General features: G+C 45.6%; 1 protein-coding gene across 5 annotated transcripts; it reads right to left on the bottom strand.

Moving 5' to 3' along the window:
- Positions 1 to 69355: 69355 nt before the first annotated feature.
- LOC148517001 (diacylglycerol O-acyltransferase 2-like) lies at positions 69356 to 142265 on the bottom strand. 5 transcript variants are annotated; one of them, XM_088479177.1, is made up of 10 exons: positions 142180 to 142265; positions 131669 to 131849; positions 125942 to 126071; positions 124705 to 124795; positions 116415 to 116522; positions 88632 to 88702; positions 85537 to 85741; positions 79667 to 79841; positions 77007 to 77209; positions 69356 to 71135 (listed from the first exon to the last, which is right to left on the bottom strand). In XM_088479177.1, the coding sequence occupies exons 3-10, from the start codon at positions 125957 to 125959 to the stop codon at positions 70981 to 70983; spliced, it is 1026 nt and encodes a 341-aa protein (XP_088335303.1). In that variant the 5' UTR covers positions 125960 to 126071; positions 131669 to 131849; positions 142180 to 142265; the 3' UTR covers positions 69356 to 70980. The 5 variants fall into 5 exon arrangements, with proteins under 5 accessions (XP_088335303.1, XP_088335302.1, XP_088335301.1 ...); XM_088479176.1 differs by lacking the exon at positions 131669 to 131849; XM_088479175.1 differs by lacking the exons at positions 131669 to 131849; positions 142180 to 142265 and adding an exon at positions 131006 to 131142.
- Positions 142266 to 144179: the final 1914 nt, after the last annotated feature.

The raw sequence follows: 144179 nt of genomic DNA, 5'->3' as shown, positions 1-144179 counted from the left end.
TGATGCGGACAAATAATGCTGACACATGTATAAATACGTCACTGAAATTCACAAACGGTCTGCTGTAGTGAAACTTTAATCTCTAAAATGGCTACAGAGCAGCAAAACACTGGCCAAGAGGCGTCCGGTAAGTATTTGTCTCTTTGGTATTAAAGGATTATTGATGCCAATAATTTTGGGAACGTTTGACATAAAAAAATGTAAAATGTTTTTTACAAAAGGAGTGGAGGATGCCATGTCAGAGGCTGCTGGGCCTAGTCGGCCTAAGAAACAAACTAAAAAAAAAAGGCAGCCACAATTCACAAGAAAGGAGATGGAGGTTTTGGTCCAAATGTGCCATGACAACCTGCCACAGGCAGAAAGGAATATGGGTGCAAGCCAGAAGTGGAAAATGTGGGATGACATAGCCAGTGCTGTCAATAGGGTGGGTGAGTTTGACCGTGCAACCCGGGATGTCAAACGCCGGTACGTAAAAACTACATTTTACAAAAAAGTGGTTACAGGGCCAAATACTGCAGGAATAACTCCAACTTTTTCACCCACAGATGGAGCGATTTCAAATATCGGCTGAAGCAAAAACTGGCTGATAGGGCTAGGCATGCAAGGGGGACAGGTGGGGGTCCCACCCCTGTGTCATTGGAGCTTAATGACTTGGAAGAGCTGGCCCAGGGGTATGTGCAGGATGAGGAGGTGTTTGGCGTGTCCAACATGGATACGGACATGCCAGACTTTGCGGCTCCTCATGTTGTCCCAGGTAAATGTTGTTATGTTACCAACTCTGAAATGTGTTTGTGACAATATGTAGATTCTAATGTTACTCTTTTCTCATTTTTCTCACAGAGACACAGGCGGATGAGTCTGCTCCAGAGGGGAGCCTTGGCCGCAGAATTTCTGCTGGCTCTGCAGGGGAGGAAGCAGTAGATCCGGCTGGGGACCCTGCAGAAGCCAGTCCAGGGCAGTCCCCCTCGCAGGCAGTGACCTTCCTCACGGATCTCAATTTTAAATCGGATCACCACATGGAGATTCTGCTGAGGATGGACGCGAGTCTTCTACGGGTGGCGGAGGCCATGGAGCAAAAAGCTGCGGCCAACGTGACCATTGCTCAGGCCCTGACCGCAAATACTGGGGCCAACATCAGGATTGCAAATGCCCTGGAGCAGCTCGTTCGCCAGCACATGGTGGAGCCGGCCTCCCTTCCTGCCGGAACATCAGGACCCTCCACCTCTGGCACAACAACAGCCATCCCTCCAAATGTGCCTAGCCCTATGCCTAGTAGAAAGGCCCCAACATTTGCCTCTGGACAGGCCAGCCGAAGGACCTCCCGGACCCGGTCAGGCTTCCACCCTACCCCGGCCAAACGGGCCAAAAGGCGATGACAGCACTGGCTAATTTTCCCACATTCCTTCTGTGCTTGCCCCATATTCCTTAAGGGCCAAGACTTCCCTCTCCTTTCTTATGAATTGTTTTTAAATTGTGTTATTTTGTGTTGGGCAACTGCCACTATTTGTGTTTGTGGTTTTTTTGTTTTTTTTATTTCTTACGTTATCCAGATGTGATTTCTGACAATTGCACATAAAAAAAAAATGTGTTGAAAAAATAAAACATCTTGAAAATCTGCTCAACTGTATTGTGAAATTATTCCAAAACTGGTTCATAGGTAATCCCACAAAAAACCACACCAAAAAATGAACAGAAATCTACACATTATTTTGGATTCCGAAACAAAAGGGTTAAAAACCATTTAGGAGTTTTAATGAACACTTCGCCAAAAAAAAAGGACGAGTTTTTTCTTGGCCCCTTAAAAATGAAGAAAAAACACAAACATAATGACAATATTGGTGCAATAAAATAACTCCCAATACAAAATGCAAAAAAACATATTTTTCTCAAAAATTGGTACTCTAATTGATTGTCTAATCCTGAAATGATCAGCTGAGTAGTTCACCTGCGTACGGTTTTGTGCTACTAAAAAAATACTATTTGAGAAACACATTACAAGCTTGTTTTCAATTCTAAGTTGATTGTTTTTCTGGCAACAATTGATAAATCGGAAAACATCGAAGAGGCACAGGAAGGCGGAAGAGACCATCGTCATTGCGGTAGAGAATACCAGACCACAAGCTGAACGAGTAGTTTGAATGGAAAGTGGATCAGACAGTGACGTATCACTTGTTCCGTTCACATTGGCCGTTCGCATGAGATAATTTATGTACGCCCAAAAAACGCCTCGACACGCCTGCGTTTTCCCATCTCCACCCCCGTCAACACCCCAAAACGGGCTGTTCTGTCAATCACATTTGTCATGTCACTTCCTGTTCGCTAGTCGACGAACGACGGAAAAAAAGATCGCAATCAGCCGTACGCACATGCGCATTGTTACACCGGCGCATGCGTGGTTGCACAACATCGGTTCACTACGAGCGTACGGCCGCTTATGAGCGGCTCTGAATGAGGGCCTATGCTCTGAGGGGGGCTTTGGTGAGGAGGGCTGTGTTATGAGGGGCTGTGCTGTAAAGGGGGCTGTCATATGTGGGCGACTGTCCTAAGGAGGGCTGTGGTGTGAAGGGCTGTGATGAGGGGGCTGAGCTGTGGAGGGCAGTGCTATGATGGGGATTGTGATGTGAAGGGCTGTGATGAGGGGGGCTGTGGTGTGGAGGACTGTGCTATGAGGGGAGTGTGATGAGGAGGGCTGTGGTGTGAAGGGCTGTGAGGAGTGCTGTGAGGGGAGAGGGTTTTGCTGTGCTGTGGGAGGATGTTGTGATGTGGGGAGATGGTTGACACTGGGGGCACAGAGGAGATGGAGCTGGGGCAGTCAGGGAATGGATGGGGGAAGCTGTTACTTGCAGCTGAGAGGGGGGACAGCTGCCAGGCCATGGGAAGGAGGCAGGCTGCCACTAAATTATGAAAGGGGGATACAGGCTGGCACACGCAATAGAGAGGGGGGAGGCAGGCTGTCTCTTGCAGAAAGGGATGGGCTAGGCTGTCACACGCAGGAGACGGGGAGAGGAGAGGACAGGCTGAGGAGGGTTGGCTGGCACAGGAGAGGGAGGGTGGAGAGACATGTAATTTGTAGGAAAAGTAGCACCCCTTGGACCAGTGGCCACGAGTCACGACTCCCCAGGCCAGTTACCTGCTCCTACTGTAGCTGGGTGTGGGGGCTGTCCTGTGAGTGCTGTCCCTGGTGTGTGCGGGGAACAGTGCCAGCAGCCATTCCTATGACTCGGAGCTGCTGTACGGTGGAGAGATGAGGAGCTCTGTCTCGCAAGAAAACGGCTGACAGCCTCTTCTCGCAATGTTAAGAGCTCCTCTGGTCGCTCTGCTCACTATGATTGGCCAGCGGGCTGCCTGTCATGCATAAAGAGCTCCGCTACAGGGGACGGGGCCTCATATTTTTTTTGTGGCTCAGTGGCGCCCTCCAGTGGTCAGTGCTCTAGGCAGCTGCCTAAAACTGCCTAATGATAGCGCCAGCCCTGAGTCTACATCAGTGTTTCCCAACTTCAGTCCCCAGGAAACCCTAATAGTGCATGTTTTCCAGGTCTCCGCAGAGAGTCACAGGTGGAATAAATGTGTCAGCCAGTAATGAATATTTTTGTGCTCCAGCAAATGATGCATAGTTATACCTCTTTTCCACTTAAGTCCTGAGTCTGACCCGAAATTTGGAACATAGGGCCTGATACAGCAAGTTGCTTATATGCATGGAATAGGGCGATTTTTGCGTCCTGCGCATGTGTATGCATCGCAGTGCGCGAACTAGCCACTGTGCTTGAGTCTGCGACCGGATTATTATTATTATTATTATTATTATTACATTTTATTTATAGGGTGCCACAAGAGGTCCGCAGCACCGTACACAGAACATTACATTACAATACAGTAACCAACTTATAAACAGAGCACAAGTAACAATTAGCAACACAATTCTCCATACACAGTACAGCTGGGAAGGTGAAGGCTGTCATAGATGTGCTAGAGAAGAAGGCTGTGAGACAGTGGGGAGGAGGACCCTGCTCCTAGGAGCTTACAATCTAAGGGAGAGGGGAGACGGACAGATGACATGAGGCAAGAGTGTGTAGAAGGGGACCTGAGTGCAGGAAGTAGGTGAGGTAGAGATGGCTGAGGCAGGAGGGACAGAGACTTGGTGACGGTTATGTGGTGCAAGGGTATGCTTTGATGAACAGGTGGGTTTTCAGTGCACGTTTGAAGATCTGCAAGGTCGGGGAGAGCCTAATCGAGCGAGGGAGCTCATTCCAGTGAAGGGGGGCTGCACAGGCTAAATCTTGGATACGTGCATAAGATGAAGTAACCAGGGTGGAGGAGAGGTAACAGTCATTGGCAGACCGAAGTGAGCGGGAGGGAGTATGTAAGGAGATGAGGTTTGAGATGTAGGGAGCAGTAGAGTTAGAGAGGGCCTTGTATGTGAAGGTGAGGAGTTTGAAGAGGATTCTGTAGGGGAATGGGAGCCAGTACAGGTTTTGGCAGAGGGGTGCAGCAGAAGTGGAATGGCGGGAGAGGAAGATAAGTCTAGCTGCCGCATTGAGCATGACTGGAGGGGAGCAAGATGGCAACGTGGGAGGCCAGTAAGGAGAAGGTTGCAGTAATCAAGCCGAGAAGTGATTAGTGAATGAATAATCAGTTTGGTAGCATTCTGGGAGAGGAAAGGCCTAATACGAGTGATGTTGCGTAGCTGGAGCCGACAGGATTGAGCCAGAGATTGAATGTGGGGTGTGAAAGAGAGGGTGGAGTTCAAGGGTGACATCCAAGCAGCGAAGTTGGGGGACAGAGTAGATGATTGTGTTGTCAACAGTGATAGCGAGATTGGTTGGGGTGGAGACTCTATTAGGGGGAAAGATGAGTTCGGTTTTGTCCATGTTGAACTTCAGAGAGCGCTTGGACATCCAGGAAGAGATGGCGGAGACTCAACTGGTTACCTGAGAGAGGACAGAAGGGGAGAGTTCAGGAGAGGAGAGGTATAGTTGTGTGTCATCGGCATAGAGGTGGTATTGAAGGCCAAAGGAGCTGATGAGTTCTCCTAGTTTAGAAGTGTACAGGGAGAAGAGCGGTGGGCCCAGGACAGAACCCTGTGAGACACAAACGGGAAGGGGGGGAGGTGGAGCCGGAGGAAGACACAGAGAAGGAGCGGTTGGTGGGGTAAGAAGTGAACCAGGCATGGACGGTGTTAGAGATGCCAAAGGTCTGAAGGGTGCGAAAGAGGAGAGTATGATCCACGGTCTCAAAGGCTGCAGAGAGGTCCAGGAGGATGAGCAGAGAGAAGTGGCCCCTGGATTTGGCTGCAAGCAGGTCATTGGTGACTTTGGCCAGGGCAGTTTCAGTGGAGTGACGTTGGCGAAAGCCAGATTGGATAGGATCAAGGATGGAGTTGTCAGAGAGATAGCTGGTGATGCGGCTGTAGACAAGCTGCTCAAGTAGTTTGGAGGCAAAGGGAGAAGAGAAATGGGGCGGTAATTGGCAGGTGAGGACGGGTCGAGGTTGGGTTTTTTAAGAATAGGTGTGACAAGAGCATGTTTGAACAATGAAGGAAAGATACCAGTGGAGAGAGATAAGTTGAAAAGATGAGCAAGGTGGGAGCAGGCAGTGGAGGAGAGGGAGCGTAGAAGGCGAGAAGGGAGGGGGTCAAGGGGCAGGTGGAAGGGGGAGAGGACAAGATGAGGGAGTGGACCTCATCACCCATGGTGGGGCTGAAGGAACAAAAGATGGGGTGGCCGGGAGGTGCTAATGGTGGGGGAGGTGGGGTTGCAGCAGGGAGATTGGAGGATATACTGTGACGAATTGCCTCAATTTTGGAAGAGAAGAAAGAGGCAAAGTCAATTGCAGTGAGGGAGGATGGAAGGGGTGGAGGTGGGTGGTGGAGGAGAGTGTTGAAAGTACCAAAGAGGCAGCGGGGATTGGAGGACTGAGAGGAGATGAGCGACTGGAAGAAGGATTGCTTGGCGAGGGAGAGGGTCGAGCTGTAGGAAAAGAGGACAAACTTGAAGTGAAGGAAGTCCGCCAAAGAGCGAGATTTCCTCCAGAGGCGCCCGGCTGTGTGCGAGCATTTTATGCAGACCCATGGCAAAGTGATTGACAGGAAGTGCCATTTTTGGGTGGTGATGGGGGGCGTGATCAGGCGAATGCAGGCGTGCCAGTGCGTTTAAACGTCGTTGCATGGGCGTACATAAATTAGCCACTGCGAAACCAGACGCTGTCTGAGGACTCATAGCCTGCGCTGAAGTAAGCAATTCCTGAGTGAGGTCTGGGCTTCATTAACTGTGCGTCTGGGTCCGATATTACTTGATTTTACTAATTGTTTCTCTATGTTGGCCAAGTATACGGATGTGAGTATGGGGAAGTGGGCGTCCTTATGTCAGGCTGCGATCGCAATGCAAATGCAAACATTTAAATAACACAGCTGATATTAGCAACTCAGTTGTGGGTGTACAAGCAGAATAGAGATCCATAGTGAATCAGGCCCATAGTTCCAAACTTGGTTAGACCCGGGACAAACCCTGTTTCCACTGCGGCGCCAATCCGGGAATATCTTTCACACCGCACATGGGTGCAGTGCTGGCACTTGGAGATGACATCTTCTCCTTGAGCCGGAATGCGTAAATGGGTCCTGGGTCAGATGACTGTCATGTTACCCTTTTGCACTGAGCCTTACCTGGGTCCTTCCCGGGAATAACCCTGCTCGCTAGCAGGGTTGGCTTCCCGGTGACTGAAGTCAGGTGCAGCCATTTCCACTGACCAACATCCAGGGTTAATGCGCACCCACGTGCAATAACCGGGGATTTTGAAGTTAGTGGAAATGGGTATTAGTGTTCCCTGGGTGCTGGAGTTGAGAGACACTGGTCTACATCTCAACTCCCTCCAACAGGTCATGTTTTGAGGACGTCTGTCTATGGAAACAGGTGGGATAATTACTTGCCCAGCAAAATAGATCACCTGTGCATTATTAAAAGTGACCTATTGGGGGCACTTGAGGACTGAAGTTGAGAACGACTGGTTTGCATGATAAAAAAAATGCTAATCTGGTTTATACACACAAGCATCAAAACATAACACAATGGGCCTGATTCAGAGGGGGACACAGTTGCAGCTGTGGTTCTAATTTTTTTTTGTGGCGTCACAGCGATGGTAATATGTAAATGCGAGTTTTAGCCTTCCACTTGTGTACTAATGCGTGCCAGACTGTAGAAGCACTGAGTTCCCACTTTCAATGCCTGTGGATATTGCAAATCCACTGTTGGTTCTAAACACTCCACAATCAGCGCACCATTACATTCACCATTGTAGTGATTAGGCCCAGAAGTAATCACCAAAAATTATATGAGGGTGGTTCAATAAATAAGGTACCAAGACCTCTCATTGCATAAATTTATTCAACTCGTAAATATACGTATAATCAATAGTTTGGCCTTGGTTGGTACCTATTATTTTTCCACATAGTCCCCATTCTTGTCTAAGCATTTGTTTCAATGGTACACCAAGGCATCTATCCCGGCATAGAAGAAATCAGTGTCAAGCGCCTGAAGCCAGGCCATGATGTTTTCCTGAACTTCACCGTCCGTTGCAAGTCACCTTCCACCCAGGGGCTTCTTCAATTGTCCGAAGAGATGGAAATCACTCGGTGCCAGGTCAGGGCTGTAAGGAGGATTGTCCAGCATCTCCCAATGGTAGTGCCGTAACAACTCACGCGTGCAGTTGGCTGAGAGTGGCCTGGCGTTATCGTGCAGCAATACAATGCCTGTTCACAGCAACCCAGGTCGTTTTCGACTAATTGCTCTCCGCAACAGGCTCAATGTGTCACAATAGTGGACAGCATTCACAGTATCTTCCTTGGTGAGGAAATCAACAAGAAGCACTCCCTTGTGTTCCCAAAACACTGTCGCCATGACCTTCTTTGCTGATAGAGTTGTTTTGAATTTCTTTAAAGGTGGGGATGATGTATGTGTCCATGTCATGGATCCTTCTTCATCTCTGGTGTCACATGATGCACCCACGTTTCCTCGCCTGTAACAATACACTCCTGGAACTGCACTCTCTCCTCATGGTACCGCATCAAGTCCATGAGAGACATCCCATCCTATTGCTTTTGTGAACTTCTGTGAGTTGCTTCAGTACCCAGCGTGAACATTTTTTCCTGTACTCCAGTTGCTCATGAGTGATGTTGTGAACAGCACCCACTGAGATGTTCAGTTTATCTTTAATATCACTAACTCGAATGCATCTGTCCTCCTGAATCAGACCTTCAAAGCGGGACAAATTGTCATTGGTGGTGGACGTGCTTGGCTGGCAGGATCACTTCTCATCTTGAACATCTGTCCTGACATTATCAAAGGCAGCGCACCAAACCGGTTTCCCTGACATGATGTTATTACCGTACAACTTGACAAGTTAACTGATATGAGGCGCAGTCTAATGGTTGTGAGGGGAAGCAGTGGTCTATCTGCTCTGACCTGGCGGGAAATTAGAATGAAATATAGAACATTACACAAGTGATAGGTCTTGTTACCTTACTTAATTGAAAAACCCTCGTATTGGATGAACTTTGTATGTATAAATCAACTATATTCTATTGCTCTTGTTCCTGCTAATATTGTGCAAAGCGAACGCCGGACCAGTGTTCGTTGATACTCCACCTACCTCCTGTTTGTCATTCTATATCTGATCCGGATTGGCTCATGTGTCCATATCCTGCTGCTGTGAACGCTGCTCCAATGCCGGTGATAGCGTTCTCACATGTTCCCAGTTGTGGCCAGTCTCCTGTTTGTTTAGTCGAGTTCCAGATTCCAGTTTGCCTTATCTATTCTCTGCCGTTTATTCCATCAAGGCGGAACGGTCCGCACAACACCTGCTGTTTGCCGCTTGTGTCATCTTGGCGGCACGGTGTGCATCTCTGCCCTTTGCCGCTTGTGTCATCCCAGAGTGCACTCACATCCTAAGTGCGCAATCCAGTGTCCAGCGGCTTGTGTCAACCCGGCGACATTTGCCGCACCTCAGCGTCATAAGTGCACAATCCGGCGCATCATCATCAGCGACTTTACAGCCCAGAGGCTGTATCTTGTCCTCGGTCCACAGGCCGCAACAAGCGAAGACATACCAGCCTGCAGGGCTGCCACACAGCCCAAAGGCTGCATCTTATCCTCGGCCTACAGGCCGCAACCAGCCAAGACATACCAGCCCTCAAGGCTGCCACAGCCCAAAAGCTACATCTTGTCCTTGCCCCACAGGCCGCAACAAGTCGAGACGTACCAGCCCTCAAGGCTGCCACACAGCCCAAAGGCTGCATTTTGCTCTTGGCCCACAGGCCACAACAAGCCAAGATATACCAGCCCTCAAGGCTGTCACAGCCCAAAGGCTGCATCTTGCTCTTGGCCCACATGCCACAACAAGCCAAGATATACCAGCCCTCAAGGCTGCCACACAGCCCAAAAGCTGCATCCTGTTAATGGCCACTGCCACTACTAGTCAGCCCTCAAGGCTGCCACACAGCCTAAAGGCTGGATCTTGTTTACGGCCACATGCCGCTACTTGCCAAGAGTTCAACCCTCAAGGTTGCTACACGGCTCAAAAGCTACACCGTGCGTAGACCTTTTAGGCAGTGCCTGCCAAGAGCATCATATCTTAAGACTGTGTACAGGCTAAATCTGCCTGACTAACCCTCTGACCCTAACAGCTCTATATGTATTCAGTGTGTCAAATGGTCCTGTGACATGTATCAAAATGGATGCCAGGTACAATGCCCTAGAGATGACCCAAGTCTGTACTGCAGAGGGGCTGATGGGTAGAATAAGGTTTAAGACAGCTGAGTCCTTTGAAGCCAGCCAGACCAGAAAGGGGGCAGATAACCATCTATGTCCAGATGCACAAGATTTGTGATATATTGATACAACTGGATCCAGTCTCTTGGGCAGACAGCTATGGACTAGCTATGTAAAAATTTGTACCATTCTGATAGAGGAATGTGTGTGAGTCAGAATTCATTGACATTAGGCACTGAGAGGGTTAACCAAAAGTTGGAGGCTAAGTGACCCCTCCATAGTATAAAGAGGGATTTCAGCTAGCAATGGTTGGTCACTATCATAGGAGAAGCAGACATGCCGAGGTGTTCCATCAATTTCTAAGTGATCTCCTTCACGCCAGTTCATACGACATAATTCTTGTGAGTTGTTCTGATATAGTCCTGTTTATTTCTGAAACTATTCTGCCTATTATTGGTATGCCATTTTTGTAATATTGTGTGTAATTATAAGTATTGGAAATCTTTTTTTTCAAATTAAACCTCCTTAATTTAGCCTGGTCTTTGCTGTTCTTACACGGACTCATAGCCTGGGATCCATAAGGTACATGCTATATATACATGTGTGATATCATTAGTGAATATTAATAACTGTTTGTAGGTAGAAGTGAAGGGCTACCTGGTGTCAAACCACTGAGAACCCCTTACTGGTGGCTGTGTAGGTGTGTGATTAACTGTGAGTGCCAACGTAACCATTGATCACAGTCAGCGGTTTCACATTGATGTATCTGGGAACTGGCTGATTGTGGCAACCATCAACACTTACACCAGCCTATGACTGGCGCAGTGTCTCTTTCTGAACTTCTGCTAAAGATGTCCACTGTGGCTGCGGCTCTGCAATTGGGAACAGAGACGCATTCACTGACACACCTACAACACCCAGACAACACCCAGGAACGCCCATGGTTTTACATCGCTGCTCCTAATGCCAGCGCCTCTGTACGTAACAGAAGACTCTGCGTATACTCAGGGGAATGTATGCACCATAGGGGTTTTAAGGACTCTTTGCGTATGCGTAGTAACATACTGTATAATTGCTCAACTGCGCAAACATCAGCATTGCGCCCCCCTCTGAATCAGGCTCTATGTTTCCACATAAATGACATGCAGTGCTATGAGGTTTCACCGTTTCGACTCATATTAGTATTGGAAAATATGGCAGAGACTGAATGCTTCGTATATGAATTATGGATTTAGGATTTTTTATGGTTATCTAACATATAAAGCTCACACAGACTTGTTAGTGAAATCAGAAGGAACAAAAGCTATTCCTATAAACTACTTCACAACCTTTCTTTATAGGAGCCACTAGCAAAAAACACATAAAATGGATTAGATTTTTTTTCTATTAGGTTTTGGATTTTTGTGCTTCATATGATCCCATTAACCATTATATGGAATGCACAGTGCACATTGTTACTATTTACTGCATTTTTATATTCTTAGTCTCCTTTAATATCTTTTGATATCCTTGTTTGCTAAGAGGTTTTGTGTCCATCTTTATAGCCGGCAATGTGCAAATAAAACTGCACAAATTAATTTACACAGAGTAATTATAGTTTACAGTATACTGGGGCCAAATTAAATAGGACGACTGGTCACACCTCTTGCTGGCATACTCTGCCAAATCAAAGTAGATGCTGAACAAGATTAATCGCAGGGTGGAGATACAGAGAAAAGCAATAAACCTGCAGTGCTCCGTCCATGAATACAATCATACAGACATCTTGTAGGTTATAACGAGTGTAGGTTTTTGTTACTGTCACATTGTTCTTTTTACTTTGGTGTATGCAAGAATATACCTGCATATACACTGTGATGGAGTCTCATTCATTGAACATACAAGGGGGGATCAAAAAGTCTGTTTCCTGACCAGGGCCAAACTGGCCATCTGGCACTTCTGGCAAATACCAGAAGGGCCAATGGTCTGATGGGCCGGTTCAGACTGAAACCCTGGTTGAGCAGCTCCGCCTCTCAGTGCACTGCTCGGCTGGGATACTGAGAGACAGAGGTTCCGGTGAGGTCACGCCCCCATGTGGCAAAACCACACCCAGTGCAGTGAGGCCACGCCTCTGACTGTCGAGACCACTCACCCTTTTCACGAGCTTGCATGCCTACAGTGCGCGCACATGGATTCATGCCAGGGCTGGTCTGGAGCCCCAACTCGTCCCTGGTCCTGATGTAGCAGTAGATGTCGCTCCGTATTAATTTTCTGTATGTGTGTACTAAAGGTCTTAGTAGAACACTGTGGAAAATTACAGCACAATTCTTCTATTTTTCAAGATATTAAATAATAAACGGAACAACATCACTAAAACTTGGGAACAACATCACTAAAACTTGGGAACAACATATTGGAGAATACTGAAAAATGGAGAAAACTGAAATTTGAGCTGTCATTAAATATCTGCAAATGAAGAAGACAACGCTACTGACATTCACACTCAAGCTCAAGGAACACATTCGTGGGAAGGCTTTGGCGTCTGATGATGATGTCATGACTGCTATACAGGACTGGTTTGAGGACCAATCGTTGGAGCATCGATGGGAGAAGTGTAATGAAGTAAATGGAGCTTATGTTGAAGAAGAAATGCCATTTGAACTTAAATTTCTCTGTTATTCATGGTCAGGACACCAACTTTTGGATCCAACCTCGTAAAAAGAAAATAATAAATAAATATCCTATGAAACTTTTCAAACAATAATCTATAATACTAATTAGGAATCTACAAAAAAATCTAATATTTACTAAAACTCCAGAAAGAAAAAAAATTGTCCTGTCCTTTACTCACAAACTCATCGTTATAACCTCACATTCCCCATAACAAATCCCACAACATACTGTACATACAACAAGACCTCATTCTCTAGAACAGAGATTAGAGAAATTTGCTATATTTTTAGCTTTATTCCGCAACTGCAAGTGTCCTCGGTCCTACACCACACAGCTGATTGGATGGACTTTTATAATCACAGCAAAATCTAAATGAACAAAGGGGGTCATTCAGACCCGCTCGTGAGCGGCAGGACGCTCGCAAGCGGGTCGATGTTCCCCACTGCGCATGTGCACGACGGAGGGAGTTCCATCGTGCGCATGCGCGAGACTCGCCGAGCGACTTGCTCACCATCGCTCCGGGTCTCGCACCAAAGGGGGGCGTGCTGTCGATGTTGATTGAGGTGGGCGTGCTGGGGGCGTGCCTGCCAGACGGAGGCGAGCCAAAATCACTCCAGGGCTTGCGGCAGCGAGACCCTACCGCAGGGTCTCCGTCGCAAGCCCGATGGTCGCGATGGTCAAGACCATCGCGACCATCATCATGGACGCTCGCTATAGCTGTGGGTGGTAACCCACAGCTATGCGAGCGTCCATGAGGACGATCCAAAAAAAGGTAGGAGGGCCCTGATTCAGAGCGAGCGCTCTGGTCAGAGCGTTCAGCTCTGAATCAGGCCCAAATACCGAAGCTGATTCTGACTTGCACAGAACTCTTTGGCTGATTCAGCGGGGAACGTAGTTTCTTTTACGCATGCAATTGGTTGATTGTTGTGTACTGCGCATGCATCGTAGTGCGTGAACTAGCCACTGCGCTTCAGACTGCGATCGCAGATGCTACGCAGACCCATGGCAGAGTGATTGACAGGAAGTGCCATTTGGGGGAGGTGATGGGGGGAGGGGTTTTCCCCTCCAATGTGATTACTAAACTCAGTTGTTGTAATTATTTGTTTTTTAACTTACTTTAATGCTAATGATTGCTATCGCAATGCAGTCGCACTGCCAGCATAGACGCCCACTGCCTCCCACTACCGCTATCTCACATCCGTAATAACTTGCAAACCTCCACAATCATCGGTAACATCGTGTACCATCGGCCCCTCACGCAGAATTACAGCAGCCCTGAACTTACTTAGAAAATGCTAACATCTTATCACGCAGTGAGTACACAAGTTGCATATGCAATCGCACTGGCTAATTTATGCACGCCCATGCAATGGCGATTAAACGGACAGACACGCCTGCGTTTCTGCAACTTACCCCCCCATCACCACCCCAAATGTACACTGCCTGTCAATCACTCTGCACGGTCTGCTTGATCACAGTGCGATTGCAGTGGTGCCTTTGCGCACTTCGATGCATATGCATGCGCAGTACGCAGCAATTGGCCAACTGCGAGCGATGTTGCAGTTGCGATCCTTAATGAATCAGGCCCAAAACCCAGAGTATATGAATAGATGATAGATTGTCTCTGGGAAAGAAGCGCCCACTTGCTACTCGGTGATTGAGCATACGTTTGTCACATACACAAATATTTGGACAGATAACAGATAGACGTATATTTCTCAAGGAATATGGGTCTGATTCAGAGGTGCATGCTAATCCCATTGCGCAAGATTTTACACTGAGACACCCACTAGTGCCGTCTCAAAACAAATTACAAAGATGCAACATTGGTCGAACATCGGTCAAACCATCGATCTTCTGAGCAACCTTAAGGTCTCTCAGAATGTCCATCGCAAGTAAGCTGCCGGAGCTTTTTCCACTGCGTACAAATTCGCATTCGCAGGCTGATGCCCCCCAAAACGTACTTGAGACAACCGCATTTGCCTCGCCACCAACCATAACCTCCCATAGACACTCCCTTAATGTCGATCACACTGCATCCAAGTTCTCACTGTGAGCACAGACAATAATCTAACTTGGCACATGCGCAGTGCGACTACGTCGCATGCGCAGTATAAAAAGATTGCTCCTATCTGTAAACATCAGCTTTGCCTGCACATCAGTGCATTAGTGCAATGTGCTGCATGATAACATCATAGGGCAGTGCTCCACAATTCTTTACATTATGAAGCCCATGTTTATCAGAGCTCCCCTGACCTTGTATATAGGAAGAGCAGAAGCCCTTTATCATTGGGCACACAGACTACGGTTGGTGTATGCGCTCTTTTCCTTCCGGGAGGGAGCTGAATGCCTGCATTCTGTGGGGGGCGTGGCCGGACTGTGATGCCGTTTTGGGGGCGGGGCTGGGGGCGTGACCGCCTGATCGCGTCATCGTGGCCACGCCCCCTCTTCACAATGCCGGAAAAAAGGCATTGTAAAGCAGGGGGCGGAGCCTCGATGACGCGATTCAGCGCGAATCGCGTCATTGGGCCCCCCGGCAGCGGGGGTTTTTACTAGTAGTCTGGAGGGGTAGGCGGCTGCCGGGAGGCTTGCCTGCCTTTCCGGGGGGTTGGGAGCGGCACCCGATATTCGGGAGGCTCCCGACCAAATCGGGAGGGTAGGCAAGCCTGGTATGCATCTTAGTAAGCCTAAGCTTACTCAGACTGGCCGCTGAAACTCCCCTGCCAAGGCCAGGAAATCTGTGTCGGAAGACGCAGATCCTGACCTTGGCACGCCTACAAAATTGGGACAACACGTCCCAGTTTTGTAAAACGGACCTGTCGATATCCCCACCCCGTCCCACAAGGCCGCAGCCTATCAATCCTGCTGCTGCTTGGGGGCACTGTGAGCGATCTTGCAGACACCTGGGCAGTACAGATCCTGTGCCATTGGCCGATCAGTAATGTATCAGTGATGTACTGTATGCATACCATCGGGTTTGCATACATCTCTGAATCAGGCCCAATACACTATACATTTTTTTTAATTCTAACCTTTGCTTCTTCAGCCAATATTCCAACATATCACAATCAGATATATTTTCAGTCTAAGGGGTAAATTTACTAACGGTCGAGCTTGTGTGAGTTTGCAAACTCACGTGAGTTTAGCCATTTTTTTCATCTCTCAAATTTACTAAAGACAAACTCGAGTGAGTTTGATGTGAGGGCCTGATTCAGAGCCGGACGCTATTTGCACTCGCTCGTTCAGAAAAAGGGGCCGGCTATTTAAATTGAGCGCTCGCTCTTTGCGGTCTGTTGACGCCTCTATGTCTGAGCGAGCGAACGAAACATGACGTGAGGTCCCCCCCAAAAGACTAACCAGCCCCGGACTTGCTAGCCTGTCCTGGTACCTAAAATTGCTTGGAACATAACAAGTAGGGTTCAACCGTAAGTTAGGTACCAGCACCAGGCTGCAGGGCCAGTCCTGGTTTTAATTATAGGGGTAAAAAATTTGCGTAGGGGTACCCCTAAAATGAAAACCAGCACTGGACCCTTTCTAGCGGGGGGCTGATGCCACAGCCAGGGGAGCCCATTCACTTGGACCCCCAGCCGCAGCATCAGCCCTGATCGCTAGTCAGCCCAGGCCAGGGATCCCTGGGGAGTTGGGGACCCTTCAATAAAGGGGTCCCCCTCGCCAGGGCACCCCTGGCCTTGGCTGATAGAGCGGGACTATCCCCGCCACCCCTGGGTGGCGGGTTGATAGTGTAGGTGTAGTGTTAAAAATATAATAAACAACATTGTCTTTACAGTAGAACTGCAGGTCCCAGCAAGCCTCTCCCTCATGCTGGTACTTGGAGAACCACAAGTACCAGCATGCAGGGAATTAAGGGGCCACTGGTACCTGTAGTTCACCTGTAACGAAATGTGTAAAAAAAGCACAAGACACACACACCGTGAAAATAAAGTTGTATTACATCCATGCACACTCACATACTCACCTTCTTCCAGATGTTCACGTCCCCTTTTCAACATAAAGTATCCAATGGAAGTACCTGTAAAAAAAGATCCAATACTCACCTTTTGTCCCACGATGTTCTCTGCAGTAATCCAAATAGGGCATCGGACACACTGTAAGACGCTACAGCATATTGTTACAGTAGCGCTAATGACAGCTCTGGGCTGGGCTACACTATCTATACCTACACTATCAATCAGCCCCCCGCTAGAAGGGGTCCAGTGCTGGTTTTAATTATAGGAATACCCCTATGCAAATTTTTTACCCCTATAATTAAAACCAGGACTGGCCCTGCAGCCTGGTGCTGGTACCTAATTTACAGTGGAACCCTACTCATTTTGCTCCCCGTAATTTTAGGTACCAGGACAGGCTGGCAAGTTCGGGGCTGGTTAAGCTTTAGGGGGGGGACCCTATGTCATTTTTTAATTAAAATTTTTTAACCTGTTTTTTACAGGTATTAAAACACACAAGCAGCTTAGAGTTTTGCATAGAGAAACACTGCAATCTCGAGTAAGTAATCTCATCTAAACTCTCATCTAAACTCTCATCTAAACTCTCCTTAAACTCACCTTAAACTCTCATCTAAACACGCAATTTGGGGGAAAAAACTCGATCTGCTTCACCATCAGAAAACTCACTTCAGCTAAACTCTCTTCTTAGTAAATTTGTGAGTTTGATAAGGGAAAACTCATCCGAGTTTTGGTGAAGAAAGTGAGTTTAAAAACTAAAAAACTCGACCAAACTCGATTCTTAGTAAATTTACCCCTAAAAGTTGTAGTAATTGGTAGCACTTCACACTCTTTTTGTTACAGGATCATTCCCTTCATAGTATATTAGTGAGGATTAATAATAGATTGCCTTTTCCCTTCAATTTGCTGAATTGTTTTATTACATTGTTGTAAGCACACAGACACATTCTTTCCCTCAATTTCTTTTCTTGTCATGTTTTATGAATGACTAAAGAGTTTGATTTCTTTTTAGCAATACCTAAGCTAGGAATGGATTAATATTTGTGAGGCCAAAGTTACTTTTAGAAGGCTCTAAAATGTCATATGTGGTTCATGCTATCCACCCATAGCAGCAGCGCACTCTGCTCTCTGCTAACAGTGCACACCACATTGATGCGCCATGAGGAAGCCAGCAGGTGCCAAAGGGGAGGATGAAGATCAAGGTGTGGGTGATGGACAGTATCAAAAAGATCACACTGCATGCTGAAAGCATTCCTTTTTATAATACAGGTTGAGTCTCCCATATCCAAATATTCCGAAATACGGAATATTCTGAAATACGGAATTATTTTGGCATGATTGAGATAATGAAACCTTTGATTTTTGATGGTTCAATGTACAAAACCACCTCCTCACCATGCTTTACCTCACATACCCCCTTCTCACCATGCTTTACCTCACATACCACCTCCTCATCATGCTTTACCCCACATACACCCTCCTCACTATGCTTTACCTCACACACCCCCTTCTCACCATGCTTTACCTCACATACCACCTCCTCATCATGCTTTACCCCACATATACCCTCCTCACTATGCTTTACCTCACATAACCCCTTCTCACCATGCTTTACCTCACATAGCACCTCCTCATCATGCTTTACCCCACATACACCCTCCTCACCATGCTTTACTTCACATACCTCTTTCTCACCATGCTTTATCTCAAATACCCCCTTCTCACCATGCTTTACCTCACATACCCCCTCCTCACCATGCTTTATCTCACATACCCCCTTCTCACCATGCTTTACCCCATATATATTTTTCTCACCATGCTATACCTCACATAGCCCCTTCTCACCATGCTTTACCTCACATACCACCTCCTCATCATGCTTTACCCCACATACACCCTCCTCACCATGCTTTACCTCACATACCCCCTCCTCACCATGCTTTACCTCACATACCACCTCCTCATCATGCTTTACCCCACATACACCCTCCTCACCATGCTTTACCTCACATACCACCTCCTCATCATGCTTTACCCCACATACACCCTCCTCACCATGCTTTACCTCACATACCACCTCCTCACCGTGCTTTACCTCACATACCCCCTTCTCACCATGCTTTACCTCACATACCACCTCCTCATCATGCTTTACCCCACATACACCCTCCTCACCATGCTTTACCTCACATACCCCCTTCTCACCATGCTTTACCTCACATACCACCTCCTCATCATGCTTTACCCCACATACACCCTCCTCACCATGCTTTACCTCACATACCCCCTTCTCACCATGCTTTACCTCACATAGCACCTCCTCATCATGCTTTACCCAACATACACCCTCTTCACCATGCTTTACCTCACATACCTCCTTCTCACCATGCTTTACCACAAATACCCCCTTCTCACCATGCTTTACCTCACATACCCCCTCATCGTCCTTTACCCCACATACACCCTCCTCACCATGCTTTACCTCACATACCACTTCACCAGTCTGCCTCACATGTTGCTCTACAGCTTGTATCCTACATAAATAACAGATAAACCCAGGAACACCCAGTAACCCACTTCAAAGATACTAATTGCTAATAATAATTATAGTCAAGGATTTGCATAGATGCTGCACCCTAATGAAACACTGATAATCTCCAACACTAGAAGAAGTAAAAGGCCGCATTGGATATACACAATGCTAAATATACAGAAAAAGAATCTGGAAGGAGGAAAGGTGAACGAAGAGTTATATTGGAGATACATGTTAGTACATAAAACTTGGACTGCCAAATCTATTTATGTTTGCTGGAATTGTTTACATTGCTTTTGTTAAAACCACAGAAACAGCTTATGCTGGGCATACACTGTCAGATAAAATGCCCGTCAGACCGACAGACATTGTATCTGGCAGCCTGAAACCAGATCAGGTATCATGGCCATACACTATAAGATATGTCACAGTTTATGGCCACAATATGTGCATTCCTCTCCTGGGGATGAGACATTTCCCAGGTCCTCCCTTGTGAAGGAACAGAGGAAATGTCGGGTGGTCTGTGAGATGCGGCCAACTTGCAGCTCACAAATAATTGCACTGTTGGATATTCAGCATGTCCAATAGATGAATAATTTGTGATCGATTGGAGAAATACACTGTACAATTATCTGGGTGATCTGCCGATACCAGGCGGATTGGCCAGATAATTGTATAATATATGCCCAGCATTAGTAGCCTTCATTACTTTGAACTCTCAGATTGTTTTGGTGGAAGTTGATTCTGCAATTGTATTTATCCAACAGGCACTGTTATTATACAAGTTCCATTCGTGCAGTTGGGTGGTAATGAATTATGAGTAAGAATATTTAATGCTCTTTGTATAAGGCTACTTACTACTATATATTGGCTGTTATATGTACACTGGTTCTGCTGATTTGTATCTTTGATGTTTTATTGGATATTGTAATCGCCATTATAGGAAATCATTATATGAAATCTACTAATGAATCGTATGCTGCCCATACACTATACAATTATCTGTCAGATATCTTTCCAATCTGGCTGGTTGAAATTAAAATCTGATAATGTATGGGAGCAAATGACAATCGACCATTTGCTCGCAAACACTAGAAAACAGACAAAAATGGTCGATCAGACAAATTGGTTAAAACTAGGGGTGTGCACCGGCCACTTTTCATGTTTTGGTTTTGGATCTGGATCTTTCTTCGTGTTTTGGATCTGGATTGGTTTTGCCAAAACCACCCTTCCGTGTTTTGGGTTCTGGGTTTTGTGTTTTGGATCTGTATTTTAAAAACAAAACAAAACATAAAAACAGCTAAAATCACAGAATTTGTGGGTTTTTCTGCTCCTATGCTATTATTAACTTCAATAACCTTAATTTCCACTCATTTCCAGTCTATTCTGAACACCTCACACCTCACAATAGTGTTTTTATGTCCAAAAGGTTGCACCGAGGTAGCTGGATGACTATGCTAAGCGACACGAGTGGGCGGCACAAACATGTGGCCCATCTAGGAGTGAGACTGCAGTGGCAGACAGGATGGCAGTTTGAAAAACTAGGCCCCAAACAGTACATAATGCAAAGAAAAAAAAGAGGTGCAAGATGGAATTGTCCTTGGGCCCTCCCACCCACCCTTATGTTGTATAAATAGGACATGCACACTTTAACAAACCAATCATTTCAGCGCCAGGGTCTGCCACACAACTGTGGCTGAAATGATTGGTTCGTTTGGACCCCCACAAAACAAGCTGGCAATTAATCTGTCCCTGCACAAACTGGCTCTACGGAGGCAAGATGTCGTCCTCATCCTCCTCATCCACCGATTCCTCACCCTCTTCAGTGTTGTGTACATCCTCATCCTCACAGAGTATTAACTCGTCCCCGCTGGAATCCACCACCACAGGTCCCTCTGTACGTTCTGGAGGCTGGTTTCCCTGGAAGAGTTGATAATTCATTTTTATGAACATCATCTTCTCCACATTTTGTGGAAGCAACCTCCTACGCCTTTCGCTGACAAGGATCCCGGCTGCACTAAACACTCTTTCGGAGTACACACTGGAGGGGGGGCAACTCAGGTAAAATAGAGCCACTTTGTACAGGGGCCTCCAAATTGCCTCTTTTTCCTGCCAGTACAGGTATGGACTGTCTGACATGCCTACTTGGATGCTGTCACCGATGTAATCCTCCACCATTCTGTCAATGGTGACAGTATCATATGCAGTGACAGTAGACATGTCAGAAATTGTTGCCAGGTCCTTCAGTCCGGACCAGATGTCCAAACTTGGTCCTGCCTGCCCTGCATCACCGCCAGCGGGTTGCTTAGGATACCTAAGTTTTTTCCTGGCAGCCCCAATTGCGGGAGAAAATGAAGAAGGAGCTGTTGACGTGTCACGTTCCGCTTCATCTGACAGTGTTTTCACCAGCAGATCTTTGCACCTCTGCAGGCTTGTGTCGGCCGGAAAGAGAGACACCACATAGGCTTTAAACCTAGGATCGAGCACGGTGGCCAAAATGTAGTGGTCTGATTTCAACAGATTGACCACCCTGGAATCCTGGCAAAGCGAATGAAGGGCTTCATCCACAAGTCCCACATGCAGAGCGGAATCGCTCCGTCTTAGCTCCTCCTTCACTTTCTCCAGCTGCTTCTGCAAAAGCCTGATGAGGGGAATTACCTGACTCAAGCTGGCAGTGTCTGAACTGACTTCACGTGTGGCAAGTTCGAAGGGCTGGAGAACCTTGCACAACACGGAAATCATTCTCCACTGCGCTTGAGTCAGGTGCATACCCCCTCCTTTGCCTATGTCATAGGTGGATGTATAGGCTTGAATGGCCTTTTGCTGCTCCTCCATCCTCTGAAGCATATAGGGGGTTGAGTTCCACCGCGTCACAACCTCTTGCTTCAGGTGATGTCAGGGCAGGTTCAAGAGTGTTTGCTGGCGCTCCAGACTTCGGCATGCAGTCGCTGAATGGCGAAAGTGGGCAGAAATTTTTCGGGCCACCCAAAGCGTCTCCTGCACGCCCCTGTCGCTTTTCAGAAAATTCTGCACCACCAAATTCATTGTGTGAGCAAAACATGGGACGTGCTGGAATTTGCCCAGATGTAATGCCCGCACAATATTGGTGGCGTTGTGAGATATCACAAATCCCCAGGAAAGTCTAAGTAGGGTAAGCCACTGGGCGATGATTTCCCTCAGTTTCTCTAAGAGGTTGTCGGCGGTGTGCCTCTTACAGAAACCTGTGATACACAGCGTAGCCTGCCTTGGAACGAGCTGGCGTTTCTGAGATGCTGCTACTGGTGACGCTGCTGTTGTTGCTGCGTAAAGTGATACATCTACCCAGTGGGCTGTCACAGTCATATAGTCCTTAGTCTGCCCTGTTCCACTTGTCCACATGTCAGTGGTTAAGTGGACATTGGGTACAACCGCATTTTTCAGAACACTGAGGACACTTTTTCTGACGTTTCTGTACAGTCTCGGTATCGCCTGCCTAGTGAAGTGGAATCTAGACAGGGATTGGAACCGGGGACACACTACCTCCATCAATTGTCTAAATCCCACTGCACTAATGGCGGATACCGGACGCACGTCTAGCACCAACATAGCAGTCAAGGCCTCAGTTATACGTTTTACTTCAGGATGACTGCTGTCGTACTTCATCCTCCTCGCTAAGGACTGTTGGAGGGTCAATTGTTTAGTAAAAGTAGTGGTGTTCCTACTTCCTCTCTGGGATGATGAACGACTCTCAGCAGCAGCAACAGCAGCAGCGGCAGCAGGAGGCGTAGTAATGCAGGATCCTCCGGAGGAATCCCGGATAGGAGAGTCAGTCATGCCAGTGACATGGCCTGCAGGACTACTTCCAATCCTGACTAAGGAGGAAATTGACGAGGATGGAGTTGACGGTGTGGTTTGCAGGCGCTTGGATACAAGAGGACAACGGGATTTAGGTGTCCCTGGACTGCTTACGGTCTTAGCCAAAGATTCTGAACTTCACAGTAACTTTTTATGAACACGCTGCAGGTGCCATATAAGGGAGGATGTTCCTAAGTGGTTAACGTCCCTACCCCTACTTATTCACCTTTACATATGGTACATATGGCAAGACAGTTGTTGTCCGGATTTGGATAGAAATATTGCCAGACCAAAGAGGTGGAATGTTTGGTCTTCTGCCCAGGCATGACCGTGATGGGCTTTTTCATCCCACGGACAACAACTGTCTCCCCCGGAGCCTGATTTAAACAAACCACATCACAATCAGAATCCTCCTCGCCAACTTCCTCCTCAACGCCAGCTACACCAGTATCCTCATCCTGTTGTACTTCAACAATAACATCTTCAATTTGCATATCAGCAAGTGGACTGTGGGTGCTCCTTTCAGCACTTGCAGGGGGCGTGCAAATGGTGGAAAGAGCCACCTCTTCCAGTCCAGTGCTGGGAAGGTCAGGCATTGCAACCGCCACCACACTTGGACTCTCCTTGGGGATTTGTGATATCTTCTTAGAACGCACAGTTCTTCGCTGTGCTTTTGCCAGCTTAACTCGTTTGATTTTTTTAGCGGGAGGAGGGCTTCCATCGTCATGTGAAGCTGAACCACTAGTCATGAACATAAGGAAAGACCTTAGCCGTTCCTTGCCACTCCGTGTCGTAAATGGAATATTGGCAAGTTTACGTTTCTCTTCAGATGATTTAAATGTTTTTTTCAAGGTCATTTTCCTGAACTTTGTCATTTGGGATTGTATGTGCCCTCTACTATGACATTGGGCATCGGCCTTGGCAGACGACGATGATGGCATGTTATCGTCTATGTCATGACTAGTGGCAGCAGCTTCAGCATTAGGAGGAAGTGGTTCTTGATCTTTCCCTATTTTATTTTTATCGGAGAAAGTTTTGTCCTCCATTTATGTTATATTGATATATACATGCGGCTAAGGCGCACACAAACACAGAAAATAATTTTTTATTTTTGTTGGAGACTAGTGCACTTTGTGGGTTACACCACCCTTTAAGAAATGAGCCAGCCGGCCCTTTACTTATGGGACACAGGCGCACGCTTGGCGCTGCTCCTTTGTTGATGCACGTGCAGCTACAGCCCACACAATTCACAAAGACAGAAAAAAAAGAAGAATTTTTTATTCTTTGTGGAGCGCACTTTGGGGGTTACACCACCCTTTAACAGACAGACGCACGCTTGGCGCTGCTCCTTTGTTGATGCACGTGCAGCCACAGTGCACACAATTCACAAACACAGAAAATATTTTTTTATTTTGTTTGGAGTGCCCTTTGGGGGTTACAGCACCCTTTAACGGTCAAGCCAGCCGGCCCTTTACTTATGGGACACAGGCGCACGCTTGGCGCTGCTCCTTTGTTGATGCACGTGCAGCCACAGTGCACACAATTCACAAACACAGAAAATATTTTTTTATTTTGTTTGGATTGCACTTTGGGGGTTACAGCACCCTTTAACGGACAAGCCAGCTGGCCTTTTACTTATGGGACACAGGCGCACGCTTGGCGCTGCTCCTTTGTTGATGCACGTGCAGCCACAGTGCACACAATTCACAAACACAGAAAATATATATTTTTTTTTGTTTGGAGTGTACTTTGGGGGTTACAGCATCCTTTAACGGTCAAGCCAGCCGGCCCTTTACTTATGACACAGGCGCACGCTTGGCGCTACTTTGTTGATGCACGTGCGGCTACTGCGCACACAATTCACAAACACAGAAAAAATATTTATTTTTTTGCACTTGGGGGGAGCAACCCTGATGGACAGAGCACCCCCTGGACAACACTACAGCACCCCTTTAGGACTGGGACACTACACAGGACTTTGGAGTGGACACAGCCCCTATGGACAACTGACTGCACAACACAGTCCAGCCAGCCCCTATGGACTTTGGAGGAGTGGACACAGCCCCTATGGACAACAGCAGCACAGCACAACACAGCCAGCCCCAGGGCCGGATTATAGGAGGGGCGAGCGGGGCGGTCGTCCAGGGGCCCCCACACCTTGGGGGCCCCCACACTAATGAGAATATAGACTGGAACCTGACCACTCACCCTGGCCAGCTTCCGATCTCGGCAGCTTCACAGCACAGTCTCACTGCCTCTGAGCTTCACCCGACAGTGGCTGTATGGAAGCCCCGCCCCCTTGTTGACAATGCCGCGATTCGCAGGTGCATGAGTAGGGGGCGGGGCTTAATGCAGTGAAGTGCCTGCCCCTTCAGAACGGTTGATGGGTTGCCTGCTGGAGCTGCAAGAGGTTAGCGTTTGAGCTCCTTTCCTCCATCTCTCTCTCCCCCTCTGTCCCCTCCTCCCTCTCTCTCCCTTCCTCTGTCACTCCCTCTCTTCCTCTATTTCCCTCTTTGTCTCCCTCCCCATCCCTGTCTCACTCCCTTCCCCTCTCCCCTTCTCCTTCCCTCCCTGTCCCTCCCTTTCTCTCTCTCTCTCTCTCTCTCTCTCTCTTCCTTCTCTCTCCCACTCCCTCTCTCTCCCTCCTTGTCCCTTCCTCCCTCTCCCCCCTCCCCCCATTCTCTATCTTTACTGTATCTATATCTCTATCTTTATCTATAAATAGATAAATAAATTGATATATATATATATATATATAATATATATATATATATATATATATATATAAATAAAATACCTTTTTTTATGGGGCCCCCACAACTTAGTTACCCCGGGGCCCCCACAATCCTTAATCCGGCCCTGGCCAGTCCCTATGGACTTTGGAGGGGTGGACAAAGCCCCTATGGACAACAGCAGCACAACACAGCCAGCCCCTATGGACTTTGGAGAGTGGACACAGCCCCTATGGACAACAGCAGCACAGCACAACACAGTCAGCCCCTATGGACTTTGGAGGAGTGGACACAGCCCCTATGGACAACAGCAGCACAGCGCAGCACAGCACAGCACTACACTACACTGCACTGCACTACACTACACTACACAGCCAGCCCTAACTCCCACCCTCCCTCTTCACTGTCCACAGCCGAGTGAGAAAATGGCGCCGACGTGGGTACCTTATATAGAATCCAAAACCTGCGAGACCCGGAAGGCGGGATGATGACGTTTTGCCTCGATTTCAGATCCGAGTCAGGCGGGAAAAGTCGAGCCTGACTCGGATCGGCCTCGGATCGGGGGGGTTCGGATTTCAGAAATCCGAACCCGCTCACCCCTAGTTAAAACACACGAATTTAACCAATTTGAACAATTGTTTTTTGCCTGTTTTCCAGTGTTTAAAACCATATGATCGACTGTCATTTGCTCCCATACATTACCAGGTTTTCATTCCAACCAGCCAGATTGGACAGATATCTGACAGATAATTTAGTGGATGCCCAGCATTATGGTGCATACACACGGTCAGATTTTTCTTCAGATCTGAACGATAACGATTGAAAAAATCGTTCAATCGTTCATATCTGAAGGAAAATCTGACATATCTGACATGTCTGAACGAGGAACGATGAACGATGCGCGTTCCCAATGTTCAGATAACGATATCTGACATCTGATGTGTTCGCTGTCAGATTTGGATGATTCCATTCATTTTGCTGCAGTCAAAAATCGTTCATAGTTCAAATCGTTCAAATCGTTGATCAAATTGTTCATCAAATCGTTCAGATCGTTCATTTGACACATCTGACAAATCTGACCGTGTGTATACTCCATAAGTGAGACATTTTAGATGATCCTCAATTATAAAGTAGTGTCTAGTGAGTTTGTTACGTGTACGAGATTGCAATCTGTTGTAATACCGTTTTCTATCTGATTTTTTTTTACAATAGGCATTTTTTGATAATATTTTTTTGGTTATAATAAAACAATTTAATTTTAAAATTTTCTGGGAAATTTTCTGCAGAAAAGACTCAGAAGCAGAGTAACAGGCCAGGCTCAGTGCTACAAACAAGAATTCTCACTTGTGCAGGAGGATAAGAACATGCAAAAAGTATTAGGTGGTGGAATTGCAACCAAGTTCTCCAGAATGCCATTCACACGGCATTCTGGGTCGCAATTCCAGCAGTGATGTCAGCAGTCACAGGCCTCCACATCACTGTAGGGAGAACGGACGAGCGGGAAGAACTCCATTCTGCACATGTGCAGAACAGATTCCTCCTTAAAAGCTGGGGGTGTAGCAGGACGGCACGGTCGCATGGAAGATGACCGTGTCAGCTAAAGCCCAGCTAGCTGAGGTTACAACCCATGTGAGCGCACCAGTTAAGTGGTTAAGGAGTACAACTGTATGTCTAAACAGCTGCAAAGGCAGACACACTGTCATGTGTATCTTTCATTTCAAACTGGTTATGCGCTAGTCGAAGAAAACTGGAAATATTTATTAATTAACCGGTTCTAGAGTCAATAACTATAATTTGTTATCACTGCAATAAGAAATACAGAATTTCGGGATGTATTAAAAAAAAACAGATGCAGACACAGGACCTCCAATAGGAGGTCATCCCTGCGATGTGTACAAGTACAGTGATCACTAATAAAGTCTGCTGTGCAAGCAGCAATTGCCAGGGGGGATCCTCCTACAGACCCCTCTAACGGAATGTTTTGCGATTCGTAGCTCATAGGTTACAATAGCTAACACCATCTAGCATTAGCTATCGGGGCCAGCGTTTGCCAGCATTAGCTATCGGGGCCAGCGTTTGCCAGCGTTAGCTATCGGGGCCAGCTTTTGCCAGCGTTAGCTATCGGGGCCAGCTTTTGCCAGCGTTAGCTAATGGGGCCAGCTTTTGCCAGCGTTAGCTATCGGGGCCAGCTTTTGCCAGCGTTAGCTATCGGGGCCAGCTTTTGCCAGCATTAGCTATCGGGTCCAACGTTTTCCTGCATTAGCTATCGGGGCCAGCTTTTGCCAGCGTTAGCTATCGGGGCCAGTGTTTTCCAGCATTAGCTATCGGGGCCAGCATTTGCCAGCATTAGCTATCGGGGACAGCGTTTGCCAGCGTTAGCTATCGGGGCCAGCGTTTGCCAGCGTTAGCTATCGGGGCCAGCGTTTGCCAGCATTAGCTATTGGGGACAGCGTTTGCAAATGAAAAGAGGGATCACAGTAGTTATCTCCGACATCTTCTGCAATCCTCTTCTAATACATTCCTATTTACATGTCATTGTAACCCTAACTTATTAGGTTAGTGACCTTAAATAACTCAGAAATGAGCTAACAGCGGTTTAGCAAAATATTGTAGAAAGGCAGGGAAAGATTAGCCAGTCTTGTATGAATAATTTATTTCCACTAGACATTCTGGTATTGTTTCAGATGGTCATGGAATGAAGCCAGGAGTCTGTCCTTCCTAACACCATTAATCATATGTGCTAACAGTAACTAATGAAATAAACATTGCATCAGCACTCACACCTCTAGGTAAAATGTAGTAGGTGGCATCTCCTAATAATATATACAGTTACTTAATAGCTGATCAATGCTTCTGCAGCAAGACTTTGGGGCCTATTCATCATACCTAAAAAAATCGATGGAGGTAATTAGGTTTAGAACTAGGGGTGAGCGGGTTCGGATTTCTGAAATCCGAACCCCCCCGAGCCCCCCCGATCCGAGTCCAATCCTAGTCAGGCTCGACTTTTCCCGCCTGACTCGGATCTGAAATCGAGGCAAAACGTCATCATCCCGCCTTCCGAGTCTCGCGGGTTTTGGATCCTATATAAGGTACCCGCGTCGGCGCCATTTTCTCACTCGGCTGTGGACAGTGAAGAGGGAGGGTGGGAGTTAGGGCTGTGTAGTGTAGTGTAGTGTAGTGTAGTGCTGCTGTTGTCCACTACTTCAAAGTCCATAGGGGCTGGCTGTGTTGTGCTGTGCTGCTGTTGTTAATAGGGGCTGTGTCCACTACTTCAAAGTCCATAGGGGCTGGCTGGACTGTGTTGTGCAGTCAGTTCTCCATAGGGGCTGTGTCCACTCCAAAGTCCTGTGCAGTGTCCCAGTCCTAAAGGGGTGCTGTAGTGTTGTCCAGGGGGTGCTCTGTCCATCAGGGGTGCTCCCCCCATGTGCTAAAAAAATAATATATTTTCTGTGTTTGTGAATTGTGTGCGCAGTAGCCGCACGTGCATCAACAAAGTAGTGCCAAGCGTGCGCCTGTGTCATAAGTAAAGGGCCGGCTGGCTTGACCGTTAAAGGGTGCTGTAACCCCCGAAAGTACACTCCAATCCAAACCAAAAAAAAATTATTTTCTGTGTTTGTGAATTGTGTGCGCAGTAGCCGCACGTGCATCAACAAAGTAGTGCCAAGCGTGCGCCTGTGTCATAAGTAAAGGGCCGGCTGGCTTGACCGTTAAGGGTGCTGTAACCCCCGAAAGTACACTCCAGTCCAAACCAAAAAAAAAATTATTTTCTGTGTTTGTGAATTGTGTGCGCAGTAGCCGCACGTGCATCAACAAAGTAGTGCCAAGCGTACGCCTGTGTCATAAGTAAAGGGCCGGCTGGCTTGACCGTTAAAGGGTGCTGTAACCCCCAAAGTACACTCCAGTCCAAACCAAAAAAAAAATTATTTTCTGTGTTTGTGAATTGTGTGCGCAGTAGCCGCACGTGCATCAACAAAGTAGTGCCAAGCGTGCGTCTGTGTCATAAGTAAAGGGCCGGCTGGCTTGACCGTTAAGGGTGCTGTAACCCCCGAAAGTACACTCCAGTCCAAACCAAAAAAAAAATTATTTTCTGTGTTTGTGAATTGTGTGCGCAGTAGCCGCACGTGCATCAACAAAGTAGTGGCAAGCGTGCGCCTGTGTCATAAGTAAAGGGCCGGCTGGCTTGACCGTTAAGGGTGTTGTAACCCCCGAAAGTACACTCCAGTCCAAACCAAAAAAAAAATAATTTTCTGTGTTTGTGAATTGTGTGCGCAGTAGCCGCACGTGCATCAACAAAGTAGTGCCAAGCATGCGCCTGTGTCATAAGTAAAGGGCCGGCTGGCTTGACCGTTAAAGGGTGCTGTAACCCCCGAAAGTACACTCCAGTCCAAACCCAAAAAAAAATTATTTTCTGTGTTTGTGAATTGTGTGCGCAGTAGCCGCACGTGCATCAACAAAGTAGTGCCAAGCGTGCGCCTGTGTCATAAGTAAAGGGCCGGCTGGCTTGACCGTTAAAGGGTGCTGTAACCCCCGAAAGTACACTCCAGTCCAAACCAAAAAAAAAATTATTTTCTGTGTTTGTGAATTGTGTGCGCAGTAGCCGCACGTGCATCAACAAAGTAGTGCCAAGCGTGCGCCTGTGTCATAAGTAAAGGGCCGGCTGGCTTGACCGTTAAAGGGTGCTGTTATCCCCAAAGTACACTCCAGTCCAAACCAAAAAAAAAATTATTTTCTGTGTTTGTGAATTGTGTGCGCAGTAGCCGCACGTGCATCAACAAAGTAGTGCCAAGCGTGCGCCTGTGTCATAAGTAAAGGGCCGGCTGGCTTGACCGTTAAGTGTGTTGTAACCCCCGAAAGTACACTCCAGTCCAAACCAAAAAAAAAATTATTTTCTGTGTTTGTGAATTGTGTGCGCAGTAGCCGCACGTGCATCAACAAAGTAGTGCCAAGCGTGCGCCTGTGTCATAAGTAAAGGGCCGGCTGGCTTGACCGTTAAAGGGTGCTGTAACCCCCAAAGTACACTCCAGTCCAAACCAAAAAAAAAATTATTTTCTGTGTTTGTGAATTGTGTGCGCAGTAGCCGCACGTGCATCAACAAAGTAGTGCCAAGCGTGCGCCTGTGTCATAAGTAAAGGGCCGGCTGGCTTGACCGTTAAAGGGTGCTGTAACCCCCGAAAGTACACTCCAGTCCAAACCAAAAAAAAAATTATTTTCTGTGTTTGTGAATTGTGTGCGCAGTAGCCGCACGTGCATCAACAAAGTAGTGCCAAGCGTGCGCCTGTGTCATAAGTAAAGGGCCGGCTGGCTTGACCGTTAAAGGGTGCTGTAATCCCCAAAGTACACTCCAGTCCAAACCAAAAAAAAAATTATTTTCTGTGTTTGTGAATTGTGTGCGCAGTAGCCGCACGTGCATCAACAAAGTAGTGCCAAGCGTGCGCCTGTGTCATAAGTAAAGGGCCGGCTGGCTTGACCGTTAAAGGGTGCTGTAACCCCCAAAGTACACTCCAGTCCAAACCAAAAAAAAAATTATTTTCTGTGTTTGTGAATTGTGTGCGCAGTAGCCGCACGTGCATCAACAAAGTAGTGCCAAGCGTACGCCTGTGTCATAAGTAAAGGGCCGGCTGGCTTGACCGTTAAGGGTGCTGTAACCCCCGAAAGTACACTCCAGTCCAAACCAAAAAAAAAATTATTTTCTGTGTTTAGCCGCACGTATATATCAAATCGATATAACATAAATGGAGGACCAAACTTTCTCCGATAAAAATAAAATAGAGAAAGATCAAGAACCACTTCCTCCTAGTGCTGAAGCTGCTGCCACTAGTCATGACATAGACGATAACATGCCATCAACGTCGTCTGCCAAGGCCGATGCCCAATGTCATAGTAGAGGGCACATACAATCCCAAATGGCAAAGTTCAGGAAAATGACCTTGAAAAAGACATTTAAATCAGCTGAAGAGAAACGTAAACTTGCCAATATGCCATTTACGACACGGAGTGGTAAGGAACGGCTAAGGTCGATCCCTAGTATGTTCATGACTAGTGGTTCAGCTTCACATGACGATGGAAGCCCTCCTCCCACTAAAAAAATCAAAAGAGTTAAGCTGGCAAAAGCACAGCGAAGAACTGTGCTTTCTAAGAAGATATCACAAATCCCCAAGGAGAGTCCAAGTGTGGTGGTGGTTGCGATGCCTGACCTTCCCAGCACTGGACGGGAAGAGGTGGCTCTTTCCACCATTTGCACGCCCCCTGCAAGTGCTGAAAGGAGCACCCACAGTCCACTTGCTGATATGCAAATTGAAGATGTCACTGTTGAAGTACAACAGGATGAGGATACTGGTGTAGCTGGCGCTGAGGAGGAAGTTGGCGAGGAGGATTCTGATGGTGATGTGGTTTGTTTAAATCAGGCTCCGGGGGAGACAGTTGTTGTCCGTGGGATGAAAAAGCCCATCACGGTCATGCCTGGGCAGAAGACCAAACATTCCACCTCTTTGGTCTGGCAATATTTCTATCCAAATCCGGACAACAACTGTCTTGCCATATGTACCATATGTAAAGGTGAAATAAGTAGGGGTAGGGACGTGAACCACCTAGGAACATCCTCGCTTATACGGCACCTGCAGCGCGTTCATAAAAAGTTACTGTCAAGTTCAGAAACTTTGGCTAAGACCGTAAGCAGTCCAGGGACACCTAAATCCCGTTGTCCTGTTGTATCCAAGCGCCTGCAAACCACACCGTCAACTCCCTCCTCGTCAATTTCCTCCTTAGTCAGGATCGGAAGTAGTCCTGCAGGCCATGTCACTGGCATGACTGACTCTCCTATCCGGGATTCCTCTGGAGGATCCTGCATTGCTACGCCTACTGCTGCCGCTGCTGCTGTTGCTGCTGCTGGGAGTCGTTCATCATCCCAGAGAGGAAGTAGGAACACCACTACTTTTACTAAACAATTGACCCTCCAACAGTCCTTAGCGAGGAGGATGAAGTACGACAGCAGTCATCCTGAAGCAAAACGTATAACTGAGGCCTTGACTGCTATGTTGGTGTTAGACGTGCGTCCGGTATCCGCCATTAGTGCAGTGGGATTTAGACAATTGATGGAGGTAGTGTGTCCCCGGTTCCAAATCCCGTCTAGATTCCACTTCACTAGGCAGGCGATACCGAGACTGTACAGAAACGTCAGAAAAAGTGTCCTCAGTGTCCTGAAAAATGCCGTTGTACACAATGTCCACTTAACCACGGACATGTGGACAAGTGGAACAGGGCAGACTAAGGACTATATGACTGTGACAGCCCACTGGGTAGATGTATCACCTTACGCAGCAACAGCAGCAGCGTCACCAGTAGCAGCATCTCAGAAACGCCAGCTCGTTACAAGGCAGGCTACGCTGTGTATCACCGGTTTCAGTAAGAGGCACACCGCCGACAACCTCTTAGAGAAACTGAGGGAAATCATCGCCCAGTGGCTTACCCACTTAGACTCTCCTGGGGATTTGTGATATCTGACAATGCCACCAATATTGTGCGGGCATTACATCTGGGCAAATTCCAGCACGTCCCATGTTTTGCTCACACAATAAACTTGGTGGTGCAGAATTTTCTGAAAAGCGACAGGGGCGTGCAGGAGACGCTTTGGGTGGCCCGAAAAATTTCTGGCCACTTTCGCCATTCAGCGACTGCGTGCCGAAGACTGGAGCGCCAGCAAACACTCTTGAACCTGCCCCGCCATCACCTGAAGCAAGAGGTTGTGACGCGGTGGAACTCAACCCTCTATATGCTTCAGAGGATGGAGGAGCAGCAAAAGGCCATACAAGCCTATACATCCACCTATGACATAGGCAAAGGAGGGGGTATGCACCTGACTCAAGCGCAGTGGAGAATGATTTCTGTGTTGTGCAAGGTTCTCCAGCCCTTCGAACTTGCCACACGTGAAGTCAGTTCAGACACAGCCAGCTTGAGTCACGTCATTCCCCTCATCAGGCTTTTGCAGAAGCAGCTGGAGAAAGTGAAGGAGGAGCTAAGACGGAGCGATTCCGCTCGGCATGTGGGACTTGTGGATGAAGCCCTTCATTCGCTTTGCCAGGATTCCAGGGTGGTCAATCTGTTGAAATCAGACCACTACATTTTGGCCACCGTGCTTGATCCTAGGTTTAAAGCCTATGTGGTGTCTCTCTTTCCGGCCGACACAAGCCTGCAGAGGTGCAAAGACCTGCTGGTGAACACACTGTCAGCTGAAGCGGAACGTGACACGTCAACGGCTCCTTCTTCATTTTCTCCCGCTACTGGGGCTGCCAGGAAAAAACTTAGGTATCCTAAGCAACCCACTGGCGGTGATGCAGGGCAGGCAGGACCAAGTTTGGACATCTGGTCCGGACTGAAGGACCTGGCAACAATTTCTGACATGTCTACTGTCACTGCATATGATACTGTCACCATTGACAGAATGGTGGAGGATTACATCGGTGACAGCATCCAAGTAGGCATGTCAGACAGTCCATACCTGTACTGGCAGGAAAAAGAGGCAATTTGGAGGCCCCTGTACAAGCTGGCTCTATTTTACCTGAGTTGCCCCCCCTCCAGTGTGTACTCCGAAAGAGTGTTTAGTGCAGCCGGGAACCTTGTCAGCGAAAGGCGTAGGAGGTTGCTTCCACAGACTGTGGAGAAGATGATGTTCATCAAAATGAATTACCAGCTCTTCCAGGGAGACCAGCCTCCAGAAGGTACAGAGGGACCTGTGGTGGTGGATTCAAGTGGGGACGAGTTAATACTTTGTGAGGATGAGGATGTACACACTGAAGAGGGTGAGGAATCGGTGGATGAGGAGGATGAGGATGACATCTTGCCTCCGTAGAGCCAGTTTGTGCAGGGACAGATTAATTGCCAGCTTGTTTTGTGGGGGCCCAAACGAACCAATCATTTCAGCCACAGTTGTGTGGCAGACCCTGGCGCTGAAATGATTGATTTGTTAAAGTGTGCATGTCCTGTTTATACAACATAAGGGTGGGTGGGAGGGCCCAAGGACAATTCCATCTTGCACTTCTTTTTTTTCTTTGCATTATGTACAGTTTGGGGCCTAGTTTTTCAAACTGCCATCCTGTCTGCCACTGCAGTGTCACTCCTAGATGGGTCACGTGTTTGTGCCGCCCACTCGTGTCGCTTAGCATAGTCATCCAGCTACCTCGGTGCAACCTTTTGGACATAAAAACACTATTGTGAGGTGTGAGGTGTTCAGAATAGACTGGAAATGAGTGGAAATTAAGGTTATTGAGGTTAATAATAGCATAGGAGCAGAAAAACCTACAAATTCTGTGATTTTAGCTGTTTTTATGCTTTTTTAAAAAAAAATACAGATCCAAAACACAAAACCCAGAACCCAAAACACGGAAGGGTGGTTTTGGCAAAACCAATCCAGATCCAAAACACGAAGAAAGATCCAGATCCAAAACCAAAACACAAAACACGAAAAGTGGCCGGTGCACACCCCTATTTAGAACTTGCATGGCGTTCTACCTAATTACCGGAGGAATTCATCATTCCTCCTCCCCATAACTATCTATTTAGAAAAGCTGTCATTTTTGCGATGACAGCTCTTCGGGAAATAGATACTTTTCCCTCTCTACACTAACTGTCCGTAAAAGCAGCGTATGCGGAGCACTGCCTACAGCTGCAGTAATTTTGTGTCCCCCTCACTCCCCCCTCTGCATACCTCCCCCCCATCCCCGACTTACCTGCCCGGTGCAACGCCTCCGGCTCTGGTCTCTGCACTGACACATGTTCTCCCAGCAGACCACAGTACAGTTTAGAAAAAAAAAACTTTTCTGCTGGGAGAACACGTGTCAGAGCAGCCACCGGAGCCAGAGCGCCGGAGGAAGACGCCGGTGAACCTGCCCATCCATGCTGACAAAGATAAGTTATACCTGCTATTCGCCATCTCTCAGTGGCAGATGGTAACTCCATCAAATTCCGAAAATACATAATTTTCGGAATTTGATGAATACCATCATTTTCATATCCCCATACTAATGTATGGGGAGTGTGAAAATGAACGCAGGGGGATTTAACCAGGAGATATCAGGAAAATGTCCTTAAAAACGTTATTTTAGTGTTGATGAATTGGCCCCTTTAGCTCTAAACGTACATTCACATGCGGGTTTGGAGCCCACATAGAGCAATGAAGTGGGACGCAGGCCAAGCACAGATTTAGACATTAGCTGCATCCCAAAAGCCTACAGAGGTCTCGCATTATTGTAATTACTGTGCTTTGCTGAACTTTGATCTGCTACAACAAGTAACGCTGCACATTAACAAGGCCTACAAGTGTTTCGTAACATTGTGTGAATTGCATTTGCTTAGGTTACTATTTAAAGTGTACTTAAATTTGCTTGTGCTTAAAGTCATTATCACTTGTGTGACCTTTTATTCGCTATGAAAAGGCTGTAAAGTATATTGTAACTGTATTTATCCATAAGAAAACCAAGATTGTGTGTTGGTTTATCATTGCAAATTCTGGCATGTTCAAATCTTTATTTCTTTCAAATAAAACTACACGCGGTTTTCAAAGAATACTTGCCTCCCACTTCTGGTCTGCTAAAAAGGGGTTATCACTCAGGCTTGCCTCTCTGTCACGGTGTGTTCTACCTCAATGACGGGGAGTTTGGCTACAAGAAAGCATAACAATCACACCTGAACCTGGTTCTAGTGGTGCATCACTATAGAAACTTCCAGAGCATCACATTTGTAATAGTGAAAGCGGTAACAAAACCTGGGGCCAGAAAGCATACCCTCAGTCACTGCATTTTATGTATATTGCAAAGAAAATGTGCCAGCAAACTACTTGAGCAAACTGCACAGGTTCTGGGCAATGAGTGTGCGACCGCCAAACACCCCCTTCCTTGAACTGAATCTCCCCTCCTGGGACAAAAGACTACCCTCTAGCCTGAACCAACTCCTCCCAGCTACTCAACGGGTTCCCTTAGAACACGCAGCCTTGTTTTGATTCCAAGATGGCCGATGTGAAATTAGCACTGCTCCATCCAGATAGAGCGGTTTCACATCGGCCATCTTTGATTCAAAAAGAGGCTTCTTCTTCTCTAGGAGCCGGGTGAGATGATGGGAAAAGATGCTTAAGGTAGAGTTTGAGGCTGCCTAAGGGGTGTGCTAGCGCAGACCCAGTGCACACACATAGGTGAGCAGGAGCAGGTTAAACCGTACCTCCCTACATTCCTAAATTTAAATTGGAGACTGCACGCGTGCACTATAGATGTGTGCGATCGAAAAGGAGCCATGGCCTCATCCCAGTTAGGTCACGTCCCCTAGAGTATGATCTTTTGGGGTTGTAACTGCATGTCACACCCCTGTTTCACTTCAAGCTGGGGCAAGACCAGCACTCCGGCAGCTGCTGGGCTGCTCCCAGACTCCCCAGGCACTAAATGGATGCGGAGCACATGAACGCGGCATCCACTCATCTTCACTGTTCACTGCTCTGCAGAGCAGCGGCGGTGACAGAGTGTCCCCAATGTGCCAACTGCCCACGGGTCATTGAGGACAGTGCCCAAAAAGCTTGACTGTCCTGCTAAAATCGGGACAGATGGGAGATATAGGTTAATCCAAGAAAGTGAGCAGCCCCAAATATATCTTATGGCTATAAGGGTGTAATACCCACTTTCCGTGTCCAATGGTTAGGGTACTGTAGGTCACTCAATCATGGCAGAGAGGTGAAGATAATCTGACCCCAGGTCTAATAACCACATAGGTTTTAAATACACTTTATTTAATTAGCCACAGTTGGAGACCAAGGTAGCAATTTAGACCATCAGGTACAATTGTTCCGATGTAAACATATATATATATATATATATATATATATATATATATATATATATATTGTATATGCACAAAACAACATCTAAGATTTTAATAAGCATAAATTCTGTCTATGATTTCAGAAATAAACTTACAACTATAGGTTAGAGTACTATATACTTTTCAACAATATGAATCCTGGCTATTACTATACCTTAAATCTTATACTGCAGTATAAAGTCCCAAATCTCAATATCCCCAGAGTATTACCTATGTTGCAACATTGACAGTGCACATCGAGTTTATTTATTAGTACTGTATCTGCCAGCTCCAGCTGGTTAATTGGCTGATATATAGGTTGTAATGGTTATGAATTGAGCAGATTAGTCTATGGGAGCCTAGCTATATTAATTTATTCTGCAAAGTCCGTGGTTAGGTAAATAAGGTTGCTGGAACTTGCTTTATAGCATTCTGGTTATAGTGTGAGACTGTCCTCCACAAAAGGCTTGCTATAAAATATTACACCTCTCTTCTGTATAATTGCTGGGACAGCTAAACTGACTCCACTGCAGCAATAGCACTGAGGCATGGCACTTCTATACACACTGAGTAGCTGCTACCTGCATTGTGTCCAGGTTGGGTACTTAGATCTGCATACTGTATCTTCTGTCTCTTTCTATTTATTATCACCCTTTCATGACTAAGAGGTGCCTGTGGAGGTGCCTGGTTCTGCACTGTCTCTGTAATTGCTTTCTCTATACACTGTGTCCGGATTGTGAGGAGCTGTGAATGTGACAGGTGCTGGGTAACGTGGTGACTACACCCTGATGCCCCATATACCTGCCCTCCTCGCAGGGACTCCCCCAGCTCTGCTCTCTGTCAGGTTCCTCCTCTCAGCGCAGTCTCTCAAGTCCACCTCTGGCTCTACCCAGCTTAGGGGAACCGCACCTCCAGGTCCTGCCTCCTCCACTGTGAGCCACGGAGGGGGACTGGCCAAAAATGTGCCTCCTCACAGCACTGCTCAGCTCTCCATGGCCATTACCTCCGCTCAGCCCTAACCAACTGCCATTTCCTCCAACTGTCACATGTCTGATCACCTGACACTGCTCATGTGACCTGCTCCTGACCGCCTGAGCAGCTGCAGAGGTGCGCCTGTTTATTGACATAGCGCTATGCATGGTGTAGAACGTAATACAGGTTGAGTCTCCCATATCCAAAATGCTTGGGACCAGGGGTATTTTGGTTAACGGAATATTCCGTATTTTGGAATATTTGCATTTCATAATTAAATATCTTGGGAATAGGACCCCAATATACACACAGAATGCATGTATGTGTTATATATACCTTATACTCACAGCCTGCAGGTCATTTTATACAATATTTTTAATAATTTTGTGGTTTAAGCAAAGTTTGTGTACATATATGAAATTCATTTATGTTTCATATACACCTTATACACACAGCCTGAAGGTTATTTTATACTGTATTTTTAATAATTTGTCCCTTAGACAAAGTTTGTGTACATTAAACCATCAAAAATCAAAGGTTTCATTGTCTCAGTCATGCCAAAATTATTCCGTATTTCGGAATATTCCGTATTTCGGAATATTCCGTATTTCGACATATTTGGATATGGGAGACTCAACCTGTACCTCGCATAGCGGGGTATTACAAGGGTAAATGCAAAGGTATCCTGATTCTGATTCTTAAGAGGACATTATTCAGCAGCAGAGGAAATGCAGCGAGTGGACCCTGGGAGTTCACACAGAAACTTCTAGTGAAAACGACTGTAGGAAGAAAGCAGAAGTGAGTCCAGTGTTACATCTCCAGGCAGGCACTGTTCATCCAGGTGCTAAATATTGCAGTAATACATAGCCCCTTTCACTTCCCCTTAGGCCAGAGTTTCTTGTTCAAGCAAAACACCCACACCCAAAGATTATGGGGAATATGAAAGAGTAAATTTGAGGAACAAGGAGTTCTGAGAAAGTTATTAATCCTCTACAAGCTAGGAAGTCCACCACCACTGCTTGCTAGAGTATAACAGACTTTGGAAAAAAAAAAATCTTCTTTAGTAGGTAACATGTGAAGGGTAAAAATCGTAGAACTGTAATAATGGATTCTTACAGGATGTACGTACCAGAAAAGCAGTAAGCCATACATTTCCAGAAGTTCGGGTCTCTGAATGGAGCTCCATCCTAGAATCACATTTTATACAGAATAACTTTATAGCTAAGTTCCTCCACGTGATTGAGCATTTTAGGCACCAGATAACACCTTTAATGGCTCCTTGGAATCGGAACCTAGGCCCTCATTCAGAGCCGTACGCTCTGAGTAGAGCGCACGCTCTGAATGAGGGCCGCCCTCCATGAAAATGGAGCGTCCTCCTGGACGCTCGTATAGCTGTGGGTCACCACCCACAGCCTATACGAGCTTGCACTTTGATGGGCCGCGATGGTCTTGACCATCGCGACCATCGAAACTGCGAGCCGGAGCCTGCGGTTGAGGTTTTCAACCGCAAGCTCCGGAGTGATTTTGGCTCTATCAGAGCCAAAATCACTCCCACTGACATCACTAGTGATGTCAGTGGGCCGGCTTCTGACGGGAGGCGTTCCTGTGGGAACGCCCCCGTCAGGGAGGCACGCCCCCGGCACGCCCACCAAAGGGGGCGTGCTGTCAATCAACATCGACAGCACGCCCCCTTTGATCAGACACAACGAGCGAAGGACTTTCCTTCGCTCGTTGCGTCTGGCGCATGCGCACGACGGAGCTCCCTCCGTCGTGCGCATGCTCAGTGCATAACATCGACCCACTTGCGAGCGGACAGCCGCTCGCGAGTGGGTCTGAATCAGGCCCCTAGTCCTCTGTGTCCTCTTGGAGAATCCGTTTGAACCTCTCCAGGAAGTTTCCCTTAGATGTCTATTGTCTATGTTTTTTTTTGTAGTGGCAATTATTTGGTTTGGGAGCTTTCATGCTCTATGGTAGAAAGAGCCTTAAGTAAACATAAGAATAAGATTTTGGCCCTCATTCAGAGCCGTACGCTCTGAGCAGAGCGCACGCTCTGAATGAGGGCCGTCCTCCATAATTATGGAGCGTCCTTCTGGACGCTCGTATAGCTGTGGGTCACCACCCACAGCCTATACGAGCGTGCAGTTTGATGGCCGCGATGGTCGTGACCATCGCGACCATCGCCACTGCGAGCCGGAGCCTGCGGTTGAGGTTTTCATCCGCAAGGCCCGAAGTGATTTTGGCTCTATCAGAGCCAAAATCACTCCCACTGATATCACTAGTGATGTCAGTGGGCCGGCTTCTGACGGTAGGCGTTCTCTTGGGAACGCCCCCGTCAGGGAGGCACGCCCCCGGCACGCCCACCAAAGGGGGCGTGCTGTCAATCAACATCGACAGCACGCCCCCTTTGATCAGACTCAACGAGCGAAGGAAAGTCCTTCGCTCGTCGCGTCTGGCGCATGCACACGACGGAGCTCCCGCCGTCGTGCGCATGCGGAGTGCACAACATCGACCCACTTGCGAGCGGACAGCTGCTCGCGAGTGGGTCTGAATCAGGCCCTTTGTTTCTAAATTCCATATAAATCAGGAATTACTTAATTTTTCTGTAATTTCCCCAAAAATAAAGAAAGGCTGTGTATTTCCATAGATCTTAGTCACAGTGCTAACATAGAGCCTTATTCAGCAAGAAACGCAATTGCTTATAAGCACGCAATCGGCCGATTGTTGCATACTGCGAATGCGTAAGCATCGCAGTGCGCGTGTGCAAACTAACTATTGCGATTGGGACTTTGGGTCTGATTCAGACCCGGTCGCAAGCGCTGAGTGCTCGCAACTGGGTCGATGGTGGCCCAGAGCGCATGCGCACGACGGAGCCGGCTCCGTCGTGCGCATGCGCGAGACCCGGATAGCGACGGGCACTCCGTCGCTCTGGGTTTCGTATCAAAGGGGGTGTGCTGTCGATGTTGAGTGACAGCACGCCCCGGGGCTTGCGGCAACGAGATCCTACCACAAGGGTCTCGTCGCAAGCCCGATGGTCGCGCTGGTCTTGACCATCGCGACCATCTTCCTGGCCCCTCGCTATAGCTGTGGGTGGTCACCCACAGCTATGCGAGCGGCCAGGAGGCGGTTACAAAAAAATATAGCCCGGCCCTGCTTCAGAGCGAGCGCTTTGTCAGAGCGTCCGGCTCTGAATCAGGGCCTATGATCGCAGAGGCTTCACAGACCCATGGCAGAGGGATTGACAGGAAGTGCCGTTTGTAGGTGGTGACGGAGGGGTAGTCGGGCGAATGCAGACGTGCCAGTGCTTTGGGACGGCGTAGCATGGGCGTGCATAAATTAGCCACTGCGATGCCATACGCAGCCTTAGGTCTCATAGGTTGCGCAGAAGTAAGCAATTCCTGAGTGAGGTCTGACCTGCCTTAACTGAGCGTATGGTCCCGATGTTACTCGATATTACCGATTGTTTAGCTATGTTGCACAAGTATACGGATGTGAGTAAGGGTAAGTGGGCGTCCTTATGTCAGGCTGCGATCGCAATGCGAATGCAAACATTTAAATACCACGGCTGATATCAGCAACTGCGTTGCATGCGTATAAGCAGAAAAACGATCCTTGCTGAATCAGACCCATAGTCTTTCAGACTAACAAATAGTTTATTTTCTTCAGAAGGTACTTGTAATGGATTACCACTAAGCAAGGACTCTCCAGCATGACTGAGGAATTGCATTGCAAGACAATATAAAGTTAAGAAACCACCTAGTATTTTGAAAGCACACTCTACAAGGTCCATAGCCTCTCTAAGGCCAGATATAGGGGTTGGGTATGATATACCGACATGTAGAATGCCGGCTGTCAATACACTGACAGCTGCATCCCTACGGCTACAATCAAGACAAGGGAACGGTAAGTAGTGGTCCCCTGTCCTATTTACTCCCTAACCCTCCTTTCCTGCACCCTAACACTAACCCTCCCTACCCATGGACCCCAACCTAAACTCTACCCTCTGCCCTTAGTGCCTAACCCTAACCTTTCCCCGATGGTGCCTAACCCTAATCCCCCCTATCTGGAGCCTAAAACTAACCTCCACCTCCAGCAGCCTAAGCCTAAATTCCCCTGGGGCGCCTAAACCTAACCTTCCCCTCCCCCGCGACTACCAGCTACCCAGCTCCGCTGTCCTTACGATCGAGATGCCGATTGTCGGGATTACGGCAATGGCATCTCCAGCCATGTTGGGATTCCAGCGCCAGTCTTCCCATGCTGAACTGGATTCCGACGCCGGGATTTTGGCAGTCGACATCCCGGCCATTGGTCAATTGACCACATCCCAGAGAAAGCACAAGCTACATCAGAGCAGTGATGTAAAGCAGCAGGGTGGAGACGGAGTACCCTGCATACATGCACTAAACATTTTAGACTTCACATAGCAGCTTCAGTGAAAGATGAAGATGACTAGAAAATATTGCAAGCTGTAGTTGTTCTGAATACATACTTGTTATTGTCTGCAGCCATGGAGGAAGGGGAAACGCTACAATTATTACCAACTAAATGTTTTTCTTTGAGTCCCTCTATATATTATATGTAATATGTAATGCTGGGAGAGATTCATAAGGCACTGGAGAAAAGAGATGATGGACCTATATAATCCCTTTGTATGTTTCCATGTGTCACGACCAGAGTTGGTGTACCTGGTGAGTTGTGGTCTTTGCCTGTGCGGTGCTTTGGCGCGGCCCTACCGATAGGGGTGCTGGTGTCTGGAGGTTGGAGCGAGGTGCACGTGGATGTCTGAGGGGTACAAGCCATGTGGTGACAGGTAAGACTGGCAGCGCTGCCACCCTGGGGATTGCTGGTCGCCGCCATTTTGGTTTTGGGCATGTGACCTGAATGGGCCAATCAGGTTGGAGCATCTAGTGTTTACTCTCAGCAGCCTATCATGCACTTTCCCATGGTACTTAAGGGTGTTCAGCATGCCCTCTAGTTGCCAGGGCAACGTATACACAGCTAACACTCAGCTAACACTCTCGACAACTACCAGCCCATCTCTCTCCTCCCTTTTGCCTCCAAACTCCTTGAGCGTATTGTTTACAACCACCTTACCACCTTTCTTTCCTCCAGCTTCCTCCTTGACACTTTTCAGACTGGCTTCGGTTCTCTCCACTCCACTGAAACTGCCCTCATAAAAGTCAGCAACAACCTCCTTGCTTCCAAATCCAAAGGCCACTACTCTCTGCTCATTTTCCTTGACCTCTTTGCTGATTTTTACACTGTTGACCACCCTCTCCTGCTGCAAATCCTTCACTCCCTTGGTCGTGACACTGCCCTCTCCTGGCTGTCCTCTTACCTCTCTGACCGATCCTTCTCTGTCTCCTCTCATGACTCCTCTTCCTCCCCTCATCCTCTTACAGTAGGCGTTCCCCAAGGTTATGTTCTTGGACCACTCTTTTGACCTCCATTATCAACTCTATGCTGATGATACTCAGATCTACCTTTCCTCCCCTGACCTCTTCCCCTGTCTCCTCACTCATATCTCCAACTGTCTCTGTTATAGTTTCCTGGATGTCCCAGTGATTTCTTAAACTTAATATGTCATTTTCCCACCCTCCCACATAACCTCACTTCCCACATTTTCTCTATCAATTGATGGCACAACTATCTCCTCTAGCCCCAAAGTGTGCTGTCTTGTAGTTATCCTGGACTCCTCCCTCTCCTTCAAACCACATATCCAGAACCTCTCACAGTCCTGTCATTTTTATCTCAAAAATATTTCCAGGATCAGACCCTTTCTCACCCAGGATGCTACTAAGCCTAATATACTCACTGGTCATCTCCAGATTAGACTACTGTAACCTCCACCTTTCTGGCCTCCCCAACTCTCTTCTCTCCTCGCTCGACTCATCTTTCTCTCCAAACGCTCTACATCTGCCTACCCTCTCCTACAAGCCCTCCACTGGCTCCCCTTCCCTGCAGAACCCAATTCAAGGTTCTCACACTCGCTTACAAAGCCCTCACACATTCCTCTCCCACTTACATCTCCGACCTCATCACGCTTCACTCTCCTGCCCGCCCTCTTCGTTCAACAAATGGACGCTGTCTCTCATACCAACTGATTACTTCCTCCCACTCCCGCCTCCAAGATTTTGCCCACGCTGATCCCCACCTTTGGAACTCTCTCCCTCTCCCCATCAGACTCTCCACCTCTCTACAATCCTTCAAACGGGCTATCAAGACCGACTACTTCATCAAAGCCTTCCAGCTCTCATCCTAACCCACTACTCCATGCTCCTTCCTCTCTGTCTACCTCATCTGTGTCATGCCTGTTTGTCTGCACCGTAAGCAGGGTCCTCTACCCTCTTGTGCTTCTCTTTACTTTATTTTCATATACTTCTTACTCCCCACACTAGGGCACCTAACACTTGGTTGCTTATGCTCTGTTGCTTATTTGGGTGTTATGGTCACCAATGTATATTATACCTGTCCTTGTCCTCCATTGTATTTGTATTGTACTGTAAGTCACTTTTTTTGTTATGTACATTGTAAGGTGCTGCGGAACACTTGTGGCGCCATATAAATAAACGATAATAATAACTGTTTGTATATAAGATGTGCCTGGTTGGTTCTAGTTCCCAACTAGAACCCGCCATATTTATTTGGTTTGGAAAATTGTGAAAAAGATATTAAAGCTGATTTCTTTTCTCAATACTGTTATATTATGTATTGAAGTTTGTAAGTGGCCTTGTCCAGAGGGCTGTCCTTACTCGCTGGGATGGGGGCCCCTCTATTTTAATTCATTTTTTTTCTTCATATCTGCTTGTAGAACTGGTATTGGGTAATGGTGAGCCGAGTGATTAATTTTTCGAATCCCCTTAGTCTTGAATCCATTAAGTTCCTTTCATGGAATGTGGGGGGGTCTCAATTCCCCTATCAAACGATGACGGGTCACCACACATCAAACTATTTAGTCCTGATATAATTTTATTACAGGAAACTCACTGGAACACTGGGCCTGATTCAGAGCCGGACGCTCTGAAAGAGCGCTCGCTCTGAATCAGGGCGTTTCTTTTTTTTTTTGGAACGGCCTCCTGGCCGCTCGCATAGCTGTCGCATAGCCCCCTGTCCGTCTACCAAACGGGGCGAGCTGTCAATCACCATCGACAGCTCGCCCCCTTTGGTGCGAGACCTGGAGCGACGGAGCACCCGATGCTAGCCGGGTCTTGCACATGCGCACAACGGAGCCGGCTCCGTCGTGCGCATGCCCAGTGGGCAAACATCGACCCGGTTGCGAGCGCTCGGCGCTTGCGACCTGGTCTGAATCGGGCCCACTGTCTCATCCTTAAAAGCTCATTGGTTAAGTTGTATCTCTGCTCCTTTGTTACAAAGTCTAGGAGGGTTGCTGTCCTCTTAACTAAACAACTTTCATATACGATATTAGACACAGTAGCAATACTCCTTATACTATCCTTAACATTTATGCCCCTAATACTCATATTTTGGACTTATTAGGCCATTTATCTCAAATGCTGTCTCAACGTGAGGTTTTCACTCTCATTCTAGGTGGGGACTTAAATACTGTTAAAGACCTGATGCTAGATAAATCCCCTATAACCGCCAATTTCAATTCTTCTTCTTTGACCACTCTTTATAAATTCATAGTACAAATGCACATTACTGACATTTGGAGACTCTTTTACCATCCTGAAAACTCTTTTACCTTTCATTCAGGAGTCCATCGCTTGTTTTCATGAATCGACTATATTTTGGTGGCAGATACTTTGGTTCCAGAATAAGTTAATGTTAATATTGGGGATCTAATAATCTTGGACAGAGCACCTGTTGAATTCACTTTTAGATTACCAGTTATAGGTCCGGTGCATCGCACTTGGAGGTTTCCCTCCTATCTGTTCCAATCCGAACATTTTCGCCAGTACATTAAGCATAACTGGCTTGATTATGTTGACAATAACATTGATCATTGGGAAAATCCTAATCTCTTCTGAGACGCCTCCAGGACCGTAATGTGTGAACATATAATTACTTATGTAGCTGAACACAATAAGGCAGACAAAGAGAATTGTCGCTCTCTTCATAGTGCTATGTTGACTTGCTCTTCTGCATAGGTTTCTAACCCCGCTGATGAGTCCTTTATCATTTATAATCACTCGAAACAGCTATTGGACAACTTAATTCTGGTCCAGGCCCAACTGCGATTAGACCACACTAATAATCGATATTACAGATGGGGTAGTCTTGCTGTTCGATTTATTAGCTTCCTTGACTAAAACTTACCATCATAGAAATTATATAGTCTCTATTACAATGAGTGACGGAACTCCGTCTTTGACTAAGACCTCAGACATTTCTAAGGCTTTTCATGAGTACTATTGTAACCTTTATTCAGCTGTGCCCTCGGATTCAGTCCAACTGCAAACTTTGCTCAGAGACGCTAAACTTCCTTGCCTGTCTTCAGTCCTGATTGAGTACTTGGATTAAAATAACTATTGCAATATCTTCTCTCTGTACATGTAAAGTGCCTGGACCTGACGGATTCTCGGGATAATACTTTTAAATAGAGATGAGCAGGTTCGGATTAGTTCGGATTTCCATGCCGAGTTCGGATTTTTCCCGGCAAAAAACGGTACTCAGAAAGAGGCAAAACGTCATTCTTCATGGACAAACATCATCATTCCTGGAGTTCTGATTTTTTCCCAGCAAAAAACGGTACTCAGAAAGAGGCAAAATGTTATTTTTCATGGACAAACATCATGATGATGTTTGTCCATGAAAAATGACATTTTGCCTCTTTCTGAGTCATGTTTTTTGCCGGGGAAAATCTGAACTCGGCATGGAAATCCGAACTAATCCGAATCCGCTCATCTCTACATTTTAAATCCTCCAACCAGACCTCAATCCTACCTTATTAGAATTATACCGTACCATACATAAAATGACACCATCATATCCTCCATTTAATAAGGCCTTCACTACCCTGATTTCTGAACCAGGTCGTGAATCCTGCCTCTTTAGATTCTTATCGTCCCATCACACTATTGAATGTGGATTTTAGGATACTCTCTAAAATTATTGCTACTAGGGTAAAAAAAAAAATTTTTTCCTCTATAATTTATTCACATCAGTTAGGATTTGTTAGTGGATAACATTCTGTCAAGGGTACACTTACGGCAATAGCATCAATAGTGGCTGCGAATCTTACGCCTTCTACCCCTCACATGCTCTCCTGGCCTTTTCTTTTTGATATTTTATATACTCGTGCTTTGAGGGGCCTAACTTTATTAATTTGATTTAAAAAATGTACACACCCCCTCCACTTCTCTTTTAATAAATGGCACCAGCAGTAACTCTATAGTTATGACTCGAGGTGTTTCCCAAGCTCTTTCCCCCTTATTCTTCAATCTTTCCCTTGATACCTTACTTAGAGTGATTGACTCTTGACCAACCTTACAAGGTATTTGTAGTAACATTGAAACTAAACTTACTGCGTTTGCTTGGTTACTTATTTATTTATCAAACCCTAGATTATAATTAAGGCCCCTTTTGGATATGTTTGGCGGTTTTGGGTTGATTTCGAGATTTTTCATCATCAATTTTAAGAAATCGGTAATCTTATATCTAAAACGTGGGTTTATTCGCCCCACTTGGGCAGCACAATTACCACTTAAATGGGCAAAAGGGAAAATTTCATACTTGGGTATTGTACTGTACTTCCTAAAAAAATTCACAAATTCTATAGATACAATATTGAGAAGATTATAACTACACTCAATAATGAATTGGAGGAATTGAGCCATCTCCAGTTATCCTCTTTGGGTAGGGCATATCTGTTGAGAATGGTGTAATACCCTCTTCAAGTACTCCCACTTCTCTTAACCCAAATAGATTATCTATCAATCACTTGTCTATTTCGCAATTTCATATGGAATAAGGAGCTATGCCAACCTAAACATAATGATGGTATTAATTTTCTTGATATATTGACATACAATTATGCTGCATTACTTATTAAAAAGACTGGATGACTGCTGATCAGATCTACGCCAATACCCCACTGGAAAAAAAATGTCTACCTTGTATATCTTTGGTAGACTTTTTACACATGGCAGATTGGGAAATTCCACCCGAAGTGCTTGACAAGCCTGTCCTTATGGCTATGAGGAAAATTTGGTTGATACTAAGACATATATCCAAACTAAAGCCTAACTGTTTTACTCACTTACCCTTCTTACAGAACCCAATATTTCAAAATGGTGAGGCCTCACATAATTTTTAAATTGGGGATGAAAGAGGGCTTTATACAGCTGTGGTCCAGGACACTGGTCAGTGTAGTGCAGACCGCACTGCACCGTAACAAACACCGCTGCCGGCTAGTACACTCGTACTACCCGACGGGTTTGTTTTGGCAGCCAATGAGAGTCAGACAGACTCTCATTAACTGTTGCTCCCTCACTCATTAGCTTTATCTTTCAGCTCTTGTAGTGAGTGATGGGAGAGACGTCATGACGTCTCTCCCATAGAGCAGAGCGGGCTGTCTCAGAAGGACGGAGGAGCAGATGGCGGAGGGTGCAGGAGCAGGGATTCAGGTAACTTTTTTTTTTGGAGGGGTTTTGTGTGACTTTGTCTAGCACTGTCTGGCACTGCTGTGGGGGCACTACTGGGGGCACTGCATAGGGGGGACTACTTCTTTGGGCACTTTATAAGGGGCACTACTGGGGGCACTGCATAGGGGGGATCACTATTGGGGGCACTGCATAGGGGGGACTACTACTGGAGGCATTATATAAGGAGCAGTGCATAGGAGGGACCATTACTGGGGGCACTGTAAAGGGGTACTACTGGGAGCACTGCATAAGGGGAACCACTACTGGGGGCACTGTATAAGGGGAACCACTACTGGGGGCACTGTATAAGGGGAACCACTACTGGGGGCACTGTAAAGGCAGAGCCGGCCCTAGGCATTATAAGCAAATGCCTAGGGGCGACTCAGAATGCTAGGGGCATTCCAGGGCTGAGCTCTGCCTGTCATATGCAGGATCTGCAAGCGCCCAGCGTGTGTGTGACAGCTGAGCCGAGCCGAATACAGGAATAAGACTCTCCCGGATCCAAGCTGGAGGGAAGCCCCGCCCCCTCCCTTCTCTCACATTAGCTGCCCGGACAAGCCACTGCCTCTTCCACCCGACCTGGTGCTGCCCATTTGGTAGCCAGTCTCACTTCTCATTGGTGTGAAATTAGTCCCCGCTGAGTACTGACCCCGTGGTGGCTTGAGGCGGTGCAGAATGGGGGCGGCGTTGAATCAGCGAGAGGAGAGGGACGCTGGTGGACTGCTGCGGGGACATGCAGGCGGGTGCTGGGCTGCTGGGGGTGGGAGTGTCACCTCTGCATCTGTACAGTAAGTAACTTACATTACATAATAGTATGTGTTAATATAAATACCACTGACAATGATGCTACAAAATTATTTTGCTAGAGTATTCAAACACATGCATTGCAGCTCATAGTATTAGAGCATGTGTTTGAATACACTTGCATAGACTTAAATTCATTCTGTAGCATCAATGTCAGTGGTATGTATGCTACATGAGAGATTATCTTGATAGAATCAGAAGTTTTGGCCCCTTCAGTGTTCCCCAGGGAGACTGTGTGCATTTTGTAACTCGTGGGGATCAGTGGCCTTTGAGTCCAATTGGGCAATCACCCAATTACTTCCATATAAACTAGCTGACTCACAGCTCCTAAATTCGAAATCTTTAGTTGTGCCCACAGAATGTGCGCCTGTCACAAGCAATTTACTTATCTCTAGAAGACTTGCATTGTGTGGTGCTGTGATGGGACTGGCACTATGTGGTGCTGTAATGGGGGACCTGCATTGTGTGGTGCTGTGATGGGACTGGCACTGTGTGGTGCTATAATGGGGGACCTGCATTGTGTGGTGCTGTAATGGGACTGGGTGTTGTAATGGGGGACCTGTATTGTGTGGTGCTGTGATGGGACTGGCACTATGTGGTGCTGTAATGGGGGACCTGCATTATGTGGTGCTGTGATGGGACTGGCACTGTGTGGTGCTGTAATGGGGGACCTGCATTGTGTGGTGCTGTGATAGGACTGGCACTGTGTGGTGCTGTAATGGGGGACCTACATCGTGTGGAGCTATGATGGGACTGGCACTGTGTGGTGCTGTGATGGGACTGGCACTGAGTGGTGCTGTAATGGGACTCCCATTTTATGGGTCCATACACTGTGTGTGTATATATATATATATATATATGTATATATATATATATATATATATACATATATATATATATATATATAGACCTCCGGCATCTAAAATATGCCCCACATTTTTATTTTGCAAACCGTATAAAATTTTGTTTATAAAAATATTATTATTTTGTTTTACCAAAATGCCATTGGGGGGGTAGGGGTTGTGATGGATGATGGAGGTGATAGGAATGGGGGGGATTGAAGGGAATGAGGCAAGTACATGGGCGGGAAACTAAACCTACTGATGCTGGTACAGAGAGGGTGAGTAAAGAATTATGCAGGTGAAGGGAATGACTGAGGTAAAGAATAGGAGTGAGAGGAATGAGGGGGGAAGTCGCCAGGTAAAGAGGAGCTGGATAGGAATGTAGATAAAGAGGAAGGAGGTAATATATAGAGGTTGGTGTAAAGGGAGGAGAAAGCACTATAGGCAGAAAAGGAGTGGTAAAGGAAATTAGACAGTTACAGAGACAAAAGGCAACAAGTATGAGGTGTGGGTTTAGGGAGTTAAAAATATTAAGGTACTGTAAGTGAAGGAGGAGTATAGGAAATCAGGCAGGTAAAGAACATTAAACAAAGATCCCCACAACGGCTCCCACTAACTGCGACTGAGACGGGAGAGTCAGACGGGGCGAGACGGTGCAGGCTGAACTGACTACGTACGTTACTAGAATATACGATTAGATATATATATATATATATATATATATATAGAATATACGAATATATATATATATATAATTTTATATATAGATAGATAGATAGATAGAGAGAGCCCAAATGACTATCTTGCCTAGGGCCCCATGAGGCCTTAATCCGCCTCTGAGTGCGAGCCCCGGACAGAGGGGGCTGATAGTGGGAGCCGCGGTCAGAGCTGGGCGATAGTTAGAGCCCCGGTCAGAGGGTGATGTTAGTGGGAGCCTCTCCCTGAGCTGTGACCTGTGGGGGCATCATCAGAGCCACAACCAGCGGCAACTATATAATTTTTTAAGATATATGTGTAATTATTTTTATATATATATATATATATATATATATATATGAGAGAGAGAGAGATATATAATTGGTACCTGTCTATTTATATTCTAATTTGTGATTTAGCAGGTTTCTTTAACAATAAAGAGTTATAAACAAATGTGTTATTTTTGGCATCCGCGTATAAACAATAAAATTGGTGGTGGGATTATATGATAGGGGGCACCAGTCAAAATTTTGCCTAGGGCACCAAATAGGCTAGGGTCGGCTCTGTTTAAAGGGGCACTACTACAGGGGGGCACTGCTACTGGAGACATTGCATAAGGGGCACTTTATAAGGGGCACTACTGGGGCACTGCATAGGGGGGACTGCTACTGGAGGCATTATATAAGGAGCACTGCATAGGAGGGGCCACTACTGGGGGCACTGTATAAGGGTGCACTACTGGGGGCACTGTAAAGGGGCACTACTACAGGGGGCACTGCTACTGGGGACATTGCATAAGGGCACTACTACAGTGGGCATTTTAATAGGGGCACTACAACTTGGGGCATTAAGGTGCATATGGAAAGGAATGTTCCCAGACTGACGAGAAACGGTGGTGTCATGTTGCCATGCCCCCATTTTCCAGTAACCACCCATTCTGGCATGTGACGTTCAGCGTACGCACCTACTTGGGGGGTGGGGGCTCCAATTTTTCAGTTTGCACTGGGCTCCAAATACCCTAGTTACACCACTGATTATATTAATACTTTTCCGACAGCCAAATATACTGAAATGTATCTTAATCTCTTTCATCTGTCCTATATATCTCCTCACAAGGGATTGTTGGGTATAGCGGACAGTTCGATTTGTCCCAAATGTAGTCAACCCTCTGCTGATCTTTATCACTGTTTGTGGGCCTGCCCTTTGGTTAAGCGGTTTTGGATATGGGGTTAGGCAATTTGCTACTAACCATTTAGTTATTGACACTCCACCTACCCCAGAATGGGCGATTATTGATATTCTACCACCAGACATTAGAGTTCCCACAGACGTTAGAAAATTATTATTAGCAATTTCATCGGCTGCTCGGAAAACTATACTGCATTTATGGATGCAGAACTCTCCACCAAGCCTTCAGTTGTTTAAGGAGAAACTCATTTTTTTATTTTGAACATGGATTGGTTGGAGGCGTCTCCCCAGAAAGAGGTCCGTGTTAAAAAGTTGTTTGCTACTTGGAAGTTTTAGAGCTTCTTCCCGTTTCCACTAAAGAAGCTGTATCTTACTGTTTCCACAATACTGTATGGTACGAAACTCGTATTTATTTAGGTGACCCTCCAGTCTCCTCTTAATGATTATTTGTTGTTCGGATCCAAACTCTTCCTAATGTATGTATAATTTGATCATGTGAATTTATCACCTGTCTCAAATCTTTGAGGTTGTTACAGATACTGAAAATTATTTAATTATTTCCGTTTACACATTGTCTTGTCCATAATTGGATACTGTTATTGTATTGCGTTTCAATAAAGAAAATTATTTAAAAACAAAGAGTGATGTTAGGTAGGGACTCATGGAAATATAATTAGCAGGTAATAATAGCATTTAGAAGTCTTTTTTTCTCTTTAAAATATACAATTTAATTCTTGAAGAAAATAATAATATTACCTTTGGCACCTACCCAGTACATAAGAAGGCAGTGTGGCTTTCCCTTACTAAACCATTTTCCTTAGCACCTTCCCAGTACATAAGAAGGTAGTGTAACTATCCCCTACTAAACCATTTTCCTTAGTACCTTCCAAGTACATAAGAAGGCATTGTGGATATCCCCTACTAAACATTTAACTTAGCACCTTCACAGTACATAAGAAGCCAGTGTGGATATTCCCTACTAAACCATTTAAATTAGCACCTTCCCAGTACATAAGAAGGCAGTGTGACTATCCCCTACTAAACCATTTTCCGTAGCATCCTCCCAGTACATAAGAAGGCAGTGTAACTATCCCCTACTAAAACCCTTTCCTTAGTACCTTCCCAGTACATAAGAAGGCATTGTGGCTATCACCTACTAAACCATTTAACTTAGCACTGTGAGGTTCTGACTTTGTTGTGGACCCGGGGTGGAGATAGGATCAGACACAGAAGCAGACTTAAGTGAAAAAGTGGAGTTTTTAATAAGTGGCTTTGAAGACATGGGAATGGCAAATGAAAAGGTCCAGGTATAGCACTAAAGTGCACTTGATAACTGTAGTGGGGGTTAATGGGAGAATGTCCAGATAGTGACAGGTAGGAACAGTCCAGTATACAAGTATGGTGAGCTGTAACAGAATGCAGGTATGATGAGCTGTAACTGAATGCAGGTATGATGAGCTGTAACAAATGCAGGCAGAGGTAATGAAGTCCAGCTGGGAGTGAAGGGAGGCAAGGTGCAGGGAAACAGCAGGTTCAGGTACTCAGGCAGGTGAAAAGGTATATGGAGGGTGCAGGGTAAGTCCAGCAGGTTGGAGCAGACAAGGTTCAGGCTAGTAGTGCTTCCAAGGAGGCAAGTAAGGCACAGGTACTCTCTCTCAGCCGCAGCTTTGAAACACGTTGCACTGGCAAAGGAAGGAAGGATCTGGACTAGGGATGTGCAGGCTCGGATAGGTTCGAGTTTGCACGTGGAGTTCGGATTTTTCCCTCCAAAAAAACGGAACTCAGAACGAGGCAAAACGTCATCTTACATGGACGAACATCATCATTCCTGGTCTTTTGTCCAGGAATGATGATGTTCGTCCATGTAAGATGACGTTTTGCCTCGTTCTGAGTTCCGTTTTTTTGGAGGGAAAAATCCGAACTCCACGTGCAAACTCGAACCTATCCGAGCCTGCACATCCCTAATCTGGACCTTACTAAATACTCAGTGCCGCGCTGTGACTGGCTGGATTGAGCACATGACCTACCAGGATTGTACAGCTGGAATCATATGGCCGCAGACAAGATGGCGGCGCCCATGCCAACGGAATGGAAACACCGCCAGACCTCACCAGGACCAGGCCTAGTGACAATGTTACTGCACAGAACCACGCACAGCCAATGCCCCCCGCCAAACACCATCACCACTGCCAGAGACCCCCCGCCATAACGACCTCACAGGTAATACCCGGTAACAACCATGCCGAGAAACCCTGGCCATGACAAGCACCTTCCAGTACATAAGAACGCAGTGTGGCTATCCCCTACTAACCCATTTTCCTTAGCATCCTCCCGGTACATGTACATAAGAAGGCAGTGTGTCTATCCTCTACTAAACCATTTTCCTTAACATCCTCCCAGTACATAAGAAGGCAGTGTGTCTATCCTCTACTAAATTAGTTTCCTTAACATCCTCCCATTAAATAAGAAGGCAGTGTGTCTATCCACTACTAAACCATTTTCCTTAACATACTCCCAGTTCATAAGAAGGCAGTGTGTCTATCCACTACTAAACCATTTTCCTTAACATACTCCCAGTACTAAAGAAGGCAGTGTGTCTATCCTCTACTAAACCATTTTCCTTAACATCCTCCCAGTACATAAGAAGGCAGCGTGTCTATCCTCTACTAAACCATTTTCCTTAACATACTCCCAGTACATAAGAAGGCAGTGTGTCTATCCTCTACTAAACCATTTTCCTTAACATCCTCCCAGTACATAAGAAGGCAGTGTGTCTATCCACTACAAAACCATTTTCCTTAACATCCTCCCAGTACATAAGAAGGCAGTGTGTCTATCCACTACAAAACCATTTTCCTTAACATCCTCCCAGTACATAAGAAGGCAGTGTGTCTATCCTCTACTAAACCATTTTCCTTAACATACTCCCAGTACATAAGAAGGCAGTGTGTCTATCCTCTACTACACCATTTTCCTTAACATCCTCCCAGTACATAAGAAGGCAGTGTGTCTATCCACTACAAAACCATTTTCCTTAACATCCTCCCAGTACATAAGAAGGCAGTGTGTCTATCCACTACTAAACCATTTTCCTTAGCACCTTCCCATTACATAAGAAGGCAGTGTAACTATCCCCTACTAATCCATATTCCTTAGTACCTTCCAAGTACATAAGGCATTGTGGCTATCCACTACTAAACCATTTAACGTAGCACCTTCACAGTACATAAGAAGCCAGTGTGGATATTCCCTACTAAACCATTTAAATTAGCACCTTCCCAGTACATAAGAAGGCAGTGTGACTATCCTCTACTAAACCATTTTCCGTAACATACTCCCAGTACATAAGAAGGCAGTGTGTCTATCCTCTACTACACCATTTTCCTTAACATCCTCACAGTACATAAGAAGGCAGTGTGTCTATCCACTACAAAACCATTTTCCTTAACATCCTCCCAGTACATAAGAAGGCAGTGTGTCTATCCACTACTAAACCATTTTCCGTAGCATCCTCCCATAACATAAGAAGGCAGTGTAACTATCCCCTACTAAAACCATTTCCTTAGTACCTTCCCAGTACATAAGAAGGCATTGTGGCTATCACCTACTAAACCATTTAACTTAGCACTGTGAGGTTCTGATTTTGTTGTGGACCCGGGGTGGTGATAGGAGCAGACACAGAAGCAGACTTAAATGAAAAAGTGGAGTTTTTAATAAGTGGCTTAGAAGACATGGGAATGGCAAATGAAAAGTTCCAGGTATAGCACTAAAGTGCACTTGATAACTGTAGTGGGGGTTAATGGGAGAATGTCCAGATAGTGACAGGCAGGAACAGTCCAGTATACAAGTATGGTGAGCTGTAACAGAGTGCAGGTATGATGAGCTGTAACTGAATGCAGGTATGATGAGCTGTAACAAATGCAGGCAGAGGTAATGAAGTCCAGCTGGGAGTGAAGGGAGGCAAGGTGCAGGGAAACAGCAGGTTCAGGTACTCAGGCATGTGAAAAGGTATATGGAGGGTGCAGGGTGAGTCCAGCAGGTTGGAGCAGACAAGGTTCAGGCTAGTAGCGCTTCCAAGGAGGCAGGTAAGGCACAGGTACTCTCAGCCGCAGCTGAGAAACACGTTGCACTGGCAAAGGAAGTAAAGCTCTGGACCTTCCTAAATACTCAGTGCCGCGCTGTGACTGGCTGGCTTGAGCACATGACCTACCAGGATTGGACAGCTGGAAACACATGGCCGCAGGCAAGATGGTGGCGCCCATGCCAGCGGAACGGAAACACCGCCAGACCTCACCAGGACCAGGCCTAGTGACAATGTTACTGCACAGAACCACACGCAGCCAATGCCCCCCGCCAAACACCAGCACTGCTGCCAGAGACCCCCCACCATAACGACCTCACAGGTAATACCCGGTGACTACCATGCCGAGAAACCCTGGCCGTGACAAGCACCTTCCAGTACATAAGAAGGCAGTGTGGCAATCCCCTACTAACCCATTTTCCTTAGCATCCTCCCAGTACATGTACATAAGAAGGCAGTGTAGCTATCCACTTCTAAACTATTTTCCTTAACATCCTTCCAGTACATAAGAAGGCAGTGTGGCTATCCTCTACTAAACCATTTTACCTAGCATCCTCCCATTAAATAAGAAGGCAGTGTGTCTATCCACTACTAAACCATTTTCCTTAACATCCTCCCAGTACATAAGAAGGCAGTGTGTCTATCCTCTACTAAACCATTTTACCTAGCATCCTCCCATTAAATAAGAAGGCAGTGTGTCTAGCCACTACTAAACCATTTTCCTTAACATACTCCCAGTACATTAGGCAGTGTGGCTATACTCTACTAAACTATTTTCCTTAGCATCCTCCCAGTACATGTACATAAGAAGGCAGTGTGGCAATCCCCTACTAACCCATTTTCCTTAGCATCCTCCCAGTACATGTACATAAGAAGGCAGTGTGGCTATCCACTACTAAACCATTTTCCTTAACATACTCCCAGTACATAAGAAGGCAGTGTGGCTATCCTCTACTAAACCATTTTCCTTAACATCCTCCCAGTACATAAGAAGGCAGTGTAACTATCCCCTACTAAAACCATTTCCTTAGTACCTTCCCAGTACATAAGCAGACATTGTGGCTATCACCTACTAAACCATTTAACTTAGCACTGTGAGGTTCTGATTTTGTTGTGGACCCGGGGTGGTGATAGGAGCAGACACAGGAGCAGACTTAATTGAAAAAGTGGAGTTTTTAATAAGTGGCTTAGAAGACATGGGAATGGCAAATGAAAAGGTCCAGGTATAGCACTAAAGTGCACTTGATAACTGTAGTGGGGGTTAATGGGAGAATGTCCAGATAGTGACAGGCAGGAACATTCCAGTATACAAGTATGGTGAGCTGTAACTAAATGCAGGCTTGATGAGCTGTAACTGAATGCAGGTATGATGAGCTGTAACAAATGCAGGCAGAAGTAATGAAGTCCAGCTGGGAGTGAAGGGAGGCAAGGTGCAGGGAAACAGCAGGTTCAGGTACTCAGGCAGGTGAAAAGGTATATGGAGGGTGCAGGGTAAGTCCAGCAGGTTGGAGCAGACAAGGTTCAGGCTAGTAGCGCTTCCAAGGAGGCAGGTATGGCACAGGTATTCTCTCTCAGCCGCAGCTGAGAAACACGTTGCACTGGCAAAGGAAGGAAGGCCCTGGACCTTCCTAAATACTCAGTGCCGCGCTGTGACTGGCTGGAATGAGCACATGACCTACCAGGATTGGACAGCTGGAATCACATGGCCGCAGGCAAGATGGCGGCGCCCATGCCAATGGAACGGAAACTCCGCCAGACCTCACCAGGACCAGGCCTAGTGACAATGTTACTGCACAGAACCACGCGCAGCCAATGCCCCCCACCAAACACCAGCACCGCTGCCAGAGACCCCCCGCCATAACGACCTCACAGGTAATACCCGGTGACTACCATGCCGAGAAACTCTGGCCGTGACAAGCACCTTCCAGTACATAAGAAGGCAGTGTGGCTATCCCCTACTAACCCATTTTCCTTAGCATCCTCCCGGTACATGTACATAAGAAGGCAGTGTAACTATCCACTTCTAAACTATTTTCCTTAACATCCTTCCAGTACATAAGAAGGCAGTGTGGCTATCCTCTACTAAACCATTTTACCTAGCATCCTCCCATTAAATAAGAAGGCAGTGTGGCTATCCACTACTAAACCATTTTCCTTAACATCCTCCCAGTACATAAGAAGGCAGTGTGTTTATCCACTACTAAACCATTTTCCTTAACATCCTCCCAGTACATAAGAAGGCAGTATGTCTATCCACTACAAAACCATTTTCCTTAACATCCTCCCAGTACATAAGAAGGCAGTGTGTCTATCCACTACTAAACCATTTTCCTTAACATCTTCCCAGTACATAAGAAGGCAGTGTGTCTATCCTCTACTAAACAATTTTCCTTAACATCCTCCCAGTACATAAGAAGGCAGTGTCTATCCTCTACTAAACCATTTTCCTTAACATCCTCCTAGTACATATGAAGGTAGTGTGTCTATCCTCTACTAAACCATTTTCCTTAACATCATCCCAGTACATAAGAAGGCAGTGTGGCTATCCTCTACTAAACCATTTTCCTTAACATCATCCCAGTACATAAGAAGGCAGTGTGTTTATCCACTACAAAACCATTTTCCTTAACATCCTCCCAGTACATAAGAAGGCAGTGTGTCTATCCACTACAAAACCATTTTCCTTAACATCCTCCCAGTACATAAGAAGGCAGTGTCTATCCTCTACTAAATTAGTTTCCTTAACATCCTCCCAGTACATAAGAAGGCAGTGTGTCTATCCTCTACTAAACCATTTTCCTTAACATACTCCCAGTACATAAGAAGGCAGTGTGTTTATCCACTACAAAACCATTTTCCTTAACATCCTCCCAGTACATAAGAAGGCAGTGTCTATCCTCTACTAAATTAGTTTCCTTAACATCCTCCCATTAAATAAGAAGGCAGTGTGTCTATCCACTACTAAACCATTTTCCTTAACATACTCCCAGTACATAAGAAGGCAGTGTGGCTGTCCTCTACTAAACCATTTTCCTTAACATCCTCCCAGTACATAAGAAGGCAGTGTCTATCCTCTACTAAACCATTTTCCTTAACATCCTCCCAGTACTTAAGAAGGCAGTGTGTCTATCCTCTACTAAACCATTTTCCTTAACATCCTCCCAGTACTTAAGAAGGCAGTGTGGCTATCCTCTACTAAACCATTTTCCTTAACATCCTCCCAGTACTTAAGAAGGCAGTGTGTCTATCCTCTACTAAACCATTATACATAGCATCCTCCCATTAAATAAGAAGGCAGTGTGTCTATCCACTACTAAACCATTTTCCTTAACATACTCCCAGTACATAAGAAGGCAGTGTGGCTATCCTCTACTAAACCATTTTCCTTAACATCCTCCCAGTACATAAGAAGGCAGTGTGTCTATCCTCTACTAAACCATTTTCCTTAACATCCTCCCAGTACTTAAGAAGGCAGTGTGTCTATCCTCTACTAAACCATTTTCCTTAACATACTCCCAGTACATAAGAAGGCAGTGTGTCTATCCACTACAAAACCATTTTCCTTAACATCCTCCCAGTACATAAGAAGGCAGTGTCTATCCTCTACTAAATTAGTTTCCTTAACATCCTCCCATTAAATAAGAAGGCAGTGTGTCTATCCACTACTAAACCATTTTCCTTAACATCCTCCCAGTACTTAAGAAGGCAGTGTGGCTATCCTCTACTAAACCATTTTCCTTAACATCCACCCAGTACATAAGAAGGCAGTGTATCTATCCTCTACTAAACCATTTTCCTTAACATCCTCCCAGTACTTAAGAAGGCAGTGTGGCTATCCTCTACTAAACCATTTTCCTTAACATCCTCCCAGTACATAAGAAGGCAGTGTGTCTATCCACTACTAAACCATTTTCCTTAACATACTCCCAGTACATAAGAAGGCAGTGTGGCTATCCTCTACTAAACCAATTTCCTTAACATCCTCCCAGTACATAAGAAGGCAGTGTGTTTATCCACTACTAAACCATTTTCCTTAACATCCTCCCATTAAATAAGAAGGCAGTGTAGCTATCCACTACAAAACCATTTTCCTTAACATCCTCCCAGTACATAAGAAGGCAGTGTGTCTATCCTCTACTAAACCATTTTCCTTAACATCCTCCCAGTACATAAGAAGGCAGTGTGGCTATCCTCTACTAAACCATTTTCCTTAACATCCTCCCACTACATAAGAAGGCAGTGTGTCTATCCTCTACTACACCATTTTCCTTAACATCCTCCCAGTACATAAAAAGGCAGTGTGGCTATCCTCTACTAAACCATTTTCCTTAACATCCTCCCAGTACATAAGAAGGCAGTGTGTCTATCCTCTACTAAACCATTTTCCTTAACATCCTCCCAGTACATAAGAAGGCAGTGTGTCTATCCTCTACTAAACCATTTTCCTTAACATCCTCCCAGTACATAAGAAGGCAGTGTGTCTATCCTCTACTAAACCATTTTCCTTAACATCCTCCCAGTACATAAGAAGGCAGTGTGTCTATCCTCTACTAAACCATTTTCCTTAACATCCTCCCAGTACATAAGAAGGCAGTGTAACTATCCCCTACTAAACCATTTTCCTTAACATCCTCCCAGTACTAAAGAAGGCAGTGTGTCTATCCTCTACTAAACCATTTTCCTTAACATCCTCCCAGTACATAAGAAGGCAGTGTGTCTATCCTCTACTAACCCATTTTCCTTAACATCCTCCCAGTACATAAGAAGGCAGTGTCTATCCTCTACTAAACCATTTTCCTTAACATCCTCCTAGTACATATGAAGGCAGTGTGTCTATCCTCTACTAAACCATTTTCCTTAACATCATCCCAGTACATAAGAAGGCAGTGTGGCTATCCTCTACTAAACCATTTTCCTTAACATCATCCCAGTACATAAGAAGGCAGTGTGTTTATCCACTACAAAACCATTTTCCTTAACATCCTCCCAGTACATGAGAAGGCAGTGTGTCTATCCACTACAAAACCATTTTCCTTAACATCCTCCCAGTACATAAGAAGGCAGTGTCTATCCTCTACTAAATTAGTTTCCTTAACATCCTCCCAGTACATAAGAAGGCAGTGTGTCTATCCTCTACTAAACCATTTTCCTTAACATACTCCCAGTACATAAGAAGGCAGTGTGTCTATCCTCTACTAAATTAGTTTCCTTAACATCCTCCCATTAAATAAGAAGGCAGTGTGTCTATCCACTACTAAACCATTTTCCTTAACATACTCCCAGTACATAAGAAGGCAGTGTGGCTATCCTCTACTAAACCATTTTCCTTAACATCCTCCCAGTACATAAGAAGGCAGTGTCTATCCTCTACTAAACCATTTTCCTTAGCATCCTCCCAGTACTTAAGAAGGCAGTGTGTCTATCCTCTACTAAACCATTTTCCTTAACATCCTCCCAGTACTTAAGAAGGCAGTGTGGCTATCCTCTTCTAAACCATTTTCCTTAACATCCTCCCAGTACTTAAGAAGGCAGTGTGTCTATCCTCTACTAAACCATTATACATAGCATCCTCCCATTAAATAAGAAGGCAGTGTGTCTATCCACTACAAAACCATTTTCCTTAACATCCTCCCAGTACATAAGAAGGCAGTGTCTATCCTCTACTAAATTAGTTTCCTTAACATCCTCCCATTAAATAAGAAGGCAGTGTGTCTATCCAGTACTAAACCATATTCCTTAACATCCTCCCAGTACTTAAGAAGGCAGTGTGGCTATCCTCTACTAAACCATTTTCCTTAACATCCACCCAGTACATAAGAAGGCAGTGTGTCTATCCTCTACTAAACCATTTTCCTTAACATCCTCCCAGTACTTAAGAAGGCAGTGTGGCTATCCTCTACTAAACCATTTTCCTTAACATCCTCCCAGTACATAAGAAGGCAGTGTGTCTATCCACTACTAAACCATTTTCCTTAACATACTCCCAGTACATAAGAAGGCAGTGTGGCTATCCTCTACTAAACCAATTTCCTTAACATCCTCCCAGTACATAAGAAGGCAGTGTGTTTATCCACTACTAAACCATTTTCCTTAACATCCTCCCATTAAATAAGAAGGCACTGTAGCTATCCACTACAAAACCATTTTCCTTAACATCCTCCCAGTACATAAGAAGGCAGTGTGTCTATCCTCTACTAAACCATTTTCCTTAACATCCTCCCAGTACATAAGAAGGCAGTGTGGCTATCCTCTACTAAACCATTTTCCTTAACATCCTCCCACTACATAAGAAGGCAGTGTGTCTATCCTCTACTACACCATTTTCCTTAACATCCTCCCAGTACATAAAAAGGCAGTGTGGCTATCCTCTACTAAACCATTTTCCTTAACATCCTCCCAGTACATAAGAAGGCAGTGTGTCTATCCTCTACTAAACCATTTTCCTTAACATCCTCCCAGTACATAAGAAGGCAGTGTGTCTATCCTCTACTAAACCATTTTCCTTAACATCCTCCCAGTACATAAGAAGGCAGTGTAACTATCCCCTACTAAACCATTTTCCTTAACATCCTCCCAGTACTTAAGAAGGCAGTGTGTCTATCCTCTACTAAACCATTTTCCTTAACATCCTCCCAGTACATAAGAAGGCAGTGTGTCTATCCTCTACTAAACCATGTTCCTTAACATCCTCCCAGTACATAAGAAGGCAGTGTCTATCCTCTACTAAACCATTTTCCTTAACATCCTCCTAGTACATATGAAGGCAGTGTGTCTATCCTCTACTAAACCATTTTCCTTAACATCATCCCAGTACATAAGAAGGCAGTGTGGCTATCCTCTACTAAACCATTTTCCTTAACATCATCCCAGTACATAAGAAGGCAGTGTGTTTATCCACTACAAAACCATTTTCCTTAACATCCTCCCAGTACATGAGAAGGCAGTGTGTCTATCCACTACTAAACCATTTTCCTTAACATCCTCCCAGTACATAAGAAGGCAGTGTCTATCCTCTACTAAATTAGTTTCCTTAACATCCTCCCAGTACATAAGAAGGCAGTGTGTCTATCCTCTACTAAACCATTTTCCTTAACATACTCCCAGTACATAAGAAGGCAGTGTGTCTATTCACTACAAAACCATTTTCCTTAACATCCTCCCAGTACATAAGAAGGCAGTGTCTATCCTCTACTAAATTAGTTTCCTTAACATCCTCCCATTAAATAAGAAGGCAGTGTGTCTATCCACTACTAAACCATTTTCCTTAACATACTCCCAGTACATAAGAAGGCAGTGTGGCTATCCTCTACTAAACCATTTTCCTTAACATCCTCCCAGTACATAAGAAGGCAGTGTCTATCCTCTACTAAACCATTTTCCTTAACATCCTCCCAGTACTTAAGAAGGCAGTGTGTCTATCCTCTACTAAACCATTTTCCTTAACATCCTCCCAGTACTTAAGAAGGCAGTGTGGCTATCCTCTACTAAACCATTTTCCTTAACATCCTCCCAGTACTTAAGAAGGCAGTGTGTCTATCCTCTACTAAACCATTATACATAGCATCCTCCCATTAAATAAGAAGGCAGTGTGTCTATCCACTACTAAACCATTTTCCTTAACATACTCCCAGTACATAAGAAGGCAGTGTGGCTATCCACTACTAAACCATTTTCCTTAACATCCTCCCAGTACATAAGAAGGCAGTGTCTATCCTCTACTAAACCATTTTCCTTAACATCCTCCCAGTACTTAAGAAGGCAGTGTGTCTATCCTCTACTAAACCATTTTCCTTAACATCCTCCCAGTACTTAAGAAGGCAGTGTGGCTATCCTCTACTAAACCATTTTCCTTAACATCCTCCCAGTACTTAAGAAGGCAGTGTGTCTATCCTCTACTAAACCATTATACATAGCATCCTCCCATTAAATAAGAAGGCAGTGTGTCTATCCACTACAAAACCATTTTCCTTAACATCCTCCCAGTACATAAGAAGGCAGTGTCTATCCTCTACTAAATTAGTTTCCTTAACATCCTCCCATTAAATAAGAAGGCAGTGTGTCTATCCACTACTAAACCATTTTCCTTAACATCCTCCCAGTACTTAAGAAGGCAGTGTGGCTATCCTCTACTAAACCATTTTCCTTAACATCCACCCAGTACATAAGAAGGCAGTGTGTCTATCCTCTACTAAACCATTTTCCTTAACATCCTCCCAGTACTTAAGAAGGCAGTGTGGCTATCCTCTACTAAACCATTTTCCTTAACATCCTCCCAGTACATAAGAAGGCAGTGTGTCTATCCACTACTAAACCATTTTCCTTAACATACTCCCAGTACATAAGAAGGCAGTGTGGCTATCCTCTACTAAACCAATTTCCTTAACATCCTCCCAGTACATAAGAAGGCAGTGTGTTTATCCACTACTAAACCATTTTCCTTAACATCCTCCCATTAAATAAGAAGGCAGTGTAGCTATCCACTACAAAACCATTTTCCTTAACATCCTCCCAGTACATAAGAAGGCAGTGTGTCTATCCTCTACTAAACCATTTTCCTTAACATCCTCCCAGTACATAAGAAGGCAGTGTGGCTATCCTCTACTACACCATTTTCCTTAACATCCTCCCAGTACATAAAAAGGCAGTGTGGCTATCCTCTACTAAACCATTTTCCTTACTATCCTCCCAGTACATAAGAAGGCAGTGTGTCTATCCTCTACTAAACCATTTTCCTTAACATCCTCCCAGTACATAAGAAGGCAGTGTGTCTATCCTCTACTAAACCATTTTCCTTAACATCCTCCCAGTACATAAGAAGGCAGTGTGTCTATCCTCTACTAAACCATTTTCCTTAACATCCTCCCAGTACATAAGAAGGCAGTGTGTCTATCCTCTACTAAACCATTTTCCTTAACATCCTCCCAGTACATAAGAAGGCAGTGTAACTATCCCCTACTAAACCATTTTCCTTAACATCCTCCCAGTACTTAAGAAGGCAGTGTGTCTATCCTCTACTAAACCATTTTCCTTAACATCCTCCCAGTACATAAGAAGGCAGTGTGTCTATCCTCTACTAAACCATTTTCCTTAACATCCTCCCAGTACTTAAGAAGGCAGTGTGGCTATCCTCTACTAAACCATTTTCCTTAACATCCTCCCAGTACATAAGAAGGCAGTGTGTCTATCCACTACTAAACCATTTTCCTTAACATACTCCCAGTACATAAGAAGGCAGTGTGGCTATCCTCTACTAAACCAATTTCCTTAACATCCTCCCAGTACATAAGAAGGCAGTGTGTTTATCCACTACTAAACCATTTTCCTTAACATCCTCCCATTAAATAAGAAGGCAGTGTAGCTATCCACTACAAAACCATTTTCCTTAACATCCTCCCAGTACATAAGAAGGCAGTGTGTCTATCCTCTACTAAACCATTTTCCTTAACATCCTCCCAGTACATAAGAAGGCAGTGTGGCTATCCTCTACTACACCATTTTCCTTAACATCCTCCCAGTACATAAAAAGGCAGTGTGGCTATCCTCTACTAAACCATTTTCCTTACTATCCTCCCAGTACATAAGAAGGCAGTGTGTCTATCCTCTACTAAACCATTTTCCTTAACATCCTCCCAGTACATAAGAAGGCAGTGTGTCTATCCTCTACTAAACCATTTTCCTTAACATCCTCCCAGTACATAAGAAGGCAGTGTGTCTATCCTCTACTAAACCATTTTCCTTAACATCCTCCCAGTACATAAGAAGGCAGTGTGTCTATCCTCTACTAAACCATTTTCCTTAACATCCTCCCAGTACATAAGAAGGCAGTGTAACTATCCCCTACTAAACCATTTTCCTTAACATCCTCCCAGTACTTAAGAAGGCAGTGTGTCTATCCTCTACTAAACCATTTTCCTTAACATCCTCCCAGTACATAAGAAGGCAGTGTGTCTATCCTCTACTAAACCATTTTCCTTAACATCCTCCCAGTACATAAGAAGGCAGTGTCTATCCTCTACTAAACCATTTTCCTTAACATCCTCCTAGTACATATGAAGGCAGTGTGTCTATCCTCTACTAAACCATTTTCCTTAACATCATCCCAGTACATAAGAAGGCAGTGTGGCTATCCTCTACTAAACCATTTTCCTTAACATCATCCCAGTACATAAGAAGGCAGTGTGTTTATCCACTACAAAACCATTTTCCTTAACATCCTCCCAGTACATGAGAAGGCAGTGTGTCTATCCACTACAAAACCATTTTCCTTAACATCCTCCCAGTACATAAGAAGGCAGTGTCTATCGTCTACTAAATTAGTTTCCTTAACATCCTCCCAGTACATAAGAAGGCAGTGTGTCTATCCTCTACTAAACCATTTTCCTTAACATACTCCCAGTACATAAGAAGGCAGTGTGTCTATCCACTACAAAACCATTTTCCTTAACATCCTCCCAGTACATAAGAAGGCAGTGTCTATCCTCTACTAAATTAGTTTCCTTAACATCCTCCCATTAAATAAGAAGGCAGTGTGTCTATCCACTACTAAACCATTTTCCTTAACATTCTCCCAGTACATAAGAAGGCAGTGTCTATCCTCTACTAAACCATTTTCCTTAACATCCTCCCAGTACTTAAGAAGGCAGTGTGTCTATCCTCTACTAAACCATTTTCCTTAACATCCTCCCAGTACTTAAGAAGGCAGTGTGGCTATCCTCTACTAAACCATTTTCCTTAACATCCTCCCAGTACTTAAGAAGGCAGTGTGTCTATCCTCTACTAAACCATTATACATAGCATCCTCCCATTAAATAAGAAGGCAGTGTGTCTATCCACTACTAAACCATTTTCCTTAACATACTCCCAGTACATAAGAAGGCAGTGTGGCTATCCTCTACTAAACCATTTTCCTTAACATCCTCCCAGTACATAAGAAGGCAGTGTGTCTATCCTCTACTAAACCATTTTCCTTAACATCCTCCCAGTACTTAAGAAGGCAGTGTGTCTATCCTCTACTAAACCATTTTCCTTAACATACTCCCAGTACATAAGAAGGCAGTGTGTCTATCCACTACAAAACCATTTTCCTTAACATCCTCCCAGTACATAAGAAGGCAGTGTCTATCCTCTACTAAATTAGTTTCCTTAACATCCTCCCATTAAATAAGAAGGCAGTGTGTCTATCCACTACTAAACGATTTTCCTTAACATACTCCCAGTTCATAAGAAGGCAGTGTGGCTATCCTTTACTAAACCATTTTCCTTAACATCCTCCCAGTACATAAGAAGGCAGTGTGTCTATCCTCTACTAAACCATTTTCCTTAACATCCTCCCAGTACTTAAGAAGGCAGTGTGTCTATCCTCTACTAAACCATTTTCCTTAACATCCTCCCAGTACTTAAGAAGGCAGTGTGGCTATCCTCTACTAAACCATTATACATAGCATCCTCCCATTAAATAAGAAGGCAGTGTGTCTATCCACTACTAAACCATTTTCCTTAACATACTCCCAGTACATAAGAAGGCAGTGTGGCTATCCTCTACTAAACCATTTTCCTTAACATCCTCCCAGTACATAAGAAGGCAGTGTGTCTATCCTCTACTAAACCATTTTCCTTAACATCCTCCCAGTACATAAGAAGGCAGTGTGGCTATCCTCTACTAAACCATTATACATAGCATCCTCCCATTAAATAAGAAGGCAGTGTATCTATCCACTACTAAACCATTTTCCTTAACATACTCCCAGTACATAAGAAGGCAGTGTGGCTATCCTCTACTAAACCAATTTCCTTAACATCCTCCCAGTACATAAGAAGGCAGTGTGTTTATCCACTACTAAACCATTTTCCTTAACATCCTCCCATTAAATAAGAAGGCAGTGTAGCTATCCACTACAAAACCATTTTCCTTAACATCCTCCCAGTACATAAGAAGGCAGTGTGTCTATCCTCTACTAAACCATTTTCCTTAACATCCTCCCAGTACATAAGAAGGCAGTGTGGCTATCCTCTACTAAACCATTTTCCTTAACATCCTCCCACTACATAAGAAGGCAGTGTGTCTATCCTCTACTAAACCATTTTCCTTAACATCCTCCCAGTACATAAGAAGGCAGTGTGTCTATCCTCTACTAAACCATTTTCCTTAACATCCTCCCAGTACATAAGAAGGCAGTGTGTCTATCCTCTACTAAACCATTTTCCTTAACATCCTCCCAGTACATAAGAAGGCAGTGTGTCTATCCACTACTAAACCATTTTCCTTAACATCCTCCCAGTACATAAGAAGGCAGTGTAACTATCCCCTACTAAACCATTTTCCTTAACATCCTTCCAGTACTTAAGAAGGCAGTGTGTCTATCCTCTACTAAACCATTTTCCTTAACATACTCCCAGTACATAAGAAGGCAGTGTAACTATCCCCTACTAAACCATTTTCCTTAACATCCTCCCAGTACTTAAGAAGGCAGTGTGTCTATCCACTACTAAACCATTTTCCTTAACATCCTCCCAGTACATAAGAAGGCAGTGTGGCTATCCACTACTAAACCATTTAACTTAGCACCTTCACAGTACATAAGAAGCCAGTGTGGATATTCCCTACTAAACCATTTAAATTAGCACCTTCCCAGTACATAAGAAGGCAGTGTGACTATCCTCTACTAAACCATTTTCCGTAGCATCCTCCCATAACATAAGAAGGTAGTGTAACTATCCCCTACTAAAACCATTTCCTTAGTACCTTCCCAGTACATAAGAAGGCATTGTGGATATCACCTCCTAAACCATTTAACTTAGCACTGTGAGGTTCTGATTTTGTTGTGGACCCGGGGTGGTGATAGGAGCAGACACAGAAGCAGACTTAAATGAAAAAGTGGAGTTTTTAATAAGTGGCTTAGAAGATAAGGGAATGGCAAATGAAAAGGTCCAGGTATAGCACTAAAGTGCACTTGATAACTGTAGTGGGGGTTAATGGGAGAATGTCCAGATAGTGACAGGCAGGAACAGTCCAGTATACAAGTATGGTGAGCTGTAACAGAATGCAGGTATGATGAGCTGTAACTGAATGCAGGTATGATGAGCTGTAACAAATGCAGACAGAGGTAATGAAGTCCACCTGGGAGTGAAGGGAGGCAAGGTGCAGGGAAACAGCAGGTTCAGGTACTCAGGCATGTGAAAAGGTATATGGAGGGTGCAGGGTGAGTCCAGCAGGTTGGAGCAGACAAGGTTCAGGCTAGTAGCGCTTCCAAGGAGGCAGGTAAGGCACAGGTACTCTCAGCCGCAGCTGAGAAACACGTTGCACTGGCAAAGGAAGTAAGGCTCTGGACCTTCCTAAATACTCAGTGCCGCGCTGTGACTGGCTGGATTGAGCACATGACCTACCAGGATTGGACAGCTAGAAACACATGGCCGCAGGCAAGATGGCGGCGCCCATGCCAGCGGAACGGAAACACCGCCAGACCTCACCAGGACCAGGCCTAGTGACAATGTTACTGCACAGAACCACGCGCAGCCAATGCCCCCCACCAAACACCAGCACCGCTGCCAGAGACCCCCCGCCATAACGACCTCACAGGTAATACCCGGTGACTACCATGCCGAGAAACTCTGGCCGTGACAAGCACCTTCCAGTACATAAGAAGGCAGTGTAACTATCCACTTCTAAACTACTTTCCTTAACATCCTTCCAGTACATAAGAAGGCAGTGTGTTTATCCACTACTAAACCATTTTCCTTAACATCCTCCCAGTAGATAAGAAGGCAGTGTGTCTATCCTCTACTAAACCATTTTCCATAACATCCTCCCAGTACATAAGAAGGCAGTGTAACTATCCCTTACTAAACCATTTTCCTTAACATCCTCCCAGTACATTAGGCAGTGTGGCTATACTCTACTAAACTATTTTCCTTAACAACCTCCCAGTACATTAGGCAGTGTGGCTATCCTCTACTAAACCATTTTCCTTAACAACCTCCCAGTACATTAGGCAGTGTGGCTATCCTCTACTAAACCATTTTCCTTAACAACCTCCCAGTACATTAGGCAGTGTGGCTATCCACTGCTATCTTTCTTTGACAAGTGATCTTATTAGAAATGTGTAAACAGTAAAATAATCACAACACATTCTTCCCTTATGTCAGTGCTGATTATATTACATGTCCTTATCATACAAACTATTGTCATATGGCAGTCGAACACTGATTTAATGAACCCGTATCCCTGGAAGACATGTTGTTAGACAGTTGAATGGATATTGTTATACACTGAAAGCTTTAGGCCTGTTTTCTCATGATTTTATAGTTTATTGTAACAGTGTCCAGAAAGCACAATATTCGTCGATCCAGTCAGGTTGAATGGCCATCAATACCAGTTTTGCAGGAAGCAAACGTATTCTGTATTGTCTAACTCTTCCAATGGTCAAGGAGGCAACAATGTTGTCATCATTGTTTTGGCATTTGGTTCAATGATTAATTTAAACCATGTCCTCATACCAGAACCAAAGAGTCACTTTTTTGCAGGCCAAAGCGTTCCTTGTAGGTATTAAACAGCTCTTGTAGGCAGTTAATGTACAGAGCATGGTAAGCGTCCACCTGCTGATCAGAAGGGTTCTTCATCCTAGGGACAGGAATGGGTTTTCCCACTGAGAAGAAAGAAAGACAATCATTCAGCTGAGGACATTGAGCATTGTTGCCTAATATCATGATTCTTCCCCCCAGGAGACACACCTTGTGATGGCTCCTATCTGCTTTCACAGGAACTGTGTATCTAACAATATTGGCAGGATGTACCAAGCGAATGAATCACAATTGTATTATATTACTTACAATAGAATAATAGATCGAGTGTGGTATGACTTGTAGAAATTCAGATGGTTGACACCAGAATGTCATCAAGTTCTGAATGTTGACAGTCAGAATGTTAACATGGGCATAGGTCCACAAGCAATGTGTAGACATGTATTAAGGTTTACATGGTTAAAATGTCGACATGTGGTTTTGTTTGTTATTTTAGCCTAGCCGTAAAGACCAATAAAACACTATATGTCGATATTTTGGTGTTGCCATGTTATGAACCTTGTCGACCTAAATACATGTCTACATATTGATTATCAACCTAATCACCATGGCGACATTCTGGCGTCTACATTCTAAATGTCGACCAGATGTCAATAGGTTAACTCAAAACTTTATAAAGAGAAGTCCCAATGTTAATTATATATAATAATTGTTATTTTACTTTGCATAGTAAAAGTTTATATATAAAGGGTGCATACTGCCTGTTCTCATGCGATGGAATTGGATTCTGTTAAACTACAGCTGGTCTGGTCAGGTCCATGTTACCTATATATGGCTCCAAGTTCTAGCTCAAGTTCTTATCTTTGTGGTAGCCCCACATAGTTGCCAAACTGGGTGAGCAGAGTATATAGGGCCTGATTCCGATGTGGATGGTATTGCATAACCGCAGGGAAGCGGCTGTGCAGTACTGTCCAACTAAATGCAAATGCAGAGGTGTCTTTAGGAAATACACACCCATGCATGCATCAGTGATCCCAGTGCAGGGTCCATAGACGCTGCTTTGAATCACCATCGGTCAAGATGGTCTCTGCCCTTGGCCAGTCTGCGTAAACTGAATCTTATACATCTTGGCCGTCCGAACCCCTCTGCCGGGTCCAGGAAGTCTGCTTCTGCTGACACAGACCTTGTATTGGGCATGCCTGCAAAACGGGGGCGTCACATTTTGTAAAATGGTTCTGGTTACTACTACTGCTCTGCCCCCCAATGCTGCAGCATTATCATCATGCTGTGGCTAAGGGGGACTGTGAGCAATCATACAGGAATTCTAATTTGGATTTGAATGCAAACCCGATGGTTTACGTACAAATCCGATGTTTCTGGGTCTGCGCAGGTGCAGGTCCTGTTCTGTGCGCAGAACGGGTCCTCCACCTGCGCAGACCCAGAACCATCGTATTTGTATGTAAACCATTGGGTTTGCATTCAAATCTGGAGCAGGTCCTTAAAAACCAAGGATTGAAAGACCATAATTGTCTTACTGAAGTGTGTGGCCAGATTCGGGTCTATTTGGGACGTCTTAAAAGTTAGATTATTGAAAGTATAGGTAATCATTGCTAATGGTGTGAGTATGAATCTGTCTTGTGTAAATACCAATGCACTAGATATCCATATGAGGTGATCCTTTCCCAGCGGTAGATGAAGGCAAACCTGGTATAGAGAGTTGCCCATACAGCTGTCTGATGGAAAGTTGTTATGTCCTTTAAGACAGGAAAGCCTGTTAGGCCTATGGAGAAATGGTCTGACCATGATCTTAGTTTTCTGAATTAGGTTTATGGGCCCGATTTAGACTTGACGGAATCCGGCAAAAGGATTGCACATTACACCCGAATGCATATATTCACCCGCATGCAGTGTTGTACACATGGTTGAGGTTCTCCCACCCCTCTATCCATCATCATCATAATCAGTGCAAACCTTCATTAGACTATACTTGGTACAAATGATATGTGTCAGGTTTGGATTATTTTTTTAACCCAGGTGGATGCAGGAGAAGAAATTGGAACGGGTTTGCAGTAATGAAATGCAGCAGGTTTAATAGTAGTATTATAATTCATGAAACGGTGATAGATATATAAACTGACAGAAATAATTAAGTCCAAGTGATGTGTGGCTGAAAACAAATGTCTGGCAGGAAAACAATTAATGAAGCTGGGAGTAGGTGTCAGGCAGAGAAAACAAAGTCCAATGGAGGTGTGACTGAGGAACAGTGGTCTGAAGTACTCGAGTGGGTTCTGAGTCCGGAGAGATGGAGGGTTCACAAACCATGGGGTGAGTAACAGGGCATAGCAGGGTAGATGCGGGTATCCGGGAACAGCCTGTGATGGAGACAGAGCAGTAAATGGAGGAACTGCTGGGGGACTGCAATTATAACACTGAGCTAAGGAGCACAGAGACTCTCACACAGCTTGTGCTGTGTATACATTGCACTGGCAACTAGAGGGCTTGCTGAACACCCTTAAGTACCCTGGGAAAGTGCATGATAGGCTGCTGAGAGTACACACGAGATGCTCCAGCCTCATTGGCCCATTCAAGTCACATCCCAAAACCAAGATGGCGGCGCCCAGCAATCCCCAACGCTACAGCATTGTCAGTCTCACCTCTCACCACATGGCCTGTACCCTTCGGACATCCACGCGCACATCGCGCTAACCTCCAGACACCAGTACCCCACCGGTAGGACCGCGCCAAAGCACCCACACAGGCAGAGACCGCGACCCGCCAGGTACAACAACTCTGGTCGTGACAATATGTCTGAAAAAAGGCAAACTCTGCATAGGCCAGTTATTGGACACACCCATACTGAAGTTTGCCTATATGAGAATTACCTATTGCAAGAGACAATTGAAAGGAGTACAGCTCTGCATTGCACAGACTTGTATATGCTCGGCTCTGGAGCATGTACAGGGCAGAAACAAGCAAGATACTCTCCACAAACAATTGTACTAGGTAAGTATTAGGTTCTCTGGCTGATTCCAAGTCGCACGCAATGCTGATGTTCATGTCGCTAAGCTATTAGTTGCAACTGCGCATGTGCAGAAAGTTCTGATAACCCCTACTGTGCATGCATTATACAGAGTGAGCTGCTGTGATCGATTCAGATGGTATCACAAAAGTGGTGGAAAAGTGATGGCTGTTCTTGTATGGTGACTGGGAGTGGCTAATAGCAGGGGTGCAGAGAGGGGTGGGTACTGCTTACCCGGGCTGCTTGGAGTGGTCCGGCGGGGGCCCCGGGTCAGCGACCAGCCTCACAGGTCTGCCGACTACAGCTGTGGCTGTGTCTGTATAGCACCGCAGCCGCAGTGGCACATTAAGCAGTGGGAGAGACGCCTGATGTATGGCTGCGCTGCTATGCAGATGCCACCACAGCGGTAGTGGGCAGAGAGTTAAAATGTCCACGCTGGAGTCGCCCCTTCTCCCCTGGAGTCGCACCAACCCTGTGTTGAGCACGCGACGTAACTTTGTGGCACTGTGCACAGTCGTTATTTTGTTTTTTGGAGGTGGGGCTGCATCTTGCGCCTCAACGTCATCCCAAACCTAAGCCCATCAGAGCGCTTGATGGCCCTGGCTAGTAGTGCAAGCGTAAATGGTCTGTTCAATGGGCGTATTATGGATGTGTTGCTGGTGTATCAATGCAATCGGCTGGGTTCCCAGACGCACAGCTGCAGCCATAAGAGGCCATGGTAAAACAGAGAAACTGCACCTGCGATAGGGCTGGTTCAATTTTGGCTTGTAAGGACGCACCGATTAATTTTATAGTGTATACGGGTGCTAAAAGTGGACGCCGCAGTCCTTGCACAGTCGGCCACATGGATCTACACAAGGGAAGCGGTGTGTATGCCATGTGCAAAACCTCGCAGACAGGGGGCCGCCAATAGACCCTGATGCGTTTGCTTTTGTGTGCGACTCCACCCCTATATCTCCATATGTGTTTGTGAATGTTACCAGTCTACAACGCATTTCACAATTTCTGTATAGTTTGTTTAAAATGGTGCAGGGTGGAAAAACATGTCTGATCCTGAACAGCTATTTAGTAAATTGAAATTGGCATTTCCTGTAATGAATAAGTATACATTCTAATGAGAGTAATATCACATGCCAGATAATTATCTATACAGTAATGGACATGCACTATTATAGGAGCACTGAAGTAGTATATAATGACATGGACACTCTAAACATCAAGTTCTATCAGTCCTAATCACCGTTTTAACTAATTCCAACCAAATTATATCTGTGAGTATGAATGGATTAGGAAGCACGGTAACCTCATTCTATATGTCCCTAAATCATGTCATTAACATTGAGAAGACCTATGTGATTCTTTCCCCACAAGTCTTTAGTAGTCCGTAAAGGGGCCTGATTCATATATGGAAACTAATGTGAACGCAGCTGTGAAAATATGCTAATAGTTACAAAGCTTATCTGAGCATAAAGACGCCCACCGCTGTCTTCTCATATGCATACATCGTCGTTTAAATGCGTAAATATCAGTAACACTGACGCACATTGAGCGGCCATCTAGCACCTGCAGCAGGTCTGACTAGCCGCAGACTCGGCAGCTCTCCTGACACGCAGAGGGCTCTCATATTGCATAGGAGATCGCACAGGGTAATTTATGCACACCAATGTAACGGCAGACACGTCGGCTTTTTATTAACCACCCATTACCTCCCTTAAAGTTAACAACCTGTCGCTTTGCAATGGATTCCTCTGTCGTCCATAATCATAATGCGATCACTGCACAGGCACATTGCGGCTTATACGCATACACGGTGTCAAACAATCGCTTGATCTGCGTACGGAATCGCCATTGTGTCCATCTCTGAATCAGGCCCTAGGTTAGGGTTAGCGATGTGGTTATGATTGATGCTAACAGCCCACTAATTCTTTCCCACATTATTTATATCTCATAAAGACCCAAAATCAAATAAAAGTGTATAAAGTGTTTGTGTACATACTGTGCCAGCACGTGATACAGAAAGCAGTTATACAGCACACATGAAGTCTTGTAGTCTCTAGGCATGCTGCCTTCCGGTCCCCAGACAGCACTGGGCATTGCAGACTGCAGTGCCCGTGTCTTGCTGCCTACCAGTTACATTGAGCATGCGCAATGGATCTGGCAGGCGCTGGGTCTAACGCATGCACACAACCCTGGCTTCTAGGGACTGCATCGGCTGTAGTCCTCAGCAGCAGGGTAAGACTGACGGCAAGAGAGGGGAGTGGCTTCCTACCGGAAGCAGGCTCTCTGCTAATCGCAGCGCAGACTGTCAGTTCCAATGGGACCAAACACCTCCCATGGGACTGCCTGTCCTGTGTGTGATTAGCACAGTGGTTCCCAAACTGGGTGCCGTGGCATCCTGGGGTGCCTCGGCTTAGTGGTCCAGTACGAAATAAAATAATTTTTAGTCAGTGTGATAGGCGAAACTAGTGCTAATGGCTGCCAATCAAAAATTATGATGACAAAAGGAGCGCTGCCCTGTCCACCACCACATAACTGAACCTAAGAGTGACACATAAGAAAACGTTTGGCCCAGGGGTGCCGTGGAAAATATGGCTCTAGGGCACCGTGATTCGAAAAAGTTTGGGAACCACTGCATTAGCAGATAATGCCTCCAAGGTGAAGTCACTGCTAGTGTAGCCAGTGCAGAAGGACTGCAACTGGATCACCTAAGGTGGCAGATTTTACTGGGGTGGGGATCTGCCATTGTATGTGATGTTAGTGGGACACAAATTGTTTGACGTTGACCTGTATAAAGGTGAGAAGGAGACATTTACTTGGGATATAGTCTATGCCTTATGAACAACAGTAGTATTTATAAGCATATGAAAACGCAACAGTCTCGCAACAGTCACACTGCACAGTTTTATTATGCATTATCTTTGTCCTAGAAACCTATAATGTAGATCACACTGGCCATGGTGTATAGGGTGGCACTAACCCACGGTGTTGATAGCTCTCCGTAGGGGCATTATTCCTTTGGAAGTACTGGAGAAGATCCCTTGTCCAAAAAAAATGCAGGGAGCAAAACCAACCCACTGCTGGAATGATTCCTGTAGGTTCCTCTTCCAGCTCCCAGGTTCAAAGTGATACTGATGAAATAGCTCATTCTCCCCAAATGAATACACAGGAACCAAATATGCACTGTGAAACAAAGGCATTATTTTACTTTAATAAGAACAAGACTCATAATATTACTGTCTGCTGTTTGCACCTAAGGAAACGCCATTGTGTTATTCTGTATCAGTGCCGTCTGTAAGTTTTGTAATTCTGTCTATGATCAGTCATGATTTCCAGCCATCCAGCACATGGAATGATTTCCAGAATTCAGAGAATAGTTTTATAATGTTTATTAAATATAGATTCCTGATATAATTGTAATAGAAAGGATGAAAGAAAAAAAAGTAGGGTTTGCATGCATTAGGAAAAGCATATATTATAGCAATATAATAATATTTTATCTAATCATCTTTTGGTTAACCATAATATATACTGGTGTAAGCCAGGGTTTCTCAAACTCGATCCTCAAGACACCCTAACAGTCCAGGTTTTAAGTATATCCATGCTTGTGTAAAGACACTGACTGAGATACTAATTAAGTCACCTGTGCTTAAGCATGAATATCCAGACTTTTAGGGTGTCTTGTGGATCGAGTTTGGGAACCACTGGTGTAAGCAAATTCTCCCTATGCATTTCCTAGTCAAGGACAAAGAATCTATGGGTATAGAAACTGCTAAATGAAACAATATACACCTCCTGTTTGGCCGATTGCTGTTTTTGGGAAGAGATCACATAGGGGCCCACTTACCATTGATCACATACTCTGAGATCTAGGCGCGAAATTAGTTCCCATGATCACATTGCAGTATGCGATCATAGCGCTGGGATGTATGTAATAGCACATGCAGGGACAGGGGCTGTGCTCGGAGTGAAGTGATGGCTTCAGCTCACTCCTGTGCAGGGACTCCTACACATGGGTGGGTTACAGACCACACATGCGCAGCGGCCATTGCTGGGGAGGGCTCCTCCGGTACCCTCTCCCGGTCATTTTTACGATGTGTACACCATAGGCTACAGCTGCACAACACCATTTTTAGATGACATTAGCTGCAGGGGCCAAGCTCCTCAATGCTTCACATTCCAGAGCTTGGTAAATATGACATGACATCCACATGGAAACCTATGGGAACTGCAGCTGCTGTCAGAAATGAGATATCTGCTGCGTTCCCTCCATAATATATCTGAGAGATACTAAATATATGCAGATATCCCCCAAAATCGGGTGTTTTGGGGGAATATGGCACAAATATTTGATGATAAATGGGCCCCATAGTTGTGTAAACCTTCAGCCAGATCAGATGATCATACAAACCTTCATCCAGACCTCATGATCATACAAACCTTCAGCCAGACCTCATAATCATACAAACCTTCAGCCAGATCAGATGAACATACAAACCTTCAGCCAGATCAGATGATTATACAAACCTTCATCCAGACCTCATGATCATACAAACCTTCAGCCAGACCTCATAATCATACAAACCTTCAGCCAGATCAGATGAACATACAAACCTTCAGCCAGATCAGATGATTATACAAACCTTCATCCAGACCTTATGATCATACAAACCTTCATCCAGACCTCATGATCATACAAACCTTCAGCCGCTGCATTTAAAACGTACTAATTTTCTTAATTTTTGTAGGGCCAGGGTGATCTGTGCTTCAACTTGAAGCTTGTATCTCTTAAGAAACTGGTTCTCCATTATACATAAAAGTTCTGTAGCAGCCATCCCAATTCCAATCTGTCCCTTCCCTACCCCTCAGCGCAACATGGATTTCATAATTTTAACATCTAGTTGGATTCAGTCCTAACTCTAAGGGCGATAATATTTACCCATGGGAACGTTCAGCCATACTCTCCATTCTTCTTCTTGCCAGAACAGCTTCACAGTACCCAGTTGTCCCGGCGATGCCTTGACTTCCGGGCTTCCAGGTTTATGCACAAGGGACCAGTAATGGAAAGGGATCCATAGGCTCCTATAGCCAGCACCATCTAGTAATGGCATTAGCTAGCATTTACTTATGCTCTGGAAACTTAAGCTTTTTTGGAGCTTGATGCATGCGGCCACATCGCAGCACCAAAGAAACCTAAGTAGATTGCTACGCCGCAGCAGACTTCTCCGAGCTTGATGGATAAGGCCACAGTGCAGCACCATAGGAACCTCCAATGTTTGTACAGCAAAAAGCCATTAATACATCCTGCCCTAAGGGTGCGATCTAATAAGTGAAACAATACTGTAGACAAGCTATGCACATCAAGTCTACCCTCTTTAGCTCTGCAAAGGCCCGCGGGAGGGGCTGCTGTGGCTGGGCATCTGCAACAGCTCCAATTTGGCCATTTCAATTTGCACTGCAGCTGTGGTGTTTCTCTAATGCTGAGACATGACTATGAACACTGTATTCTCTATTACAAGGCACAAAGCATAGGGCCAGGAGACGGTACGGGTGCCTGTGCTGGTCCGAGCACAAGGTTCCAGTAAAGCTCAGGTCAGTGGTGTTTTTTTTAATGAACATAAAATGAAAATGATTACTTACCCGTTAGTAAGGGCTTTCCTAATAAACCCCTTTCTTTTCTTCAAGGTCAGTATATGTTTATTCCTGGAGCAGTTCAATGCCTCTGCTGCTCCACCCACAACAATTATTACTGCATTGCCAGAGCCGTGACAGGAGAGAAGGTAGTCTATGGAGGAGTGGGTCACTGAGCACATTCCTGAAACATAAATCCATAGGGATATATCAGAAATGGGTTATACTACTGCAAATACTCCCCAGCCGCACATAACTCCCCACTCCAAGTAAAAAGGGACATATATACATTAAAAACAAATCTATATTTAGTGTAAAATTAAGAGCTTACATTAATCAAAGTTGGTTTCATGTTCTGCTGACATGTCAGACTACACCAGACTATCATTATTGGCTCAGTGTTAATACAAGTACTACAGTACATTTATTTAAGGAATACACATAGAAAATACACATGAATATGAAGCAGTTACATTAAAATTGTGTTAATTGCAAATATATTGCTGCAGTTACTCTGTATGCATATTTCAGTCAGGCAACATGGAATTATATAAACCACAGTGCAACAACTAAAACTAACTAAACACGGCTAAAACATCAGAAATACAGGTTGAGTCTCCCATATCCAAATATTCCGAAATAGGGAATATTCCGAAATGCAGAATTTTTTTTGCATGACTGAGATAATGAAACCTTAGATTTTTGATGGTTCAATGTACACAAACTTTGTCTAAGGCACAAATTATTACAAATATTGTACATAATTACCTTCAGGCTGTGTGTATAAGGTGTATATGAAACATACCTGAATTTTATGTATGTACACAAACTTTGTTTGAACCACAAAATTATTGAAAATATTGTATAAGATTACCTGCAGGCTGTGTGTATAAGGTGTATACAGGGCCGTAGCTAGGGTGGTGCGGCCGGTGCCGCTGCACAGAGCGCAACAGCCCTGAGGGCGGAACCGCCCGCCCACCGCAATCACTATACACAGGGCAAGTGGCAACTGCTTTATTTTAATAAAGGTGCGGTGCGGTGCACAGTGACAGCAGGTCCCCCGGCAGCACGGGAGGACAGGTCCTTGCAGTTATCTAGCAGGGGACTAGGTGAACGGTTGCTGCTATTTCCAAGTTGGAGAAAGGACCTCTGTGACGTAGACACCACGTGACCGCTGCAGGAGGCTGGACAGCTCCTGCGTTACTATCCACTAGGGCATAGAGGGGGAATAAATATCTGTGGCGAGCGCAGGGAGCCACCGTGCCCGAAGCGTGGCGAGCGGACACTTTTGGTCCCCCGTTACCATTCCCGCCCCTCCCCCTTTCAGGCCGAGTCACGTGGGTGTGACGTCACAGGGCCATCAGCCCTCTATAGTCTAGACCTAACCCTATGTGAACTGCCGGCATCCTTTGCATCAGTCAAAGGACGTTCTGCAGGGGCTGCTGGGAAATGTAGTCCCTTCCACCTCTGTGACCAGTTTCACAGAGGTGGAAGGGTCTACATTTCCCAGCAGCCCCTGCGGAACGTCCTTTGCCTGATGCAAAGGATGTTGGATGGCTGGTGTAGTCGGGGGCAGGCAGGGACCAGCGGAATGGATTGATATATACAAGAGCAGCAGGTCTCTCTTCAGTGAGCTCCCGTCTGGCCACCTCTCTCTTCTCCTGCATGCAGAGACTCGGCAGTGCTAATGGTAAGTACTGACAACAGTAACTCCCCAGCAGTGCTTCTGTTTCCCCCTGCTGATAATTCTGTCATGTGTACATGGATGTGCTGAGGCTACATGTGTGTGTGTGTGTATCTGTGCTGAACCTACCTATGTATCTATGTTTGTTTACTAAGAGTGCATGGTGTGTGCATGTGTGCTGAGACTGCATGGTGTGTGCATGTCTGCTGAGAGTGTATGTTGTGTGCATGTCAGTCTGCTGAGAGTGCATGATGTGTGCTGAGATTGCATGGTGTGCACCAAGTGTTAAATGCACAAAGTGTGATTACATAACAGTTAATCAAACATTTATCCTGCATGAATATGGACTAATCATCTGTTTATTTCATTTCATCCCTCAGGTATGTGACTGTCTCATCTTGCTTATTGCACCGATATTCTGCATAGAACCTCATGCTTGCAATCGTGTGTGGATTCAAATGTATGTGACTGTCTCATCTTGCTTATTGCACCGATATTCTGCATAGAACCTCATGCTTGCAATCGTGTGTGGATTCAAATGTATGTGACTGTATCTCTTGCATAGATTTTTTATTTTTTTTCTCTTCCTGTATAGTCTGTATTGGTCAGTGAATTATAGTTTATGGTATATATCTGGCCTGGTTTTTGCTCCAACTCAGAGCAAGTTATCTCCTTTGATCAGCAAGCCAATTGAGTCAGTTGTAGCCTGTCTTAATCAAGGGTTACCACTCCTTATATTCAGTCTAGGGGCAGCTGGGGTTAAAAACACCAAGTGTTAAATGCACAAAGTGTGATTACATAACAGTTAATCAAACATCTGAACAAACATTGACCAACATCTAAGGTAATTTCAGATTAAGTTACCATTACTTTAAAATTTGTCTAAAAAAAACAAACCTAAAACTCACCATGTACTACACATTTCTTTTTTTCAACTCCCTCCTTTGTATTTTCTCTAAGGATATAACATCCCTAACTCTCCCTGCATCTCCCCTCTCTGGGCACACTGCTGCCCTATTGAGTCACTCACCTCCTCTAAAAACTAATGAGATTTCTTTTCATCAAAAATTGACTATTACAGCCTCATTGTGTCACTATAAAAATTTTTTACACACCTACAACTATATCTACTTCTCCATTCTTCTGCTTTTATTATCTGGTGACATATCACCAAATCCAGGCCCCACACACGGACAGCGGATATACTATGGAATAAATATCCTGCAAACCTCACATATCTCCCATCACCCTCCAAATCAATAAATGTGCCTTATAGAATTCACACTTGATCACAACTTATTATTTTACATCTGAACATCTCTTTACAATAACTACTTTTACCAATTTCTACATTTACCTGAGACTGCTGGTTTATACGTTAACTAAACTCTCTAAATAGCCCTTCATGAAGTGGCTTCAGCCACCCGTCAGACTTCACGTAAACTGATATAACAGCCATGGCTTTCCTCAGACACCTACAAATACTGCCTCTTAAAGTAGAATGTCAGTGGCATAAATCTTAATTCAAATGACTTCCACACATACTGTAAAATAGGAATCCACCCATCTGTCATCCTAACCCTCTGTCCCATGCTCACTTTCTACCCCATCCGTGTCACCCCTGTCTGTTTGCCCATCCCCTCTAGAATGTAAGCTCTCACGAGCAGGGCCCTCTTTCCTCTTGTGCTTATCCTTTCTTTACTTATACTATCTGCTCTATACTCAAAAGCACCTAACCCGTGACTTTTGCCATCCTGCTTCTGTTGCAGCAGTGTTTATATACCATGTACTTGTATTGCATTGTCTTAAACTGTATGACACTGTTTTCTTGTTCTGCTCAACTGTCTATGTACTATGTCTATGTACTATGTTTGTGCACTATGTTTATGTACTATGTAAGGCGCTGCGGAACCCATGTGGCGCCATATAAATAAAGGATAATAATAATAATAAGACTGCATGGTGTGTGCATGTCTATTGAGTGTATGTTGTGTGCATGTCAGTCTGCTGAAAGTGCATGGTGTGTGCATGTGTGCTGAGACTGCAGGGTGTGTGTATGCATATGTGCTGAGGTTACAGAGACTACATATGTGTGTGTGCCATGACAAAGTCAGTCCATAAGTCTGTGCCTTCTGGCTGGAGCAGTCATTCCACGCACACAGTGAACCCAGCATAACAGATACTGAAAAAGTAAAAATAAAAATGATGTCCCATTTATGTTTATTTTTATTGGGGGAGGGGGGCACCAATGCTCTTTCTCGCACAGGGCACCAAAATCACTAGCTACGGCTCTGGGTGTATATAACACATGAATGCATTCTGTGTGTATATTTGGGTCCCATTCCCAAGATATTTCATTACGATATGCAAATATGCCAAAATACAGAATATTCCATTATCCAAAATATCCCTGGTCCCAAGCATTTTGGATATGGGAGACTCAACCTGTAATATCACACTAGGCTCTGGTTGTATTCCAACAGAAAATAAGCATACTGTAGCTACCTACACACAGTAACACCTATGAACTTACTCAGTGCATACTGTAGTCACCTATACACAGTAACACTGAGAACTGAGAACGTACTCAGTGCATACTGAAACTATCTGCACACAGTAACACCTGAGAACTTACTCAGTGCATACTGTAGCTACCTACACACAGTAACACCTATGAACTTACTCAGTGCATACTGTAGTCACCTATACACAGTAACACTGAGAACTACTCAGTGCATACTGTAGTTACCTATACACAGTAACACTGAGAACGTACTCAGTGCATACTGAAACTACCTGCACACAGTAACACCTGAGAACTTACTCAGCGCATACTGTAGCTCCCTACACACAGTAACACCTGAGAACTTACTCAGCGCATACTGTAGCTCTCTACACACAGTAACACTTGAGAACTTACTCAGTGCATACTGTAGCTCCCTACACACAGTAACACCTGAGAACTTACTCAGGCCCTGATTCAGTGCCGGACGCTCTGACAGAGCTCTCGCTCTGAATCAGGGCCGTCCCTGCTCCTTTTTGGAGCGGCCTCCTGGCCGCTCGCATAGCTGTGGGTGACCACCCACAGCTATAGTGAGCGGCCAAAATGAGGGTCGCGATGGTCAAGACCATCGCGGCCATCGGGCTTGCGACGAGACCCTGCGGTAGGGTCTCGCTGCCGCAAGCCCAGGCGTGCTTTTGGCTCTATCAGAGCCAAAAGCACACCCACTGACATCACTAGTGATGTCAGTGGGGCCGGACCCAGACGGTAGGTGTTCCCATGGGAACGCCTCCGTCTGGGCAGCCACGCCCCGGCACGCCCACCAAAGGGGGCGTGCTGTCAATCAACATCGACAGCACGCCCCCTTTGGTGCGAGACCCATAACGACGGCTTGGCCGGCGTTATTCTTGACCATCGCGACCATCTTCTTGGCCGCTCACTATAGCTGTGGGTGGTCACCCACAGCTATGCGAGCTGCCAGGAGGCCATTCTAAAAAATAAATAGCCTGGCCCTGATTCAGAGCGAGCGCTCTGTCAGAGCGTCCGGCTCTGAATCAGGGCCTCAGTGCATACTGTAGCTACCTACACACAATAACACCTGAGAGCTTACTTATATGACCAATGGCAGGTTGCAAATGCCGTTGTAGCTGCGATCGCAGCAGATGTGCAAAAATATGTTAATGTTGCCCACTTGCGGCACCTGAAGTCTGCCACTTGTGTACAAAGGACGCAACCATCAGACGCACATCAGTTGATCATCAAACTTCGAAGTGACCCTATGGCCACACAGTATGGGCATCAGAAGTAAGACACCGGAGCATTATCAACTGCGCACGGGATCGCAGTTACATTCTGAGACATGCCCCCGAAACACTGCCTTTGGGTCACCCCCCCCATTACTGCCCAGAAATGGACCTTCATCGCAAGACCATTGCAGCATTTGTGCAGTGTTACTTTTACGCATGCATATTAGTAAATAAATCATCCATTTGCGAAAGTATTGGCATTGCATCCATCGCTGAATCAAGCCCCAAATCCCCTAGACATCTGCAGAGTTCTCTCCCATCTATTCCAGCAGTACTTATCCTTTAGTGGTCGTAGGCACAAAGTTATGAATGACAATTACTGCTACACAGAAGTGAAGCTAAAATCACATTTTGAGCACTCGGACTGATCCTGCAGCGGTTCATTTACCTGCAGCCAGAAGGTAATCTCGGTATAAAGGCACCTTAAAATTTCCTGTTAATGTGGTCAAATGTGGCTTTAAGTTGGGGAACATAAGGGAAAATCCTGTACTGTCTGTGCCGAAATTACAGAATGCTCCCAAGCTCATGATCCCATGAGGATGGTATCCAAAGATATAATTGTGTTTTGGGTCTAGATCTGCAGCTTTGTGGAGCTGAAAGAGAGAAAATAACACATTCAATATTTCTACTTTGAGATGTTTATTAAAACTATTCTTATTGTATTTCTTATTTAAATTATCCCCCACCACTTCCCCAATATAAAAAACATATTGCCAAAGAAAGTATTATTTTGTAATAACTATTTTTGCATTTAAAAAGAAAAATGAAATGATCATCTATATCAAAAATAAGCAATAAAAAAAATCAAGTCATTCTCTCGTCTAGGCCATGTTTCCAAAAGGGATTAGTCATATTGTTATCTGACTTGTGACTAATGCATTCTATAGAACTGGTACCATTTAGCAATACATATCAAGAATATTGCTCAATACTAGGCACATTAGTTAGAATTGCTCATTACTTAGGCACATCAGTTAGAATCTGGTCGATTGCTATGGTGACAGCATCTTTTTTGCACATGACAAATTTCTTATACCCCTTTTACACCAGAGCTTAAACCCGGGTTATTGCAGGGTTAACCCGGGTAGCTCCTTGGTGTAAAAGGGGACAGGGTTGGATCGCCGGGTCGAGTGACCCAGCAATCCAACCCAGGTAACTAGCAGGGTTCAACACGGTAGTAACCCGTGAAACCCTGCAGTGTGAACGGCGCGCTCCGGGTCACGATGGCCTGGAGCGCAATGCATGTCGACCGATTGGTCCGGCTTCAGTGGCGTTTGGAGATGACGTCATCTCCAAGCGTCCACTTCAACGCCGGAAAAGCCGGGTCTATGCAGACCCGACTCCGGTGTGAACTGCGCCGACTCGGGAATATTCTGGGTCGGCACCGGCTAAATTCCGGGTCTGATCCGGATTGGAACCCTGTTCCAACTCCGGGTCAGACCCGGAATGTAGGTGTAAAAAGAGTATAACATTGATAGCTCAGCACTGAGCAAATTCTTGGCAAATATAGCATCATCGTCCATGTGTCATAGTGCAAATATGGGTTTAGTCACCATGATACTCTTAAACAACTGAAATTTCGTTTTCATGTTTTTGTAATAAATTGGGCTAATATATGCAGAGCTTATGTAATCATCTAATTTATAGTCATGGTTTAGCAACAATTTTACACTGACGTTTCTGAAAATAATAGTCTTAAAAAGGAAATTATCAGTTCGAGATGAAAGTAAAAGTTGCAACTGAAGACAGTGACAAGACTCACAGCTCGGCTGTAATTTGGGATTTTGCCTGAGCTTCCAGAACTGCTAGCACCAAGGAGGTGATTATTAGATCATTTACAAAGTTTTTGTGTATGTGCAAGTGCGCCTAAATTTCCAATACAGTGCAAAGGTTTGTGGGGACAGATGTCATATTTGTGAAAGAATAGACTTTCACACAAGGCAGAGCATTAAGAATTAAGATTAATGTTGAAAATTATAGAATGGGTACAACAGTGGGCATAATTTGTGGAGCATTGCAAACATCTGATTTGCTGTATACCAGTGTATAGCCCTGCAGTCAATGAATATTGTGCTATGCATTTAATGGGACACAATTTGCATGTTCAAGTTGCACTTCAGCAAAGAAGAAAGAGAGAACATATGTAACAAACACAGGGCTTGATTCTGTAAGGATCGCTATTGAGTACGCAGCTGCATATTCGCACGTAACACAGCTGCAAATATATGCTAATGCCTGCCATAGCTCATTCGGTATAGAGACATACATTGATACCATCGGCGCACCATTGACGCACATTGGCCCTTCATGCAACATTTACACCAGGTCTGACGAGCCACAGAAACTGCAAGTCTCGATGCATGCAGTGAGTACTCAAACTGTGTATGTAATCACAGTGACTAATTTAAGCACGCCCAGGAAACGGCATTCAAAGCACAGAAACGCCTGCGTTTTTCCAGCCACTCCTCCATCCAGGGCCGCTGCTACCATTAGGCAACCTTAGGCAGGCGCCTAAGGGCGCCGGCCACTGGAGGGCGCCGCTGAGTCCACTAAAAAATAAATGAATGGCATAAATCATGGCTGAGTGGCGTATAATGAATTTGTGGCACAGCTGTGCGGCAGTGTTATGTGGTACGTTATGATTTTGGCGCTCTACTGTGTGTAATATTCCATATAGTATATTATGAATTTGAGACACTGCTGTGTGGCATGTTACCTTGCACTGGCCCTACCTCCATCACCACCTTCAAATGCTCACAGCCTGTCACTCACTCTGCGATTGATTCCTCAGTACGTCCGTAATCGCAGTGCGATCTCAGCGCAGTGCGGTGCATACATAGTGTTAAACAATCGGTCAATCTGCATACGTACTTGCAATGGCGTACGCTGCTGAATCAGGCCCACAGTCCTGATGTCCCCTCACTCTCAATCCCAATGTAAGCCATAACTAAGGCTAAACTGAGCAGTACTCTAATGGGGAAATGAAGGTGACATCATTGGTGGATGTGACGTTTAAACTGTGCGCCTCTGGGGAGTATAAAATCTGGGCACTGCTAATTTGCAGAGGCATCTTCTGAGAGCCGATAGTAGCCAAGCACATGGATGTGTGCTGGGCCTATCATCCAGCTGCACTGATACTATATGTGGTTTGGGGAGCGCATCAAGAGCATTTAATAAATTAGGCCCTCTGAAGTCTAATTATAATATGATTAATGAGATCATAGGACTTAATAATGTACTTGTTTAGTAGAAGATACCAACTGTAACATAAACAATTAAACAGCTGTATATCAATTCCACTGCCAAAATGTAATTTTAGGAAAGTCTCCCCCCTCCACTAATACTTTAGGTTATCTTTTTAAGAATTATTGAAAGCGACACTTTCACGAAACATCGTATTTATGAATTTGTATAGTGTTGCAAAAGAAAATTAACTAGATATACAAATCTACTATAGAAACTCCCCCCTATATTCTCAATCACCTTTATGGGGAAATAATCTCTTAAGTAATGCCAGATAGTCCATCTACTCATCCAAACTGATTTTCTTCCACCTGTAATATAAGAGAACCCGGGTTAAATCAAAACCAAAGTCCGAATAAAAAACACAAATTAAACACCTATAAAATATTTATCACCTAATACTTTCCTCACCTTATTTCATCATAACAGTACTAAGATTCAACTCAACCAGTCTCCCAAACACAGAGGAGACAGCCAACTTCTGGGCAGATCAATTCTGTCACTGGGGAATGAGGCTTTACATCTTTATGCATTGATAGGTTGCATTCTTAAGCTGTGTACACACCTGGGCAACTTGTCCGCCGACCCAGGGATCCAACGACTGAGTGGCCGATTGGTAAGCCCATACACACTTACCAATCTACCAGTCGATGTGTCTGTGCTCACATTACAACTGGGCGGGCACTTAAATTTGCCCACCCAGTCGATAAGTTAGTCACCGATGGTCCCTGCAGCCAGTGTACGGGTGGTAGGTGGGTCGCCCATGCACACAGCCAGATGCACTGATATGCAGTATCTGCAAGATATATCGGCATCGGCTGCGTTGCAGGGCTGATGCAGTATGTCTGTGAATGATGTCGTTCACATACATATGTTCTGTACACATGGATAGATCATACTTACCAATATTCAGCTCCCTTAGGCCCAGGAGGAAGCAGAATGTCGGTTTCTATTCTAATGTGGGGGGGGGCGTGTCAGAAGGGGGCGTGGCACAGCTATGATGTAGCATTAGGAGCGGAGCAGGGGACGTGATCGCGTCATTTTTCCCCGCCCCCTCTTCACAATGTTGAGATTTATGGCTTTGTGATACAGGGGGCGGGACCACGATGACGTGATTCAGCGTAAATCGCGTCACCGCCCGGTTTATGTATGGGGATGCGGAAGGTTCCTGGGCGATGCGGGGGGGGGGGGTGGCGACGGGCGGGAGATTTGCCTACTTTTCCTGGGGAAGGGGGGTAGGCATGTATGGTACAGATGCACTGTGCGATATATCATTCGTTTGCTGTGTACCCAGCATTAGTCTAGCTGAGAAAATTGCTGCTTCTACTGTGTGTAAGCAACCAGTGCTTTTAAAATGAAAACCAACATTCCGGTTGCAATTATATCGTTATTTTTGCAAATTAAGATGAGTACTAGGAGATTTATTTCAAATGTAAGTATAAAATACCTTGTTATGCAGAAATGACAATCATTTTCCAATACTGACCAAATGCATAGTACAATTTGTATTACTTTACAGATAAATTATAAGACTCTGACACTATGTATTGTTCTTCCCTGCTGTACAATAATAAAAACAAGTATATAAAATAAAAATAAAAAAAAAAATACATAATGACTATATTCTGTACACATATCATGATGTGGATTGTCAAGGCCAACGAGACTGCAACACTAGTGTAACCTACTGTCCAACAAAGTGCCCCAAGAAAATACTTTTTAATGCTGGCAGCTATACCTGTGAGTCAAATTTCATATGTGAATCTAGAACTACAAGCATGTTTACTTGCAGCAGGCATTCTGTAGTGTTACTCCCATTAGGAATAGATGGACTTTAGTGAGATAAATTAAACATAAAGCCAGACGTTATGAAAACCAGAAAGAGCAAATGGTAAATAATCAATGCTCCTTGGTGACAATGTCATTGACACAGACATGATTACCAGTTCTTTCTACAACAGTCACCGTGAGGAGCACTTCTAAAACAATTAATGAGGGATGGGATACCAAGGGCAGTGTTGGGAAATATAGGGATACATTTTAAACATCACTTAGTATATTTTGGCATAGTGCCCTGTATCCAGAGCATTCCATATAGCACTGAATATCCCATACCTCTATTGATCCAGCTGTGAAATTACCTGGCTTAGGGTGGGTACACACTTGCACGATATTGGCCCAATTTGACCAAATTGGAACAACAACAAATCGGGAATATTGTGCTGTGTTTATGCCCGACTGCTCGCTCCCGCGGGTCACATGCAATATCGTTTTATTGGCCATGCTGCATGGCCAATCACACGATATCGCATGCAAAGCTGTACATATTAATGAAGGAACGGAACACTGATCGTTATGTCATTCATTAAAGTGTATACTGGCAATCTACTTTAGAGCTGGTCGAAGGGAAATCGCCCCCTCCATCGGCATTATTGCTGGTCGTACAAGTTGTAGCCGGCCTTACAGTTACAGAAAAATTCTAGAAAACTATACTATAATGTAGACAGGTGTATATGTTTCAGTGCTCATATGTGTATATATTTTATTTAATTATTGTACATTGTTATTAATTATATAATACTAAGATATGAAACAACTTAATAATAACACCAACATCATATTTTAAATGCACTTGTGCCTAGCCATTCTGCTGGCTTATACAAAGTATCATAATATAAAGTGTGTGTACGATAAAAGACCAACATTGTCAGTTATTAGCGTAATATCTATCAGCAAGGTAAATAGTAATGATTTGCACATCATATCTAGCAACAGCCCTTGACTGAGTGGCTCCATCTGCACATTACATTGTTTGTCAGCCGCCATGTCAGTCATGGTATATTAAATAACCTTAATGCCTTCAAATAATGTCTCACAAAGTAGAATAACATTAGCTAAAGTCTCATACTTATACTTCCTCACATACTGACTAATCCTATTGTAATGCTGTGTTTACTAACAAACTTCTTTCATCTTCAGCCAGGTTTCTAATCCCAAATGACTTTTTAATCCAATTAAATATTTTATTAATCTTCCCACACTAATCCCTCAGACTATTATGAGGGCCTAAAATCTTGCTTACTAGTTCCAGGACTAGATTGATAAAATCCGACTTTAAACGGTATCCTCTTATCCTCTTCCTCAAATAACAGGGCCTGATTCAGACCCGCTCGCAAGCGCATAGCGCAAAAATGCGCTCGCTCCGTGGCTCACTACAAAAGGGGCGGCTGTCGATGTTGATCGACAGCTAGCCCCGTTTTGTAGGCGTGGCCGGGGGGTGGCTTCACAAGCAAACGCTTGCCGTTTGTGGGCAGCCCCACTGACATCTCCAGTGATGTCAGTGAGAGAGCTTCTGGCTCTATTAGAGCCAGAAGCTCTCTGGGGCTTGCGGCCACGAGACCCTGCCACAAGGGTCTCGTCGCAAGCCAGATGGTCGCGATGGTCTTGACAATCTTGACCATCATCCTGGCCGCTCGCAATAGCTGTGGGTGGTCACCCACAGCTATGCGAGCGGCCAGGAGGCCGCAACTAAAAAATCCAGCACCCGCCCTGATTCATAGCGAGCGCTCGCTTTTTGCGAGCGCCTCTGAATCAGACCCACAGTTCCTTCCATGCCCCCTCTGGCACCTTCTCTTCAATTTATCCCACAAATTAAGATAAATTATCTCCAATCTTTTTGTCTTCCAACTCGTTTACCTGCCCACTTGTCCCTATAATCTAACAAATCAGTTGCTCCCTCTACCTTGTGCTCATTCCAGAATTAATGAATCTCTCTCTATCCACTGGTATATTCCTATCATTATTGAAGCCTTCAGTGATAACTTTGAAACAAATCGGACTCAAACTCTCCTGAGCGGCCTACAGTCCCCTCACACATTTCCTTCCTCACACAACCACTTGGACCCTCTTCAATCAGACCTTGTCTCCTGATACTCCACAGAGACGGCACTGATTAAAGTGTTCAGTGATTTGATCACTGCTAAGTCTAAAGGACATTATTCACTTCCAATTCTCCTAGATCTTGCTACTATATTTGACAATGTTGACTACTCCCAATCTTATGCAAATGGTATATTTCCTCCATCTTCTGCCGACGATGCTGTAGTCAAATGTGCAGTAGTCATCACTGAAAAATGGCACCAACACCATTCTCCCAGGGTTATGCACATGCACATTAAGACTCTGGTGTGGTGGGGGGGGGGGGGGGGCTAGGCTAGACAGTGGGTGCCATGCAACATTCCTCGATCTACTGTGTCACGTGTGTGCCTGGAATAACTTATGAAAAGTATTACCACCTACCAGTGCAGTGGCCGACCACGGGTGCTTGATGATCTGACCAGCGGGATCTGGACAGAATCAGACAAGCATGGTGACAGACAAGTGACACTGGCTTAAATGACGTCCACATTCAATGCAGGGGGTATAACCAGCAGGTCAGTGCAGCGTTCTTTAGCTTCCATGGTATATGAGAGCAGTAGACTCACCAGAGTGCCCCTGTTAACACTACAACAGTGGACACAGCACCTCACTTGGGCTCGTGATGTTACTAATTGGACCCAGGAGGACTGGTAATATGTGTGTGGTCTGATGAGTTACGGTTCCATGTTTCGGGCTCATGGTTGGGTTCTGGTGTGGTGCAGACCCCATGGGGCCATGGACCACAGTTGTCAACAACGCACCATGCAGGCTGGAGGTGGTTCTATGATGATGTGGGTAGTTTTCATGTGGTATGGGTAGGGTTCACTGGTCTACCTGAACACATCATTGACCGGTAAACAGTATGTTGCATTGCTTGATGACCATTTGCAGTCCTTCATGGACTTCATGTACCCCCACAACAATGGAATTTTCCAGCAACATAATGCATTGTGTGATAGGTTTCAAGTTGTCCAGAATTGGTTTAAGGAGCATTCTGGAGAGTTCCAACTAATGGTGTGCCCACCACGTTCACCCGACATGAACCCAACCAAGCATTTATGGGACGTGGTGGAGAGGTCCATTCGCACCCAACATCCTGCACCTACAAATATCAGGCAGCTGTGGGAAGCTAGAGGGGTCCAACATGTTACTAGGCATCTATCCCATGACTTTTGCCACTTCAGTGTATTAGGCTAAACCAGATAAGAGGTTGTAGTCACACAAGAAGGGATATGGCCACGTCTGATTAGGAACATGCAATGCCTACAAAAGGGAAGGTAACACGTTGGAAGTGCTTGGCCACTCTGATGCCCTTTCCCCTCCTCTTAAAATACCCCTTCAGTGCAATTGCTGCCAGTACACGTGACATACTTACTTTTGGAACATATCTCCTAACAGTCCCTGACTAATGTCCTTTTACACAGGACTCCCAAATTGGGACAGTTGCACTATTCTCCTTGTAGCAGTGATTTTCATGTATTTGTACACTTCACAGGCCAGAAATGATGAAGAAGTCTGAGCAGGGCTGGAAGCAATATATATATATATATATATATATATATATATATATATATATATATATATATATATAAGCTGTAGAAAAGTTTCTGGGGTCTATTTATAATTTTTTTGGCAAGTGGGCAGCTTTATACTACATGCACATACTGTATAACTATGCAATAATGTTAATTTGCAAAACAGGATTATACCTTCGTTTATCAAATGACATTTGTTTCAGTTTTTTCCCCCTCTAAAGTTGACAAATGTCACACTTGGCATATTGTTTTGAAAGGTTAAACTCAATGGTCCTGTGTCCAGGTTGTGTTATAGCGGGACTTAGAAAGTGCCGATGGATTTAGTTGCTAGGGAGAACATCCTAACCGAACATTAAAGCTCAGTGTAGAAATAAAGCTGCCCAGTGTGTGGGTGATTCATGCTAAAGTTGCCAGCATTTTCCCTGCTTGCAAAACAAATAGCATCTTCATCCTGTGCTGGATATGTTCCTGCCTCTAAATATTGGCCTATGGATGTTATACTATAGAGGGCAAAGTGCTGCTACGAAGAATTGCCTGTATCATTGCATATGTTACACCTCACCATCTATAAGCTATATGATATAGGTAAAGCAGCTGTATCATGCAGATTTTTTTCAGTGATTTCACACTTTGAAGGCAAATTTCAACCAGAATTCAATATGTATTCTGCATTTATGTTTACCATATTGAACTCGTCCCAAACTGAGATGACTGCAACAGTTTTGGTAGAGATGTTTGAAATTCTCCTGGTTGGTGTTTGAAATAGTCACCTCATCTGCACTGAACACAACATTTAATTTCACAAGTTTCTCCAGCAGAATGTGGCTTTAAGCGATCCCAGCCCTACCCTAACGACAGCAGTATGAATCATCGTCATTACCCCATCTATATTCCTAGTGTAAAAGTTCACAAAGTGAAGGACGGTATCATTGGGACATCACAGCTCTGCGTTAAATCTCTACTCAAGTCATTTGGCCACAATTTTGCTCAGCTATAGAGCAAACACTGTGGGATAAATGTAATAGCCTGCGCCATGCAGACATCGTCAAGTTTTCGTTGGGTCTGTTCGATGTTTTAAAGAAGCAATAATTTAAAAGGCATAACCTGTTTACTCCTTTAAAACATTGGCCAGACTCACCGATGCCTGTATCATGCAGGTTATTACATTTACCCCTACTCATTGATAAAAGCTATCTATACCTACTGTAGTTGTAAAATCTATTTAAGAGGGATATATGGAATAAACATATGGATCACAGAAGGAATAGCTGCCCTGATCAAATATCTAAAACCTGCCCAAACAAGGAGAATGAAAACAACTTAGAAATTTTTTGCAGCTAAATGGCCCAGGGCGCTAAGCAAAAAGTTTATATTTTTTTCCCCCATGAGACAAGTCAATGAAGTATATTCTCTTGACAGTTCCATGATTAGAGAGATTCTTCTTTAGAGTCGTCCTTTCTTATTCTCCTTGTAATGGCCAGAATGGGATGTAGTTTAAATCCCAGCTGTCAGTGCTCATAATGCTGGTGCCGAAATCCTGATACCAGTCAGAATCCTGACACCAGCATCCCAACTGCCGGCATCCCAATGGTAAATATTGGAGTTAGGGGGAGGGTTAGAGTTAGGCACTAAGGGGAGAGATAGGGTTAGGAATACTAGGGGGAGGTTAGGTTTAGGCTACGGGGGGGAGGGTTAGGTTTAGGCTGCGGGGAGGAAGGGTTAGGTTTAGGGGTAGGGTTAGGATACTTATCGACAGGTGTCGGTATCCTTACCATGTCTGGATGCTGGCGTCTGGATTCTGACTGCCGGGATCCCTAACACCGGCATCCCGTACCCAACATACATAAAAGAAAGGGGATAAAAAAACAATATATCGTAGTATTGTATGGTAATTATTTTGACAACCCTTGTGTAGTAGAACGGAGACGTGATCTCAGAAATTCCCAGTCCAGTGTAGAAAGTTTTCAATACAGATGGTATGGAAAAACAGAAAAGTATGGGAAGATCAGCCTCAAAGACTCCAAAATAAAAAAGGGTAGCATACCCTACTCACTATAAGTGTAGGTAGATAACGCCCATAAAGGTTTCTTTAGAGAAACTGTGATCATGCACAACAAAACAATCTGTAAATGTGACCATTTACAAATAATGTGAATAAGATGTTGTACGTAAAGGTTTCTTTACATCGATAACACACCATACACAAAAATATTGTACCCAACTCACAATATACAGGGTTGGGATCCTCTCCTGTAGCTATCTTTGAAATGTCTTCACTTTTCCATTTCCTCATATTCAATTGCATATCCCAGATGCAGGGCCGGCTCCATGTCTTCTAGCACCCTTTATTATTATTATTATTATTATTATCCTTTATTTATATGGCAACACAAGTGTTCCGCATCGCCTTACAGAGTCTGCAATAGCGATTAAAATACTCACAATAAGCAGCAGGGAGTTAGCAGTCAAGTGTTAGGTGCCCTTGTGGGGAGTAAGGAGTAGAAGAAAGTGTAAGGAGAAGCACATGAGGGAAGAGGTCCCTGCTCGTGAGAGCTTACATTCTAAAGGGGCTTACATTCTGTGCAAGAATTAGTGGAGCACCCCCCACCCCCTTTCCCCCCTTGTGAAACTACATCAACCCCCACAGTAACAAAAAATATGAATTGGCCCCCACAGGAAAAACTAACAAACATTTCCCACCACAGGAAAAAAAACACACACATTGCTCCACCATATAGTAATACCCCTTGATGAATGGCCCGACACTTAATTTATACAAAAGTATGTGAAAGTCTTAATTTTCACATGCTTTTGTATAAATTGATGATGAATAGACCCCTTTGTACTTTAAATTGTGAGTCCCCACTCCAGTTACATTTTAAAAATGAGAGTTATGGTAAGAACTTACCTTTGTTAACTCTCTTTCTTCGTGGTCCATAGGGTCCACGTGGAGACCTTGGGGTGTAGGTGGTGGGAACTAACCTGGGGACCATGCAGTTAAAGCTTTCAGCTCCCAGGATGGATTGGGTCCACTCTCCCTATACCCCGCCTTCGAGCCAGAGGCACCTCAGTTGGTAAAAAGCCAAAGGCCGGAGGAGGGTAAGAGAGAAGGAAGACTGGAACAATCAAGAATCACACTCACTGAGAAGGAGATGGGAAACCGGCGACCAGTATGATAGCCCATATGAAGCCAGGTGTCACAAACCATGTTAGAGACCTCCGGCTGAGACCCCTGCATCTCCCCTTGCGCTTATGTCATCGCGGCTTGCTGAGTCGCCGGCCGCCTCTGTTAGTGGAATCCAGAGTGGGGCCTATGCCTGAAGGTGGTTGCCTGCATCCCCTCTGTTTCCTAGGTGTCCCAGCCAATCCAGCATACTCCATCCCGGAGTCCTATTCTAAGTGCTTCACCAAAACCAGCACACTCCATCCCGGAGTCCTATTCAAAGTGCCTCACCAAATCCAGCACACTTCATCCCGGAGTCCTATTCAAAGTGCTTCACCCAATCCAGCACACTCCATCCCGGAGTCCTATTCAAAGTGTTTCACCCAATCCAGTATACTTCATCCCGGAGTCTGACTCAAGTTAATTTCTCAGTCCTGCATACTCCATCCAGGAGTCATATTCAATTACCCTCCAGTATTCAACGTATCTTCAAGTTCTACAGCATTCAACCTTACAGTTCTTCTCCGCAGTACCCCCTGAACCTCAGAAACTTTTACCTTTTGTTTTACAGTGTCTACATTTGTGTATCCCTGAACTAAGGACTATATTTACCATCTCTCATTAGTTCTCATTTAACTGTATGCAACAGAATTATATTAAACCATGTAAATTCCAACTATCTACTGGTCCTGGTGTCTCTGTACCACAACCCAGTTCGGGTCCACAACTTCCAATACCTCGAGCTGTGACACTAGGTGCGTCAGGGAAGGTGCCTTGTGGACCCTATAGACTTCAAAGAAAGAGAGTTAACAAAGTTCTTACCATAACTCTCATTTTCTTCTTCAGGGTCCATAGGCTCCACAGGGAGACATTGGGGTTGTTCCAAAGCAGTCCTTTTAAGGGTGGGGAAGCTCCTGCGCTGAGAGGAGAATCCGGTGGCCAAAGGAAGCATCCTGAGAGGTGAAGGTATCAAATGCATAGAACCTTACAAAAGTCTGGAAGAAGACCACGTGGCCGCCTTACAAAGCTGAACAGCTGAGGTGCCACGGTGAGCTGCCCACGAGGGACACACAGACCGAGTAGAATGAGCCTTAAAAGAAGTCAGAACAGGCAGGCTTGCCTGTGTGTAAGCTTCTGAGATAGTCACACGAAGCCATCTAGCCAATGTTTGTTTATTGGCTGGCCATCCCTTGTTATGAAATCCACAGAGCACAAACAAGGAGTCTGGTTTCCGAAGAGAACTGATACGGTCCACATAAATCCTGAGGGCGCGGACCACATCCAATGAGGCCTCACCTGCTGAGAGGTCTGGTCATAGAAAGGCCGGTACTATAATTTCCTGATTAATATGGAAACTAGAAGCAATCTTAGGAAGGAACTCAGGGCGAGTTACGAAGCACCGCCCTGTCAAGGTGAAATATCAGAAAAGGAGGACGACAGGAGAGCGCCCTCCAATTCTAGCAGATGCAATAGCCAGAAGAAAAAGAGTCTTAGTTGTTAACCACTTAAGTTCCACTGAATCTAGTGGTTCAAATGGAGGACCCTGGAGGGCCCGAAGAACTACTGTCTAATCCCAAGGAGCCACTGGGGGGACAAAGGGAGGTTGAATCCGGAGGACACCCTGGAGGAAGGTTGGGATATCCGGAATCGGAGCAATTCTACATTGGAACCACACGGACAATGCAGAGACATGCACTTTCAACTAGGGGTGAGCGGGTTCGGATTTCTGAAATCCGAGCCCCCCCCCGATCCGAGGCCGATCCGAGTCAGGCTCGACTTTTCCCGCCTGACTCGGATCTGAAATCGAGGCAAAACGTCATCATCCCGCCTTCCGGGTCTCGCGGGTTTTGGATCCTATATAAGGTACCCGCGTTGGCGCCATTTTCTCTCTCGGCAGTGGACAGTGAAGAGGGAGGGTGGGCGTTAGGGCTGGCTGGGCTGTGTAGTGTAGTGCAGTGTAGTGTTGTGCTGTGCTGTGCTGCGCTGTGCTGCTGTTGTCCATAGGGGCTGTGTCCACTACTTCAAAGTCCATAGGGGCTGGCTGGACTGTGTTGTGCAGTCAGTTGTCCATAGGGGCTGTGTCCACTCCAAAGTCCTGTGCAGTGTCCCAGTCCTAAAGGGGTGCTGTAGTGTTGTCCAGGGGGTGCTCTGTCCGTCAGGGGTGCTCCCCCCAAATGCAAAAAAAATAATAATATTTTTTCTGTGTTTGTGAATTGTGTGCACTGTGGCTGCACGTGCATCAAAAAAGGAGCAGCACCAAGCGTGCGCCTGTGTCCCATAAGTAAAAGGCCGGCTGGCTTGTCTGTTAAAGGGTGCTGTAACCCCCAAAGGGCACTCCAAACAAAATAAAAAAATATATTTTTTTGTGTTTGTGAATTGGGTACGCAGTAGCCGCACGTGCATCAACAAAGTAGTGGCAAGCGTGCACCTGTGTCCCATAAATAAAGGGCCGGCTGGATTGACCGCTAAAGGGTGCTGTAACCCCCAAAGGGCACTCCAAACAAAATAATTTTTTTTTTTCTGTATTTGTGAATTGTGTGCACTGTGGCTGCACGTGCATCAACAAAGGAGCAGCGCCAAGCGTGCGCCTGTGTCCCATAAGTAAAGGGCCGGCTGGCTCATTTCTTAAAGGGTGGTGTAACCCACAAAGTGCACTAGTCTCCAACAAAAATAAAAAATTATTTTCTGTGTTTGTGTGAGCCTTAGCCGCACGTATATATCAATATAACATAAATGGAGGACCAAACTTTCTCAGATAAAAATAAAATAGGGAAAGATCAAGAACCACTTCCTCCTAGTGCTGAAGCTGCTGCCACTAGTCATGACATAGATGATAACATGCCATCAACGTCGTCTGCCAAGGCCGATGCCCAATGTCATAGTAGAGGGCACATACAATCCCAAATGACAAAGTTCAGGAAAATGACCTTGAAAAAAACATTTAAATCATCTGAAGAGAAACGTAAACTTGCCAATATACCATTTACGACACGGAGTGGCAAGGAATGGCTAAGGTCTTTCCCTATGTTCATGACTAGTGGTTCAGCTTCACATGATGATGGAAGCCCTCCTCCCACTAAAAAAATCAAACGAGTTAAGCTGGCAAAAGCACAGCGAAGAACTGTGCGTTCTAAGAAGATATCACAAATCCCCAAGGAGAGTCCAAGTGTGGTGGTGGTTGCGATGCCTGACCTTCCCAGCACTGGACGGGAAGAGGTTGCTCTTTCCACCATTTGCACGCCCCCTGCAAGTGCTGAAAGGAGCACCCACAGTCCACTTGCTGATATGCAAATTGAAGATGTCACTGTTGAAGTACAACAGGATGAGGATACTGGTGTAGCTGGCGCTGAGGAGGAAGTTGACGAGGAGGATTCTGATGGTGATGTGGTTTGTTTAAATCAGGCTCCGGGGGAGTCAGTTGTTGTCCGTGGAATGAAAAAGCCCATCACGGTCATGCCTGGGCAGAAGACCAAGCATTCTACCTCTTTGGTCTGGTAATATTTCTATCCAAATCCGGACAACAACTGTCTTGCCATATGTACCATATGTAAAGGTGAAATAAGTAGGGGTAGGGACGTTAACCACCTAGGAACATCCTCCCTTATACGGCACCTGCAGCGCGTTCATAAAAAGTTACTGTCAAGTTCAGAAACTTTGGCTAAGACCGTAAGCAGTCCAGGGACACCTAAATCCCGTTGTCCTGTTGTATCCAAGCGCCTGCAAACCACACCGTCAACTCCCTCCTCGTCAATTTCCTCCTTAGTCAGGATCGGAAGTAGTCCTGCAGGCCATGTCACTGGCATGACTGACTCTCCTATCCGGGATTCCTCCGGAGGATCCTGCATTGCTATGCCTCCTGCTGCTGCTGTTGCTGCTGCTGGGAGTCGTTCATCATCCCACAGAGGAAGTAGGAACACCACTACTTTTACTAAACAATTGACCCTCCAACAGTCCTTAGCGAGGAGGATGAAGTACGACAGCAGTCATCCTGAAGCAAAACGTATAACTGAGGCCTTGACTGCTATGTTGGTGTTAGACGTGCATCCGGTATCCACCATTAGTGCAGTGGGATTTAGACAATTGATGGAGGTAGTGTGTCCCCGGTTCCAAATCCCATCTAGATTCCACTTCACTAGGCAGGCGATACCGAGACTGTACAGAAACGTCAGAAAAAGTGTCCTCAGTGTCCTGAAAAATGCTGTTGTACCCAATGTCCACTTAACCACGGACATGTGGACAAATGGAACAGGGCAGACTAAGGACTATATGACTGTGACAGCCCACTGGGTAGATGTATCACCTTACGCACTGCGTCACCAGTAGCAGCATCTCAGAAATGCCAGCTCGTTCCAAGGCAGGCTACGCTGTGTATCACCGGTTTCAGTAAGAGGCACACCGCCGACAACCTCTTAGAGAAACTGAGGGAAATCATCGCCCAGTGGCTTACCCCACTTAGACTCTCCTGGGGATTTGTGATATCTGACAATGCCACCAATATTGTGCGGGCATTACATCTGGGCAAATTCCAGCACGTCCCATGTTTTGCTCACACAATAAACTTGGTGGTGCCGAATTTTCTGAAAAGCGACAGGGGCGTGCAGGCGACGCTTTGGGTGGCCCGTAAAAATTCTGGCCACTTTCGCCATTCAGCGACTGCGTGCCGAAGACTGGAGTGCCAGCAAACACTCTTGAACCTGCGGGCATCACCTGAAGCAAGAGGTTGTGACGCGGTGGAACTCAACCCTCTATATGCTTCAGAGGATGGAGTAGCAGCAAAAGGCCATTCAAGCCTATACATCCACCTATGACATAGGCAAAGGAGGGGGTATGCACCTGACTCAAGCACGGTGGAGAATGATTTCCGTGTTGTGCAAGGTTCTCCAGCCCTTCGAACTTGCCACACGTGAAGTCAGTTCAGACACTGCCAGCTTGAGTCAGGTCATTCCCCTCATCAGGCTTTTGCAGAAGCAGCTGGAGAAAGTGAAGGAGGAGCTAAGACGGAGCGATTCCGCTCGGCATGTGGGACTTGTGGATGAAGCCCTTCATTCGCTTTGCCAGGATTCCAGGGTGGTCAATCTGTTGAAATCAGACCACTACATTTTGGCCACCGTGCTCGATCCTAGGTTTAAAGCCTATGTGGTGTCTCTCTTTCCGGCCGACACAAGCCTGCAGAGGTGCAAAGACCTGCTGGTGAAAACACTGTCAGCTGAAGCAGAACGTGACACATCAACAGCTCCTTCTTCATTTTCTCCCGCAACTGGGGCTGCCAGGAAAAAACTTAGGTATCCTAAGCAACCCACTGGCAGTGATGCAGGGCAGGCAGGACCAAGTTTGGACATCTGGTCCGGACTGAAGGACCTGGCAACAATTTCTGACATGTCTACTGTCACTACATATGATACTGTCACCATTGACAGAATGGTGGAGGATTACATCGGTGACAGCATCCAAGTAGGCATGTCAGACAGTCCATACCTGTACTGGCAGGAAAAAGAGGCAATTTGGAGGCCCCTGTACAAACTGGCTCTATTTTACCTGAGTTGCCCCCCTCCAGTGTGTACTCCGAAAGAGTGTTTAGTGCAGCCGGGAACCTTGTCAGCGAAAGGCGTAGGAGGTTATCAACTCTTGCAGGGAGACCAGCCTCCAGAACGTACAGAGGGACCTGTGGTGGTGGATTCCAGTGGGGACGAGTTAATACTCTGTGAGGCTGTACACAACACTGAAGAGGGTGAGGAATCGGTGGATGAGGAGGATGAGGACGACATCTTGCCTCCGTAGAGCCAGTTTGTGCAGGGACAGATTAATTGCCAGCTTGTTTTGTGGGGGCCCAAACGAACCAATCATTTCAGCCACAGTTGTGTGGCAGACCCTGGCGCTGAAATGATTGCTTTGTTAAAGTGTGCATGTCCTGTTTATACAACATAAGGGTGGGTGGGAGGGCCCAAGGACAATTCCATCTTGCACCTCTTTTTTTCTTTGCATTATGTACAGTTTGGGGCCTAGTTTTTCAAACTGCCATCCTGTCTGCCACTGCAGTATCACTCCTAGATGGGTCACGTGTTTGTGCCGCCCACTCGTGTCGCTTAGCATAGTCATCCAGCTACCTCGGTGCAACCTTTTGGACATAAAAACACTATTGTGAGGTGTTCAGAATAGACTGGAAATTAGTGGAAATTAAGGTTATTGAGGTTAATAATAGCATAGGAGCAGAAAAACCAACACATTCTGTGATTTTAGCTGTTTTTATGCTTTTTAAAAAAAAAATACAGATCCAAAACACAAAACCCAGAACCCAAAACATGGAAGGGTGGTTTTGGCAAAACCAATCCAGATCCAAAACACGAAGAAAGATCCAAAACCAAAACACGAAACGTGGCCGGTGCACACCCCTACTTTCAACGAGGCCAGGCGTAGGCCGAGGTCCAATCCAGTTTGAAGGAATGCCAGGATTCTGGAAATACGAAACACCTGAGGATCGTAATCTCTTGTACGACACCACTGGAAATATGGCTGCCACACTCTGTGGTAGATCCTGGTGGAGGCAGGTTTACGCGCTCTAAGCATCGTGTTGAAGACCGAGCTAGAGAATCCTTTGGACCTTAGGAGGGATGTCTCTCACGCCATCAAAGACAGACAATCCAGGTCCGGGTAAAGGCAAGAACCCTGAGACAACAGGTGCAGACATTGAGGCAGCAGGAACAGTGTCGATGGAAAGACTCCGAAGATCTGAGTACCAATGACGTCTGGGCCAAGCTGGAGCCACCAGCAGGACAGTGCCTCAGTCTTGCTTGAACTTCCAAAGAACCCGAGGAAGCAGGGAGACTGGAGGAAATAGGTTTCTAAACAGGAATGTCCATTTCACTGACAGAGCGTCCACCAAGCTTGCTTCGGCATCTTTTGTTCTGGACCCGTACACTGGTAACTTGTGATTGTGTTGGGAAGCCATGAGGTCCATCTCTGAGAGACCCCATTTGTCCACTTGGAGTTGAAACACCTCTTGGTGAAGAGACCATTCCCCTGGATGTACGTCGTGACAGCTGAGGAAGTCCGCTTCCGAATTGAGAACTCCCGGAATGAACACTACCGAAATGGCCGGGAGATGACATTCTGCCCATATCAGAATGCGTGACACTTCTGTCATTGCTGCCCGACTTTGAGTGCTTCCTTGATGTTGATGTGTGCCACTGTGTTGGCGTTGTCAGACTGAACCTGCACGGGCTTTCCATGAAGAATGTGCTTTGCCATCATGAGGGCCCTGTACACAGCCCGAAGTTCCAAAATGTTGATGGGCAGGAATGCCTCTACCTTTGTCCACCGGCCCTGAAAAGAGTGTGGACCGGTCACTGCACCCCATCCCCGGAGACTGGCATCTGTTGTTAAGAGTATCCAGTCCGGGATCCAAAAGGGGCGACCCTTGGTTAGATGAGACGTCAAAAGCCACCAAGACAGAGACAGACGCACCTCCGGAAAGAGTACCATCGTCTGAGCCCTGATCCGGTGGGGTAAACTGTTCCACCTGGTGAGGATCAACCCCTGCAGGGGCATGGAATGGAACTGAGCATATTCCACCATGTTGAATGTGGACTCCATGGATCCCAGAACCTGCATCGCCGAGTGGACTGACACCCAGCGACTGCAGAGGCATCTGCGTACTTGCAGCTGCAGTGTGGAGATCTTTTCTGGAGTTAGAAAGATTCTCTGCTGGTGAGAATCCAGAAGGGCTCCCAAATGAACCATCCTCTGTGAGAGAAATAGGGAGGACTTTTTCCAATTGATTAACCACCCGTGCGCTTGTAGACAAGCAACTGTCAGTTGCAGGTGGTGGTGAAGCACTTCTGGAGAAGTCACCAATAAGAGGAGGTCGTCCAGATATGGAAGGAGCCGGATACCCTGACTCCGCAGGTGGGCTGCCATGACAGCCATAATTTTGGTAAATACTCTTGGAGCCGTGGAAAGGCCAAAGGGCAGCGTCCGAAACTGGAAGTGTTACTGCAGAATAACAAACCGCAGATAACAATAGTGAGAAAGTGTTATGGGAACATGTAGGTATGCAACCTGAATGTCCAGTGATACCATGTAATCCCCAAGTTCCACAGCCAGTATGATGGATCGTAATGTTCCCATCCTGAACCTGGGCACCTGAGGAACTTGTTCAGAGATTTGAGGTTGAGGATAGGCCGATGAGACCCATTCGGTTTCTGAACCAGAAAGAGAGTAGAATAATAAACAGTCCCTCGTTGAGATAGTGGAACTGGTACAATTACCCCTGCCTGCAGCTAGGACTGTATGGCTTTCTGGATCTGCAAGGCCTTGGTCTTGTCTGAAGGAGGGCCTGTGCAGAAAAACTGGTGGGGAGGCCTTCAAAGGAATGAGAGGGTGTACCCCTGAAAGACCACTTCTCTTACCCAAGCATCCTTGGTGGTTTGACACCAGCACTGGGTGAACTGAAGAAGTCTGCCTCCCACTCTGGGGTCCCCATAAGGCTGCGGGTTTATCCTCCGGTTTGGAGGCCGGGCGTCTTGTGTTCCAGGACTGTTTCTTAGGCTTGGCAGTCTTCTTGGCAGCAGACTGCCCTTTTGGAACTTCCTTGAGGATGAAAGAACCGAAAGGAGGAGCTTCGAGACTTTGCAGGAGCAGATGCTGAGAGCAGAAATGCAGATTTGGATTTGGCCAACATATCAACAATCTTATCCAGGTCTAGACCAAACAAAATCTCCCCATTATAGGGTAAGGCCTCCAGGTCTTTCATAGAATCGGCATCCGGGAACCAATAGCGTAGCAACAGGGAACGGCGGACAGACACGGCCGCTGCCGAGACCCTAGATGTTGTAGACTAGCATCCAAAGCGGCCTCACCGATATATGCAGCCGCATCCCTAATATGGCCGACCAGCGACACCTGATTCTCTGGAACTTCCAAGGAGTCCTCAAATGTATTAGCCCAACTCTCTATAGCCTTAGCTACCCAGGAGATAGCCATGGACGGGCGGGCAACAGCTCCTGAAAGAGAGTATATAGACTTCAGGCAAGTTTCCACCTTCCTATCCGTAGGATCCTTCAAGGAAGAAATGGAAGGCATAGGTAACGTTGCACTTTTAATTAACCATGTAACGTGGGAATCCACTGCAGGGGGTGATTCCCACTTCTTACAATGAGTCTCAGGAAATGGGTAACAGAAGGTCAAACATTTTTGAGGTTGATACCTCTTACCAGGCGATTGCTAGGCATCAGCCATGTGATCTGACAGAGGGAATACTGCCGAAGTCACCTTCAACTGTTTAAACAGGGGGTGTTTGGATTTAGGGGCTGGTTCATAGGGCCTCATTCAGAGGCGGTCGGAGGATGCAAGCGGTCGCTCAGAAACTGGGCGGCCACTTGCATCCTGACCGCCCGCCTCTGTTGCGGTCGTTAGGCTGTGGGTTAACACCCACAGCTCTAACAACCGCTCAGGTGATGGTCGCGATGGTCAGAGACCATCGCGACCATCGGGGCTTACGACGAGACCCTAGAGTAGGGTCTCACTTGTCATAAGCCCCGGAGAGCTTCTGGCTCTGTCAGAGCCGGAAGCTCTCCACTGACATCACTAGTGATGTCAGTGGGGCCTCCCCCAAACGGCAGGCGTTCCCATAGGAACGCCTCCGTTTGGGCTGCCACCCCCCGGCCCGTCTTCCAAACGGGGCAAGCTGTCAATCAACATCGACAGCTCGCCCCCTTTGGAAAGAGACCCGCTACGACCAGCACTATCGGTCGTAGCGGGTCTCACGCATGCGCACGAGGGAGCCGGCTCCCTCGTGTGCATGCGCACTGGCAAAACATCGAGGCGGCCGTGTGGTCGTAGACCGTACGGCCGCCTCTGCATAAGCTCCATTATCCTCTATAATCAATACGGATCTGACCGCACGCACCAAGGCAGGAATATTAATCCTTGACTTAGGCTCCGCCTCTTGCCGAGGGGAGTTGGGGTTAGAGGCATCAGCCACCTCTTCGTCATCAGATGGCATCTCTGATTCTGACAGCTGTGTGGATTGAGATGACAACACAGAATGCTTAGCTGGTCGTACAGATTTCTCACTCTGCAACATGGTCTGAATGGCCGTAGAGGTCGCAGCCAGACTCTGTACTGAGGTATATAAAACATCCACCCATGGTGGAGGTCCACCCTGTATAATCCCACTGTGGGAATGACCGCCTGCTGTGGTACAGGAGGGGTCTGCATAATCAGTGGTAGTCCCTGTGAGGGAGGGACGGGCTACTGTGATATCCCCATAGGAGGAACAACAGCGGTCCATAATGGAGGCCAGCATCTGAGAAAAAACGCCTAAAGGGGCTCCTGTACTGATGTCGGGGGGTTAGAGGCACATGGCGGGTTATAACACCTCATCACATAACCCATCCTGAACCACATCCTCCTCACTGAAAACTGCAGTACATAATCTGTACATAGGTACAGAAATGTGTTCATGACCCTTGTCAGACATGTCTGCAGGGTAAAATGACACACAATATGGCACTGGGTACAAAGCAACCATGAATATGTATAAATACTAACAGGGAACAATATACTGGTCCTGTCTTATGCTTAGGTAACAACACCTGTACTAGGGTAGAATGAGAGAAAGGGTATAGCCATAAGCTGACAGATAGGAAAAAGAGACACAGACAGACAGCGCTAGCACAAGTCACATACAATGCAGGAAAGATGCTGCAAAGCGGCACTATACTCAACTGCACAGACGCAGTGTCTGGTAGGCAATAGTGCTACATACGCTGACCCTGGGGAGAGGTATGTACGGGGTCCGGACCACACGTTGTCCTAGGAGAACTGCGACTGCACCAAGGAGAAAATGGCCGCCGGAGACCTCAAAGGGGACGTGTGCAGAGGAGGAGAGGAACTCAGGGAAGCCAGACTGCAGTGGAAAGGCGCGCTGAGCTGAGGAGAGGAGCTGCTTAAACAGAGAAGCTGTCTTCCCTGGACGATTATTAACCCCTGGGACGCTGGCTTCCCGCACCAAATTGTCCCTGGTGGTTCAGTAGATCGCGATGGCCGGAGCCTGCCCCCTGAGACCGGAGGTATCAACTGCCATAACGCCCGGGTCACTGAAAGCTGCGACCCGCCTTACCTGTCCACTGATGTCCGGGTGCAGTCTGGCCCTGACTAGCGCTGACCCCCAGAACGCCCAGTCTGCTGCTGTGCGCTCTATTCTTTGTAAAATTAAAATAAAGAAAATAAGCTTTAGGGGCTGCTTAAACAGCCCCCCGGGGAAATGGTGGCCCTACTCCAACGAAACTGAGGTGCCTCTGGCTCGGGGTATAGGGAGAGTGGACCCAATGCATCCTGGGAGCTGAAAGCTTTAACTGCGTGGTGCTCGGATTGTTTCCCATCACCTACACCCCCTGTGGAGCCTATGGACCCTGTAGAAGAAAACTGTCTTAAAAACTGTCCTTTCGGAATCCCCTTTAGCCATTAGGGATGATGTTGACTTTTAATGGAAATGTAACTGTTTGAATCAGTTGAATGCGCTTACATCATCAGCCAGTCTGTATAAAACTTTATTGTTTGCGGACAAGATGGCGGTGCATGAGACACGCTAGGACCGGACTGGTTATACAGGTAAGCAACGCAGCTTTAAACTGCTGTGATTGCTTATTTTATTAATAATATTGTTTTCTGTCACATTTTTAGTCACTTATCTTGAAAAAGGCGCCAGTGAGCGCCGAAACGTGTTGATAGAGTGACTAGGGTGACATATCCTGACCACACATATCTATTCCACTTACCCCATGCTGAACACTCGGGTTTCATTCTCACATTTGTTTTCCCACATTTTAATTGTGTAATAAAAATCTTTTTTTAACGTCTGATACATACATTGTGAGCTGTCTCTGGGCCTGATTCAGAGCCGGACGCTCTGACCAGAGCGCTCGCTCTGAATCAGGGCCCTCCTACCTAACATTGAAGCGGCCTCTTGGACGCTCGCATAGCTGTGGGTTACCACCCACAGCTTATGCGAGCGTCCATGATGAGCGTCCATGATGAGCGTCCATGATGAGCCCTGGAGTGATTTTGGCTCTATCGGAGCCAAAATCACTCCCACTGACATCACTGGCATCCGTCTGGCAGCCACGCCCCCGGCACGCCCACCAAAGGGGGCGTGCTGTCACTCACCATCGACAGCACGCCCCCTTTGGTGCGAGACCCATAACGACGGCTACCCCGTCGTTATTTGGGTCTCACGCATGCGCACCACGGAGCTCCCTCCGTCGTGCGCATGCGCACTAGGGCACCATCGACCCGCTTGCGAGCGCTCAGCGCTCGCGAGCGGGTCAGAATCAGGCCCTCTGTTCTCATTTGCATGCTCACATATGGGAAAGAGACATTTATGAGGAGGACAAAGATACCTTTATATGCTTCTATCTAGCCTTACTTATGTAAGCATACAAGTAAGCAGACTTATATCTGCCTCTATGTATAACACACATAAGGGTTCTGCCATTTCCCTTCAATCACCTTCTGAGGGTCTTAATGGTGAACAATAATGGACTATTGCTATCATAGAAATTCTTTAACTCATTATACAGTTGATACTTGACCTTCATTGATGGAGATTTACTGTTTATTTCATTTCATATACACATATCTGTTTTGGATAACATTGTGAGAAAACTACCATTTTGTCCGAAAAACACCTATGAGGAACAACTTCTAAGCGCAAACTACTGACCCTCTCATTTTACAGAAGGAGGTAAGGTTCACATGTGATCCTTTCTAGATAAATATAATGTCGTCAATTAATCTATACCAGGATACCAAGTTTGCAACCACCATTCTGCCATTCTACACTAAAATATGCTCCTAGTGGGACATGTTATGATCTGGGCATGTATGACAGCAGATGCTGTAGGCCGCCTTTATGTCATAGATGGCACACTGAACAGCAGAAAGTACATTGACACCATCCTACAACCAACACTTCTACCTTCTATCAGGGATCTTTTTCCAGATAATGCCCCATTTGTTTCCAGCAGGATTCAGCTCCCTGACACACTGCACGGATATGCAAAAAGGGGTTCACGGAGAATGACATACAGGTGCTGGGAAGGCCAGGAAACAGCCCAGACCTGAACCCCATAGAACATTTGTGGTTCTGTTTGAAAAAATTGGTACATATGAGGCATCCATCCAATAAAAGACAATTAATTGAGGCTATAATTGTCTCGTGGCACCACATAATAAAGAAGGAAGAGCTCCAAACATTGGTTGGCTCAATGACACATCGCTGTGCTGCTGTCTTGAAAAATAAAGGATACCCAACGAAAAAATGATAGGACAGTAACATCATAAGTACACAGGGATTTTCACCCTAAGTGTTGTTTTCACTGCATAACTTCCCTTGTAATGCAAATATTTGACCTCTGTTTATTGTGTTGAATTCAGCATTACATTTCCTTTCATTTGATATATGAATCATTGCACTGCGTGAAGTGAAACAGTTTTTATAAGCATTCGAAGTTGATAAACATTCAAATTTCAAAATGTGTCCGCAATTTTGCCCACCAGTGTATATTACTGAGTCAAGAAATATCACTGAAATAAATGAAGTGTTTCTAACACTGCAATTTGCTCCTCTGCCCCATTCTCTGCTGAGAGGAATCTTTGGGAACAATTCCAGTGGGACAGCATGCAGAGGCCAACAGAGCTTCTGTACTGCACATCCTTCTGGACTAGGGAGAGATAATGCGCCAAAGCCTAGAACTTCAGAGATATAAATAAGTGGCTTTTAGTCTCCTAGTACTGCAGAAACTATCTGTCACTTTATGTGACATTTTAGTTACTAAAGCTAGGTACACTCTGGAGCGACGGGCATTCGTTCCGACAACAGTGATTGTGCGCCCACACTAGACGACTTTAACAAACGACGTAACGTTCAACGTTACATCATTCATTAACAATGCATTGGCTGCTAGCGATTTTGCTAGGTTTGATGTGCAGCACATTAAACCAGGCGACCGTCGACAGCAACCGTGGGAATGCACAAACATGCGTACATACTAAGCGATGTAGCCCATATGTCACTACGAAACGGCATATCGGCCTGACATCGCTCCAGTGTGTACCCAGCTTAAGGAGAGACTTGTTAAGAAAGAGAACATATTAAATTGAAATATTGTGCAAATCAGAGAGCTATTATCTTGTATTTAGAAAAAGAAGGTATTGGTTATGTAAGTATTTTGTTATTATAATATGATTAATCATTTTTATTATATTGGATGCCATTTTTTAGCTTGCTTAGTGTTAATAATGAGTGCATTGTATTGCAGTATAAAAATAAATGTAATGTAATGAAACACTTTTTATGAACAGCAACAGTAATAGTGACACCTGCAGGATATAAGTGAGTATACAAGCTAAAGAACCACGAAGCCCTGCTGTGTAGTGTAAATTATCACTTATTTCTGAACTTTATAAATAGCTCTTTTACATAAGTCAACTTCAGACATACTGGGTCCTGTAGATGATAAAATGCTGATTTTCTGAGGTGTCTGAAAATGAATGCCAACTTATTAAATTATTATTATTATGTAGTGCCACAAATGTTCAGCAGCGCCTTACAAAGTACATAAATAAGTGAACAAGAAACCAGTGACTTATAGTACAGTAAAATGCAGGACTGGGACAAAGTTCATATATATTGCAGCATTAGCGATATTATCACTCAAATAAGCAACAGGACATACAGTAAGCAACCAAGTATTAGGCGCCCAAGTGGGGAGTGAGTAGATAAAGGTGGAAGTAATGGGAAGCACAATAGGGTAGAGGGCCCAGCTCGTGAGAGCCTACAATCTAATGGGGAGGGGCAGACAAACAGGTGTGACACAGATGGGGTAGATAGGGAGGAAGGAGCAGATAGCAGAAGGTTAGGATGAGAGCTGGAAGGCTTTGATGAAGTAGTGGGTCTTGAGAGCCTGTTTGAAGATTTGTAGAGAGTCTGATGGGGAGAGGGAGAGAGTTCCAGAGGTAGGGAGCAGCGCGGGCAAAATCTTGGAGGCGGGAGTGGGAGGAAGTAATCAGTTGGCAGGAGAGGAGGCGTGCATTTGTTGAACGAAAAGGGCGAATAGGAGTGTGAAGGGAGATGAGGTAAGAGATGCCAGGGTGCAGAGAGGGGGAGGATCGGGTACTAATTACCCGGGCCCAGGCTTCCTGGAGGGGCCGGGGTCTGGCGCTGCCCCCCCTTCCGTCTTACATCACAGCAGCCCAGCACATGCTGCTGTGTGCTGGGCTGCACTGGGAGACTGCTCGCGGCTGCTAAGTAGTAGCCGCAGCAGTCTCCTATTCCTGTGGGGGCAGCGATCACACTGATCGTGCCCCCCACTGGCTATGCGCTGGGCAGAGGGAGCTCACAGCGCCCCTCCTCCCCAGCGCACGCAAAAATATTATTTGTCTAAGGGGTGTGGCCATGCTTCCCGCTAATAGGCCACACCTCCTTCACCCAGGCCCGGCATGGCTCTTGGTGCCCCTGCAGAGATGTAAATGGGAGAGGAGTGGGTGAGGGCTTTGTAAGCGAGTGTAAGAACCTTGAACTGGGTTCTGAAGGGGAGCCAGTAGAGGCTTTTAGGAGAGAGGAGTCAGATGTAGAACACTTGGAGAGGAAGATAAGCCGAGCAGCATAATTGAGGACAGATTAGAGTGGAGAGAGGTGGGAGTCATGGAGGCCAGATAAAAGGAGGTTACAGTAGTCCAATCTGGAGATGACGAGTGAGTGGATGAGGGTTTTAGTAGCACCCTGGGTGAGAAAGGGTCTGATGTTTGAAATATTTTTTAGATGGAAATGGCAGGACTGTGAGAGATACTGAATGTGTGGTTTGAAGGAAAGGGAGGAGTCCAGGATAACTCCAAGACAGCACACTTTGGGGCTATAGGAGATAGTAGTTCCATCAATTGATAAAGAAATTGAGGGAAGTGATTTTATTCAGGAGGGTGGGAAGATGATCAGCTCAGTTTTAGACATATTAAGTTTAAGAAAGCGCTGGGACATCCAGGAAGAGATAGCAGAGAGACAGTTGGAGATATGAGTGAGGAGAGAGGGGGTGAGGTCAAGGGAGGAGAGTTAGGTCTGAGTATCATCGGCATAGAGTTGATATTGGAGGTCAAAAGAGCTGATGAGTTCACCTAGAGAACACGTATAGAGAGAGAATAGGAGGGGTCCAAGAACAGAACCTTGAAGAACACCTGCTGTTAGTGGAAGTGGGGGGGGGCGAATCATGAGAGGAGACAGAGAAGAAATGTCCAAAAAGGTAGGAGAACAGTCAGGAGAGGACAGTGTCACGTAGACCAAGGGAGTGAAGGATTTGCATGAGAAGAGGGCGGTCCACAGTGTCAAAAGCAGCAGAGAGGTTGAGGAGAAATGAGCATAGAGTAATGGCTCTTGGATTTGGCAGCAAGGAGGTCATTACTGACTTTCGTGGGTGCAGTTTCAGTGGAATGGAGAGAATGGAAGGCAGACTGAAGTGGGTCAAGGAGGGAATGGGAGGAGAGAAAGGCGGTTGTAAACAATACAATCAAGGAGTTTGGAGAGAAAAGGGAGGAGAGAGATGGATCAGTAGTTAGCGAGAGTATTAGGATCAAGGCAAGGTTTTTTAAAGATGGGGAGACAAGGGCATGTTTGAATGCAGAAGAGACAGTGCCAGAAGAGAGGGAGAGATTAAGGAGGTGGGCAAGATGTAAACAGGCAGAAGGAGAGAGGTAGCGGAGGAGATAGGGTCAAGGGGAGGAGGGGGGACTGGATGAGGGCAATGACTTCCTCTCCAGTTACAGGGGAGAAGGATGTCAGAGTTGGTAAGATGGAAGGGGAGGAGGAGGTGTAGTGCTAAGAGCCTGGTGGGATATGATGTCCTGATGAATGGAGTCAATTTTAGATGTAAAGTAGGTGGCAAAGTCAAGGGCAGAAAGTGAGGAGGGGAGGCAAGGAGGGGGTGGGCAGAGGAGGGAGTTGAAAGTGGCAAAGAGACGCCGGGGGGTTGAGGATTGGGAGGAAATTAAGTTTTTGAAATATGATTGTTTAGAGAGGGAAAGAACAGCATATCAGGATGAGAGCATAAATTTAAAATGGAGGAAATCTGCTTTAGAGCATGATTTTCTCCACTGTCACAGTTTGTAAACACTTTTGCAGATATCTGGTGCATTTGGAATGCCAGGGTTGAGGTGTGATCTGCGAGGGTGAGTAGTGATCGCCGGTGCAACAGAGTCAAGAGCAGAAGTAAGGGAAGCCTTGTATAGGGAAGTGGCCTGTTTAGGGTAGGAGACAGAAAGAATAGGGGATAGAAGTGAGTCAAGCAGGGAGGAAAAAGCAACAGTGTCAACAGCCCCAATGTTACGCTTAGTAATGCTAGCCTTAGGAGGTAGAGAAGGGCAGGGAGAGAGATAAGTTAAAAGAGAGAAGTTGATGGTCAGAGAGGGGGAATGGGGAATTAGAGTAATCAGGAATATTACAAAGGTGAGTAAAGACCAGGTCAAGTGAGTGCCATTGGGAGAGACCAAATGAAGATGTGAAGGTAAGAAGTTTAGAGGCAGATGATTCTGCGGGAATGTCAATAGTACTATTAAAAACACCTAGGATAATAAAGGGAAGGTCAGAGGAGAGAAAGTGAGGGAGCCAGGAAGCAAAGTTGTCAAGAAGCTTGGAGGGAGGGCCAGGAGGATGTTAAATGACAGCTACTCAGAGGTGTACAGGTTGAAAAGGCATATAGTAAACTTTAAATGTAGAGAATGTAAGGGATGGTTCTGAGGGTATAAGTTGGTATGAGTAACCAGGGGTTAGAAGGACCCCAACACCACCACCATGGCAATCCCCAGGCCGGGGGGTTTGGGAGAAGTTAAGGCCCCCAGAGGAGAGAGCTGCAGGAATGGTGAAATCCAGGTTTCAGTAATGGCTAGGAGATTCAGGGAGTTAGAAATAAAAAGGTAATGTGTGTAAGTAACTATTTGTTCACACAGTGACATGATGGAGGGCAGATGTGCCTGCGCTGCGCAGAACACTGCTGAAGGAGGATGCGGGCTGGCCTGGCAGTGTAGATGCAGAGAGAGGGCCAGGCCCCCGAGGCGGCCCGGGCCCCTTAGCAGCTGCACCTCCTGCACCTACGATAGTTATTCCAGTGGCTGAACATCGCTGAAGTCCAGTCATGTGACCCATAAGCACCGGAAAGTGAAGACGCCGGAGTCGCATCTAGTAGCTTGTACCACCTCCAGCTTCAGGGGACAAAAGGCGGGAGAAGGAGCAGAGCGACGCGAGAGGCAGCAGGGGAGTCTCCAAAGTGGAGGGGATACCCGAAGTAAGGTTCCACACAAACCCAAGCCGTCATCCCCTCCGTAGGCAGTGGCTGCACTACTGATGAATCACGGACACTGGGGGACGCCTGCACAATGACGGACCACTGGTCTGTTCATCACCTAGTTTAATGAGCAGTCCAGAGTCCCTGTTACCTGCTCAAAAGGGCCAGCTCCCATCCCGTCCAGAAGACAGCCCGGACTTCCAAGGCTGACCTGCGAACACTTCTAGTGTACCATATTGAAGTATAACATAGCGGAACTAGCGGGACGCTGCAGTTCACCTATAACAACATTAACATATTATGTCTAGTTCTTTGCGACAAGAGTGTAACATTATTAGTCTGAGATACACTTAGTTGTTGATTTTTTCGAGTTACACACTCCAAATTTGATTATTTTGTACTGCAGTTATGTCATTATATATGCCTCAAGTAAAGTTTACATAATTTACCCATGTGTACCTATCTTGACATTAATATACAACCCATCAGGCACAACATAAAGGTTGAGAGCAGTATTATTTCTGCATTATTATTCAATAAAAATGGATAATTATATGGCCCAATAGACCATACCTTTTCAGAGCCAACATCAAACAGAACCCATGCCTCTTTGGTAATTTTGGAAGGTATGCACCAATCCATCAGATACAACACCGGAACCTCAAGTCTACTAATACTGGGTATGCACTGGATGATATATCGTTTGTACAGCCGTCGAACAATATATCGTTCCAGCCATTGACCAGTGTGTGTGTACACACGTTATATCTGTGAACGACGCAGTTCATAGATATATTGTGCACATACAGTATGCCAGGATGCACAGACGACCGACCCGTTATGCTGATTGCAGGAACCTCAGACAATGACATCACTACCGGATCATGTGGCCAGACATATCGGTAGGTCGGTAAGTGTGTATGCACACCTACATACACACCACGTCGGCCAGAAGGCCGATCCGTCAGCCAAGTGTGTACCTGGTATTAGTGTGTGTGGAAGGTGGCTCCTGAAAAAGTGTGCCCTGGTGGGATTTCTCCATTGTGACAGTATGGGACATGCTGCATGTTTTATTACTAACCTCTCTCTGGTGTTTTCCAATCAGAGATCAACCAGATGCAGTAGATAGCAAACAGGGGCCATACGTGGCTGTACACTAGCCAGGTGGCTACAAAGGCACACACAGGACCTGAGTATAGAATAGAGGTCATTGCTAAGGAGAGATGAATAGAGGAGGAAATATGCCAACTATAAGATTGTATAAATAGGCTGTGTAATAAAGAGCAAATGAAACCTGCACAGAAAATCATAGCGCTATCCCTCACACATTGGGTAATGGAAGTTAATGGGGAGTTAGCCGGACTGGACTTCCATTTTACTGATATTAAAGGGACCACTGTTATTAATATAGTTTCCCACTTCAACTACTGATACATCCCCTGATGAGAACTGATACTTTCCTAAAGAAGAATCCATTTAGCCCCTCTTTCCTCTCTTCCAATAAAATAAATAATGCTGTACTAATACTTTCCTTAATTCTGCTTTGCATCTGTAGTTCTGGAGCCGCTATGTTAGTTTTAACCTGTGTGCAGGCGTCGGGCCATAGTATACAAGACAAAATACAAAAACTACATGACATACAGTACAATTTGCTATCTCATGGTGTGCCCCCCCCCCCCCCCTGGATTGAACGTGGATTTACTGGCAGTCCTCGTGAACCTTACGCTGATTTACCTCTATTGTAGGATATCTTACACTAACTAGGCTTTGTGGTTATTGCTACTGTGCTGCCACACTGATAATAATACCTCACCAGAAGTTATGTTCTGTGACCAGAAGTTATGTGCCGTGCTGATAATACCTGACCAGGAGTTATGTGCCGTGCTGATAATACCTGACCAGAAGTTATGTTCCGTGCTGATAATACCTGAGCAGAAGTTATGTGCCGTGCTGATAATACCTGACCAGGAGTTATGTGCCGTGCTGATAATACCTGACCAGGAGTTATGTGCCGTGCTGATAATACCTGACCAGAAGTTATGTGCCGTGCTGATAATACCTGACCAGAAGTTATGTGCCGTGCTGATAATACCTGACCAGAAGTTATGTGCCGTGCTGATAATACCTGACCAGGAGTTATGTGCTGTGCTGATAATATCTGACCAGAAGTTATGTGCTGTGCTGATAATACCTGACCAGGAGTTATGTACTTTGCTGATAATACCTGACCAGGAGTTATGTGCTGTGCTGATAATACCTGACCAGAAGTTATGTACTGTGCTGATAATACCTGACCAGGAGTTATGTACTGTGCTGATAATACCTGACCAGAAGTTATGTACTGTGCTGATAATACCTGACCAGGAGTTATGTGCCGGGCTGATAATAATACCTGACCAGAAGTTATGTGCCGTGCTGATAATACCTGACCAGGAGTTATGTGCCGTGCTGATAATACCTGACCAGGAGTTATGTGCTGTGCTGATAATACCTGACCAGAAGTTATGTTCTGTGCTGATAATACCTGACCAGAAGTTATGTGCTGTGCTGATAATAACTGACCAGGAGTTATGTGCTGTGCTGATAATACCTGACCAGGAGTTATGTGCTGTGCTGATAATACCTGACCAGAAGTTATGGGCTGTGCTGATAATAATACCTGACCAGAAGTTATGTTCCGTGCTGATAATACCTGACCAGGAGTTATGTGCCGTGCTGATAATACCTGACCAGAAGTTATGGGCCGTGCTGATAATAATACCTGACCAGAAGTTATGTGCCGTGCTGATAATACCTGACCAGAAGTTATGTGCTGTGCTGATAATAATACCTGACCAGAAGTTATGTTCCGTGCTGATAATACCTGACCAGGAGTTATGTGCTGTGCTGATAATAATACCTGACCAGAAGTTATGTTCCGTGCTGATAATACCTGACCAGAAGTTATGTGCTGTGCTGATAATAATACCTGACCAGAAGTTATGTGCTGTGCTGATAATACCTGACCAGAAGTTATGTGCTGTGCTGATAATACCTGACCAGAAGTTATGTTCTGTGAACAGAAGTTATGTGCCGTGCTGATAATACCTGACCAGGAGTTATGTGCTGTGCTGATAATACCTGACCAGAAGTTATGTGCTGTGCTGATAATAACTGACCAGAAGTTTTGTGCCGTGCTGATAATACCTGACCAGAAGTTATGTGCTGTGCTGATAATACCTGACCAGAAGTTATGTTCTGTGACCAGAAGTTATGTGCCGTGCTGATAATACCTGACCAGGAGTTATGTGCTGTGCTGATAATACCTGACCAGAAGTTATGTGCCGTGCTGATAATAACTGACCAGAAGTTTTGTGCCGTGCTGATAATACCTGACCAGAAGTTATGTGCCGTGCTGATAATACCTGACCAGGAGTTATGTGCTGTGCTGATAATACCTGACCAGGAGTTATGTGCTGTGCTGATAATACCTGACCAGAAGTTATGTTCTGTGCTGATAATACCTGACCAGAAGTTATGTGCTGTGCTGATAATAACTGACCAGGAGTTATGTGCTGTGCTGATAATACCTGACCAGGAGTTATGTGCTGTGCTGATAATACCTGACCAGAAGTTATGGGCTGTGCTGATAATAATACCTGACCAGAAGTTATGTTCCGTGCTGATAATACCTGACCAGGAGTTATGTGCCGTGCTGATAATACCTGACCAGAAGTTATGGGCCGTGCTGATAATAATACCTGACCAGAAGTTATGTGCCGTGCTGATAATACCTGACCAGAAGTTATGTGCTGTGCTGATAATAATACCTGACCAGAAGTTATGTTCCGTGCTGATAATACCTGACCAGGAGTTATGTGCTGTGCTGATAATAATACCTGACCAGAAGTTATGTTCCGTGCTGATAATACCTGACCAGAAGTTATGTGCTGTGCTGATAATAATACCTGACCAGAAGTTATGTGCTGTGCTGATAATACCTGACCAGAAGTTATGTGCTGTGCTGATAATACCTGACCAGAAGTTATGTTCTGTGACCAGAAGTTATGTGCCGTGCTGATAATACCTGACCAGGAGTTATGTGCTGTGCTGATAATACCTGACCAGAAGTTATGTGCTGTGCTGATAATAACTGACCAGAAGTTTTGTGCCGTGCTGATAATACCTGACCAGAAGTTATGTGCTGTGCTGATAATACCTGACCAGAAGTTATGTTCTGTGACCAGAAGTTATGTGCCGTGCTGATAATACCTGACCAGGAGTTATGTGCTGTGCTGATAATACCTGACCAGAAGTTATGTGCCGTGCTGATAATAACTGACCAGAAGTTTTGTGCCGTGCTGATAATACCTGACCAGAAGTTATGTGCCGTGCTGATAATACCTGACCAGGAGTTATGTGCTGTGCTGATAATACCTGACCAGGAGTTATGTGCCGTGCTGATAATAATACCTGACCAGAAGTTATGTGCCGTGCTGATAATACCTGACCAGAAGTTATGTGCCGTGCTGATAATACCTGACCAGAAGTTATGTGCTGTGCTGATAATAATACCTGACCAGAAGTTATGTGCCGTGCTGATAATACCTGACCAGAAGTTATGTACTGTGCTGATAATACCTGACCAGGAGTTATGTGCCGTGCTGATAATAATACCTGACCAGAAGTTATGTGCCGTGCTGATAATACCTGACCAGAAGTTATGTGCCGTGCTGATAATACCTGACCAGAAGTTATGTACTGTGCTGATAATACCTGACCAGGAGTTATGTGCCGTGCTGATAATAATACCTGACCAGAAGTTATGTGCCGTGCTGATAATACCTGACCAGAAGTTATGTGCCGTGCTGATAATACCTGACCAGAAGTTATGTGCCATGCTGATAATACCTGACCAGAAGTTATGTGCTGTGCTGATAATAACGGACCAGAAGTTATGTTCTGTGCTGATAATACCTGACCAGAAGTTATGTGCCGTGCTGATAATACCTGACCAGAAGTTATGTGCTGTGCTGATAATAACGGACCAGAAGTTATGTGCCGTGCTGATAATAATACCTGACCAGAAGTTATGTGCCGTGCTGGTAATATCTGACCAGAAGTTATGTGCCGTGCTGATAATACCTGACCAGGAGTTATGTGCCGTGCTGATAATACCTGACCAGGAGTTATGTGCCGTGCTGATAATACCTGACCAGAAGTTATGTGCCGTGCTGATAATACCTGACCAGAAGTTATGTGCCGTGCTGATAATACCTGACCAGAAGTTATGTGCCGTGCTGATAATACCTGACCAGGAGTTATGTGCCGTGCTGATAATACCTGACCAGGAGTTATGTGCCGTGCTGATAATACCTGACCAGGAGTTATGTGCTGTGCTGATAATATCTGACCAGAAGTTATGTGCTGTGCTGATAATACCTGACCAGGAGTTATGTACTGTGCTGATAATACCTGACCAGGAGTTATGTACTGTGCTGATAATACCTGACCAGAAGTTATGTACTGTGCTGATAATACCTGACCAGGAGTTATGTACTGTGCTGATAATACCTGACCAGAAGTTATGTACTGTGCTGATAATACCTGACCAGGAGTTATGTGCCGTGCTGATAATAATACCTGACCAGAAGTTATGTGCCGTGCTGATAATACCTGACCAGGAGTTATGTGCCGTGCTGATAATACTTGACCAGGAGTTATGTGCTGTGCTGATAATACCTGACCAGAAGTTATGTTCTGTGCTGATAATACCTGACCAGAAGTTATGTGCTGTGCTGATAATAACTGACCAGGAGTTATGTGCTGTGCTGATAATACCTGACCAGGAGTTATGTGCTGTGCTGATAATACCTGACCAGAAGTTATGTTCTGTGCTGATAATACCTGACCAGAAGTTATGTGCCGTGCTGATAATACCTGACCAGAAGTTATGTGCCGTGCTGATAATACCTGACCAGAAGTTATGTGCTGTGCTGATAATAACGGACCAGAAGTTATGTTCTGTGCTGATAATACCTGACCAGAAGTTATGTGCCGTGCTGATAATACCTGACCAGAAGTTATGTGCCGTGCTGATAATACCTGACCAGGAGTTATGTACTGTGCTGATAATACCTGACCAGGAGTTATGTTCTGTGCTGATAATACCTGACCAGGAGTTATGTGCTGTGCTGATAATACCTGACCAGGAGTTATGTTCTGTGCTGATAATACCTGACCAGGAGTTATGTGCTGTGCTGATAATACCTGACTAGGAGTTATGTGTTGTGCTGATAATATCTGACCAGAAGTTATGTGCTGTGCTGATAATACCTGACCAGATGTTATGTGCTGTGCTGATAATACCTGACCAGAAGTTATGTGCTGTGCTGATAATATCTGACCAGAAGTTATGTGTTGGAAGTTTCTCTCCAATAGATTACATTTCTGTGTGGCTATCACAGGGAAGTGCCATTTGTTTCTTCAGTAAATCAATTTAAAAGTAGTAAGTTATGAGGACCCTTTTCATCATCAGTAAACAAACTGTTTTGCCTTTTAAATGACCACCAAACCTAAAATACAAGTAACCTTGTTTAAAAGTGCTACTAATAGTAATAATATAAATATATACGTTTCTAAAGGTTGCAGCATATCAGAAGTTAATATATTGAAATTCGATCATAAAGAGTGTTTTTTGTTCCCTGGACTCACAAATACCCCTTTTCCACCAAAAATCTGGCTCCAAGCCGGAAACAGTACAGACTGAGCCCGGGAGCCAGGTTTTACCCCATTCACACCGGCGGCTGGACCTGTTTTTTTTCCCAGGTCAAGCCGTTCACATCGGACCCAGTCTTTCGGCATTAGAGTGGACGCTTGGAGATGATGTCATCTCCAAATGTTACTGAAGCCAGCCAATCCACTGGTTTGAGGCATGACCTGGGTCATTGTGACCCCAGTGGCACTGTTTACACTGCATTGTTACCCGGGTTCAACACGGGTAACGGCCAGCGTCGGATTCCCGGGTCACTCGATCCAGGACCTTTTACACCGAGCCGTGACCAGGGTTGACCCAGCAATAACCCGGGTTATTGCGGCAGTGGAAAAGGGGTATAAGTTTTCCCTGGGTAACCCTACTGAAGCATAGCATTTCAGTCTGCAGTGTGGACAAATAACTTGCACTCAGCTGCTTACAGATGTAAATACAAGAAATTTAATTTACAAGTAGTGCAAAACTGAATATGTGTAAAGTCCCCTGTTTATCCTCCTTGTGGTTACAAAGGGGAGTGTCTAGATTCTGCTCCTGTAAAATCAATCTTCTTTTCCAGAAGTGCGCACGTTAGAATGGGCAATAATGTCACTTTAAAGTCTACTACTTTTGGACCAGTGTCTTCACTATGATACCACTAATTTCTGCTTCATTTGTGTCCTTATCATAGTAAGGGGACACTCGGACTGCTATTATTACTTTGTGTTACTATGTCTGTGTGATTGATTGATTGTATTTAGTACCATGACCAGACTAACAATGGGGTGGATGGGACTACAGCTCCAGGCCTCCACACAAAAATAGGCCCAGCTGGCCACATGATCCGCCATAAATCATAGGTATAAAAACTACATTTTATGTTCCTTACAAAATGATTACATTTTTAAACTTTTAAAATGTTAAATATTTGGGGATTGGGGCAGATAGTGTAGGGGTTGTACACGCCCACATAGCACTGGCTACGCACACATAGTACTGGTCTCACCATCTCCACTTTCCAAAATAGGCCCTCAATTATTTTCAGCCCAGGCCCACGTAGCCCTTAATCCGGCCCTGTGTTATTACAGTACAGAAGTGTTTGTGCACATATTAATGCACTGACATGCCTCAATTGCACTGTATGGCAAAAAAGAGCAAAGAAAAAGCCATCCCACTAACACTATAGTGTGGTTCATGATTCACGGCACCTCAGTTCTGGGTGTAAGAGTTATCACCATAGTCAGATAATATATCTTTAATCCATCCCTGGAATATCATTAATATATTGTAAAATATAATTTTTGTACATGGGCTCAATTTGAGGCGCTTGACTGCACATAGCCAATAATTAGCATTGGTGATCTGCCCGTCTCTTCCCTTTAGAAGATACCAGCTGTTACCCTCCCCGCAGATGCCGCCATCATGAAACACAGAAACATTTGTTTCCAGTAAAACTTGTGATGTAAAAATAGTTGTATGACATAATGGCATACAAATACAGGGGATGCTCTCAGAACCTTAATATCTGATATATTATAAATTGCTCACATGGCATGGGATATTTTACATACATACATTTTCAATGTTGCAAGATGCTTTGTTTTTCTGGATCAACTTGTACTTTAGGCTTTGTGGTCCTTTAATGGAGATGAGGAACTAATTATTGGACCCTTTTGAAAAAGATGCAGAAACATTACTGCCATTACTTTATAGAGGAAACATAATAAATTGTTTATATAGAAATGCATTACATGGCTCTTGGATATGTCCAGCAATTAGCAGTATTGATGTAGAATATATCTTGTCCTGAAATATAATGGCTCCAGATTCATGGGGCCTGGGCTGGGACTCTGGCCCAAATGTAATAGTCTCTGATTTGCTGGACCCGGCGTGATTATAGCGATATAGCCAGTAGATTTAAAGTGGCAATAATTCTTACGGCAAAAATAATCTGGTTATGTCTTAAAACAAATTGCTGCTTTAACTCACGTGGTTATACTGTACAACCAGGTTCATGCTGGGACCAGCAAATCAGAGCCTATTACATTTGGGCCTCTATCTTATTACATGTCACACTGAATGTTCCAGACATAATTTGTGGCACTTCTACTGCCTTTTACCCAACCACAGATCGCCAGGCCCCTCACAATATCCTGATTGCTGTCAGGTTGAGGGCACTGTCCAGTATTATTAATACTTGTTCATAGCCCTGAATGGGTCCATACAGGAGTGGAATAACGCATCTTCGGACTCCAAAATGTAGATAGGGGCCCAGCAATGACACTGTAGATTTGCAGGCCTATGCACACTTTGTGTTATAGAAAATTATGCCCTTTTCATGATTAATTGATGTGCTTTTGGAAGTCAGCAGTTTTATATGTGAGTCTACCTAATAATGAAAAAAAATCATCTTTCCGGATTGGTTGCCCAGGTGAGTTTTGCAATTTATAGTGAGAGAAAGTTAGTACATACCCTTTGAAAGTTTTTTTTTGTTTTGTTTTGTTTTACTAATTTAGAAATATGGATATCAGTTCTCATTTCAGTGCAAGCAATAGTTTAATATGACCCTGATGTAACATATAATATAGCCAAATTGCATTACTGTGTAAGGAATAATTATAGCTATAATTACTATTATACATACCTAGTAACAGAAAAGACAATATGCACTGCAAAACAATGAGATTCTTCCAGAGTTCCAGGAATATAATGCTCTGTTTACTCCTCTCTTCTCTCTGTAAGGTCCAGAAATTTTTTTTTAATAAGAATTTATATATATTATTATATAGTTGGGTAAAATGGTTTCTCATCTGCAGGCCAGAGAGAATTTCTTGAGGAGTATAGACATCATCACCAGTGCCATTTCCGTGCGGTTTTCCCCAGGGTTTTATCCTATCACCTAGTCCTATGCTATTTGCAGTATACATGCTACCACTGGGAGAAATAATCAGATGTGATGGGCTGGTCTATCACTGCTATGCAGATGATACACAACTGTACCTGTGTTTTGTTCCGGGCACTGAGAACCCAATACCTATCCTAAAATCTAGCTGAGCTCCAGAAGTGGATGAGTGACGGCTGCCTGTGACTCAATCCTGATAAAACAGAGGTTCTTATGATTGGAGCTCATCCTCCAAGGATTACACCATAGTTTATCCAACTTACACTTGGGGTTCCAAGTTGCAAAACACCTGAACATGTTTGAGCTGTTTCAAACATGTTCAAGCCTGTTGTTCAAAGTAATATGCTTTCTTGCAAGCCAGTTTGCACGGGTGCGAACCAGTTTGAGCACATTCAAGTTAATTAATAACTTTGTTTTGTTTTTTTTATTGCAAACCTCGAACATGAATGGCAAACTTGAATTACAATCACAGTAGTTCTCACAGTATAAATTCTGTAAAAGTGACTAGAGCTTGAATGGCCAGCAGGTGCTGCAAATTGTAATCTTTGTAGTTTTCTAGATTTAATAGGGAAGGCACACCCCAAAGAGAAATCACTTTGTGACACTGCAACAGCAAACTGATTACTTATTCATGTGCAACATCAAAAAATGTAAGTGAAAAGAAGCTGCTTGACTTTAAATAAAATAACTGTTCATAATTTATTGTTGGGAACTGTGCAATGTTTACTCTACAGTAAAGCCATTTATTATTATTATATTTTATTGCCATGTAATGTGCATTAATCATCAAGCATTTACTTTCAGAACAAATAACAGGAAGTGGGAAAGTATACAGAACATACCAACAGTATACCAGCAAAGCTTGCTAATTTGGATTACCACACTATATACACCCCCCACCTGACTCCAGGAATGGCAAAACAATTATTCAAAAATAAATTATAAAAAAAATAAATTTACTACTTTATCCAGCTCTTACCTTTTGGAGGGAATCCATGTGATAGGCAGTTGGTGCTTTTGGTCACACATCTGAATATGCCAAGATCCAAATTAGATTTGCACAGTAGGTTAACCTGACCATCACCGCAGAAATTGTTCCTCTTCAATTACTGTTGAAAAAAAGTAAATAGATAGAAAAAAGATCATTATCCCTATGTGTCATCAGCAAACAGAGAAATACCCACGTTAAGCAGAAATATTCAGTGATATGTAGAGTTATATAGAGAACAGATGTGTCCTCATACACTTATCCTTTAAGCAACATATGGAGTGAGATGAATAGAGAGACTGACACGCTCCACCATGGGTAGTGATTCCCGGACTTTCGTACTTATTTCTTAATTTAGCATCTGTGTTCCATCGTAGCTACATACAAAGTTGCTTATAGTGTACTGGGCAGTTAGGATTAGTATATTTGTTGCAAAGGAATTGGTATAAATTTGCAGATAAAGGTGCTGAGTGTCGCGATTCATGGTGCGGCTCACTCATATCAGGCCTCCCTCTTTAGGAGGCTGACTAGAGCTGGAGAGACATTGGGTTGCTGTAGAGACAGAAGTGGGCTGGATAGAGCTGGAGAGACACTGGGGTCAGGAGAGACAGAAGGGTGCTGGCTAGAGCTAAAGAGACACTGGGGGCTGGAGAGACAGAAGGGGGGGGAGCACCACCCTCTATTTTGCTTCCAGGCACCTGGCATGAACTTACGCCCCTGACTACAAGCACTGTAGCTTATGGGAGTGCATGCTCACTTGCAAATAGTGTTGTTTGGAAAACTCATTATCATTAATCATATTTATTTTAAACTGCACCATTATTTGCTACTGGTGCAGACCTGGAAATATTGTGAATAAATTCTGGGGTTGTGTCTAGATTGTCATCATATCTTTTGTTTCTTTTGGACTATAGGGATTGTGAACAGGCAATGCAGTGCTCCCCTGCCTTGATCGCCTTTGTGGACAGGGCACCATGTACCCATTGTAGATACACTGAGGATAGGATGTATCATGTATCTTAATTATATTGCGATACATCCCGCCCCTATTCACAATAGTTTATTAACATCGGTATACAACAAGCGTTTATTAACATGTATACATGATTACTTACATACCAGGACAGTTCTTCCAATGTAGAGCTGTCCCGGCTAACTACTGACTTCTGGGTTTATGACAGGGGAGTCATAATGTGTGGCCTTCGGACAGCACATGTGCAATTCGCAGAGGGAAGGAAAGAGATCCAAAGGATCCCTTTCCGGGGACTTTTTATGAAAAAAAGCCTGCAGGCTTCTTGTGATGCCCATTGTGCTCAAGCTCCAGAAAGTTACCCTCCTGCCCTGAGTGAGATACAGATGAGTAGATAGAGGTGCACATACAAAATTAGAGATAAAATACAGAAGGAAAAAGAAAGGGTGCAGCCAGGTGGGAGGTGCGAAGAGGTGGGGCATGGCATGGTGCAACCAGATGGGAGGGGCATGGTGCAGCATTTGCTCCACCATGGTCCCACCCCCTGCCATTCAAGGCTACGATTCCCAGCTTCATAAAGCAGAGGCAGTATCACAAAGCATGTTATCAAGCTGCCTGGATCACCCACTTCACTCAGGATGTGGGCAGTAGCAGATGGCAAAAAAAACGGTTTCTGTATGACGACAAACAGAGTGATTGGATGAGAACGGAGTGGGTTAAACCTCAAGTCTGGGGGGGCTGGCTTGGGTAACACCATGTGACTGAAGTTGCCCTATTAGGTTAGATGTATGTGTGTTTTACTTTGGTATGTGAGGCTGTGTGGGCTGAGACAAAGCCTCTTTTGTTCCTGCCTTCCCACCCTCCCTATGTGTTTTTCATTGGATTTTTGTAGTTGGCTGTTTTTGGGTGGCGGGTAAGAATGACACGTCGCCACTTAGGTTGCAAGTCTCATTCACTTTTTAGCATGCTCATTTAGTCTTTGGGTGCGCTCACCTTCGTTGACTTTTTTGTTCTCTGGATCACCCTGCCGGGGATAGCGTCATCACCCTTCTGGGTGGGTAGTCATGTTAGAGGGTTGAGTGGATACCTATTGTTGACAGTTGTTTAGTTCTTGGTTGCTCTGCACCTTGCTTGGGCGGTGTCCGCTGGTATGCATGTCTATGTGCTGCAGGTTTGGAGTAAGCTGAATGTTGCCGTCCTTTCTTTGCCACCATACTTTCGATCAATTTAGATTAGTTTAATATTCATTAGATAATTTTAATAAATTGCTAACTAATTATTCTGCCAAATCTCATGTCTCCTAGTCTTTATTTCATATAATTTATTAAGAAGGTATTTTTATTACATGGTGTTACACAGGGCACCCCTCTGACAATAGAAGGTTTATTGTCTACTCTACCTGGAGAGCCACTCAAGATTTTGGAGTCTCCGGATGTTCCAGGAGTCGGAGTAGGTCAGTATGGAACACACACACGTTTATTTTAATAGGAATTAATGTAGCTTTTTTCTCGCAGCCCCCAGCAGGTACAAAGTCAGGGGAAATCCCTGTTTTATGTTAAAAATGTCAAGACTTGCATCAGAACCCCTTGGACACTCCCACTAATGAAAAATGGCCTCAAATAACCCCCAAATAAATTTTCCATTAGTTTATGCACCCAAAATTTAATTTAACTATTTATTTAAATTAAAAATAATAGCTTTTCATATATTTTTTTTTAATTGACCTCAAATTACCCCAAAATCACCTTTTTTATTTTTTATAATTTATTTTTGTAAATGCACACATCATCCATTTTTAAAGAACAATATACTTTTCTTTGGGACAGTAATACATATTATTACTGTTACCCAATGAATATATTTTTTTTTAGTGTACAGACTGTTCTCCAATTTTTATTTTTATTGTTTGTAAATTTCCCGCAGGTAAAAATATTTTGCGATAATTTATTTCTATTGAACAGCGCGCCGATCGACAGCGTGCATGCCCGTGGTAATAGAAACTTGTTTCACGATAACCACAGTAAGTTTTGCAGGTAAAACCTTGCACTCAATTGGATATGCCCCAAAGTGCATGTGTGTGTTTGAGCCGGGGAGGGCAAACAAAGGCACACATGAGAAGACAGAGGGATACATACTGACACAAACAGGACAGAACAGAGGCTGGCACAAACAGTGGAGGTAGAGTGGATGGCAAGACAGGGGAAGGGCAGAAAAGCAGGGACAGATGGGGAAGGAGAGAGAATTTATGCAGTCAGGGTAATGGAGAGAATGGCACAGATAGGGAAAGAGCAGAGGCTGGTGATGACAGGGGTAAGGTCAGAGAATGGAAGGGCTGGGACGCTAGTCAGACAAGGTGACAACATTGGCCTTCATATTTGGTCCCTGGGTTGCTGTCAAGTCAGTCTGTGCAAATGATCAGGCATGGGACCCACTGGGATTTCAACTGTACCGAGGTAAGCCTGTCAGACACTGGAAATAGTGCACTACTCCTACTTCACTGAGGACAAACTCAAATTATGCTTCGTTTATTTATTTACTTTTTTCAACATTGGTTTATGTTAATTTTTCCAAAGAAAAAGTGGGAGGTACATAAAATAACAGGTAAGGGGAAGGGAGGAGGGGAAGCCCATAGGCCAGGGTATACCAGGCAGCATATATGGTTAAAATCACAAAATATAGTTCTATTAAATTCTGTATAGCTATAGGAAATCCGATAACCTCACTTAACGTAATCACTGGACATGATTATAAAACAATATATTATACTTACCAGAACATTATCTACACTTTCTGACACTATGTGTGAGAATGACTGCGATTACATTTTATAGCACTCTTTGTAGGTAAAGAACATTGCCCCTACCCAACATGATAAGTGAATACCTGTATGTCCATAATACAATTTTATTATACTACCTTCAGGCATTGTGTACTACACTAGTGTTATGAATCTACCCAATAGCCATAATCACAATACAGTTCTATTATACTCTGCACAGACATAGGAAACGGAAATGAGCTCACACAACATAAATCACTGGACATGGATGACTGTAATAGAATATTATTATTCTTTATAGCAATAAAGAAGACTACGTACTCCTTCCGTCACTTACCTTACCATTGGACATGGCCATAATAAGATTGTACTACACTCAGATAGAGAACATTACATCTATTCAATACATGAACACTGTATATAGAAGAGTCCTGCAGCTCTGAAAACTCACTGTCTCCATCCATCACGTTTTATAGACCAGATCAGCAGGCCATGGAGGCAGTCGGCTGATGATTGGGTAGGCTGTTAATGAATATACTATGCTCTGACTGTAGCTCCTTACAATGAATGGAGTAGGAGGCAGCTGGGACATATTTAGTAAGTAAAATGTTATATTTACTAGTCCTTTATTGTTCTGTAAACTAAACATCCTCTTATTCATTATCATACTAGCTAGCCCTGTAATTATTACACAGACTGTAATTAGCCTCACCCATTCCATATACACTTGCTGAACTTTTCTGCAGTGTGCTGTGTGCAGAGGAATACACCAGTAAATTTAGCTGCAAAAAGCACAGTTGTTATGTATGGGAAAAAGTGTATTAAATAATATAGTGCCAATAAAGCTCATGTGTTCTAATGCACAGTAACTGGACATTATTTGTATTAACAAAGCTTGTGCAAGACTGCTGAAAGCTAATATCTGTCTTAGATGCTATGGGTTACAGCTTGCTTTCATCTCAATAATATATTTACCTTCATGTGCTGTCTGTCTTAACGCAGTTTGGCTCTGTGTGATCTGCTGGATTTAGACATTAAGCAAAGATTGCGGGGGAGTCCCATTTTCTATTTCTGAACTAGGCCCAGGAAGCTGCGGAAATGACTTGTGATATTATTCTGTGTTATTCTATGTAATGTATTATACTGTATATCTTAGCTTTCATCGCAGCATACAGTATTTAACAGTGAAACAGTCATTTTTAAATAATCCAGTTGTGCTGAATACTATAATCTATTCATCCACAGGCCACATTCTCATAAAAAGGGATTCACTTGTCCCCCTCACATAAACCACACACACACCTACCTTCCCCCCAGAAGGGGGAGACACTAGACTTCAACCCACTGAGTCTGTCATTGACAGGGATCATCCACAGCTGGGAGCAGACTGCATCGCACACAGGGGCTTGAGCTCAGGAAGTCAGGGCAGATGGAGCTGTCTGGTACCCACACACACATTCACACATACGAGATGCAAGACGGATCCTGATTTGCAGCTCCATCTGCTCTCCGATTGGTTAGAGTCTTTTTTTTTTTTTATTCCTGAAACTCATCAGATGCTGCGATGCAGCAGGATCAGGCAGCATTAACTCCTGCATAGCCAAAGGACTTAGGATATATAGGACAGGCAGCTACACTGACAAGGGTTTTACCATAATCTAGAAACAAAGCATAGAAAATGAATGAAATAGATTAGATATTATAGATAGATTCGGATTAGGATTAATACATAAAATAATTTTGTGAGAAAAATTGTAATATTTATGATTTATGGCCGACATGTGGGTGGCTGGTAATCATGCTTTGATGGGCTTATTTTTATGTGGAGGCCAGGAGCTGTAGTCTCATCCACCCATTTGGTAATCTGGTCTTGGATGGGGGCACAGGAGGGGCTGGTACAGTGTAATAGAGCCAGTATGAAATCAGAATAATGGTGTCTCCCACCCTCACTGGTTTGGGGTAGTCTTACTTTCTGGAGTCTCTTTGCCTCTGGTGTGCTGCCTGCCTGCATGGACCTTCTTCAGGCTTCTCTGGCTGCACACTATGGCAGTGTGTGATGCCACAAGTCGGAGGAGATGCACCATAGCAGGAACTGCACATTTTTGGAATCAGGAGGAATGAAACGTTTTCCTGGTCAGCACGGTCCCATTCTATTTTAGAAAAAGAAATAATAAACCAAGCTGCTCATGGGCTTATTTCTGAGGGCCGGCCTAGAGCTGGAGCTCCGCCTCTGAGGGGGCAGAGATTCATCAAGTAGCATAAAGCACAGCTTTTCCCTGCAGAGACAAGCAATCCCAAGATTAAGTGTCCTGCGGTTGGGGTGGGGGTTGGGAGACCACCTCTAACCCGCTGCTTTGCTTAGCAGAACAATTGGTGAAAAGATGCTGTGTGCATGCCACCTATGTACTGAAGAGAGGGACTGGGTGGCATGCCCAGCAGCTCCCAGAGTGCTGGGAATGCCCCTAGCGTGATATAAACGGGGGCATGGTTTGCGGGAACAGCATTTCCTATGATGCTACACCATGTCACAAAGTCACGCTCCATTTTTGGGCACGCGAAAAGGTCCTGATCTGCTGTACCCAAAAGCTGGGAGGTATGCATGGGATCCAACACGGCCGGAGAGGCTGCACTGGATCTCTTGCTGGGTCACAGTGCTGTCTGTATTGTGTGTTTTTCTGTAGAATTGGATTTAGGGAAAGGCAAAAAAAAACCTTTTTAGGAGACAGCTTAAATTACTCACCAATTATTTGAGTGTTATATTTACAAGAAACTTCTAGCACTAACAAAAACAAACTCTTGGGGGTATATTTACTAAAGTGCCGGTTTTTAGAAGTGGAGATGTTGCCTATAGCAACCAGATTCTAACTATTGTCTTCTAGAAGGTGCTAGATAAATGTTAAGTAGAATCACCTCGCATTTTAGTAAATATTTAGTATATATACCCCTTGTGCTTTGTTTTTTGTGCTTTGTTTTATGATACAGTCAATGCCTGACAGGACACTAAGGGACCTGTAGCTCTACAATAGCTTCAGAGTCATAGGTTAGGAGGCAAAGGATGGGCTGAAACTAAATTGATCTTAGACCATAAAGAATGAGGTTTGATTCACCAATAGTAGTGCTAAAATACCCTAGAAAAATATGAGATATGGTAAGAACTTACCCTTGTTATCTCTATTTCTACGAAGTCCATAGGGTTCCACAGGATACCTTGGGTATAGGTGTGACGTCAGTCGCAGGGCACCAAAGAGTTAAGCTTTCAGCCTCCCAGGATGCACTAGGTCCCCCTCCTATACCCCGCCCCCGGGCCAAGGCACCTCAGTTAGTTACCAAGCCATAGGCCGGAGGAGGAGAAGGAAGAGAGAGAACAAAGATCTGGACACATACAAGAATCACATTCTCACCAGAGGGAGACGGAAAACCGGTGACCAGAGCAAAGCCCATCTGCAGCACAGGTGCGACAGGGCGGGAGTCCTGTGGAACCCTATGGACTTCGTAGAAATAGAGATAACAAGGGTAAGTTCTTACCATATCTCATATTTTCTACTTCAGGGTCCATAGGGTATCCACAGGATACCTTGGGGATGTCCCAAAGCAGTATCCTTTAAGGGTGGGGACGCTCCTGTGCAGAAAGGAGAATCCGCCGCCCGAAGGAAGCATCCTGAGAGGCGAAGGTGTCAAACCTGTAGTACCTCACGAAGGTATGGACAGAAGACCACGTAGCAGCCTTGCAGATCTGAACTGCCGAGGCACCACGTCGAGCTGCCCACGAAGGACCCACAGACCTAGTGGAATGAGCCTTCAGAGAAGGAGGGACCGGTAGGCCTTCATGAAGATAAGCTTCAGAAATAGCCATACGGATCCAGGCTGCCAAAGTTTGCTTTGAAGCAGGCCAACCCTTTTTACGGAAGCCATAGAGGACAAACAAAGCGTCCGACTTCCTAAACGAAGAAGTGCGGTCAACATAAGTCCTTAAGGCCCGCACAACATCCAAAGAGGCCTCACCCACGGAAAGACCCGGTGAGTTAAAGGCCGGAACAACTATTTCCTCGTTAACATGAAACTGGGAAACAACTTTGGGAAGAAACTCGGGCCGAGTGCGAAGCACTGCCCTGTTCCCATAAAAAACCAAGAAAGGGGGTCTACAAGAAAGAGCCCCTAACTCAGAAACACGTCTGGCCGAAGCAATGGCCAGAAGGAAAACAGTCTTAGCTGTTAGCCATTTAAGATCCACTGAGCCCAGTGGTTCAAACGGCGGTCCTTGGAGAGCCCTCAGGACCACAGCCAAATCCCAAGGCGCCACAGGTGGAACAAAGGGCTGCTGAATGCGGAGAACACCCTGCATAAAGGTGCGCACATCCGGGATTGTAGCAATCCTACGGTGAAACCAGACAGATAGGGCCGAAACCTGTACCTTCAAAGAAGCAAGGCGAAGCCCATGATCTAGTCCCGCTTGCAGGAAGGCGAGAATCCGAGACAGACGAAACTCCCGCGGTGCATAACCTCTCGGTCGACACCACTGGAAGAACGTATGCCACACGCGATGGTATATCCTCGCGGAAGACGGTTTCCGAGCTCGTAACATGGTACGCACCACAGAGCTGGAAAACCCCCGGGACCTCAGCATGGCCGTCTCAACAGCCACGCCGTCAAAGACAGCCGAGTCAGGTCCGGGTGAAGGCAAGGACCCTGAGACAGAAGGTCCGGTCGTAGCGGCAACCGCAGAGGACTGTCCACGGACAGACCCTGAAGGTCTGAGAACCAGTGCCGTCTGGGCCACGCGGGAGCTATCAACAGGAGCGTCCCTCCTTCCTGTTTGAATTTCCGGATTACCCGTGGAAGAAGGGAGACCGGAGGGAACAGGTATGCGAACCGGAACGTCCACCGGACGGACAGAGCATCCACCAGAGACGCCCCTTCGTCTCTTGTGCGAGACCCGTACACCGGCAACTTGTTGTTGTGCCGGGACGCCATGAGGTCGATTTCTGGAAGACCCCACCTGTCCACCAGTAGTTGAAAAACGTCCGGGTGCAGGGACCATTCCCCCGGATGAACGTCCTGGCGACTTCGAAAGTCCGCCTCCCAATTGAGCACTCCCGGGATGAAGACCGCTGATATGGCCGGAAGATTGCGCTCCGCCCAAACCAGGATCCGAGAGACCTCTACGAGAGCCGCCCGACTGCGAGTTCCTCCTTGCCTGTTTATGTAGGCCACGGTGGTAGCGTTGTCCGACTGGACCTGCACCGGGCGACCCTGGAGAAACCGCTGTGCCTGCTGGAGAGCATTGAAGACCGCACGGAGTTCCAAGATATTTATTGGAAGCTCCGCTTCTGTCGGCGTCCACCTGCCCTGGAACAAGTGTGGACCCGAAACTGCTCCCCAGCCCCGAAGACTGGCGTCCGTTGTCAACAGGACCCAATTTGGAACCCAGAACGGACGTCCCTTGTTGAGGTGGGTCGTCTGTAACCACCACGTAAGGGACAGGCGAACCTCCTGGGTGAGCACAATCGTCTGGGACTTCAGAGACTGAGTCAGCCCGTTCCACTTGGACAGGATCAGGTGCTGCAGAGGTCTGGAGTGAAACTGGGCGTATTCCACCATGTCGAACACCGACACCATGGAGCCCAGTAACCTCATCGCCGAGTGTAAGGACACCCGGCGGCTGTGCAGGCAACTGCGCACCCTTGACTGTAAAGCAGAGATCTTGTCCTCCGTCACGAAGATCCTTTGCTGTCCCGAGTCCAATAAGGCTCCAAGATGCAGAATCCTCCGAGACGGGATTAGAGTGGACTTCTGCCAGTTGATTAGCCAGCCGTGCCGTTGCAGCAGTGCAATGGTCAGGTCCAAGTGGCGTAACAGGAGCTCTGGAGATCCTGCCACCAATAACAGGTCGTCCAAATACGGTAACATGCGGACTCCCTGCAGCCGCAGAGAAGCCGCCATGACCGCCATCACCTTGGCGAAAACACGTGGTGCTGTTGCCAGGCCAAAAGGTAACGCCCGAAACTGGAAGTGGTCGCTGCGGATTGCAAACCTGAGGAACTGTTGATGGCGCAAAAGAATAGGGACATGCAGGTAAGCGTCCTGTATGTCCAATGACACCAAGTAGTCCCCAGGTTCCAGCGCCAGAATGATGGACCGTAGGGTCTCCATCCGAAACTTCGGGACCCGCAAAGACTTGTTGAGTGCTTTGAGGTTGAGAATCGGACGATATGACCCATTGGGTTTCTGTACCAAAAATAGATTTGAATAGAAACCCTGGCCCCTCTGGGAGAATGGAACAGGCACTATAACTCCAGCCTGGAGCATAGTGTGCAATACCTTCCGCAGCTCCGTAGCCTTGTTCCGGTCTGATGGGAGACCCGTGGTGAAGAAGCGAGCCGGGGGTCTGTGCCGGAAAGAGGGCGTATCCGTGGGAAACCACCTCCAGAACCCAAGTGTCTGTCGTAGTGGTCGACCAACACTGGGCGAACTGTAGCAGGCGGCCTCCCACCCTGGGATCCCCCAAAGGGAGGCCCGGACCGTCAGGCCGCAGGCTTGTCATCTGGCTTGGGGGCCGGACGTCTGGTACTCCATGCCTGCTTCCGGGGCTTGACCAATTTCTTAGGGCCAGCCTGTCGAGGAAACGACTGTGGTTTGGGCCTGCCCTGGGCCCTAGATGACCGAAAGGACGATGGTCCCGAACCAGAAGGAGCAGCGGCCGACGGGAGACAAGCAGATTTGGCTGCCGCCAGCGTGGCCACAATCTTATCCAGATCCTGACTGAAGAGAACTTCTCCGGTAAACGGCAACGCTTCCAGACCTTTCCTGGAATCTGCGTCCGCCTTCCAGGATCGCAGCCACAAGGTGCGACGAGCAGCTACCGCTGCTGAAGAAATTCTAGACACCAGAGTACTAATGTCTAGAGCCGCCTCGTTGATGTAGGTGGCCGAATCACGGAGATTGCCAATCAACTCCGCCTGTTCAGCCGGACAGTCGGATTCAAAAGAAGCCTCTAATGAATCCGCCCAGCGCTCCATCGCTCTGGCAACCCAGCAAATGGCCATAGCCGGCCGTGCTGCCCCCCCTGCAAGGGAATAAGCGGACTTCAGGCAGATTTCTACCTTGCGGTCCGTAGCATCCTTAAGGGAGGACGTGGATGGCATCGGCAATGTGGCACTACGGTCAACAAGACGGGTCACGTGAGAATCCACCTGTGGAGGGGATTCCCACTTAGCAAAATAATTATCCGCGAACGGATAAGCCACCGCCAGGCGTCTCTGCGGCTGGTATCTTTTGCCAGGTTGTTTCCACGCCTCCTCTAAATGGTCCACCAACTGACCCGAAAGAGGAAAGACTGTGGCATCGCCCTTCACATCTTTGAAAAAGGCATACTTAGATTTAGCCGCTGGGGGAACTTCGTCCTCAATCACCAAGGCTGTGCGGACCACCCGAATAAGTCCAGGAATATATACTTTGGACTTAGCATCAGCGTCCTTAGTATGGAGAGGTTCCTGATCGTAAGGATCCAGAATCTCCCCATCATCAGACGTCCCTTCGTCATCCTCATAAGGAGCGGACAGAGACGCCACCGGCCTTTTATGAGGCCGCATCACAGACTCCCCTTGCAACACATCCGACAAGTGCTGTACAGAACTCATCAGGGAGTTAACCCACGCTGGCTCCTGAGAACCCGGGAGCGGGGAAATAGGGAGACTGTGGGGTACCACCAATTGTCGTGGGAACCCCTGCATGGGTGACGACACCACAGACTGCTGGGACAAACCCATCGGAGTAAACGCGGGCTGCGGAGCTAACTGGCCCACTAAAGCTGTTAACGCCTGAGCGAAACAAGCCCAGGGCGGCTCCTGTACCGGTGCTGTAACCGTAATAGGCCGCGCCATGGACAAACACTGCCGGCAAAGGCCCTCCGCGCTACCCTCCCCCTCCGCTAACGGTACTTTGCACGTGGTACACTGTAGCCGGAGGGGAAAATCACTTTCAGGCATGATGGCACCACGTATGTGACCTCTCTCACCAATTAAGTATTAAATAGGCGAGAGACCACCCTGCAGCACCGCACCGCAAGGGCTTTAGTAGAAGAACAGGGACAGTAATAAAGCTGACAGTTTAGAGAAGAAAAGTTACAGGCAGCGCTAGCACAGTCACATACAATGCAGAGAAATAACAATTCCTGCACTAACAGCGCTGATTACTCAACTACACAGACACAGGGCCTGGTAGGACACAGCGCTGCATACACAGACCTGAGCCACAGCGGAGGAGAGGTATGCGGGGGGACCCAGACCACGATGCTTCCGTCCAGCGCTTCCAGCAGCGTTCACCATGCGTTCTGGAGAAGATGGCCGCCGAGGAGCAGAGAGGAGGCTGGCCTGGGGGAGGAGCGCTGCCACAGGACCATTCGGCAGCATGCAGAGAGGGCTGTGTGCAGCGGGGGAGGCGCCGGCTGTGAGACAGGGAAGGCGCGCTCCCCTGGCATGCATTTAACCCCTGGGACGCCGCAGTGCTACCGCTCTGCTGCGGTCCGCTGTCCCAGGGGGTAGTGGAAGCGCAGGTTGGTCGCCTGGCTCCACGCTGCAGCCAGTCCCCAGGGAGCCCCCTGCCTGGGGACTTAGGACCATGTGATCAGCGGGGACCCACCGCGGGACCCCGCTGCTTACCTCTGTCCCCCTTGAATCCGGCCATGGTCCGGAGCATCTGGGGTCACCGCTAGCTGTGACCCCAGACGCCCACCAGCATCCCCGGATCAGTACCGGCGTTCTGGTACCGGCGGGGTGTAGGGAAGACAGCATGGACGTCAGGACTGACTGTCCATGCTGTTCATCCAGATGTGCAGCCACAGCTGCATGAAGAAAAAGCTTCAGGGGCTCTTCTAGCCCCCACTCCAACAGGTGCACCCGACTCCGGCCGGGCACCAAACTAAACTGAGGTGCCTTGGCCCGGGGGCGGGGTATAGGAGGGGGACCTAGTGCATCCTGGGAGGCTGAAAGCTTAACTCTTTGGTGCCCTGCGACTGACGTCACACCTATACCCAAGGTATCCTGTGGATACCCTATGGACCCTGAAGTAGAAATTAGTACTTTAAGTCACAATTGGCAAATGATTCTGTGATGTATTTATTATTTTATGTATTTGTGTCTAGCCATTATTTTTTCACTTATAAAGTGCTGAGATGTTACACATCTCTGTACACTGACAGGATCATGACATGATACAATTACATACAGTGATATGGAACAGAAGGTGAGGTGCCCTGGCCCAATGAGCTTACAATCTCAGAGGTGTGAGGAGCACTTGATACATAATAATAGAGCAGGGGTGGGGAACCTTTTTTCTGCCGAGGGCCATTTTGATATATATAACATTATCTGTGGGCCTGGTGCAGGCCATGCCCCCTCCATGTGATGTCACACAGGGCGGGGCCACAATCACCGATGATTACAGCAATGCCCAGAGCATCCTCAGAGCCTTGGTATTAATTTTTCATACATATATATATATATAAAATTATATATATATATATATATAATCTTTTTTTATTAATTTCTTTATATTTATTTGTATATATATACACAGTATATATATATATATATATATATATAATTATATCTATTTATTTATTTAATATTATTATTCTGACTATAAAAATGTCTTTCCCCTCTCTCTTCCATTTCTCTCTTTTTATGAATTGGTTATTTTTAATATTTATATTTTTATATTTTTAATATCCTCATTAATTGATGATGTTAAAAATATTTTTTTGTTGGGACATTAGGCTGTGTATATAATCAACATGAGAAGTTTATATGCAACAATAGTTTAATATTAAATATTGCTAAGTGATTGTTATGGATTAAAATATGTATGTATATACTGATACTATTCTATGTTTTTGTGTTGGAAATAACCTCTGTATTTCCCACAAAATCAAGATTTATTAGACCCATCCTGTTAAACATGGGATCATACTATAAATGTTTAAAATCAGTTGTTCAATTATCCAGTACCTAGAAGTCTGCTGCTATTTATACAGCAGAATAGAAAAAGGAGAGCATTCTGGCTTGATAAAAGCTACAGTATAGCCGAAACGCATTGCTGCTCTCCTACAAGGAATCCTGGATACCTTCCCTGCATGGCCAATATCTGCCTTTCTCCTGTCAGAAGCCGCTCACCGCTGTATTCCACTGGCGTGAGATTCTGCTTGTAAGGCTATTGCTGAGACGAGGTAGGCCCCGACTATGGATCAAGCACACTTGGTTGTCCTGCCTGCTGGTCACCACCTGTTTGTGCTTTGCCCCACCAACCAGTCGGAGACAGGAGCTGCCTGCCGTTCATCACTCTCCAGCTGCTGTGTCAGACTTACCACAAGGACGGAGATTAGCCCACTCTCAGAGCCGCTGATACATGTAGTCTGACTGCCTGATTGTCCGTTCCACTTGTTCACCTCCTCGGTTGAAGTGGAGTCTGTCTTGTGGTAACCCACTGTTGTTATCCAGATATCTTCTGGTGCTACGATGAACCTGTCCACGGGTATTGTATATTGACATCTCACTTATTAAAGTGTTATATCTACACGGGACTATATCTATACACCTACAGGTGTTCATATCGCTACTTTTGAATGGACCTCATTCAGAGGCGGTCGTTAGTTGCAAGCGGTCGCCCTGAATCAGGGCGGCCGCTTGGATCCTGAACGACCACCTCCTTGTTGATCGCTAAGCTGTGGGTTAACACCCACAGCTCTAGCAACCGACATGGGTGATGGACACGATGGTCAAGACTCAAGACCATCGCGACCATCGGGGCTTACGACTAGACCCTAAGGTTGGGTCTGGGCACTCGTAAGCCCCAGGGAGCTTCCTGCTCTGATCGAGCAGGAAGCTTCCCACTGACATCAGCAATGATGTCAGTGGGGCCGCCCCCAAACGGCAAGTGTTCCGGCGGGAACGCCTCAGTTTGGGCAGGCACGCCCCCTGCCCGCCTCCCAAACGGGGCGGGCTGTCACTCACCATCGACAGCTTGCCCCGTCTGCTGCGAGACCCCTAGCGACGGAGCGTCCGTCGCCAGCCGGGTCTCGCGCATGTGGGGCAACATCGAGTCGGTTGCGAGCGCTCAGTGCTTGCGACCGACTCTGAATGACCCCCTATGCGTCTATAACATACATAATATCACTCCACGACAAACTTTAATACCTATCAGGAACATGTTACATCCACAGGGATAATATAAACCTTTTCAGGCATTGGTTTCTACTTATGTAAAACTATACAGAGTATTCTTTTATTATCATCTTTAAGGCCTTGACTTTAGGATTATATTTATAATTGACAAACTATTTGTTGCAAAATATATTTCGCCACAGTGTTACTATTCTGTAGATCAGGAGCCTGATCAACTCCTATTTCTGCAGCCAGTTTGCCATATTATATGTGTTTTAAAATATATGACTTAATTTAGACCTGTTTATGAGATTGTGTCATTGTTTATGGTGAAATAAATTACCAATTTTTAACCTTATATATCATTGCATATGTCCCAACGTAAATATCAGAGCGCAGTGTTTATATTTTTTCTGTTTCTGCTAGTTTGGTTGACAATCACCTCTTTTCACTGCTGCATTGTTATTTGATTTCTCTAACCTATTAGCGCTAAGTTATTTGCGTGTGCTCCAGGGAGCTGTAAGGGCAGCGGTGTGACCGTCTGAAGCGTCCTAAGGACGCACCAGGCGGCACTGCTGCCCAGATTTTGGATGCCAAATGAGGCTAGCAGAAAAAAACTCAGAGGGCCAGACCAAATGATTCTGGGGGCCTTATATGGCCCCCGGGCCTGAGGTTCCCCATCCCTGTAATAGAGTAACAAATCTATTTGCTGTTGGGGAATTATTAGCTGCTGGTGTCCACTGTTAAGGTGCCTACACACTTGGCGATGTGCTCACGATCCCACATTGTGTCCGATTTCTCCTTGCACTCTCCCTGGCAGTCGTGGGCACGATTTGGTGTTAACAACTGTCCAATGTGACACACGATCTATCGTGCCTCCTAACTATTCCAGTGCATCGTGACTGAGATTGTCAGATATGCCCTACAGCATGGCAGATCTGAAGATGCGATGTACGACCTGCGGGGACGCACATCGGCATCGTGATCGTGAGTGGATACTCACGATTTGGGCATATTTTAGTGTGTAGGCACCTTTAGACAGCAGTATTATCAACATGTACGCCTATAAATGTTCCTTATTGCATAAAGGACACCTATATGTTATAGGTTCTGATTTGATGGTCCCGGCGAGATTGTTTTAGCCTTGAAACTAATTCCTATTTTAAATATAGCGGCTATATCACCAAACTGGCACAGGGACCAGCAAATCAGAGCCCTATACATCTGGGACAATATGTGAAAAGTCTTTTCTATAGGATAAAAATGCTCTACAAATGTGGTTTAGTAACATTAAGTTATAGATTGATGAGTGGTATAAGCATACTTGCCAACTCTCCCTGAATGTCTGGGAGACTCCCTGAAATAGTGGTGATCTCCCTCACTCTCTGAAGAGTCTAGCAATCTTCCTGAGGTCAGGATGAGTGTGTGCACCCGTGTGATGAGGTAATCACTCTCCGCCCACCATGGAAGAAACACAGGAGAGAAGAATAAGGAGAACGTGTGCTACAAGAAAATGGTTGCAGCTTAATAGCACACGTACGCTTGCATGAGTGGCTGTGTGACCAAAAATGTGTGACGATTTCTTGGAGATGTTAGAGGAGGTTATTAACAAGAAAATAGTAGCATGCACCATATTTTAATGCACAATTAACAAAGTAATGCCTATGATAAAACCGCTCATGTTATGGGTTCAAGGGCTAATGAGAAGATTTATTGGTCATCTTTACAGGCTCTTTCTGTGACCATTGCTGTTAGGTTTTTAGATTTAGTTAAAATCGCAGCCTCCTATCACATTTGAACCTTACCCCCATTATCAAGCTGTTATACAGTATAACTGGGCAAATAAACAACAATCAGGGCTTTTATGGGTATAAGTAACTATTATATAGTGTAACTTGTATTTTAGCTTTGGTGATCCTTTAACCCCTTAACTGGCGACATCGCATACCTCCCAACAGTTCCACATTCAGCGGGACAGTCCCGTTTTTTTGGGACTGTCCTGCTGTCCCACCCGCCGGCGGCAGTGTCCCGCGGTGGGGGGGGTGGGGAAGTATACTCCGCTGCTCTGCATAGCAGAGCAGCAGGCATGCAAAGCGAGAATAGATGCTGTGCGCGTGCGCATGCGCACAGCATCTATTCATAGCATGGGGGGCAGCCCTGGGCACGCCCCTTACTGATGTAAACGGGGATGTGCCACTAGGCCATGCCCCCTTTCATACAGGCCACACCCCTTTTCAGGTACACGCGCCTTCGGCGCGCAGACGTCCCTATTGAATATCTACAAATGTTGGGAGGTATGACATCATATGTGATGCGACCGCAGCCAGCAGTGCTTCAAGTGGCAAGGTCACATCACATGCGACCGCGCCGCTGCTTCCTCTGGCTTTTGCAGAGATCCTCTGACTCTCCGGCAGTTATGCGGCGGTCTGTGACCGCCACCATTACTTCTGGAATCGTGCCCAAGAATGTTGGGGATCAAAGTGCGAGGAGAGGAACTTTGTTCCGCTCCAAGCACTATTTGGCTGATCTATGCAAGTGCAGAGATCAGCTTCAGCAGGGGGGACTGAACTTCAGTGCCCCCTGACACATGCACTGCATATGGGGGAGGGTGGGGGGTGTATGCCCATGGGGGTTAACAGGGGGGGGAATCTAGTATCAGTGGGGGAGGATAATATAGAGAAATATAATGCTGGAAGAGGGATGAAATAATAAAAAATTATACTGGTCACAGGGTAGGAGGAGGATGGGGGGGGGGCAAAGAAAAAGGGACTTTTCACAGGGGATGAGGGTTGGTTTATAAAACAGGGATTTTTTTTTTTTACTATTCATAGGGTGTGGGGTGGTTATTAGTTTCAGGATTTATGACCCCTGGGGGGGGTGGGGGTCTATTGCCTATAGGGGGTGGGAAGTTATTTTATAATGAATGCCTATAGACATGGAGAGATGGGGGAGTTGTAAAACACCTCTAGATATATAGATTTTGAAAATATATATAAAATGTATTAAAAATATTTTTTTGGATGGCCCCTGATCCCACTACCTTTTAGATATGGTCCCTATGGCAACATTCCAGTTATGCCCTTCTCACCTCTTCTACCAACGCTGTTTACGAATTTCTGGTTCTTTTATTGTTTCTGCACGTTCATCACCATTACTGATGGAATTCAAATCTACTTCTCCGAATTGTCCTAATTTATGTTCTGAATATTTATTGTTAAATATACTGCTCGATTACAAATTGGTTAACTCCTATAAATGTTTTGAAATATTGATGTGACAATGCTCATACAGGTTTGATCTTTCATTTGTACATTTTTTCCTTTT

Source organism: Taudactylus pleione, unplaced genomic scaffold, assembly GCF_031769625.1.
Source record: "Taudactylus pleione unplaced genomic scaffold, aTauple2 ptg000229l, whole genome shotgun sequence".
Lineage (NCBI taxonomy): Eukaryota > Metazoa > Chordata > Amphibia > Anura > Myobatrachidae > Taudactylus > Taudactylus pleione.
The sequence above is the reverse complement of the archived record's forward strand: the minus strand, read 5'-3'. Positions and strand labels throughout refer to the sequence as shown.

What these genes read in the sequence shown, in the direction of transcription:
- LOC148517001 (XM_088479177.1), bottom strand. An exon ending in GAGATTATTTCCCCATAAAG is followed by an intron (nt 85,742 to 88,631) that starts GTGATTGAGAAT and finishes TCTCTCTTTCAG; the next exon opens with CTCCACAAAGCTGCAGATCT. An exon ending in GAGAGCTATCAACACCGTGG is followed by an intron (nt 71,136 to 77,006) that starts GTTAGTGCCACC and finishes CTTTCTTCTCAG; the next exon opens with TGGGAAAACCCATTCCTGTC.